At 34.3% G+C, this 133460-nt stretch overlaps 11 protein-coding genes, 1 long non-coding RNA gene, 1 other non-coding gene and 1 pseudogene across 24 annotated transcripts; 9 read left to right on the top strand and 5 right to left on the bottom strand.

Moving 5' to 3' along the window:
- Positions 1-9886: 9886 nt before the first annotated feature.
- Positions 9887-10670, bottom strand: LOC145571394 (uncharacterized). Its single transcript, XM_081630436.1, has 2 exons — positions 10650-10670; positions 9887-10588 (listed from the first exon to the last, which is right to left on the bottom strand). The coding sequence occupies exons 1-2, from the start codon at positions 10668-10670 to the stop codon at positions 9887-9889; spliced, it is 723 nt and encodes a 240-aa protein (XP_081486562.1).
- Positions 10671-14275: 3605 nt separating this feature from the next.
- LOC145570641 (small ribosomal subunit protein eS10z-like) lies at positions 14276-16719 on the bottom strand. The gene is made up of 5 exons (XM_081629776.1): positions 16582-16719; positions 16414-16462; positions 15482-15758; positions 15239-15374; positions 14276-14582 (listed from the first exon to the last, which is right to left on the bottom strand). The coding sequence occupies exons 1-5, from the start codon at positions 16582-16584 to the stop codon at positions 14493-14495; spliced, it is 555 nt and encodes a 184-aa protein (XP_081485902.1). The 5' UTR covers positions 16585-16719; the 3' UTR covers positions 14276-14492.
- Positions 16720-25294: 8575 nt separating this feature from the next.
- LOC145570639 (uncharacterized) lies at positions 25295-29228 on the top strand. 6 transcript variants are annotated; one of them, XM_081629770.1, is made up of 5 exons: positions 25295-25465; positions 27109-27146; positions 27628-27850; positions 27933-28064; positions 28657-29228. In XM_081629770.1, the coding sequence occupies exons 3-5, from the start codon at positions 27705-27707 to the stop codon at positions 29171-29173; spliced, it is 795 nt and encodes a 264-aa protein (XP_081485896.1). In that variant the 5' UTR covers positions 25295-25465; positions 27109-27146; positions 27628-27704; the 3' UTR covers positions 29174-29228. The 6 variants fall into 6 exon arrangements, with proteins under 6 accessions (XP_081485896.1, XP_081485897.1, XP_081485895.1 ...); XM_081629771.1 differs by having other exon boundaries at positions 27109-27170; XM_081629769.1 differs by having other exon boundaries at positions 25295-25469.
- Positions 29229-39976: 10748 nt separating this feature from the next.
- Positions 39977-40058, bottom strand: TRNAS-GCU (transfer RNA serine (anticodon GCU)). Its single transcript has one exon. It is a non-coding gene; the product is annotated as a tRNA-Ser (tRNA).
- Positions 40059-44792: 4734 nt separating this feature from the next.
- LOC145572664 (putative serine/threonine-protein kinase PBL1) lies at positions 44793-49116 on the top strand. 3 transcript variants are annotated; one of them, XM_081631631.1, is made up of 6 exons: positions 44793-45017; positions 45458-45528; positions 46161-46825; positions 46957-47214; positions 47489-47608; positions 48046-49116. In XM_081631631.1, exons 3-6 carry the CDS (start codon positions 46202-46204, stop codon positions 48664-48666), a joined length of 1623 nt encoding a protein of 540 aa, XP_081487757.1. In that variant the 5' UTR covers positions 44793-45017; positions 45458-45528; positions 46161-46201; the 3' UTR covers positions 48667-49116. The 3 variants fall into 3 exon arrangements, with proteins under 3 accessions (XP_081487757.1, XP_081487755.1, XP_081487756.1); XM_081631629.1 differs by lacking the exon at positions 45458-45528 and having other exon boundaries at positions 44794-45017; positions 48046-49115; XM_081631630.1 differs by lacking the exon at positions 44793-45017 and having other exon boundaries at positions 45051-45528.
- A 4369-nt stretch (positions 49117-53485) lies between these two features.
- On the top strand, positions 53486-54480 carry LOC145571393 (transcription termination factor MTERF15, mitochondrial-like). The gene is made up of 3 exons (XM_081630435.1): positions 53486-53490; positions 53545-53782; positions 53920-54480. Exons 1-3 carry the CDS (start codon positions 53486-53488, stop codon positions 54478-54480), a joined length of 804 nt encoding a protein of 267 aa, XP_081486561.1.
- Positions 54481-59590: 5110 nt separating this feature from the next.
- LOC145572663 (uncharacterized) lies at positions 59591-64461 on the top strand. The gene is made up of 3 exons (XR_014096914.1): positions 59591-60897; positions 62573-62691; positions 63238-64461. It is a non-coding gene; the product is annotated as an uncharacterized LOC145572663 (long non-coding RNA).
- Positions 64462-72169: 7708 nt separating this feature from the next.
- On the top strand, positions 72170-73384 carry LOC145571392 (transcription termination factor MTERF15, mitochondrial-like). The gene has a single exon (XM_081630434.1). The coding sequence runs from the start codon at positions 72170-72172 to the stop codon at positions 73382-73384; it is 1215 nt and encodes a 404-aa protein (XP_081486560.1).
- Positions 73385-78902: 5518 nt separating this feature from the next.
- Positions 78903-86554, top strand: LOC145570638 (trans-resveratrol di-O-methyltransferase-like). 2 transcript variants are annotated; one of them, XR_014096543.1, is made up of 3 exons: positions 78903-81840; positions 84306-84422; positions 85538-85649. XR_014096543.1 is itself a non-coding variant. In XM_081629768.1 (3 exons), the coding sequence occupies exons 2-3, from the start codon at positions 85020-85022 to the stop codon at positions 86424-86426; spliced, it is 1095 nt and encodes a 364-aa protein (XP_081485894.1). In that variant the 5' UTR covers positions 78907-81840; positions 84306-85019; the 3' UTR covers positions 86427-86554. The 2 variants fall into 2 exon arrangements, 1 of the variants encoding a protein (XP_081485894.1); XM_081629768.1 differs by adding an exon at positions 86112-86554 and having other exon boundaries at positions 78907-81840; positions 84306-85799.
- On the top strand, positions 81060-84332 carry LOC145571391 (trans-resveratrol di-O-methyltransferase pseudogene; annotated as a pseudogene).
- Positions 86555-93823: 7269 nt separating the features above from the next.
- LOC145572662 (transcription factor GTE1-like) lies at positions 93824-99726 on the bottom strand. Of its 4 annotated transcripts, none has more exons than XM_081631625.1 (8): positions 99522-99726; positions 98992-99091; positions 97348-97569; positions 95663-95740; positions 95161-95385; positions 94935-95033; positions 94305-94363; positions 93824-94134 (listed from the first exon to the last, which is right to left on the bottom strand). In XM_081631625.1, exons 2-8 carry the CDS (start codon positions 99055-99057, stop codon positions 93975-93977), a joined length of 909 nt encoding a protein of 302 aa, XP_081487751.1. In that variant the 5' UTR covers positions 99058-99091; positions 99522-99726; the 3' UTR covers positions 93824-93974. The 4 variants fall into 4 exon arrangements, with proteins under 4 accessions (XP_081487751.1, XP_081487752.1, XP_081487753.1 ...); XM_081631626.1 differs by having other exon boundaries at positions 97348-97525; XM_081631627.1 differs by having other exon boundaries at positions 97348-97522.
- Positions 99727-105226: 5500 nt separating this feature from the next.
- LOC145572661 (transcription termination factor MTERF15, mitochondrial-like) lies at positions 105227-108695 on the bottom strand. Its single transcript, XM_081631624.1, has 2 exons — positions 107432-108695; positions 105227-105842 (listed from the first exon to the last, which is right to left on the bottom strand). The coding sequence occupies exon 1, from the start codon at positions 108632-108634 to the stop codon at positions 107435-107437; it is 1200 nt and encodes a 399-aa protein (XP_081487750.1). The 5' UTR covers positions 108635-108695; the 3' UTR covers positions 105227-105842; positions 107432-107434.
- A 2094-nt stretch (positions 108696-110789) lies between these two features.
- LOC145572660 (uncharacterized) lies at positions 110790-114805 on the top strand. The gene is made up of 2 exons (XM_081631623.1): positions 110790-112134; positions 114469-114805. Exon 1 carries the CDS (start codon positions 110885-110887, stop codon positions 112103-112105), a length of 1221 nt encoding a protein of 406 aa, XP_081487749.1. The 5' UTR covers positions 110790-110884; the 3' UTR covers positions 112106-112134; positions 114469-114805.
- A 2251-nt stretch (positions 114806-117056) lies between these two features.
- LOC145571390 (uncharacterized) lies at positions 117057-128446 on the top strand. The gene is made up of 3 exons (XM_081630432.1): positions 117057-118532; positions 118626-118649; positions 126555-128446. The coding sequence occupies exons 1-3, from the start codon at positions 117316-117318 to the stop codon at positions 127756-127758; spliced, it is 2445 nt and encodes an 814-aa protein (XP_081486558.1). The 5' UTR covers positions 117057-117315; the 3' UTR covers positions 127759-128446.
- Positions 128447-133460: the final 5014 nt, after the last annotated feature.

Raw genomic sequence — 133460 nt, 5'->3', positions numbered from 1 at the left:
ATAAATTTTTCTCTTTTAAGTGTAGTTTTCTCAAATGTACCCCATTATTTAAATAATTTGGTTGTGTTGTCACATTAGAGGGTAAAAACACATTAAATTACGCAATTTGTTAGTCTTTTAACTTTGAAGTGAAAATTCGAAAACTAACCTTTTCATAGATACAGATGGGTTGGGTGAGATAGTGAGAGAAGCACTCTATTATGTACAAGTACAATAATGGCTTTTCATATATTCTAAAGGAGTAGTTGTGCAATAGGCATTTGATTAAAAAGTACATGTTTACTTTATCTCTATATGTTTCCCTATATTATGAATTATTTTTTCCATGTTTATGTTTACAATTATGTATCGGTAAAAAATATATGTTCTTGAATTCGCATTTTAAAACAGTTTCATATTATTATGTTAAGGGAATTGTATAGTGAAAAGTTTTCATTCGATATTGAATGATATACGAAATACTTAAATGAAAACACTAGAAGTCAAGCAATATATCGCAAACCAATACATAACTCTTTGTAGGTGTAACTGTGTAAGGGATATGTTGTACCTACTTGAAATTCAAACACACATAACAAGCAATTAGCATTGCAACACGCATATTCTACACAATTTTGATCTTAAACGTAAAAATTAGAGTATACAGCTTTTCAACAACTTTTATAAGCATAGTATACTTCTTCCGTTTTTCATTATTACTTGTAATATTTTCCTTTTGTGAAAGCTACATATTACTTGCAACATACTCATTTTTGGGATGTGTTATTAATTAAGTTAGAGCTACTAACAATAATTGATTAAATACACATTAGTGGAGTAATTAGATAATAGTGGGTCCATGTCCAAGCTGTTGAGATAATTGAATTTGGCAGTTGGAGATACAATTTGACAACTTTGGAAAATGCAAGTTTTCTGTGAGTTTGTCACATACTTGACATCTTTTGGCCCACAGAAAATATGGTTTAAACTAGTGGTCACCAATTTATCTCTATTAAATTTTGATCTTTATGATTTTAGATTCAATTGTAGGATTTTTAGTGTATATAGTAGAATATATTGGATACGAAAAAAAAGATCTGTAGTTTGACACTGATAATTTAAAAAATAAAATTAAAAATTAAAAATCAATTTAGTAGTCATGTCATTTAAGAACAGAATTTTGTTGCACACTTGCATATGCTGAGATAGCCAATTAGCCTCACTAATGGGCTGGCTTTGACAGTTAGATCAATCTAGTCGACTCGAAGATTAGAAAATGTTTATTTCATCCATAACTTGGATTACGAGTAATTATTGCATGATCTTGAAAAATCATTCAATAGTTTTTGTTCCAAAAAAAATTATTTAATAGTTTAATCTCTTAGAATTTCTAATGGTGGCAAATGAGTCATTTAACACAAATTTGGTACAAACTTATAGTTCTAGATTTCTAGCGACTAGTTTTGTTTTGTTTTTGTCCATTTGAGTCACATTCAAGTTTGATGTAAACTACTCCGTGATAAATCTATTAATCGTGTGATGAACCATTAAATTAATTATATTATAATGATATACTTGTATTAATCAAATATTAATTGGAATAGTCGTATACATTGAGATTGAGTCATTCAGATCGGATATCATGTTTAGTCAATTTTAAATTTTAGAGGTTTACTTATGAATGACCCACACTAGACCATATAAAACTCCAAAACCCTCAAATTTTTTAAGACATAGATTTTAAGATGCATCTCACCATCTTCATAAATGTATGTGTCTTCTTCTCATATGCCAAAAAACCTCAACTTAAATATAGCTTGGATGGTATGTAGGCAATGTATCATTCAGCATGGGTGTGGCCGGTGCAAGGTTTCACAATTGTTGGGAGGAGAAATTTCGGGTGGCAAATTAAATAAATATTGTATTTGTATCTGGACTTCAAATGTTAATATCTTTTGTTATTAATAATTTAATAATAATTATAAATTTATAAAGAGTAAGTATTTAAAAATAATGTATTAAAGACAAACATAATGTTAAAATAAATACGAGTATTTCAATCTTCACATTATTTTCACTTATTTAAAAAATAAAAGAATAAAAAAAAATTAAAATAAGAGTTATTTCATAATAAGTTATGACAGTTTTAAATAAGATGAACTCGAGAAAAATAAATCAAATGAATAAAATACAAACTAAACAGAAATGAAAGAAGTACTATGAAAAGTACCCAAGGAGCTACTGGAAAGTATTCTTTCGTGTTCATATAATACGAAGCCGAAGTACAATTTAAGTGAAAAGGCAAAATTGGACACGTAATTCATGTCCAAAAACTAAATGAACGTTCATAAGTAAATAAAATATATAATGGACCACCTCTTATTAATACATATCTACCAGCTAAATGAATCATTTAATTGACCAAGTTAGTAATCTCAGTACATAATCATACCACGGAGCATCAATGACAATGACCTTACTTTTTGAAGCATTTCATGTATAGTAATGTAGTTTTCATGTGCGACCTACATTTATTATTTCTTAGTTGATCATCTGATACCCGTACACGTTAATGATCGAAGGCAGAATGCTAGTACTCTCTTGTGGAGTAAACATAAAATACGGTTTCTAAACTTGCCTTATTTTATTGCTGATTGGACCATAGTTCAGGGACTTCTAATGTTGACTGGACCAAAGTTTAGGGACTTTGTCTTTTTTTTTTCAATTGCTACTAAATATGTTAATTAACCATATATACCCTTAATTAATCTAATACTATTATTTCCATTCAAATCTATTACTATTATTTTATTTTTCTATCTAATCTAATATTGAATTTATTTAATTACCCACATTAATTTTAATAACTTTATGTTTCTCTCTCCCCAACTTCTTACCTTCCCCATTTTTAAAGCTCCACCACCCTACATATCAAACTCACTTCCATCAACACCACCCTCTCCCACCGAAAAGAACATAAACCCCCACCGAAACCACTAAATTCCCCATTGTACCACTCCCACTAAAATCACCCAAAACCCAGCTACTCCCTACGGAAACCACCAAAACCCCCACCAACACCATCAACGAACCACCAACATTGTTGCCATCAAAAACGAAACCCCAAAACCATCAACACCCCAATCAAAAACCACCAAAACCTCTATCACTCTCACCAAAACCATCATCACTCGCATTAAGATTGACCAATACCCCCACCACTCTCAGTAAAAACCACATACATCGCCACCACTCGCCGAAAACCACAACTTCTAGATCTTCAATGCGTCCAGATCTATATTATATTCTCAAATTTCAAGGTGGTGGTCGTCTCGTGAACTTGACATGGGTTAATCCTTTAATTTTTTTTCTTAAATACAAAACTAATTGTTTTCGATTTTTTTTAATTTTTTTTTTGTTTAATTTGACTGGCTTATCTAGATTTGTTGAAAATTTTGGTTTTTTTTTTTTTTTTTTTTTTTTTTTTTTTTAATTAGTTTTAAGACAGTTGTGGTGTTATGATGGTGATGGTGGTGGTTTATGTAGTGGCAGTGGATGTGGTGGTAGAGGTTACTATTGTGGTTTTATTTTTGGAAAGCGAAGACCAAAATGCGTCGTTTTATTTTTGTGGTGTTTCATTGCGCCACGTGTCTTGCTGAGTCCCTAAACTTTCCCCTTAAAAAATATCTAATGCCAAGATCCCTAAACTTTCACCATTCTTAATATTAAATGACATGTCATATGGGCAAAGTCCCTAAACTTTCCCTTTCATTTGACAACTCAGTAATTTAGTCCCTAAACTTTGCTTAGTCATCAATTTTTTCGCCGGAATAAGTCTTTAGTGGTGGTGGAGAAATCAAAATCAGACTTTTGAAAGTTAAGGAACCTAAATCAAACTTATACCAAAGTTTAGGGACCGTATTTGGTCTTTACTCCTCTCCTATGTCCTATCTATAGCCAGGTTAATTATAACGATAGATGTCAACTAATATAGTTTATTAAATTTTAATTTGATCAGAGTTATATCGAGTTGAATTGGATATTCCATTTGTCTTAATTCTTTCCCACATACAACATACAAGATATAATCACTCAATTTATTAGCACAAGGTTCAGGCTAGGGTAACCTACCATATATTGATTACCTACTATCACAAATACATCAAATTTCAAAAGGTAGATTTACAAGAGTAGCTCCTTCATAAATGTTAGTAAGCCATAAACTTGTCACACTTAAATTATTCCTTAACTAAAACATCTCTAATGGTTGTAGCTAGACTGCTACTGACTTGCTTGCAATTTAAAAAAATTCCTGGCTACTAGCTTGACCACTGGAGGTTCATCAAGCTAACTTGTTTGGGAAAATTAAAACTTGTTAAAAAGAGGGGTTAATATATATAAAATTCTAATTAAAAAGTTAAAGCTTATATAAATTATAAGATGGTAGCTAACCATTAGGGCACAAACTAGCTATAAAGGAAATTAGCCAAAAATTTATGTGCTATAACAATCTAATTGGCTAATTAGTTTACCATTGAAATGGTTTTTACCAATAATATTCGCTGAGAACAATAACCATATTTTTTTTTTTAAAAAAAAAAAAAAAAGTCCAAAAGGACACTTAAATTTCATTAATTAAAGTCATACGACATCTACAATTGATATATAACAATAATGAAAACAGATTTAACAGAGATTAATAACCCATATTTTTTGATATTTGTTTACTACGGGGTACTAGTCTACTACAACTGCTAACATACAACCGTACAACTATACAAGTATGTTGATATCTAACATATTTCGTGTTTATAACCGCTCTTGATTAATTGTTTTATTCTAGCTACGATGGAATTTACGCTAATTTACGTACTAATCAACAATTAATACAAACTAGTGAACTAACTCGAAGACTTGCAAGAAATAGTCATTAATAATTAAGAAAATCTTAGTGAAATCGATATAAATGCACTTATATTACAAGTCACAAATTTATTTCAATGTTCTTAATACTTATACTCAAATGTGTGAATTCGTGAGGGTCATTTTAGTCATGAATGCATACCTGATACCTCTTTTAATTTTTCTTAATAACATCAATTTAAACAATCACTACACAAAATAAACTATCAATAACTATACTCATCATAAAACTTTTTTTTTTTTTACGGGAAAACACGAAGCCAATTTATTCAATTAAAGAGTAAAAACAACAGAATCCGACACACACGTCGGAACTTTCTCAATCCACACTCTCATCTCCTCATAGTTCCTGCTAACACAAGCAAGTCTATGGGCAACATCGTTGGCATTCCTACCAATATGGGAAAAACTAATAGAAAGACATCTAGCAGACAAAGCAAGAATATCACAAATGATGCGGCCAAAATCAGATTTTTCAGTCTTCCTGCACTTCAAATGTTGGATGAACTTCAAGCAATCAGACTCAAGAATTAATTTGGTGATGCCCGAGTCAATAACAATGGATAAAGAGTGCCTTGCAGCCAACGCTTCAGCAATATCAACCCTCATCTCTCCCTGAATCGTCGAACATATAGCCACCATCACAACCCCAACATAATCACGCACCACACCACCCAAGCCTGTTACACCAATACCGCAGCAAGATGCATCAGTGTTTAATTTGTACAGGCCCAAAGGAGGGGCAGTCCACTTATGAGAAGGAGCCTGCCTTGACATATGCTCAAAAGGAAGCAGGGCATTGGCTTTCTCGAACTCCCCAACAAAGGAGACACCCCTCAGAATCGTAGCTTCAATAAGAATCCTTCTCTTTTCAAAGCACCACGCATTCCTGCTAATCCACACACCCCAAAGAATACTCCAGAAATGATCCCACCACATCTTGTTTTTGAAAGTGCATTGCAGAGAGAATATCCAAGATAAAGGGGAAGACAAAACATTACAATCCGGACTTAAACGGAGGGGAGAAGCATACCAGGTAGCTTTAGCATGAGGGCAAAGAAAGAGAGCATATAGCAGAGTTTCAGGAGCCTCACCACAAACAGGACACACATCACAGTCAGTAAAACCACGCTACTTAAGATTACTCTTCACAGGAACACCATTATGAAGGAATCTCCACCCAAAATGTTTGATTTTTGGGGGAAGATTAGAATTCCACAGCTTTTTCCACACAACATTTGAAGTATGCGAAGAGGAGGTGGCCACATCACCATTTTTTTCAGCAAGAGAAGCATAGTAGGCACTACGAACAGTGAATTCACCGTTCTTGGAAAGCTGCCAAGTCCAACCATCAGTCATATCAGTCAGGGAAAGAGGGATATTTTTAATCTCATTACCTTCCCAATTTGAGAAAGAGGCCTCAATCAGATCATAGTTCCATGAGTTGTCACAAATCAAATCAGAAACCAGCTTTGGGGCAGTATCAGATACATGGGATCTAGGCAATATCTTGAACTTGGGCAAGGAGGGAATCCACGGATCCTTCCACACATCAATAGAGGAGCCATTCCCAATGAGTTTCCTAGCACCTTTAGTGATAATTCCCCTGGCGGACAGTATAGATTGCCAAGTATAACTGGCATTAGGATTCAACTTTGCCTCCATAAACTCGACATTGGGGTAGTACTTCATTTTCAGAATTTTTGCCATCAGAGAATTTGGGTTGGAAAGTAAGCGCCATTCTTGTTTTGCTAGCAATGCCATATTGAAAACTTTCAAATCACGCATACCCATGCCCCCTTCATTCTTAGACAGAAGCAAACGGTCCCTAACAATCCAAGAGAACTTCTTTTCATTGTTCCTTTGGCCCCAAAAGAAATTGCAGCACATTCTTTCGATCTCATTGAGGATACTTATAGGGATTTTGAAACATTGCATTGCATAGGAAGGAATAGCTTGAGCAATAGACTTGATGAGAATCTTACGTCCCGCTTGAGAGAGATACCCCTCCTTCCACCCTTTTAACTTCTTCCAAACCCTGCTTGAATAATGGAAAAAATTCGTTTTTTTGAGCTACCAAGATAAGTCGGTAATCCAAGATATTTGTCGTGTCCATCAACGGCCTTAAATGATAACTTCGACTGAAGCAATGATTTCTTTTCTGGCTCAATATTTCGGCTAAAGGACACTTCATATTTTTCCATGTTCAATTTCTGGCCCGAAACAGTTTCGTAGGTGGAGAGAACCTCAAGAACATTTTCTACTTCTTCCTCATTAGCCCTAATGAATAGCAGGCTATCATCGGCAAAAAAATATGAGAAATAGGCTTCACTTTCTTCCCAATCTTAACCCCGTGAATTAAATTGGAACTCTCGACATCCCGAAGCAAGGTGGAGAGGCCTTTAGCACAGATGATAAAGAGAAACAGAGACAATGGGTCTCCTTCCCAAAGACCCCTAGAAGGTAGAAATTCTCTCGTAGGTTGGCCATTATCCAAAATAGAGAAGGAAGCAGACTCAACACACCTCATAACAGTTTTAACAAACAAATTCGGAAACCCTAACTTTGTCATCATACGCTCAAGAAAACACCATTCAACCCAATCATAGGCTATGCTCATATAAAGCTTAAGCCCCAAGTGCCCACTCTTCCCTTTCTTCTTTTTTCTCAAAAAGTGAAAGCATTCGTAAGCAAGCAGGATATTATCCGTAATATGTCTTCCAGGAATGAAACCACTTTGAGATTCATGAATAATATCAGGGAGGACCAATTTCAGTCTATTTGCTAACACTTTGGCAACTATTTTATACAACACATTACACAAACTAATAGGCCTATAATCAGAAGGAGACTTTCACATATTTTTTTTTTCGGGATAAGGACAATGTAAGTTTGATTAATAGACCTAATATCACCACCATGATTCAAAATATTCAATTCCGATCTATCACATCATGACCAACCATATTCCAGAATTGGTAGAAGAGGGCACACATACCATCAGGGTCGGGCACTTTTGTGGGATGCATTTGCTTGATTGCCTTATGAATTTCCTCCCTGGTGAAAGGGTCACTAAGCATAGTGCGCATATCCTCCGAGACCTTCTACTTCACTTTCTCAATGACCATTTCGGTTTCAACAGTATGGGGAGAGCTGAAAAGCTCCTCAAAATGGTTGACAAAAGCTTCAGAGATTTGATCTTCACAATCAAACACATTTCCTGCCTCATCACAAATTTTATTGATATTATTTCGGTGCTTCCTTTCTTGCGCTTTTTTATGAAAGAAACTTGTATTTTTGTCGCCATGTTTTAACCAATCCTACCAACTTCTTTGTTTCCAGTATAATTTTTCCCTCTCTTCAAGCTCATCCATTCTCTCATCAATGGCTTTCATCATTGTAATCAACTCAGCAGTTTGTTCTTCTTCCATGAGAGAAGCCATTCGGTTCTTACACTTACTCAATTCTTTCGAAAAATTACCAAAAGAAGTCTTGCTCCATCCCCCTAAATTTCTGGCATTACGATTAAGGTTGCTCAAGATATCACCCCCACAACCCAAGCATTTTGGATGACATCCCCACAAGACTCCTCCCTAAGCCACATCTCCTCGAACCCGAACAACTTGATTTTTTTCTTTTTTCTGGGAGCGTGCACGCGATCTTTGATACATAATAGGGAGGGAGATGGTCGGACTTCCTTCTTTCCAAGTGGGTGACAAAAGAACTAGGGAACTCATCCCTCCACGCATGGTTAGCCATGAAGCAATCGAGCCTCTCTTGCAAATTATCACCACCCTCCCAGTTATTGCTCCATGTAAATTAATAACCCACGAAACCCAAGTCAGACAGATTACACAAATCCATAACTTCCCTCAAGATTGTAGCTTCATGGAACTTGAAATTAGCCCCTCCCTTCTTTTCTGTAGACCACATCATCAAGTTGAGGTCTCCTCCACATTACCAAGGATAGTCATTTCCCGTGTTTAAAGACAATAACAATTCACCGGTTTTTCTCTTGTTTTCATCCTCCGGGAAACCATATAAGCCAGTGAACCTCCATGACACCATATCATCACACTTGACCAAGACATCAATGTGATTAAGAGAGTAGCTTTTCACTTCAACCTCCCAATCACCTCTCCAAAGAAGAGCAATCCCTTCACTCCTTATTCCTTCCCCTTTACAGCCTACAACAATCATCCCAGAGTATTTCAGTTTACATTTAATTTTCTCCATCTCAAAAGAGCTACGCTTGGTTTCTTGGAGAAACACAAGCCCGGGGTCTTCGATTATAACAATGCGCCTAAGTGCATTCACTGCCCATGGGCTCCCCAAGCCATGGCAGTTACACGAGAGGGTGTGTCTCATTGACCACCGAGAGCCCTTTTGTAGGGCTCGCCACATCATCATTCGTCATCAGATCAACATCAGTAATACTTCCTCCATTCTCAACAGCTCTTTTTTTTTATTATTTTCTCTCCTGATCATTATCACTCATATTTTTTTCCTCCCCTTCACCCTCTTCATCTCTCAATTTCCTCACTTTACCATATAAAACTATATTCAGAGTGTCCCCCTTTTGGTTTTTTCCCCTCTCCTTCAGTTTTATTTTTCTTCTATAATTATTGTCCACCTTATTCCCACCATTGCTACTATTAATAATTCCCACTGCTCCTCCATCATTCAAAGGTTTATTAAGTAAAAGGCTCTCTTCTGAATTCAAATGCTTCGTAATATTTTCAACAGGTTCACTCAAAACACAAGTGTTAACGAGAGAATTAGAGGCACTCACCAAAGTATTATAAATTTGAGACAAACCACATCCACTTAGCTTCTCCACTACATCGTTCAATTGAGCTTCTGGCATTTTCTTCACCGGAATCTTAGGTTTAGTAATGAATAAACCTTTGGCACAAGCTAGTTTGGACTGTTCCAGGGTGTTGCTGCTATCTCCAATTCCCCTCTTCCACGGAGAAGCTTTAAGTCATCCTCCAAATTTCAGCATTGGAGTTTCATCATCCTGGCATATCTCGCAATCTTTAACACCATGCCCCAATTTCCCACAACAGAAGCAGAACAGGGGAGGTTTCTCATGTTTCACCTCAAAGAACTCTTCCACGCCACCACGCATCTTAACTTTCACCTTTTGAATTAAGGGTTTAGTCACATCAACAAGAATCCTTAATCTAATCGACTTATCAATTCCAACACAGCCTGCATTCTCCATCTTTATAAATTTTCCTATTTTATTGCCAATAGCCTCTACATTTGCGTTGTTCATCCTCCCTCTAAAGGGAAAATTATACACCCTAACCCACATCAGCAGGTCCTTTAGTTCCACGTCCAAAGGTTTTGCCCTATCTTCAATTTCACCAAGCAACAAAGCATGTCTATCAAAATTCCATGGTTGTCCTTCAAGGACCTTCAACTTATCCCTCCAATGATAGAATTTGAACACGAACATATTTTTTCCAATGTTGCTAATCTCCAGGCCATTTTTAGGTTGCCAAATGTTTTTCATAGTGGTCATGAAAGCGTTTGAATTGATGTTACTATCCTTCCAGATTTTCCCAACAAGGCCAAGTTCCACCCTTGCTTCCTCTTCTTCTTCCTGTTCGTCGACCCATTCAATTGCCTCTTCGACTTCCAGGGATTTTGCCTCATCAGTGATTCTTTTTATTGTTATCTAAGTCAATAGTAGAAGTATTTGTGATTTGTTTATTGTGAATAGTCATCTCCATGCTAACTTCCAAAGATTCGAAAGCCATGGAAGAGACAAAACAAGAAAAAAGACAAAAAACCTTCCAAAGAAGGAAACCCTAGAGGATGACTAGACACACCCTCCCAAGGAAAACCTAGAGAGAACTCCTATCATCTTAAAACATTTTAATTTTAACTTTCTTTAATTATTTATAAATTTAAAAGGTACCTACGTACGTATGTGTAGACACCTAATTGTGTCTCCCCAAAAAACCAAACCCGGTGATGAATACCTTTCACGTCATTGATTATCGAACGAAGTGAAAATGTGAAAAATCTTATGATGCGGTTGTTTTAATAAAAATATCTTTCTTTCTGTTTTCGAAAATCTACTCTATTTATGAAAATGTCTGGTCCAATTTAGTTTGGTCCATGATAAGGGTCAATAATAGTGTAGTTGGATTGGGCTCGAAAAGAGCTTTCCAATGATATATTATAAGCCTAATTTCGATGAATAATGAGGAAGTTATGGCCAAAAAACTAAATTGGGCCTGAAATGGTTTTATGTGGCCCAATGATCAAGTGGAGGGCCCATTAATTATTATTTCTAAAATTATTAGGATTGATTTTAATCTTCTAGAATAATCTAGAAGGTTATTAAATTCTAGTGGAATTAGGATTAATAATTATATCTTTTGAAAAAATAAAGAATTTTATTTGGAATAAAACAAGTGTTTTTAAAAGAATTAAATTTGATTTTAAAAGATAAGTACGGACGTTAATTGGTCTAATTTAATTAGATTAAGGACTCTGTACGGATTTTAGAAAACGCGTGAACCATCGCTAAACGACAAAGCTGTCGCCCCGCGCTGAAGGCTGTCGCGCCGCACTTAACCCTGTCGGGCGGCGATAGAAGTAGTTTTATTCCAGATTGGATTCGGTCTTTTCCTGATTGTTTCTGGACTTTTTTTTTCTTATAAATAGGGTCATATTTTCCCTTTTCAATCATCAACAAGCTCAATTATCAACAATCATCTAATTCTTTTTCTCTTCTATCTCTAAAAGCAATAGCTTATTCTTTCTCTCTCTTTCTAGCCTAGCCTTTTTACAAACACAATACCGCATTCACGAGTTCTAGACACACCTAGCTAAGCCCGAAGTTGTCTTTGCCCTAGATGTGAAAGGTTGATAATTTATGAGGGTTTGGTCCCAAATCCCTATTTCAATTATTTAAATTAATTGTTTGATTTAATATTTTCCTTGAAGTTACTAACATGTGTATTTTGTTGATAGAGAGGGATACGAGGCAACAAAGTAAGCAGTTTTATTGCTCTATTTCTTTAGAAAACATGCTTAGATTATTATTTTAATTCCTAATATCATGTTAGGATGTTATTTATTGCTTTATAGTATCATGCTTAGGTTGCTTCCTATTTCTTCTATCATGTTAGTATCATATTAGGGCTAAAGTTTTGATTTTTAATGTTTAGTGACATGCTAGGATTTGTTATTAATCTTGTTAGTATCATGCATAGGATCTTGCTAATATTATTATGCTTTATTGAGATTATTATTATGATGATGATTTGTTGTTATTATTATTGCTTAATATATATTATTGTTATTGTTTGATCACGCCCTCTCTTGCAGAATTAAAGGGTATTTGTACTTGAAATCACGCTTGATAAGATAATTAATAATCTTGTTTAGGCTAATATGATTATAATTCAAGTGATCGCCAATAATAGATTTGTTTGTGCATTAATATTCAACCAACATAGATTAAACAGGTTTAGGGTTAACCTATTGATTGTATGTTAGCTCGAAAGCGCACATGAATATGAGAATAATAAAGTAGAGGTTTATTTTTAGGGCAGGTTCAATCTCTTTTAGGTTGAATTTGTACCTTTATTCCCGAATTAACGGAATTATGGAGTTTAGGAAGAGAGCTGAGGCTGATGATAAAAATAACAATGCCCTGGATTAGGCGGATCCTGCTCTTTATTCGTAGCTAAATTGTTCAATTTCGCTGACTTTCTGAGGTTGTGTTTAAATTGTGTGAAGAAGCCTTGGCTTATGCAAATCCAGAATTGTTAAAGTTAAAATAGAAAAATTATAAATAAGAACCTCTTAAGAGGTTAAACAAGGTGATCATGTTTTAGCAAACTAAAGTTTATGGCCACAATAAATCAGCGTTCTTTGTCCCTTTAACTAATGGCCATCTATTTTTTGATGAACTTTCTAATACTCTCTCCGTTTTTAAATACTTACTCCATTTCTCTATGTGCAGAATTTTAGGAAAAATTGAAGAAAGTAATAAAATATAGAGATAGTGGGGTTAGTAGATGGTAAATTATACGAGAGAGAATATAAAAGTAATAAAATTAGATCCCACTAGTTGATAGAAATGAATTAAATATTATAAAAGTTTTCCAAATAAGGAAATGGGGCAAGTATTTAAAAACGACAGCAAAAGAAAAATTGAGCATGTATTTAAAAATGGAGGGAGTATGAAGTAGTCTGTAAAATGATTTTGCTCTTAAAAAAGACATTACTCGCATTGAGAATTTGGGATAGCACTAATGAATTCTCTACCATTTAAGTCATTTCACTTTTCTTTATACTGTATTTTCAAAAGGATAATGCTATGTGTAGCCCTAAAGGCTATATATAAGCATTAAATATACTCTTGAAAATTGTATAAAATTAGGAATTCATGATAAAAACACGCGAAAATCAGTGTAATTATTGTTTATGTTTTGGTGGTTTTTTTTTTTTTTTTTTAACTTTTTACGATTTTTAAGTGTAAATTTAATGCTTATATGTAACCCTAAGGACTATGTATAACATTTTCCTATTCAAAATAGTACTCCATAGTGTTTACTATCAATTGCCATAATTTTTTAGTTTCAAAGTACAATGAAGTTATTTATTTTTTTTTTTATATTGTTAAGGTTATGACCAAACCTCAACCCTCAGGTTTTTTTGATTCAATATTTACGGGCCAGACACTTGGGAGTAAGGGTAAGGAAAACCCTACCCTCTAATACCATCACTTGGTAGGATTCGAACCCCAAACTTCTAGGATCTGAGGTAAGAACCTTACCGAGTAAGCCAACACTTTGTTAGTTGAAAGTACAATGTAGTTGAGTTGGCCATAATCACAATCATCTATTTTCGAAATTTAAGACCTGTATAAAACATGTGGAAGATGCTACAAAGTATTTCTGATTTCCTAGAATTTTCATTTTGTTTACAAGATCGTCCAGCAAGCTAGCTCATCAGGTGCTAAAGCATGGGTGAGTGGTAGAGGGTGGTCGAATGCTCGATCTCAAGGTCCATGTTTAGGTTGTGGGTTATATACATGACCAATTCATTCCAAATAAAACATTCATTTCACCAAGAGCTTATAAATGTATGGAGATTAGGGATAACAGCAGATTAGTTAAACACAACTTCATAGCTTGAACTCAACTACTTAAGCACACATTTATGCAACACATTGCTCATTGCGTACCTTATTTTCTTTCAGTCCAGTTCATTGCATAGCCTACTTTCTATTAGTCCAGTCAGTATGACAGTTCACTAGTAACTTCTTTAATAAGAGCACAACACAAGGCAATGCATTAGAACATATTTAAGCCAATGATCTGAACAAGAAAAATAGAGTCTGTTTTAGTAGGAAGAAGGGTTTGGGTATTTCAATCAAAAAACAAATGCCAATAGTCAATATTACTACTAGCTCTTGTTGTAGTTACACTGAAAATAAAGACAAGGATACAAAACAAAGGCCACGCCCACTAAAAGCGCTTAATTGTACTCTTATAGCCTAATAAAGAAACCACTAAAACAATCCAGCCTGGGTGCCATACATAAGCCTAGTCCTGATCCTAAGCAAAAGAACCTGAAGCACCGGGAGCACCAGGTGCACCGCCACCAAATCCTCCAGCTCCACGACCAAAGCCAGGCCTCCTGCCACCCTGCAGATAAAGAACAAGCGAGTCAATTAACCATGATAGTAGATGGTCAGGGAAGGCTTGGACACATGATGTAAAAAAAAGGATCCAAATCTAGAGAGAACTTCCTAAAAGTTACAGAATTCAAGCTTACAGTTTCAGGAAGGATTCAAGTTAAGTATGAGAACATAAACAGATGTCTTGTAGACCTATCCTCTGGACCACAAAATACATTCAGCTTACAGCAAGCATACACTTCCAATCCATCATACAAACATAGTATACCGCTACTAGACAATTGTTAATTTCAATACATTTCACCCTTATTTCATGTGGGGAGCTCTTTTTCCTTGTAATGGACACAAGGGACACATCAGCAAGTCAAAGCATTGAGGTAAAAACTGAGCATATATACTCTTCATTTTGAACTCAATATAATTAATCTTCATATGGTCCAAAAATGAAATAGATAGTATAAACTAATTCAATATCTAATTCATTCTGAAGCACAAAGAAACGATCATACTTATTAATATTCCAGGAAGAGGAGGATAATATTTACACAAAATAAAGAAAATACATGCAGAGAGAAAGCACTAAACCTAATAGGTTTAGTACAACCAAAGGCTAGGCAATTTCATATTTTCAAAAATAAAAGGAGTGTTCTTCAAAACACTTACACTAAATAAAGGCTGGTAATCGGCTGGAGCTCCACCTTTCTCACCACCAAACTCACCGGGTGGACCACGGGGACCTGCACGGTATCCCTCACGGTCACCAAATCTTGGTCGGTCTCCTTCAAACCTGGGTGGGCCACTGCAAAACATACAGCAAACCATTCAACATTAAAAGACTATACACCAAGCACGAAAACCCTTTGCGGCAAAGGGCATAATACAGGAAAGCAACAAGTAATAACATACCGTGGGCGATCACCACCAGGACCCATGGGACGACCAGCAGGTTTAGTCTGCTTCTTCAAGGTAGCAGGAACAATTTCTGATGGCAAGTTGAGGTAAGTCCTCAAGAACTCAATACCGTCATTCGTCAAGTACCAATAGTAGTGCATCCAGGCAAAGGTCTCGCGGACGTACTCCTTTGACTTAAAGCTCTGCATGAGCTTAATCACTTGCAGATTTGGGACATCGATGTCGGGGTGCTTTGCAAGATTGTAGTCCTTCTTAGCAAAGCATACACCCTCTGCATTTACAAAACAGCAACTTCAACAAGGCATGTATAACATCAAGCATCATTTGCATACACCCAAACTAAATAGCATAATATAACACTAATTCTGATACAAAAATTGCCATTCTAACTCTGACACTACACAAATCTCCATAATTGGCATCAGAAATCAATTAAGAATATAGTGAAATTAACTCTTAAATGTATCCCAAATTCACACCACCAAGACAATCGATTAGCAAGTATATATACAATTAGCAACAAAATTCATTCCCGAAACTGCAACTAATTAATCCAATTAAGCTCAAATTCACAAATCAAACCAAAGGGTAACAATTTCTAACTGTTTTTTTTTTTTTTTTTTTTTTTGAGAAAATGGGTAATAATTTCTAACTGTTACATAAACATTCTAGAGCCAATTATTTCCTGAATAATGTTCATTATAACCAAATTCCATTTATATATATAACCATCCAAATTTCGGAAAAAACAATAATTAACTACAAAATAATCAAGTAAAATAAAGCTATAATCACATACAAGTATATAAATTAATAGAAAAACAAGAAATAAAAGGACCAAAATTAAATCAAATTCACAAAAGAATTCATCTCAAATTCCACTGAAAAATTAAGAAAGATTAAAAAAAAAAAAAAAAAAGACATACCTTGGAAGAGGTACTTGCAGATCTCCTTACGATTCTTCTCTGGGATAATCTGGAAAAAAAAAAAATCAAAATCAGAAAATCAACAATGAAAGAAATTGGAAAATGATAAGATGATAGAAATTAGCAGAAAATTTAAGGTGAAGAGAGAGAAAGAGATGAAGAACACACCATGGCTGCGCTTGAGATTGAAGAAGCGAAGAAGAAGAAACAGAGGCGTAATAAGACTCAAGCAGCAGTGTAAAAGGATCTCCTTCAAAACCCTAATTTTGAATGCGGTTTTATTATGCCAAAATTATTCAGGGCTTTTTAGGGTTGGGCTGGGCCTTGTTGTTTTCAAACCTTTTTTTGTGTGTTGCTACTTGTACACCTTACTTGTGCTTGTGGTCTAACATTTGCCTATTTGGGTCCAATTTTTTTTTTTTTTTTTTTTTTTTTTTTTTTTTTTTTTTTTTTTTTTTTGTATTCCACCCGGTTCACCCTTTGGACTAATCTGGATTCAAGGTTTTAATTCTGGGTGGTTAGGTTTTAGTCCCCTCTCAATTGTTGCTGCATGGGATCAAATATGCGGTCCTCCTTATCAAGTGTAGCTTCAATCACCACTGTACCAACAGCTAATTAATTAGGTCCAAACATTATAGAGTTCATTATGCCATGTTATGTTGGCATGTATTCCGTAGCATACTATCTCCGTTACAAGAGAAAAATGTAAGTAGGGTACTTGAGAATACATTGGGTATTATATGAAAAGATAGTGAAGTTAATATTTTATTAAAAAATAAGAAATGTGAAAGGAAAATAAACTAACATAACAAAGAGAGTAAAAGTAATTAATTGAAATCTTGTTAAATTTGTCTTGATTTAGAAAATTAATATTTAATGAAGGAGGTTAAAAAAAAGGACGTATAACATTTTTAAAAAGTTCGTACAATAAAAGTGTAATACTAACATAACAAAGAGAGTGAAAGTAATTAATTGAAATCTTGTTAGATTTGTTTTGATTTTAGTTTTAAAATCAATGCAAGATTACCTCTCCATTGTGATTACATATTTGAGTTAATTTTAAGTCTAAACTAAAGAGTGATATGCTAAGAAGCCTAAATTAGGTAGGTTGTAAAAGATATCGAAAAACTTATAAACTTGGTTTTGTTTTAACTTTAATTTTAAGGGTATAAAGCTATAAATCTATTTGTTTTCTCATTTTTGATTTCATATGCAAATAATAAAGTTAATTATCCTCAAATAAAAAAATAAATTAAAAAAAAATAAACTTATTTACTCCTCTTTTTTTTATTACTCGTAACAAGAAACTTAATTACTCTCTTGCCTTGCCTTTTGGTTCAAGAAATTTACAAAAATAAGTTGAGGGCTTGAGGCTTATAATACTGAATACTTCGTATTATATTTCAACCGACTAGTAAACAACATGCATCATATATTCATATCATATCTTATCCAACGCAAATTAGGAAACCAAGATCATAAATTTGGTAATAGTTTTTTTTGTAAGATAAGCTTCCTCTGAATTTGCTAGCCAATTGATGTGAATCAAGAGGTTAATTCTTTTGAAAGGGCCAAGACACTTTTAGATGGTCCAAATAGCTTCATTATAGACTGCCCAAAGAAAGAAATAAACAAGGAAAGGTCCGATAAATCAATTGGGAAAGAAGGAAGCTTGATCATTAAGGAAGAGGAAATTGTGCGGTTTACTTCCGACGGCAATTGCGAAGGCTGCGCGCCACTTCAAGGGTCACGCGCCACCTTCCCGGAACCGCCTTGAACCCAGCTTCAACCATAGCCGGCGCATGAGACATGGGGCAATGCGTGAGGTGGTTTTCCGGCGGCGATAAGAAATGGATGAAAATTTATACTTAGTTTTTTTTAGAGTTTTGCTTGCAAGTTTTTACCTTTCAATTGAAAGGGTTTTTCTTGGTTTAAGCACTTAGGATAAGGTTTATTTTCTGATTATTTAGTTGCTATAAAACTTCCTAAGTATATTAGGAAAGTTTTTATTTAATTAAGTAAAGTTTGTTTTGAATTAGTTTTAGTTTTCCTATTCTAATTAGAAGTAGTTTCCTATTCTAGGTAGGATACTTGGGGGGGGGGGGCAAGGTTAGGGGTTTGTCCTAATCCTTGTAGGGATGGAATTAGCTTATTTTTAGTCTATAAATAGGGGAATTTCGTGGCTCTTAGAGACATAGAAATCAGATTAATTTCAATAAAAATTGTTTAGCTTTGCTTAAACGTTTTCTTGCTAGTTTTCAATTCAAGGAGTTGTTTTGATAATTAGAACGTGCAATTCTTAGTTCTAGGAGTAGTCTAAAATTTGTTCATCAAAATACTTAGTTCTAGGAGTAGTCTAAATAGTTTGATTAGGCATTGAATTTGTTCCAGGAGTGGTCGTTTTCAAGGTCATATCCGGTTACTTTCAATAGTTTTTGGTTCGAATTTCTTATCAAGAACAAAGCTTTATTCTTATTGTGTGATTTTAGATTCTTTATTAATTTAAGGGGTTTAAATCCACATCACCCATATTCTCACCTTTTCTATATATATATAAGCTCTCTCCTATAATCCCCTTTACAAGATACAAATAGAAGTACAACTCTCAAATTCCAAAAAGCCAAAAAAAAAAAAGATCGAGCGTTATTGATCATAATTCAACAACAATGGAAGAAGTAGTTGATAAGTCGTTTGAATTGCTCCATAAGTATGGCATCAAGATTTCTTGTGACCATAATAACGATGATAATGATACTATACCCTCGAAAATCATCATCGAAGCTATTCTTATCTTTGATTATTATTATGAACCCATAATTTGTTATTGTACAAACGGTCGACGATTGGTGAGTAAATGTAACACCCCCAAATCTCCCTCTACGTAAATACTATATTTATACGTATACAAATACCGTAGAGATAGACTTGGGCGTATTATCGCCACGTGAAAATGTAAGGCTTGAATAATTACTCAAGTTGCAGCGGGAAATAACTAACTTTTATTAATAAAATGAATAACTATAACAATTGTTTGAAATTACTTTAGTAAAAACTCGTCCAGTCATAAAATAAATTTTTAACTCCTAACTACGTGATCCCATCCTGACATCAAGACTGCTTACCAGTAATGGAAACCAGGGCGAACCAAACCAAAAGGGAAAACAGATTAGCAAAAACGCTAAGTACGTATAAGTGCAAGGCATGTAAATACTTTTATTAGGCAAACATGCTTTCCAAACCAATAAATTTCCAATTTATAAACTTTCCAATTTTAAAATATAAATCCAAACCAATTTTCCTCACCTAAGTGTGCACACCCCCTTATGCAAGTTAAACTATACTCGAGGAAAGACCAGATCATACAAAACTCATGGTCTTACTTAACCAGTCCCAGGTGGAAGGACAATTAAAATATCAAATACTCAGGCTCATAATAAGCTGCAAATTAATTAAATCAAGTGATTTATAAATTAAACAACTTTTATTAAATCAATCAACACTTTTAGAGATCAAACCTTTAAATCATAAAATTATATATTTTAACTTATCATGAAAATCATTAACTTAAATATTCATACGTAACATTTATTCAAACAATCATTAAAACAAACAGTTTCCACAACACGCATTCAAAATTGTATCAAGAACCTAGCCACCTATACGTACCTTGATCACGAGAACAATAAGGTACGACTACTAAACTTGACCACGATCGAGGGACTCCTCCTACACAATAAAAATAACCTTAATTAATATAAGGTTAACAAAATAAATACAAAACTATAAATAATACTCTATTTGTGCATGAACTACAAAAATATCAACTTAAAAATCAAAATTTACAACAATTACGTAAGTATTACTTTAGTAGCAAAGTTAGGTAGCATAATAATATTCTTAGTATCAAAACTTAATAATAGTAATCATAATATAAATAGTAGTATCATAAGGAGTAAAAGAGTAAGAAATTTGTTGTTATGTTTTTAACAGAAGTTCACGCAAAATAGGAAGTGAAATGATCAGGATGGTGCGTAGCACCTTGCGGCAGCAGCAAGTTGCAGATAAAGGGGGCAATAAGGTAGCAACGTCAAGGTGTTGTTAGTGCAACAATAAGGTGGCAGTGGTGGCTATGGAAACAACAACTTGGTGGCGATTACAGTGTTTGTTTTAGGCAAGGGAAATAGGAAGAAGGAGAGGGTCGTGAGTTTAAGAAATAGGGAAGAGTGTTTTCTGATTTTTGTGTGAGGAATTTGTGAAGGATTGAAGGTCTATTTATAGTATTTAGAGGGGAGAAAAAATAGAGTTGAAGGTATGATATGTTTACTGGAAGATATGATAAGTTTTGGGGTTTGTTAAAATACTTGGATCAAATTGGGTCTAGGTTAGTAGTTGGGTTAAAAGATGAGAAGAAATTTAGATAGATTTACATATGGTTGAAGGAATGAAGATAGGATGCAAAATTGGATAATAAAGAAGAAAATTAGAGGTTAAGTTATAAATATTAACAAAGTAAAGTGATAAAAATCACCATGATATTTTGATCTACTTGGATCATGTTTGACTTTTTTTTTTTAATACGAAAATCATAAATAATAAATAAAACAATTGAATTAGATAATTAAATCAGTTATTATATAGATAATATCAAAACTAAGATTAGTTATAAATCATGAGATAATAATTAAGCTAAGGTTGTTAAGTATTATTAAGGTAAAATCTGGAAAACAAAAATTAATTTAAAACGGCGTACAATGTTAATAAAGTTGGACCGGCCAAGATCATAATTTATTTAATTGTTTCAAATAATTAAAATAATTAAGAAAATATTTCCAAAAATTAGGGGTATTACAGTAAAAGAAAAATACCTATAAGAACATCTCCAATGGTGAGACTCAACTTTGAGTATTGGAATATAGAATGGGTTGTTTTTTACCTCAAATGGTGATACCCAACCCACTTCTCAATTTAACAACTCATGTGAAGTCTAATTTCCCAATGGTAGAGATTTTCTAAAGTATACTAATGTCACTTTTAATTTATGCCCCACCAAATCATATTTTAAGTTTTTTTCAGAAAAATAAAATAAAATTAAAACTTAAATAAATACAAAACATATTATAATATTGATAAGGGTCCACACTTTTTGTCAAATGAGACTCAAAGTTGAGTATCTAAACTTAGTAACTTTCTTTTAGAGTTGTTAAGTTTAGATACCAACTTATTGGTATTCTTTGCAAAAAATACTCTCTTTTTCTTAAAAAACCTCACTCAAGTCTCATCATTGAAGATAGTCTAATACCTAATTACGATCATACATATAACCCTTTTTGCTCTTCATGTAGAGCAACTCTCTCTTACAATTTGTTTGTCTCTAATAAACAATTGCCTAAGAGCCAAGTGATGAAAAAGTTGAATGACATACGCGATAAGATATGGAACATAGCTACGAGCATGGAACTAATCGATGGTATATATTATATATTTGAACTTCTAAATCATGGGATTGTTCTTTTTGGTCATGAGCGAGTGTGCAATGAAGAGGAGCTCGACGAGTGGACTAAAGATGGAAACGATGGTGATATTGAGGAGGAGGAAATACCATTAATTAAGGGGGTGGAAAGGGTTGATATTGATCATGAGGATGGTAATAATGGTGAGCTCTTGGAAAGGGAGTGTAGTATATGTCTACAAAGTTTAAAAATAATGGAAGACGGCGAAAATTCAAAGGTTGATAATAATGTTGCTAGTGCTACTAATGTTGGTACTATAGCAAAGTCTCTTGTGAAGTTGCCTTGCGAACATGTGTTGCATGAGACTTGTGTACTTAGACGGCTCCATACAAATTATGTTTGCCCATTTTGCCGACTTGAGCTATCTCAACATGACGGTAGTGATGATTCTGATGACGATAGTGATGATGATCTTGATGACATTACTGATGATAATTCTGATGAATGAAACTAGTATGATTTAGGGTGTTGATTTATTTACAAAATACGGAGTATGTTATACTTGTATGATTTAGGGTGTTAATTTAGAAACAATTCATAATAGTGGATGAGCTTATTTTTTTAAGTGTTTCATTGTTTTTTTTAAAAAAAATACTGAATTATTACATATTAGAGGTGATAAAAAATTAAACCAACATCGTGAGTGTTTTTTTCTTTTTTCTTTTTCGCCCTTAATCTTACACCAATTTGTATACAGAGTACGAAGTACTTGTTTTTTATTTTTTTTTAAAGGTAAGAAAAAGGGAAAAAAAAATTAGGAAACCCTCCTCACGAGGAGAATTCCTAATGCATCCGAAAGAATGGGAATTAAACTAGAGTTAGGGCATTTTCTGTTCAGCTTAATTTCAGTTCAGTTCAGTTCAGCTCCAATCAATTCTGTTCAATTCCTAATTTCCTTTTTTCATAAAATATTCATTTCAACTCTATTCAGTTCAGTTTAGCTCCAATTTAGTTTAGTTTAGTTCAGTTCTGTTCAATTCAGTAAATCAGAACAGACCCTTATTACAAGGTATAATATCCATATTATCACTAAGGGCATGTTCTGATTTACTGAACTGAATTATTTATGAAAGAAGGAAATTAGAAACAGAATTGAACTGATTGGAGCTGAACAGAACCGATTGGAGCTACACAAACTGAAATGAAATTAAGCTGAAGAGAACAAGCCCTAAATGACTCATATTTACTATCCAATCTGATGCTCTGTTCGCTTGCCTCTCTTGCTACAAATATTTTTTGACATTTTTAGTTCTTTACCCATCTATAAGTCTATTGAACGTTCACGAATCACGATAATGCAACATACTTCGCTCAACTGTTGAAACTTGAAAGTGCAACTAAAGGTGGGCACGGGCTCGGCACGATTCCGACACGGCCCAGCACGGCACGACCATCGGCACGGCACGGCGGCCACCCTGTGCCGTGAACAAAAAAATTGAAATCCGGTACGGGCACAGCACGGGCACGGAGGGCGGCACAGTCGTAAGCTCGTGGGTCAACACGCCGGCATGGCCCACCAGCCTGGCACGTGGCACGGCCCATGCCCACCTTCATTTATATAAACTTATTTAATTAAGTTTATTTATATAAACTTATTTAATAAAATAAACTTATTTAATTAATAGATAAATAAGTTTATTTATATAAACTTAATTAAATTAAAGTTGTTCAAAAATAAAAAATATTAACATTAACATAAACATAAATTAATAACATTATTTATATAAACTTAAGTTGTTCAAAAAAAAAAATATATATATCGATTTTTTTAATATACATATATATTTTATAAAATGAAAAAAGAAAAAAAAATGGGTTGGCCCGCTGCCCGGCACGGCTCGTGAGTCGTGTCGTGGGCTGGGGTGTGCCAAAATTTGGCATGGCACGGCTCGCCGTGAAGCCGACACAGCACAGTCCGGTACGAGCCCCACCCAGACACGGCCCGACACGACACGATGCCCATATTTAAGTGCAACCATGCAACAATTGCAAACTCAAAACAAAATCTATAATCTATCTATATATATACTAAAATAACAACCGTTGATGTCATCATTGCTTACGTGTCACTTTTTTATTTAATTTTTTCCCTCCAAAATGCAAGGATGATGTCATATTTTTTTTCCTTTTTAAGCTACCCTATTTAACATAACTTTGAAATATATTCTATTTGAATTTTTAAATTTTAAATTTTGATTTTTCTACACATATTATGCTATTTAGTAATTTACGAGTTGTTAACAATTGTTAATAATATAATTTAATTGAAATTTCTTAATTAAAAATGAAAATTATGCACTTTCGGGAATTGCAGATTCATATTTAATTAGAAATTCGTTAGGAAAAATGAAGAAGTTATTTTCTTTCAGTACATGTTGTGAAAAGTCTAAAATTCAATACTTATTTTAAAACCGTGCATCGTACGGGGTTAATCTAGTTAATACTAAAATAACACTGCTAACATCATCCTTTTTTTACAAATTGTACACGTGTCAGTTTTTCTTTTAATTTTTTCCCGCCTAAATTTTTTTTTCTCTTTTAATTTTCATTACTTTTTTAATTTTTATTTTTATTTTTTTTAATTTTGCAATTTTATTTATGTTGATACAAAGATTTTATATATTTTGAGTGACAATTTGACTTAAAAATATATACAATTATAATTTTTTTTATAATATCCGTAGGGGTGTAAATGAGTCGATACGTTTGTGAACTACTCGCGAACAAGCTCGGTCAAAGCTTGGTCAAAACTCGTTTGTTAAGCTAACAAACAAGCTTGAACAAAAATCTTAAGCTCGTCAAATAAATGAACAAAGCTCGAACAACAACATGTTCGACTCGGTAATGTTCATGCACAACTCGTTTAAGTCAATTTATAAGATTTTTCACGCCCAATTAAAATTTGAAAAATTTATATATCTTTTATTCATACATATTTGTAAAAAGTACTAATTATTTCATCATGTAAAAGGATGAAAACTTCGTCATTATCTATTTTTATAGAAAAAATATAAACATCTTATATAAAATTAAATGGATGTGTTAAAATTTGAAAAAAAAAATCATTTTTTTAAATGATAAATTAAGGCTCGTTTATTTAATCAACCCGATTTAGACCCGTTCAAGCTCGAACTTAAACGCGAAATGTAAACGAGTACGTTCGTGAACAAAGCTCGAACAAGCCAAATTCTTAATGAGCCCAGCTCGAATAAGATTTTTAAAAGCTCGTGCAAGCTCGAGATAGTTCGAACATGAATAGTTCTTATCAAACTTAGCTCGAACAGACAAATTAAACTCGGCTCGACTCGGATCGTTTGCAGCCCTATATCCGTGTATCGCACGGGAGCTAATCTAATTCATCAACAAAAGAAGTTCAGAATTACCCAAAATTATTCCCAGAAATCCTAAATTAATTCCAAATTCCTCCGAATTTTCAGTACATTAGTGCCGAAGAAGTTCAAAATACCGTCGATTTCTTCCCAGAAAAGTGCCGTCAAATCGCAACCAGTTAGAAGTTTGTGGGTCGCTTGGCTTGCTGCAATGTTGGTATCTTTATTTCGTTATCCTTTGCTCAAGTTTTTAAAATTTGATGAATCTGGGATTTCTGAGTTTCTTGATAATTTTTGGAATTATGTTATAAACCCAGTGTAGTATTCTCAGTAGTGTTTAATTATGATTTGGTGCTGTTCTTTAATTGTGAGAAGTTTCAATGTAACATTTTCGAGTAGGATTTAAGCTCAATTTCTTAAAGACTGTTGATTTTTTTTGTTAATCTGATATGAAATGTTATACTTCCTCCGTTCTTTTTTTATTGCACCATAAGGGATTTTACGCTTGTCAATGCATTACTTTAGCTATCAATATCTTCAATTATACTTTTGTAAAAATTATAAAAATTTGATGTTTGAAAAGTAGAGTTCGATACGAATCTAGCTAGATCCCACATGACTATATTTTTCCTAATGTATAAATCACAAATGATGGTCAAAGAAGATTAAGTAAATAGTGTAAAGGTCCTAATGGTGCAATAAAATAAAAACGGGGGAAGTACATGATTTTTAAACTTTGGTTTTTGCATTGATTGTATGATTTGTATCCATTGACAATTGTTGTTGCAATTTAACTGGAAACATGAACTTAAAGTGAGGATTTTAATGGAAGATTGAGGCAGGTTTTCTGAAAAAGATCAATATTTTGACTTCTTAGGTTGATGAATATTGCTAAAATTACTGATATGGAGTATTCCTTTGCATCACCTTTGGGTAGGGGTAGTGTTTGATGGTTTAATTCCGAGAATCCGAGTTTACATGATCGAGTTTTGATACCAGTGAGCCACATCCTATCATAGAAATTGGCCACTGCCCAGTTAGTTAGGCATTGGGTTAGACATTGCTTTCTTCAAAATTAGGACTTAGTCAAGAATACATTAAAATATACTATGACACAATATCTGAATCAGCCTGCATTACTGAGTACAATATGGAAACTACTTCGTATGATACTACAAGCCGAATAGCTGAGGATCTTCCTCAAAACTCAAGAGTTGTCTTTTGCGCCAATGCTTCTTCACCAATTGTACCACCACAGTGACACTTAAGCCATCTCTACCTCCTTATGCTAGCATGGTTTGTGATTGCCTATCTCCTCTGCCTTCATTTTGGCCTACCACACAGCTTCCGTTCTTCGTAATAGCCAAGACTTTTCGCGTTTGCAGCTTCAAACCGTACCTTTAGTAGTCGTGTATGTTGGAGGAATTATCTGTTTTGCTGTTCATCTTTTCTGATTTTCTGACCATAATGATGAGTTTGGGAGCAAACATAATGATACTCTTCCAGCATGATAGAAAGCAGAAAAAGGAATCTCTGCAGATTATGATCAGTTTATCGTTATGTCACCTTATGACTTGTGTGTCTTCCAAACATACAAGGCCACCATTGAAAACTTTTGCATACTAAACTTCTATATTCTTGTGTAAGCAAAGTTGAGGTTTTATCTGCCGCCAAATGTCAGACATAATTTTATTAAGGCTCAATGCTCTTTTATTCAAGGTTTTTGACTCTATATTTCTGTTTCATATCACTGCCTATTTATGGTCGACAAATTGTTGGTAATCTTACTTCATGGTTGAAATTGGTAGAGCCAACGAAAACATCCAAACTACTAATGCTAGTGTTTTTTGTTTCAGTTTCCTTTTGGTTTTCCGATGATGCAGTCAAGTTTTTGGTGAGGATTGCCTCAGAATTTACTGTAATCCCTAACCCTCACTTCCACTCTGTGCTTAAGGCCTTAAGCCAATAATTGGTTTGATTTTAGGATGGAACATTATGTGGTATCACTGTGCTCTTGTGCTTATAGTGATCGCATCTGTATGTTTGGTTTATTAGCTGTGAATTCAGCTTATTGCCGTAGTAGTTGTTAAGATATTTGTGAAATGTTATAACATATTATTCAAAAAATTTGGTGGTTCTCATGTTCAAAAGATTATGAGTTAAAATTGATTTCAAATATGAGATGTCTTTATGGACAACTGCTACGTAAAGTCGTTTGCCTGAATGTTACCTTGTGGATTAATTTTGTGTTCATTGTTGATCTCCCATAGGATTTTCTAGGTCCATTACAACTGAAGTTTAAGGTTTATAACTTTAAACATGAATATGTTCTCATTTTGTTGTGCTCATTTCTATCTTAACATGCTAATCTGTAGGAGGAAAAAAAATCTATGATCTGATTTGGAAGACCCTTCTGATATGAAGTAGATTACTGGTACCTGCAACATCAGTGATGAACACTTCTATGGATGGTATATTGGAGGCAGAGGAGCTGTCAACTTCTATAGATGGATTGAGTGATTCTGAGTTCTCTTCACAGGATTCTGCAGATGATGAATTGTACAGTGAAGCAGGCTCCCAAACCAAATTGCAATTCAGGTTATGTATTCCAATATGCAAAAGTTGGGGAATTTTGAATAAACTCACAATGACTAAGCAGCATGTGATCTTTCTATTGCAGGAGTGTTGTCTTTAAGGCTTGTTGGAATGATGAAATGGATATGGCTGAGATCATGAAACACAAGGGCAATTTGTTGAAATCGATGGGGATTAATCGTAATGGCAAGATATATCTTTCAATTGAAGAGACTCTGTAAGTTATCTGGTGACCTTTTTTGGCCCTGTCTTTTTTATCGTTGTATCTCCCTTACCTTAAGAATGATGCTGCAAGGAATCAATATGATGCATACCTTTTTTTCTTTTTTCTTTTTTTTTTCACTGCTTTGCCAAATGCCAAGTGGATTTTGTGCATGCCTTTTGATTTGTTGCCTTTTATTCTATGAGATTGTTTTGCTAAATGATCTTAGCCCCTCTGACAACTGAAGTTTGTCGATGATTTAAGGTAGATTTTTCTGGTCTGAGACTGAGTACCATGTGTACTCTGCTAACTGTTTATTATCGAATCTTATTGTTAATCAATGATTTGTTTAGATCAACGTTGGCAAGCTTCTTTTATTAGAATGCCTTGAATTGTACTAAAAGGAGCTCTTTTGCAGTCACTGAAACATAATGAAACTACTTTTTGGACGAGTCATCTCAATAAGCTTAGTTTTTTTTTCTGATAAATTTTATCCAGCTGATGTTTTGGAAAAGCTATCGACACATCAGATATTTATGGAATTGTCCACATTAAAGATGTTTACCTTTATCTGTTTTAGTCTCTGATTAAGTGTTCAATATGATAGGTTTTTAGTACAAATAGGGGCATTGCTTCTTGTTGATGATAAAAATACTGCACTTTCTTTAAGAGAGATCTATCCGAAAGTTGAAGAAGACAAGATTGGTTGCAGTTGGGAAGGTTTCAAAATATATCAGCATCTTAAGTCTCTTGGCTACATTGTAGGGAGGCTTGGCACTCCATGGAGCCTGAAGAGCGTAAAGAGTTGCACACTGGTTCCTGATAATACATCCGAAAATGATAATGCAACACAAATTCTAGTTGCTGGGACTTCCATTGTTCAATCATTGAAAAATTTGCAACTTAAGGAAGCAGGTCCTTATTCTGAAGATGATCTTCTAAATAGTGTTAAGATGACATTTTCTGAAAAATCAAGATTTGTTGTCCATTTACCTGTTTACGAAGTTTATCTTCCAAACAGCCAGTTCAAGAAGACATGTCCTGGAGATCCAAATTTTGTTGTCTATCAATCAATCAATCAATCAATCAATCAAAGCCTTAATCCCAAAAGTGGGGTCGGCTAACATGAACCAAATTTGATTATTCCGTGTAGTCATCAACATAAATCTTTCTCCTCCATCCCTTACGATCCAAAACTTCATCCTCACGTAAATCCATGCACTTCATATCCTTCCTCACTCCTTCCAACCAAGTCATCTTTGGTCTCCCTCTTCCTCGTTTAATCCCTCCATGGTCCCACTCTTCCACTCTTCGCACCGGTGCACCCTCGGGTCTCCGTCTTACATGTCCAAACCAACGCAGACGATTTTCCCTTAATTTATCTACAATGTCCGCCACACCTACTTTCTTGCGAATAACCTCATTTCTGATTCTATCTCTTAAAGTGTTTCCACACATCCACCTTAACATGCGCATTTCCGTAACCTCCATCTTTTTAATATGCTCTTTCTTAGAAGCCCAACATTCTGTACCATAGAGCAACACTGGTCTTATGGCAGTCCTGTAGAATTTTCCCTTCAACTTTAAGGGAATGCTGCGGTCGCATAACACTCCCGTGGCCGCTCTCCATTTAAGCCACCCTGACTTAATCCTGTGGGTCACGTCTTGATCAATGTCACCATTCTTCTGGATGATCGACCCTAGGTACTTAAAACATTCACTCATGGTCAAATCCTTTCCATCCAAACTCACCACTTCATTGCTTGTCCCCCTCTGAGTGCCAAAACGACATACCAAATATTCAGTCTTACTCCGACTTAGCTTAAACCCTCTAGATTCCAACCTTTGCCTCCATTGCTCCAACTTGACATTAACCCCATCCTTAGTCTCATCCACCAAAACGATATCATCTGCGAACAGCATACACCATGGAACCTCATCTTGAATTGGTCTAGTTAATTCATCTAGAACCGTTGCAAAAAGAAAAGGGCTTAATGCAGACCCTTGATGCAATCCGATTGTAATAGGGAAATCTTTTGTCAACCCTCCGCATGTCCTCACATTTGTTGACACATCCCGATACATATCCTTAACTAGGTCTACATACCTTCGTGGGATACCTTTCTTCAACATTGCCCACCAAAGTATCTCTCTTGGCACCTTGTCATATGCCTTCTCTAAATCAATAAAGACCATATGAAGATCTTTCTTCTTTACCCTATAAAACTCCATCATTTGTCTTATCAAATGGATTGCCTCCATAGTAGATCTCCCAGGCATAAAACCAAATTGGTTATCTGAAATGCTTGTGCATGCCCTCAACCTTTGTTCAATCACCCTTTCCCACAACTTCATAGTATGGCTCATAAGCTTAATTCCTCGATAGTTAGAACAATCTTGAGCGTCTCCTTTGTTTTTATAAACCGGGACCAAGGTGCTCTTCCTCCAATCTTGTGGGATCCTTGTAGCCGTCCATATCTTGTTGAAAAGGTTTGTTAACCAATCAATACCAATCTTACCCAAACACCTCCACACCTCTATCGGTACCCCATCAGGGCCAACCGCCTTAAAACTCCATCATTTGTCTATCCTTCCAGGTAAATGCTTCTGGAGAATAATCCTATTTTCTTTTCATAGCTGGAAATTTTGCAAATTTTATTGAGTCGAATGAAATTTCAGAAAGTGTCAAGCTTTGCAAAATCCTAGCACACACTTGTCTAAAATAACAGATGAGACTTATATCCTGAGTGTTATAGAACATAGAAAGCATGCAATATCTCAAATTTGTGAGGATCGTGAATTCGTGAGGAAATATTGCATGTGGTCAAATCAGTCCGAGAATTTGGGATATCATCATATCAGAGGAATATAATTATTTTTTGACATATGCTATTATGCTGTCATACCATGTTTATGATGTAAGTTTCCGCTAGGAACTGACATGGCATGATTGCATGACATTAAGTAATCTAAGGGTCTGTTCTCATACGTTTATTTTCAGTTCAGCTCTAATTAGTTCAGTTTAGCTCAATTCAGTTCAATTTATGTCTAATGATATTGCTAATGATATAAAGCCAAATTTCATTCTTTTAAACTCTTATTACAACAACGACAATAATAGTAATAGTTATAATAATAATAATAATAATAATAATAATAATATTTAATAATAACATTTAATAATAATAATAATAATAATAATAATATTGATACAATTCATTGTTCAAATGATTATATTTTTTTGATACACATTTTTACTGTTAAACTCGTTGACAAAATGAGTGTACTACACAACTTAAACTAATTTTATTTTTTAATTAAATAGTATATGTTTTTAAAATGTTTTGGGGTTTCATGTTATTACTATATTTTCCATAAATATTTTAGTTATATAGTATATTTTTCTTAAATATTTTAATATGTATATTTGTATATACACATATGTATAATAATAAATAATCAAAGATCACTAATCCGTAGTTAAAAATCACTAATTAATAAGTTTAGTTCAGCTCAGTTCAGTCAATGAGAACAGGCCCTAACTGTGGTATTATAGAGTGTGTTTGATGCACGAAAAACCAAGAAATAGTGTTATAAACTTATAAATGATAAATATGTTACGCTCCAGTCTCCTAGTCAATTGCAAATAGAATGATGCTCTTGACTTTCTGCAATGGCGGCGTTGTACTGATTTTGGTCAATATCTCATTTGAAGCACTGCTCTGTTTTTTAGATACATATAGTAGGGGGTTTTTGAATTCCAAATATATGCATGTAAATTAATTTGATATTGTGTCATTCAGTGGCCATCCACCTTCACTATCTGATATCAAAGAACTGGAGAGACAAAGCAATGGATTTCCTTTCAAAATTGGTCATGTAGATGATGGACGAGTTAGTTTGTTCTCCTTTGACAAAATGGAGCTTCCTGTCTTATCGTGATGGCATGAATTATAGTTTCTAAGCACAAGGTACAGGGAATGTCAAAGACTTTTTTGCATTAATTTTGTGATCTCAAAAAATTTCCCTTTTTTTTTTATAATGTATTGCAGAAGCCTGGGTGGAATCCACAAACATCTCTGTCATTCAGTGATAGTTTTTAGGTTTTGGTTGAGCCGTGTTAGTGGTTTGGTTTGGGCGCTGTAGTGGTGGCTGCAGAGAGGAGAGGTCTAGTGGGGGTGGCGAGGCGGCATGGTGATGGCACGCTGAAAGCAGTGATGCGTGGAGTGTTGGTGGTGGCTGGCAGTTGTGGTCAGATGCATGGAATGGTGGCGACAAGTTAGCCCCTGCTATGATCAAATGGGTTGCTACTTGCTAGTGGTAGGGTGGATGTCTTTGCTGTGAATAGCAATTCACTTCTCCTTATGAAAGCCTAACAATACAATTGAGATCGTCTAGTACAGAGTCAAGATGTTGATGGGATGTCAAAAACTGTAGATTAGTTTTAATACTTGGCGATAAATTATTAAGGATCTTTATCTTTTTACCAAGTGTGAATTACCAAGTGGGAAATCTTTAATACTACTTGTATATGACTATATGACCCAAACTATATTTGAACGAACTCAATTATCGTCTTCTCAAGTTTATTAATGTAATTAATCAAAGAAGATTATGGTTTGTACACTTTTGATTACATATTCTAATAGCATAATGATCAAAGGTTGATCACAAGCTACCACACTTAAATACCAATTTGGCATATGATATGAACTCTCCGACAAATTATATAGCATAATGATCAAAGGGTGATCACAAGCTATCATGACTCAAGTTTATGAATAGACCTGATTTTATTGAACCCGATTCGAACACCCGAATTGACAATATATCATCTGTGTCACGAGAGAAAAAAAATACCTTTGTTTTTTTTAAAAAAAAAAAGTGTTATGGAGTATACTTTAATCATTAGATTTTTTTTACAGATAATTGTCACATATTTTGAACAAATTAATTAACTTAAATATAAAACGTTGTAAGTGGGATACTTGGGATATTATTATATGTAACGATTGTGTGAAGTTAATATTTTATTAAAAAGTAAAAATGTAAGGTGAAAATAAATAATAAAAAGTAGTTGTGGGTTTGAGTGGGGAGTATATATAAGTAGAATATTAATATTTAAATGAAATAGGTTACCTAAAAAAGAAGTGTTACACTTAAAAAATATTTATAAGATTTTTTGTAGGCAATAGTTTAAGATAAAAAATATTCGTAAGATTTTTTATAGGTAATAAATAATTTCAACAATATACGGAGTATATATTTTGACAATTGCTTTATATAGAATTGGGGAAAAGGGCGGGAAAAGTTTTAATAGCGGGGTGACATGTGGAGCTATGCATATAGTGTCCTCTGTTTTATTATATACTAGGTTAGTCCCGTGCGATGCACAATTTTAGCAATAAAATATTTGATCATATATATTAGAAGACATGATGTTAATTATTCTAATTAAATTCATAATTAAAATAAAATTCTTAAATAATGCTAGCATTAGTGTTTAGTGGTTAATATAAGAGGAAAGAAGGAAAAATGAAATAGCCTACCACCAATTACGTAGTTATTTTTTTCTCCATAAGAAAATATTGTTGTTAGTCAATTTAGTAAAAAAAAATTCAGTTTTTATAAAAATGTGTAATTAATTTAGTTTTTCCAAACTTTAGGTTTATCTTGAAAAGAAAAAAGAAAAAGAAAAAAAAAGGATGATGTCACTTATAGTTTTGGTGGGAAATATTTTAATAAAAAACTGACACATAGGCAGTGGTGATGTAAGCGGTTTCTACTTTAGTTATAGTTATAGATATAGATTTCGAACGATTTGCCAATGTGGTGTTGAAAAATAAAGAAATTACTAGAATAGTGTTCACCTAAAAATATTTCTCAATTTAGTGTCCATGTAGGTTTGGAAATTACGAACCTAGGTTATGGTTAAAAAATCATTGAGAGAACTTTTTTCTAATAAAATCCTAATAAATATGAATACCATCAAATTATTTATTTATTTTTTTTTTTTTTTGACCCGAAGAGGGTTTTTTTTCTATTAGGTACTCAAACCTTAATCAAGGAGAATATCAGAGATTACAGTAGGTAGGATTTCTTCAAGCCAAACTTTCATTTATGCATATAAGATATATATTTATCAAGTCAAACATTAAATTGTTTATTTTAAATAATGCTTACAATATCTTAATTTTATTTAGCATTAAGCCTCATCGTTAATGCTTTTGTATTTTATTAATTGTAAAAATGGATATAAGCACTATGGAGTATGAATATGATGAAGTAATATAAATGTTTAAAAATTTTCTAGCATTTTTTTTTTTGAAAGCAAGTAACCAAGAATATTATTAAGCTAAGCTAGAAATATCTAGCAAAATAGCAAAGCTAGTAACCAAGAATTTTATTAAGCTAAACTAGAAATAGCTAGCAAAATAGGAGAGCTAATACAAGAAGGATAGTCTTCCACCCAAACTCTCAAATCCTCATAGTTTCTACTATTTTGAGCAAGTTTGTGGGCAGCCACATTCCCTCATTGCTGACTTGCGAGTAATCAATAAAGGAGCACAAAGCAGCTAGCTAGTTTGATTGTCAAAAAAAAAAAAAAAAAAAAAAAAAAAAAAAAAAAAAAAAAAAAACTAAGCAGCTAGCTTAAGGATGTCCCTAACAATAATATGACCAAAGCTAGACATTTCATACTTCCCCTGTTTTAAATAAGTGAATTGATTGTTGCAGTCCATTTGTAGCTTATATGTTATGGACATAAATTCTCAAAAAAAATATTTAACATGAAACATCAATGTTTGGAACAATGGTGAATTAAAGTTTGTAAAAAAAAAAATGGTGAATTAAAACCCTTAGAGAATAGTATTGAGACTCCAATGATTTTTTTTATTTAGACTTTAAATACAAAGCGATAAAAATTAGGTTTAGAGTTTTCCAATCCTACGTGAACACTACTTTGAGAAATATTTTAAAGTGAACACTATTTTAGTAATTTCTTTATTTTTTGGCACCAATTTGGCAAATCATTCATAGATTTCTATTTTTTTTTTTTTTTGACCTCATATTATGCAAATAAGATAAACCTTTTTATATATATAAAAAAAAAAAAACAGATATAAGAGAGAAATCTCAGAAGGATCCAATGGTAAGTATATAATAATATAAACAAAGAAACAATCAAGCTAAGTTTATCAGAAAAACAGGTACTCGTAGTTTTGAAGCATCACCCCAATTTCTCTACTATAAAATTAACAGAAATTTTAACAAAAACCCAACATAAAATATAAGGGAGAAACAAAAAGCAGATATGATCAGTTAATTACTCTCTTTTTTTTACAGGAAATTTAAATTAATTACACTCTTGCCTTGCCTTTTGGTTCAAGAAATTCACAAAAATTTTATCTTTCAACTATTAACATCATATCATATTTTATCCAACGCAATTTAGGAACTACGATCATATATTTGGTAAGTAATTTATTTATTAATATAAGCTTCCTCATAAATTCTTCTATACACAGTAAAGTACGTACAACTCTCAAATTATTTTTTATATAGGTCTCCTCTAATCCCCTTAACAATATACACAATAGAAGTACGTACAACTCTCAAATTATTTTTTTTAAAAATAAATCAGTTGTTAGTTCTTGATCATCATACAACAATGGAAGGAGTTGTAGTCGATAAGTCGTTTGAATTGCTACGAAAATATGGCATCAAGATTTCTTGTGACCATGACAATGATAATAATGATACTATACCCCAGAAAATTATCGTCAAAGTTATTCTTATCTTTGAATATTATTATGAACCCATAATTTGTTATCGTACAAACGGTCGACGATTGGTGAGTAAAAGAAAGATACCTATACCACCTAATTACGACCATCCTTTTAACCCTTTTTGCTCTTCATGTAGAGCATCTTTATGTTATAGTATGTATGTCTCTAGTAAATACATACCTAAGAGCCCATTGATGAAAAAGTTGAATGACATACGCGATAAGATATGGAACATGGCTACGAGCATGGAGCTAATAACTGATGGTCGTGTGATTGAACTTCGGGATCATGGGATTGTTCGTTTTGATCCTGAAGTACGAGTTTGCAATGAGGAGGAGTTCGAGGAGTGGACTAGGCATGGAAACGACGAGGATGTTGAGGAGGAGGAAATACCATTAATCAAGGGGTTGGAAAGGGTTGATATTGATCATGAGGATGGTAATAATGGTGAGCTCTTAGAAAGAGAGTGTGGTATATGTCTACAAAGTCTAAAGGTCGATGATAATGTTGCTAGGGTTACTGATGTTGGTGCTATAACAAAGTCTCTTGTGAAGTTGCCTTGCAAACATGTGTTTCATGAGACTTGTGTGCTTAGATGGCTTCATTCAAAAAAACATGTTTGCCCATTTTGCCGGTTTGACTTGTCTCACCTTGACGCTAGTGATGATGATTCAGATGATGATAGTGATAATGATTCTGATGACGAAGTGACGGGGATTCTGATGATGGTATGATTTAGGGTGTTGATTTTTTACAAGATATGTGGTGCTTGTAAGATTTAGGTTGTTGTTTTTGATAATTTAGGAAACAATTCATAATATGGTGTATTTTTTAAGTGTTTCAGTGTTAGCATAAAAATTACTTAATTGTTACGAAGTAAAGATAATCAATTGATCAAAAATCAAGCCAATGTGAATGGTTTTTTTCCTTTTTTTTTTTTATTTTTTGCTCTTACTCTTATACCAATTTGTAAACAGAGCACCACATTTGTCAATGCCAAAATAAAAATAAAATTTTAGTTTTTTTTTTTTTTTTTTTTTTTTTTAAACAATTTTACCCATCTATTGAACGTTACCATAATAATGCAACACACTTCACTCAACTATTGAAACTGCAACAATGCAACAGCAACTGCAAACTCAAAACCAAATTCATCAACAAAAAATTTCATGGAAATTAAAAATCAAAACCAAAAATTTTCTTCTCAATTTCAACCTTAATTGTAACTCACTCAAGTCACCTTTCTCTCTCCTCCTCAATCTTAAATTCCCAAATTTCCATCTCTTCCTCTGCTCAGATTATCAATCTTTTTCTTCAACAAACCCTAAAATTAAACACAAATTTCTCCGATTTTTCAGTAAATTACTACCAAAGAAGTTCAAAAATACCCCAAATTATTCCCAGAAATCCTCTATTAAATCCAAATTCCTCCGATTTATCAGTAAATTAGCGTCGAAGAAGTTCAAAATTCCGTCGATTTCTTCCCAGAAAAGTGCCGTCAAATTGCAATCAGTTAAAAGTTTGTGGGTCGCTCTGCTTGCTGCAATGTTGGTATCTTTATTTCGTTATCCTTTGCTCAAGTTTTTAGATTTTGATGAATCTGGGATTTCTGAGTTTCTTGATTATTTTTGGAATTTAGTTGTAAATTCAATGTAGTACCCTCATTAATGTTTGATTATGATTTTATGTTGTTTTTTAAATTGTTGGCGAATTTGGAGTAGTGTGATGTATATGAGAAGTTTCAATGTAACTTTTTTTTAGTAGGGTTTAAGCTCAATTCTTTAATTTCTTGAAGACTGTTGATTTTTGTGTTAATCTGAAATGAAATGTTAGACATGATTTATAAACTATGGTTTTTGCATTGATTGTATGATTTGTATCCCTTTGATAATTGTTGTTTGCTAATTAATGGAAGATTGAGGAGGCATGTTTTCTGGAAAAGGTTGACATTGGATTTGACTTTGGTTGATGAGTATTGCAAAACTTATTGATACAGAGTATTCCCTTGCATCACCTTTGGGTAGGGTTGGTGTTTGATGGTTAAATTCCGAGTATCCGAGATCGAATTTCGATACCGGTGAGCCACGTCCTATACTGAGTTAGTGACCTATCATAGAAATTGGCCACTGCCCAGTTAGTTAAGTATTGGGTTAGACATTGCTTTCTTCAAAACTAGGACTTAGGCGACAATACATTGAGATATATGACACAATATCTATATGAACCTCTTCACCAAAATATGTATATGAACCTGCCTGCATTGCTGAGAACAACATGGAAATTATGATACTACAAGCCAAATAGCTTAGGATCTTCCTCAAAACTCAAGAGTTGCCTTTTGCGCCGTTGCTTCTTCACCAATAGTACCACCACAGCGCCACTTACTCCATCTTTGCCTCCACATGCTATCATGGTTTATGATTGCCTGTCTCCTCTACCTTCATTTTGGCCAACCACACGGCTTCCCTTCTTCCCAAAAGCCAAAACTTTTCTCATTTGCAGCTTCAAAGTGTACTTTGAATAGTCGTGTATGTTGGAGAAATGATCAATTACTTTTCTGATTTTCTGACCATTAGGATGATTTTGCGAGCAAACATTATGATACTCATCCAGCATGATAGAAAGCAGTGAAAGGAATGCATTCTTTCTGCAGATTATGATCGGTTTATCGTTATGTCACCTTATGTGTCTTCCATTGAAAACTTTTGCATACTAAACTCCTATATGCTTGTGGAAGCAAAGTTGAGGCTTTTATCTGCAGCCAAATGTCAGACATAGTATAATTAAGGCTCATTTTTTTTTTTTTTTTTGGTTCGGTTTCTTTTTGGTTTTCCAATTATGCAGTCAAGTTTTTGTAGTGGATTGCCGCAGAATTTAGACTGTAATCCCTAACCCTCACTCCCCCTCTGAGCTTAAGCCAATAATAGGTTTGATTTTATAATTTCAAATTGATTGGCTAAGTTATTTTTGGGTTAGGTTGAGTAGTCTTAACGCCTAATATATGTATGTTAACGTATCACATATGTACTGATGTATTCATGTTGATCCTGTTGCAAATTACCCTTTTAATCATATCAACAAGGCCAAACGAAATGAATTGATTGAAGGATGGCTGAGATCTTCTCCCTGTGGGTTTAAAACTTTAAATATCAAGGCACATACACCTCGAGTTCATCTGCCAATACTTTAGTATCCTGCCAAGGTTACAGTGACCACATCTTTCACAGTGAAAGGTTCAGCCAAAGTAGTACATCGGTGTCTTGACTTGTAGGGGTTTGTAACTGCATTATATGAATGGGGTCATCAGACAAGAAAATAGTTGTTATGAGCTTGATTACTTTGGATTTGTGGAGAAAGCTTTGAAGAATGACTAAACAATTGCAGCACCCTTTGGTTGAAAGTAGCAAGCATATGGACCACTTATTTGAGAACCTTAATGTGTTAAGTGATGATGTTTTTGACCCTTTTTGAGTGCTATAATCAGTCATATTTGAAGCAAATGAACTATTGAAGCATACTGTAATCAATCAGTTGATCACCTGTCTCATACTATGTCTCATTATCTCTGATCTTACCCTCAACACCATCATCTATGTTCACCATTAATATTATGCTCTGGGTCCTAGACCCCTAGGTTTGTGTCTTGACTATGTCTCATAATTAAAAGGGATATGGGAGGAATATATTCAATGTAAGTAGGGACATATAATCATGACTCCCAACGTAGAGGTGCCAATTAGGTCATTTATATTGGTTTCGAGTCATCACATATTGAGTTTTGAGCGATGTCCAAAAGGATCGAATCATGTCAAGTCAAGAAATGTTTGAGTTGATTTTGGTTTCAAGTCGGCTTTAGTGTCAATATGGATTTTAATATCAAAAAATAATTATTATTATCGAGTCAATTAAAAGTAGGTCAGATCTCTAGTCAAATGATTTCTTGTCGGGTTGGATATTTCAAGTAGTGATCAATCTTACCAGGCCTGCTCTTAAGAATCTTAACAAGTTGTGTGTGCAGTGTGCACCTACAAGGCTACAATCCCAAAAAAAAAGGTTGGATTATACAAGTAAATTGGAAAGGCCCAACTGTATTTGCAAAAGTTGGTAAAAGCAGAAAAAGGGGAAAGTTCTTAAAAATTTCGTCGCCTGAGAGATTCGAACTCTCGCGGGGAAACCCCATGTACTTAGCAGGCACACGCCTTAACCACTCGGCCAAAGCGACTTCTTGTTAATAAAATTATTTAGTTCTTATGCAGTACAGCACTGTCACTTTGTTTTGGAATATGTTTGAGATATTTCATGAATAACTTACATTGTCTACTAGGCTAGTAGGAATTTAGAATTTAAGAAATAATTTTCAATAAAAATAAATTTAGTCTAGTTCAAGTATTTTCTGCTCACTATATAATTTATAAGTTTAAAAAAGAAATATAATACAAAATTATACGTAAAAATAATATCAGTTCAATAGAATTAATTTCAATATAATAAAAATAAGGTGAAGATAACATAGTCGTACTCAAATATATATTATTTATGTGCATAATAATAATAATTGATATTGGCTAAGATGGAAAGAAGTGTGATATTATATGATTTATATCCATGAGGTTTAGTGTTCGATCCTACATCTATTGAAAATTAAAACAATTTTAAATAGCACGCTAATAACTGACCTCCTACATTAAACTATGAATTAGACAACGTTTAACAGATACTATATCATAATTTTGATGAAAATAAAAAATTTAAAATTTCAATATATACGTAATTCATATTTATATTCATGTATAATAGCGATTTATTTTTAAAATATACAAATTAAAAATAGGTTTTATATAAACCGTGCATCGCACAGGTTCTAAGCTAGTGAGACTAATATTATGAAACAAATGAAGCATTGAAATGAATCTAGCAAAAATGTCAATAATTTTGTAAATTTTTCTCTTTAAAATTGTCTCATTTCCTTTTTTTTTTTTTTTTCCTAATTCAAATGCCGTCTTCACAATTTCTTCTTAATTTTATGTTGCGTACAAATTAATACGGAGTAAACAACAAAAGTCCTATATAAAACAAACCTTAAACGGTGGAGGAAATAAAATGATACTCTCTTAATTCCTTTTTGTTTGCCCCATATAATAGTGAAAAATTTAACATACACTCATTGCCATAATAGCATATTCACTTCGTTATGATATGGTAATATAATAATATTGATGAGAGTGAATGTCGTGGGTCTAAGATTACAAGACCGAATGATAAAAGATACTACCCGTTTGCAAATGAAATAGATTATAAATGTATAGTATCTATAGAGAAAATCAAACTTAAAAATAAAAAATAAAAAAAATAGAAAAAAAAAACGCTGAGACAATATAAAGAAACAGAAGGAGTATTTATTTTAATGACGAAGGTACCTAAAGATTTGAATAGCTAAAAGCCGTCTCAAATTCTCAATGGCGTCAAGCTCAAGTGAGTTGTACATAAAATCCAAAGACTATGTAAAACCATCTTAAACAATTTTCATTTTTGAAATTTAGCACGAAGTGGGTCCCACTTATAGAAGAGGATCATACTACTTCAATTGGGGCCCACTAACACTTTCGTCTACAATCAGTATATACCTTTGCACGCGTGCTACCGCGCGTGAGGGTACATATAATATCATATAAAACATTAATTTAGTAAAAGGTGGGGTCCACAATACTTATTCGGACCGTCGATTGATTATCTTTCTTCTTCATCCAACGGCTGATACTTATAGTCAAAGACCTCTTTCGATGGGTTTCTTTGACTGAATATACTGATAATGAGTGATGAAAACAGAAATAAAAAACATATGCTTTTTATAAATTTTTCTTTATTTTTTTTATTTTTTGGATTTGCCTTTTCACATACTATAATTTATTTATTTTAATTAATTATTTTAATTAAGTTTATATCTCCGACCTTTGACTGGATTGTCACTTCAATCAAGGTGTTTTTCTTTGAAAAATTTAGACACCTACTTAATTGACATAATTGGCCATCGATCTCACTATTTTATTTTAATTTCATCCAATTTCTTTGATTGTCTAAAATGATCTTTGTGTCCTCATGAGGATTACTAGATTATCATCAGTAATTCATACGGTCATACACTCATACTCCTTCCGTCCTATTTTAATTTTATTAGTAACCGCTTTAATTATATAAAGTAATTTTTTTTATAAAAATTATTAAATTCAATATGGAGTACTCTTCATGTCTCGCTCTAAATTTTTATTAGTAAACGCTTTAACTGTATGGAATATATCTTTCATTAAAATTTTTATGAAATCTTGGAAAATTTTGTGAATTTCATTTGTGTGACAGGTAACGAAAAAACGATGATGTAATAATTAAATACAATTATGTTGAATTCAACACTACGTGAAAGGTGAGAGTGACATTATTCATGCATGAATACATGATTTTGTATAAATTTAGACTAGTAAAAACTATTTGTAAGGTGTATGGCATGATACATACTTCATATATGATCTAAGAATTAAGAGCACATACAAAATTTTAATAATTTAGACTAGTAAAAACTAATTGTTACACTTGTCATCTTTGTACCCCTGCTTTTATTATTCAAATTATGAAATTATAAGTTCATTTGCTCCATGATCGATAAATACTCTGTATAAGACTAGATAATATTTAAACTTGTTATATTTGATAACTATATACGGATTCAAATGGAAGGGGATGAACAATCAACATCAAAAGTATAATAACATCAGGAGGTATTTGGAATAGTCGTTTTTGTAACTACATACCCAAAAAATGGAATAGAAGGTTTGAGTTGATCATTCCAATTATAACAATATTTATGCTTCAAATATTTGATAATGAAAGCAATAAATAGAACTAATAGATCTTAACATTCAAATGTTAATCATGTCTTTAGACCATTCAAAATGAAACTTATTCAACTCTTTGTAAATCCATTTAACCTTTCAAACTCCTTAAATGATGATGATGATGGGGATACGATGTTACTCAAGTACAATCATCCATTTTAAAAAAAAAGTTTATACAATATGTACGGGACAATTACAACCAAAACAACTAAATATGTTATATTTGAACATAAATTAAATCTTCAACTTCAATCTTGTTGCTTGTTACACTTGATAGCTTGACACATTTCGTCAAAATAGAGAATGCGACTTCCACCATCTATTTTAGTTTTTGTATAGATAAATAAAGAACACTGATATTGATCTTAGCTAAATCCAACTTAAATTCAATTCCAAATATAATGAATTCAATGAATCAGATGATTAATAACTCTAGAGACCAGTACATAAAAGAGAGGAATAACACCATCAAAATATAATCAAAGGAACTTATTAATTATTATCATCAACTTTATTAATGATAATACCATAAAATACAACAACTATACAAATAATAGAGATTAGAGCCAAACAACGCTACGGTATTAAGAATTTATCGTCACAATGTTATTCATGTGCACCACCTACGATCCACTTTTGCTTATGCTACTCTCAATTTTACCCAACTCGTTTCATATACCAGCCATTACACTAAACTTTAAGGTTGATACGTTAGGGAAATTGATTTTTGGCACACCTCTTTGTGAGAAGATGTAAACCCTGCTCTCAAAGTGTTAGCTCACAACAAGTGACCCAAAATCATTTTATATGATTTAGTTTGTTATTACCATCTAGGAAGGTTACTAAAAGTAGAGTCCAAAATCCAATAATATAAGGGCAAGATCTTCATTTCACACAGGGGCAAAATCGTCTAAACCATAATTTTTAAAAGGGAAGTACAAACATTTGTTGTGCTTCATTTCAATATTTTGATTACACAACCTCTTTTTACTTCATCAAATTTAATGATGCCATCACACTAAATTTATTAAATAGACAATACAAATACTTCAAAATCAATATTTTAAAGATTTCTTCAAAAAAATAAAAATAAAAATAAAAAATAAAAATAGTATTAAATCTATACTCTATACTTATCTATATCTATACTTAGTATTTAAAAACTATAACCAAGAAACTAAGAAAGACACATGTCCCCATCCATTCTATTACATTTCCCCAACCATAGTGCCACATGTCATCTTACACTATTAATTTTTTATTACACCATTTTTTTAAATTCTTTCATTAAATTTATACTTTATTTTTCATACACACTCCATCTCTTCATCTTCTTCTCTCCCCTTTAATTCAACCTTTTCCTATTCTCTCTTTAATTTTAGCACTTCCACCTTTTATTTAAGCCTTTTTTTCGATTAAAGTTCTAAAATTTTAATTTCTTTAATCATGTTTCCAATTACATATTATACCCTATAATGACTTACTGATAATTCCTCACTTATCTCTCAATACAATTTTATAGAAATAACCCGTGCATTGCACGGGCCACAAGGCTAGTTAGTATTTAAAAAGACAAACCACAATCACCTATATGACTCATATGTAATCATAATTCACCCATATGCCACATAACACATCCATTAATATTTCCTCTTTATACTCCCTTTTAAAGTAAAAGATAAAATAAAATGTTATTGAATGCTAAAGTCTTTATGCATTCCAAAATTGCAAATTTGAGTAAGAAAATGGAGTGTTTCATTTTCACTATAAAAAAAAGTTGTACTCCTCTCTATATCCCTTTTAATGTAAAAGTTAAAATAACAAATTATTTAATGTTAAAATCTTATTTATTCCTAACTTGCAAATTATAAGTAAGAAAATTAAGCAAATTATTACAAAAAATCACCGACACATACAACACAAATAACAACACATTTCAAGAAAAATAAAATGAGCTACAACCCGTTCGTTGAACGGGCCAAAAGGCTAGTTAATTTTAAAAAAGGCATTTAAAAATTCAAGTTCTTATGATAGGTTTGACCACTGCCTCATTGGGTCCGCCTTTTCTCTCTCTATCTTTCCTCCACTCCGAAGCTTGTTCAATTCATAGTATTACTAGTACTTGTATATTTTCCCTTTTGTTTTTTTGGCATTTGGAAAAATCTTTTATGACCTTTCCTCATTTCTTCTTCATCTTTCATTTGACTTGCTGGGTTTTTAATTTTTCATCGCATTTTCTACTTCCTCACCAATAAAGATCATAGCTTTGATTGTATAAAGTTTGCTAATTTCAGGTATTTTTCTTCTATTTTTCCTTGTATTTTTTGGGCTAATTTGCTCAATTAAAGTTGTGCAATTTGTTTACATTTATTTTAATTACCTTGAGCTGTTAGTTTGATCCATTTTACTTATTGGGGGTTTCATTTATGTTTTTTAGGGAGTTTATGTTTTTCTTTTTTTTCTTTGAATTTGGGGTTTTGTTGTAGATTAGTTCAATTTTGGGTTTTTGTCATTAATCTTGTTTGCCAGGATGATTTACGGGTGTATTTCGGATCTGGGTATTCTTAGTTTCCCCCTTTTTTAGTTGTACATAGAGTTGCAAAGGTAGTGATGTAGACGGGATTCGATCTCGAGTATCGGGTTATGTGTTAATGATGAATATTGATAGTGTACTTGCTGTAATAATCTACAGGTGATTCAGATTCGTTTTAACTTTTTGCTGGCGGATTTTCAGGGGGAGTTACAGTTGAATGGATAAAAACTTTGACAATTCTAATTTGGAATTAATATGCTTTTTTTGAAAGAGTACGTGTTTGCTTGTTATACTTTTCAATATCTATTCATGGATGCTTTTTTTTACATTCAGTTCATCTTTAAATCAGAGGTGAGTGGGGCAGTGTGGTGTTAAGAAATAATGGAATAATTTGATGTTAAGCTCCTTACTTATTTCTGGATTCTGTTGTAGTTTAGCACTATAAATTTGAACATATATGGAGTTTTAATCTGGTTGAGCGGCTGGTACGAATGAGGTTGATCGAGTTTTTCCATTTTTATGTTCATATGGAGGCATAGGAATGTTTAATTGGTTCTAATTTGTTGTCTTTTAGGATAGGTGATATTATTGTTTGGATGTTAGTAGTCTATCGAGTTGTGAGAGGCAATGCCACAAGCTTTAGGTTCCTTGGTTGTAGTTTAGGAGCTTTGGTTATTAGATAAGGCATCATTATCAATTTGATTTCTTATTTTACATTTGTGTAGCCGACTTCATCGGTCCATCCTATAAGGATTAAGGCTTTGACGCTATTGTTGTTTGTACCTGTGTGCTGTAAAAATGTTTTCAATTATGCTGTTGTTTGGTGTGGTGGGATTTCAGTAATTGATACAGCAAACCGTGTTTTTTGGTTGATGCTCATTTTCTGTTTTCGCACTTGTCACAGGATTTTAGATTGAGTTACATGCTTGAAGAGTTGTGTATAAAATGGGTTGTTTCACAGTCTTAAAAGGTAAAAAGAAGAAGACTGATCATAGTGTACATATCAAACGTGTACTCCCCCAGGAAAGTACACCAACAACCCTTCCTGAACCACAAATCCGCAGTCATGCCCTGCAATCAGCCCCTCCAAGTTTTCGCACCAGAGGGCAGCCTGCTCAACCCACAGAAAAATTGACTAGTAATAGGATGCGTGCACTTTCTGCGCCATCAAGTTTTCATGGAGACAGAGAGTTGTCATCAACTGAATGTGAAGAGAGAGAAGAGCCAAGATCCCATGTACTATTACCACAAGAACAAAGATCGCCTAGTCCACAGCCTCTCCCTCTTCCTTCGCCTCATGTTTCTGGTTCCCTGAAAAGTACAGGAAGCTTTAAAGTGAGAAATTCCAGTGGCCCCTTATGTACTTCAGGTCCACTGCCTCTACCTCCGTCAGGAACACTTCGAAATTTTTCCTATGAAGAAATTACATCTGCCTGCCACAGTATTTCATCAGAAACTTGTACATCCGAGAGTCTTTCTTCAACTATGTTTAAGGCTTCCTTCTGTGATGCTTCTTCCAGTGTGAGAAAGATTGAGGCCACTGTTACCCGGTTTTATCCTACAGCTCAGGTAACTTGTTTTTGCATTGTATTATATGCATGCAATGAGACTATAATCGTCAATGTTTTTGAGAAATTTTACGCAGCAAGTTCATTTTGAGGATTAATACTAACACACATGCTGTTGTTTGGGTCTTATAGGGTTTAAGGGATTTTGTGAATGAGGTGAACACACTTGCATCTCTTCAACATCCCAACCTATGTAAGTTGCTTGGTTATCATGCACGAGATGGCTCTGACCAGAGGATATTGGTCTATGAAAGGCTACACCATGGAAGCTTAGATCGGTTATTATATGGTAGATCAGATGGTCCTCCAATTGATTGGAATACGAGAGTAAAAGTAGCTTTATGTGCCGCTCAAGGACTTACCTTCTTACATGAACAAGGTCCATTCCAGGTAATTGCGATTTATATCCATGCCTTTCTGGCGATGAATATATGTAATGTTGGCTGTCTATTGGAGCTTATTATATAACTGGGACAATTATGCTTTGAAACTTCCAAAGAAAAATCTTTAGATACCGTGTAGCAATCAAGTTTTGTATAGTACAGTCTTTGGGGTACGTCGCTATATGTATGATTGTCTCATTGTTGACAAATCGATTGATCTCAGTTGTTAAAGAGGGTACAAGCTTGCATGTCTAATGAAAGCTATCTTCTTACTTCTGCAGGCAATGTACAATGAATTTACTGCAGTAAATATTCAGATTGACAAGGATTTTAGTGCAAAGCTTTCAGGATATGGTTGTGTTGGCCTACTTCCAGAAACAGATATCTCCAGTACCTCTTCGGTGAGTAATATTGCGATTGCTCTTGGTATAATAGGTCATTATCTTGTTCTTGATGTTTGCAGATATGTGTTAGAAGTGATAAACATGAATATAACTTATTGTTTGTCTCATAATTGTATACAAATCATTTTGAAATAGTCTCTAGAACCATGAGATTGAGTTGAGAAAATACTAAATACACTAATCATTCATTCCCTAACTGACTGCTCTTGGATCTCTATATTGGGTGTTTTTTCTAATGGATATAGATTCTAGACTTTATTGTGATGCTTTCACCTATTATATTCTGATTGCCCTCAATAACCCCGTGTACTAAGGATGAACACAAATAATATCCTTACGTTTGGTTGAACCATCCCCGTGTATTGGAATGTGGCTTTTGTTTTACGAAACCATTTATCTAAGATTGTAAACAAGTTTTCCTACCTGATTTTCAGGCACTAGGGAATCTTTCTGTGGAGACTGTGGAGAAAGGGTTACTCACGCCTAAAAGCAATGTTTACAGCTTCGGAATAGTTCTCCTAGAAGTTCTCACTGGACGGAAGAATATGGATAGTCGACGATCCAAAGAGGAGAGGAACTTAGTCAAATGGAGCTGGCCATTCCTTGCCGATGAATGTAGGCTCTCCTTAATAATGGACCCTCAGCTGAAAGGGCGATTCCCCATAAAAGCAGCAAAAACAGTTGCTGATATAACTCAAAAATGTCTTCAGAAGGACCCTTCAGAGAGACCCACAATGAGAACAGTTGTGGAGAACCTCAAATCCATACAAGATATGAAACATTCCTGCCGGTTTCCTCTTCAAGAACCAGGAACTGTTGCTGGAAAGCAGATGTTTCGATCACCCAGTCTACCACCTCGCCAAAGTTATTCTCATCCCTCACCATCTAGGGCCAACACCTCTTCCGTCTCTCCAACAAGGCCTCTCACTTTGCCCTTGTCACTTCCTCCTCGTGCTTGTTCTTCACTTCTTTCATTGGATGACATTGAACGCCAAGAGGCCCGAAAATCATCATCATCAGTGGGATTCCGAAGATCTAGTGTTGAGGGGTTCTGATTGTTAATATCTTGAATTTTCCCCCCATTTTCTTCGTCCCCATATGTTTTTTTTTTTTTTTTTTTTTTTTGGGTTTTTATCTTTTTTTCGAGTTATACATGATTTATTATACAGTATAAATATGGTGTTCCTCCCCTTTACCACATGCCTCATGAATAGCCTTGGAGGATAGTGGTTTTGTAGATATCGAGTTCGAGTGTAACCCCTCTAGAATATGCTGCAGTTTATGAGAGAGATGTTTTCTTACGATTTTTCCGCCCTCGCCCTCGTTCGTCTCTAGCTTGATCACCCTGAGCTCGACTCTTGAGTCAGTCAAGTCGGCCTCAATAATCACACTGCAAATGTTATACTCCCTTCCAATTTTAAGTCCTTTACTTCATTTAGCAAATTTCATATGGTAAATAGTTGTTTCATACGAAGTATATGAAGTCGAGGATGACAAATTTTTGGACTTTCAGATGATTTAAATCAAACATATTTCTTGAATTGATCTATGAGTACTTTTTTTTTCTTTTTCTAAGTGGTAACTTTTGGGAAAAATATACTTTAATAATTTTAACTATTTGCGATTTGCTTCTAATAATCCGAACTAAGATTTATTATCTAATAATCTCAAGTCCCAACTATGAGGTTACTTTGCCTCTAGTAGTCCAAACCGGTCAACTATCTTTTATTACAAGTTACCAAAGACATGTGTCAACACGTGATTGGTCCAAAAAAATTTGAAAAAAATAAAAAATGAAAAACAACATACCTCATCTTTTCCTAGTTCCTACTTCTTTTGTGTATTTTCTCCACATGTGATTCTGGAAATGTATAGCTTTCTGCAGGTCACCCTTGTTAATTCTTGGACCCAATACGGGTTCTCTAAAGGGAGGCAACATACCACGCCTCTTTATTAACTTTTTCCCTCCACCCCATCACCCTTAACTGGATTCTCAGCTGGAAGTCTTTTCTCTCACATCACCTTCAATTGAAAGGCTATGAGCTTCCCTATTCCCACCATCTTCAGGATGGTATGAGACCCCTCACTCCCATCACCTTGAACTGAAGGGGTAGAAAATAGAGAGGATCAGAGACAGTAGGGGACGATGCAGTGTGGGACTACTCATTGAGGGTTACGGAGGGAGCAACTTCGGTCGCTGGAGGTCGGTAGCTTTGTGCTAACCGACTATCCATCTCCCGCCACCGTCTTAACTCCTTTTGGTAATCTTTCTTGAAGTAATCGACATTTGGGCCTCGATTAGCCTTGAATACAATGGGTGTGAGCTGAGATTCAACAATGGTTAGATCAAGATCAGTGTTGTCAAGCACCTTAAACTGCCTTGATATAATATGTGGACGATGATATTCCACAAAATTGTAGCAGAACAAAGGCGCAATGAAAGTAAAACACTGAATCTGATCATGCAGGTGGTCGTGCAACAATACCGGAGTGTAGGGATGTCATTTTATATCCTATATGTTCAATAAAAAAGAAATTAAAATAAAGAACATGATTATGAAAGAAGTAAAAAAAGATATTTCTACTGGTACGATGGTCTTTTACTTATTTGATAATCATGTTCTTTATTTTAATTTCTTTTTTATTGGACATATGATATAGAATAGCATCCTTACACTCATTGTTGTCCGACCACCTGTATGATCACATTCAGTGTTGTACGTTCATTATTGGGCCTTTGTTCTGCTACAATTTTGTGGAATATGATCGTCCACATATTGTATCAAGGCATTTCAAGGTGCTTGATAACATTGATCTTGATCTAACCGTTGTTGAATCTCAGCTCACATTCATTGTATTCAAGGCTAATCGAGACCCAAATGACATCGACTTCAAGAAAGATTATCAAAAGGAATTGAGACAGTGGCGGGAGATGGATAGTCGATTAGCGCAAAGCTACCAGCCTCCAACCATCGAAGTTGCTCCCTCTGTAATCCTCAATGACCAGTCCCACATTGCATCCACTTCGCAGCGGTCTCACATTGATTAATGTCTTACGGAGTACATTATACATTTAAATGGAGTATAAATACATCAAACTAGTATAGTTCATAGAAATTGACAAACTCTGACCCTTACACTTTGTTTGGATAGAAAGAAATGGAAGCAAAAGAAGATAAGAGAAAGGGAGGGAGACAAATTCTCTTGTTTGGGTAAAAGATTGGGGGAAGGAAGGGGAAGGAGAGGGAGGGAGGGATGCATTTTCCCTTTCTCTTTAATAAACATAATTCCTGCAAATTTGGAGAGATTTGGAGGGAAAATAGAGCTTACCTCCCCCTCCCTTTCTTTCCCCTTCCCTTCCTTTCCTCCTTTTTCCCTCCCCTTTCTTTCCTTCCTTCTTTGCTATCCAAACAAAGTGTTAATTTGCAAACCCTGACCCTAAAATTCAAAATTTTCCCTAATGCACACAACAATATCATATGATGACTTGCTAGATTTATTAAGGCACATTTTTTAAAAGTCATGATATACCATTTGCAATGATCAGAAGTTTTTTGTACAAAATGAAAGGTAAGAAATTGCTTGAATTACGCATTACAAACTATTACAGACTGATCATAGAAATTGCTTGAATTGAAGCATCAAATAAAGATGAGAGAGAGAGAGAGAGATTAGAGAGTGAGAGACGATGAGAGAAGAAGAGAATATTTCTGATTTTTTGTGTGTGTGTGTTAATTTGAAGTTGAAAATGCAAAATATATAGCAATAGATGGAAGAATATGGCAGCAACACCAAAGGGAAAACAACCAACAATTAAGAGGAGTAACTTCCTATTAATGGGATAATTAAAAGTCATAACAACCGGCTATTGATGAGTGTAACTCCCGAATTAACAACGAATAGCCCATGAATATTGTAATAGATATAATATTCCAAGAACAATAAACTGTCAAGAACATATGCCCATAACCCGCTTACCAGTTACCATCTCTCAAACAAGTAATTACAAAACTATTCCAAAGAATTAACGGCGCAAAGCTTTAGTAAATTATCAAAGTTGAAATTATTAGAAGTAAATCGTCAATAATTGGGATTATTAAAGTGTATTTTTCCTACCTTTTATTAAACTTATGTCAATGATTTCTGTAGCTTGATGACCAATGGTTAAAGTGCAAATATTGTTGAAGGATTTTTTTTGCTGTTCATAATGAGTACTCTGTATAATTTAAGAGGCAATTTATATGTTGTGTAATTTACTAAGTATGGAGTACAATATATAGTGACTAAAAACCTTGAATCATTGACATGTAGCACGTGTTTAAAAGTATTTTGTTTTGGATAATGTTGACCTAAATAATACTCCGTATGGATTATAAGGTACTTACTGTATACGAAGTATATTTTTATAACCTTGAGAAGGAATGAATTTTTATTTTTTTTTTTTTGATTTTTTTTGATTTTTTTTTTTTTTTTTTTTTTTTTTTTTTGTAAAGAAAGAAGGAATGAGTAATTGAATAAACATCAAGATAGTAAATTAGTACTCCATCCGTTTCATAATGTTAGTTCCATATGAAATCAATCACATAAAATAAGAAAACAAATGTATTTGGAATCTAACATTAAAGTACAACATAATTCATAATTAGTTTACCTTATTTAACTTTTTGATTTTTTGTTAGGAAAGCACAAGTCACAATTGCATAATTTAAGTTAAAAATTTCCTTACTTAGAGTCATGTCATCAATCCACAATCAATTAATTCCAAAAAAATCAAGTTATAAATGAAATATATTCAATATGGGTAGATTTTTTTGAAATGTCCAAAATAGTATATAAGACTAAGGCCCCATTCTCTTCACCTTATTTTTGCTGAACTGAAATTATTTTTAATGAAATAAAATTATATTTGCTGGACTTAAATTATTTTTACTGAACTGAAATTAATTTTACTGATTTTTTATTATAATTCTTCTTTAAGAAAACTGAATTTTACTGAACTGAACTTATTTTTACTGAATTGAAATTATTTTTACTGAACTGAAATTAATTTTACTGAACTGAACTTATTTTTACTAAACTGAAATTATTTTTACTTAATATTATTTTTTTAAGGTGAAGAGAACATGGCCTAATATTATGAAACAGAGGGAGTATTGTTTAAATGAGAATTCTAACATTAACATTTTTTTGAACATATATTAACAACATAACTTCATGTTTTTTTTTTTAACAAACTGACATTCAATCTCCAACATCATTAATTCCTTTTTCTTGTGTTTGAAATTCAAACTTACAATCAAAATTAACTTATCTTCGTTTTTTCCATATAGAAATTACGAGTAGAAGTGTCAAAATCACACCTGATTCGACTCGCGTGAACACAACAACATAGTAAGATAATATGGCTTTACTTTAAATATTGACCTGACCCAATCCGACCTTATCGAACTTAATCCGATATTCGAATTGACACCTCTAATTATAAGTATGGAGCTAGATACGGCCGTGGGTCGTGTGTCATGTTGGACCCATGTGTGGAGTACTTGGGTTCTTTAGCCCTCACATAGTTAATTAGTTAGTCCCATCTCAGCCCGAACATATACTCCATATTTGTGTTTCCCTCCAAAACAAATCATCCTTTACGGCTAGCAAGATGCTCAAGCTTTGCTGCAACAACAATGGCGTCAAAGCTCTCAATTTCATCATCTATAATTTCCATAATCCACTATTCTATTCAACTTCTTCGTCAACCTCCATTAAAAAATTCCCCTTTTTGGTGAATTACTTGGTTGATCATCTAGGGTTTTCCAAGCAACAAGCGCGCTACACTTCCGCCAAATTCGAACAACATCCTCTAGTCAATAAAACGCAAACATGAGGTGAGTAGCTCGAAATTCGTCTCTAATTCTGATTTAGTTGTTCATTTTTTTTAGGCAAAATGGATTTGACGATTCCCAGATTCGAATTGTTGTATCTGCTCAGCCTAGGGTGTTGCTCTGTAGAGTTGATAAAACCCTAAAACCTAAAATTGATCATTTTTTGAAAATTGGGTTTTCGAAACCCGATTTCGTTGAGGTTGTTTCTGTTAATCCTTATGTATTACTCAATTGTCACCCTCAATTTGTTAGGGCAACTGAAGCTTTGAAGGATGTTATGGGTAATTATGAAAATGTAATTTCTATTATGAAGAAATCACATTGGACATCAATTAGTGGTATGAGTAACAATCTGATATCCAATGTTGCTTTGTTGCGGAGTTATGGAGTCTCCATTGACTTAATTCGTAACGCTTTTCATATCTATCACAGTCCCCTTTATTGAGGAAAACTGAAAAGTTTAAGGGTTTCTTGATTAGAACTGAAAAATATTTGGGTATTCCTCGTGATTTGTCGAGGTTCTTGGATGGAGTTCATTTGATGGCTTCCCTTGGTGAAAAGAATATTGAATCAAAGATTAGAATGTTTGAGAACTTTGGGTGTGTGAGATTAGATGTTTTAGCCCTTGGTGGGAAAAATCCAATGTGGTTGGAGTTGTCTGAAGCTTGGATCAAGAGGTCATTGGAATATCTGATGAAGGAACTGGGTTTTAGCCTTGATTATGTGATGTCTCATGGTGTCTTGTTAAGTTATAGTCTGGAAAAGAGAATTATACCACGAAATAGAGTCCTCTTGGCTCTGAAAGAGAAAGGTTTGATTAAAAAGGCTCACACTCTATATACTATTTTAAACCGGTCAGAGCCACACTTCTTGAACAGGTATGTGCTTCCATTTGAGGAAATCCGTGAAGTTTATGGTAAAGAATTAGCTAAACTTAGAGGCCGTTCTTCTGTGAAACCTTCAAATGAAGGAAGAGCAGGTGACAAGCCTTGAAGATGATATCAGCTATCAATTGCTGTTGGTTGATAGGTAAAGTGCATTGTACCATATATGAAGTATGATTGATTTTTCATTTGGGCCATACCTTCTTTTTATTATCGCAGATGAAATTACAAAAATTGATGATAGAATTAGTTGCTCTTGGTAGTGAATTTTCTGTTGAAGAGTCTTTGTTGTCAAATGCTAGATTTCTCTGTAATAGCTGATTACTAGTGTTTCTTGAATATGGCTGAATTGTTGGTACTCATAAAAGAACTGTAACTTTCAAATTACAATCTTTTATAGCATTGTCTTGGCTACAAGCCTACAATTGCTACATTCTCCTGTGCTTCATTTCTTTTTTGGTGTTTCCACACGGTTCACCCTTTGGGCTAATCCGGATTCGGGGCTATTATAATAGTTCGTTTTTTATTGACTTAGGGTCTGTTTGGCCAAGTTTCTGGAAAACAACTTCTGTTTCTTAGAAGTAGTTTTACAGAAACTGTTTCTAGAGAAATACTTATCAGAAATAGAATTGTTTGGCCACAAAAAATAAGAAGTAATTCTGAAAAAATGAAACAATTTCACTGTTTGGCCTATTGTTCCCATTGTACAAATCGACAATCGATATGAGAGTAGCCCAATAAGATCAAACAACCACGAAACAATGCCAATGAGTTAATAAATGTCATCGGAAAACAGACAGTGACCACGAGCCACGTGGTTATCCGGCAAGCGGCAAGAGTATCCCACCGAAATTTACTTGAGTTGCTTTTCTCTCTCTTTCTTTTTTTTTTTTTGGTCTTGGTGTTGGCTGATTTTTTTTTAAAACTGAATGTTTGCCCACCTCGCCTTGTTATGGTAGCTGAGAATGGGGAAGGGAAACTGGGAAGAATGAGGCCATTAAAGAAGAAGAAGCCTTTTTCATGGGATAACAAAGGATTTTATGTATTATGTGGGGGTATTTTAGACAAACTAAAATATTCATTAAATGGGTAAAACTCCTCCCTGAGAAACAAATTTGAGAAGCTTCAATTTGTAGCTTCTGTTTCCAAGTCCCTTAGAAGCTATTTCGGCCCTTTTTGGGCTTCTCAAGAAGTAGAATTTACTTTCAAAAAATATGGTGTTCGGACCAGTTTTAGCTTTTGGGTACTAGAAGCTCTTTTATAAACTTGGCCAAACACATACTTACCTATCTATTGATTTCATAATTTCTTTTTCCAGGGGGAGGGGGTGTTTACTTGGAAAGTATTGGCAGACGTATGTAGTTATGTATAGCATTTTGATCAATTAATTTGGTAACCTATATTCAAACCTGATGCAAATGAGGCTGGGAGGTGGGTGGGTGAGTTGGGGGGGGGGGGGGGGTGGGAGGAGAGGTTAAGTATTAGCTGGCTGGGTACATAAAGTATATTCTGTTGCATGCAGTTGAAAATTGGGTTGTTAAAGAAGCTTGCTTTATTGTACCTGACTTACTCTCTTTTCCTTCTAACTGGCCACGTTTCCAGTTTGGTATGTCTCAACTCTCAAAGTAATAGCCAAATTTCCATACTAAGTAGATTAAATTATGAACTTTCCCATATTATCCTTACTACTAGGTTCTCGTCACTCTATTCACATATGATCAGTGCCCAACAAATTACTTGGTGTGCTGACGTGATTGCTTTAAGGTTTTTTGTGCTGTATTCTTTTAACTACTTGAAAAGAGGCAAGCTACGATTGTTGTATACTAGTAGAGGTATTGCTGATTCTTAGTATGTCTGTGTTTTAGGAAATTTCAGCATGGAAGAGAGGCATGATCAGTTAGTGTTTTGTAGAAAATGTAAGTTGAGTCTTTTTACAAGATAATCAGAAACTGTTTGTGTGTTAGTGCTGAGATCTGTTCCTGTGCTGTTGTGCATGATATATGTAATACACTGCTTATCCGACTTTGTATTTCTGATTTAACAAGGCAAATAAATATAGATGAAAGCTTGAAGTTTTGATTGATAATGGGCAAAAGAGGTTACAAATGATAGGTTAATAGCTTTAGGCTATTATTACTCTCTTTGATAACTTAAGGTTATCACTCTCTTAGTTACCCGAGGTTACCATTATCTCTCATTCCACAGATCACAATACAAAGCTCATACCTTTCTACTGCTATGCTAATTCCCTTTCATATTCAAGCAAAACTACAAAATAACTTAATATTAACAATGTCTGTCCGCTACTGTTCAAGAGTATCAAAATTCTGTCCTATGTTGCCACACTCCTTAAGTCCCTAGTGCTTCCTTAATTAGTTTTGTCTCATAGTCTGCTCCTTGTACTGGGTCTATTACAATATATAATCAGATATATGCTTATTCTCAAATCTTCCTGAATGATCAAGGATATGTAGTATCTTACAACCCAATTCTTGAATAATTCCACTAACCAAGTGAGCCCTATTATAGAGGGATGAGGGGAATGTTTAACTTTCTATTCATTCTGTTAGTCAGTTGCCTCATCAGCAAGGTGGTTGTGATTCAATTGCGTTTTGCAAAGACACCATAATTTGTTTGTTTTGCTTTCCTGGAAAAGAAATGTCTGCTATTTAGTGATATTTGCTTAAAGATTTGGAAATCATTGTGGACCTGTGGCTGATCTCGCCTATTTTTGCAGATATTGGTTTCTATAATCTGTGACTGTTTTGCTGGGCTCTTCTTGTCTATATTTCCTTTTTGGAATGTGGTATCACTGTCCTATTTCTATTAGAAAGTGTGAGCCTTTGCTGGTTTTCCCTAGTTGTTTGTAAAAAGACCAATCACGTATACTTTAGTAAGAGTTTTTGCTAGAATAAGCTAGCTAGCAATAAATCTTAGTCAAGGGAGGATTCAAAGTCTTATCCGAATGTACTGAGGAAACATGGTTTCGTTTGTCAATTGCTCCTGTTAGAAAATTCATTTGTGAAATGCTCCTGTTTGCAATCTCATTTATGATTAGAAATTGGCAAATTGAACCTATTTTTCTCTCTCCTTATTTGCAACCCTATTCCAACCTAAGCTGTCTATAAATGGCTTAACTGCTTCTTGCAGGTTGTGTTCCTGTGTAGTAATATTTGCAACCCTATTCCAACCTATTCCAACCTATTTTTCTCTAAACTTCTAATGTACTGCTAGATCTGCCTATTTACCATCTGTATTTTAATATTTTAAAGCTGAGGGTTTTTTTTTTTTTTTTTTTTTTTTTGTTGCATTTAGAATTCAAGTTACAATTATCAAGAACTTGAAGATTTTGTTTGATTAAGGCATGGTGCTGAATTGCTGATACAGCTATAAAGTAAGCTGGGTCTCTCTGACTGTGTTAGCTTTCTCTTTTTAAGCTTTATTGTTTTTGTGACTGTTGCTTCTTCTGCACTTTCAGTTTTATTAACCTTTCCTCTTTTTGTTTGTGTGATGCTGTATGTTGCTCCTTCAATTGACTTAGATTTCTCTTTAATCTCTTGCATACAGATTAAACTGATGCATATGATCTAACTGACCAGTTACAATCCAAATTTTGTCAGGGGTCAAGACTGTGGGAGAAGATCATGATATGTAAGAATTTTCTTAAGAAGGCTGCCAAGGATGTACATTGCATGAGTTGTACTTCAATGGTGCAACGATGCATTTCGTAGCAACGACCTAGGAGGCTAGATAAGGTGGGTGGAGACCGATAGTGAGGACAATATTGGAGACCAATTTGGATATGGAAAGGAAGAATCTTACCATTGTAAGGAGAGAACTGTAGAGTTGTATAGGAGTGGAAATTCTCTTATTAGTCTTGGTTTTGAACTCTATAGAATATCTTGTATTAAAGCCTTTAAAGGGTCTAATTGGCCGCCCGTTTAGTAATCAGTTATAAGTAATGGTAAAGGAAATGGATTTAACTACTTCCTCCGTTTTTTTATTATTGCACCATAGAGGTTGACACACTTTTTTTTGGTAGTGGGAAAAGGGAAGAGAGAGAGGGGTAAAATTACAAAGTTATTTATGTAATTTAAGCATAAACTAAAGAATTAAGTGGCAAAAGTAAGGGTATATTGGGTATTTGTAGTGTGAACATAGGTATTTTGTTTCCTAAAATAGAAATTTTGTAATATTTGTGAAACTTCCTTAAAAGACAAGTGGTGCAATAAATAAAAAACGGAGGAAGTATTTAAGTGTAATTAACATCTACGGTAATGCACAAGTGATGCTCCTAAATTTTTATGTTGAAGAATTTGGTAAAGTAGATGTGGGCTTTGGCAGAGAATTGTATTAACTTGTCTAGCAAATTTATCCCTTAACTTGATTAGATTTCTTTGCCTACATTAACTATGAGTATTGCAAATACTTTTTGACATGCGATAGGTATAGTATTGAAAGAGTCGAGACTCTTTCAAAACTATACCTATCGGTTAGGGAAAATCATAACTATTTCAAAACAATTTCTTATCTATTGTAAATGATCTCAACACCACATCTCTAGCAATTTGTTTTGTTTGACATGCTTATTGATTAGGGAGATGTGTAAAACACTATTTAATTTGTTTCATAATAATCGCACCTTTTTTATCATCCATTTTTATACTTTCTCCGTTTTTTTAATTGTACCATTTTCCTTTTTAGAAGTTGCATATTATCTGTACCATTTTTCTCTTTGGAAAATTGCATATTAATTACACCATTTCCTTATGATGGAGTATTTTTTTTCACTTTTTGGTCGTGCACGAAATTCCCTATTTACCCTTGTTCACATGTTATACCTGTCTTACAGTTTTATCCCACCATTTCTATATCCCATTTGTCTTTTGTTTTTTTACATAAACACTTTCAACATGCTCCATCTTTTACACTTTTTCTTAAATCCCACACCAAACCTAGGTAGTAATTTTTAAAAAAGTCGGGAAAGTATATATATCAATCAAGCGACAAAGTGTCCATGAATACATAGAGGGAAATCTCAGTAGAACACCTATAAGTTGCACGTAACATACAACGGATGTACAAATAAGCTAGTATAAATCAATCAAGCGACAGAGTGTCCTGGAACACACAGGGGGAAATCTCACTATCTCACTAGAACACTTCAAAGTTGCACGTAGCATATAACAAATGTACTCGGAGCAATCCAGACTTCCAGAGTCCCAAAGCCCAAACCCCAGCCCCTAGGAACTACTCCTTAGTCAATTACTCAGTCAGTACTCCAGTTACAACAAACACAGGAAGGGATGCTCAAAATTCGCAGCAACTTCAATGGCTACCAAGCTCTCAACTTCATCCATGGATTCCGTCATCTTCTACTCTACTCAACTTCAACATCATCTTCATCTTCAATCTCAACAGAAGTCAACTCTGATTTCGCCATTTACTTGGTTGATTTTCTAGGGTTTTCCAAGCAACAAGCTCTTTCCACTTCCACTAAGCTCGCTAAATTTCGCTTACGTCAAGGTAGGAAAAAGGTCAGGGAATTCTATTTTGTTGAAAATGCCAATTCTGTTATTACATTCTTCAAACAAATTGGATTGGAACAATCTCATATTCGAAATGCCGTTATTTCTCAACCCCAAAATTTGTTGTGTAATGTTGATAAAAACCTAATTCCTAAGACCCAAGTTCTTCGTAATTTAGGGTTTACTGTGTCTGATTTTGCTGAGCTTATAAGGGTGAATCCTTCTATATATTTTATGGGTTTATATTCCAATATTGTTCCTGCAATCCAAGCTTTGAGAGAAATTATGGGTTGTGAACACCTAGTGACTAGAATTCTGGCATAATCGCGTCGATTGAGGCTTTCGTATGTACCCAAAATGTTGGTGCCTAATGTAGCTTTGTTAAGGAGTTATGGAATTTCCATTGAATCAATCCGGAAATACCTACTTAGCACATCTTACCCTTTTATTCAGAATATCAATTTTTTTGAGAATACAGTGAATAAGGTTGAAAAGGTATTGGGGATCTCTCGAGAGTCTCCACAGTTCTATTCCGGTGTCTATTTATTGACCCGTATTAGTGAGAAGACTATTGAGTCGAAACGAAAAGTGTCTAGAAGTTTTGGGTGGACTGAGTCTACTCTGCAACTCTTTCATCATCAAGTCCTTTTCTTTTGACACTCTCTGAAGCTACCATAAAGAAAAAGTTGGATTTTCTTATGAACGAGCTTGGTTACAAGCCTAGTTACTTGTCAAAGAGGTATAACCTGTTAGCTTATAGCCTGGAGAAGAAGATTTTGCCTAGACACAAGACTCTCATTGTATTGAAGGAGAAAGGTTTTATTAAGATGGATTACCTTCTTGAACCTACCCTTTCAATGACCGAGTCTCGGTTCTTGAAGAAGTTTGTACTACCATTTAAGGAAGTCCATGGAGTTTATTCCCAACACGCAGGTATTAGTTTGGAGTTGCTGACTCTAGGATCATCGAAAACAGATTCCAAAGCTGCTTGATGCTTGGTAAGCCTGCAATTTAGCATGTAACATTTAATTTATTGAATTCAGTTCACTTACCAAAAACACTCCAATGCATCCTCCAATCTACTGAATGAATGATGGAAATAATTTAGTTATTTTTGATTCATCATGGGGATTTTTATTATGGTTTTCATACATATTTTTTGAATTTTGAAACACGCATCTTGTGCATTTAGATCTTGTATATTTTGTATGTCAAGGTGGATTTGTTGTTGAGATTGTATAGTACAAGTGCACTAGCTCACCATTGAGTCTTAATCTTTTGTCTTACCATTTTGTATCATTATATGATTTCATGGTCAAACATATGGTTATGTTTTCATTTTACCATATGCAGAAAATCAACCCATGAAACATTATGAGTTTATGACCATTGCACACTGCATAAAAGTTTTGTGGTTGATGATTGAACCAAGCCTAGCAGCCTATCACTCGTATCTTTAAAATTTAGCAAAAAAATAAAAAAGTTTATTTTACGTTAGTAAGGTACAAAGTAGAAATTTTGTGTAGTGTAGAATGAACACATGGATCCCATGAAGCCATGAGCATTGCCAATGAACCAGCAAAAGAGCTACTGAGTGCTCAATCTCATGTATGGAAATAATGGGATCATTTTTAAGAGGGATGGAGGGAATAATTAAATTTCTATTCATTCTGTTAGTTGCCTCGTCAGTAAGGTGGCTGTGATTCAATTGTGTTTTGCAAAGACATCATATTTCGTTTGTTCTGGTTTCCTGGAAAAGAAATGTCTGCAATTTAGAGAAATTTTCGTAAAGATTTGGAAATAACTGTGGAACTGTGGTTGATCTTGCCCTAATTTTTCAGATGTTGGTTACTGTAATCCGTGATTGCTTTGTTGGGCTTTTCTTGCCTATTTTTCCTTATTAGAATGAGGAATCACTGTCCTATTTCTCTTAGAAAGAGTGAGCCTTTGCTGAGTTTCCCTAGCAGTTTTAAAAGGATCAATTATGTACACTTTGTAAGAATTTTTACTAGAATAAGCTAAATCATAGTCAAGTGAGAATTCAAAGCCTTTTCCGGATTTATTGAGGAAATACTGGTTTGTTTGGAATTGCTCCTGTTAGAAGGTTCATTTGTGAATTGCTCGTTTTAGCAATCTCATTTATGATTATAAATAGGCAAATTGAACCTGTTTTATTGTCTCTTCTTATTTGAGACCCTATTCCAACCTAAGCTAGATATCTATGAATTGCTACTTGCAGGCTGTGTTGTTCTAAACTTCTAATGTACTGTTATATCTGCCCTTTTACCATCTGTATTTTAATATTTTTTAGCTGGGGATTTTGTTGCATTTAGATTTTAATTTACTATTTAACTATTATCAAGGACTTGAAGATTTTGTTTGAGTCCTTAAGGCCTGGTGCTGTATTGCTGATACAGTCAAGCCGGACTTCCCTGACTTTGTTAGCTTTCTCTTTTTAAGCTTTATTGTAATTGTCATAGCAAATACTACTTAGTGTTTTTGTGAATGTTGCTGCTTCTACACTTGCGGTTTTGTGAACCTTTTCTCTTTTTGTTTCGGTGTGATACTGTATGTTGCTCCTTTAGTAAAGTTAGATTTCTCTTGAATCTCTTTTATACAGATTAAACTGATACATAAGATCTAACTGACCAGTTATGATCCAAATTTTGTCAGGGGTCAGACTGTGGGAGTAGATCATAATATGGTAGAAATTTTTTGAGAAGGCTGCTAAGGATGTACATTGCATGATTTGAGTCATGATCATTGATTTCTTGATTAAAGATACTTCAATGGTGCAACTAGGGGTGCTAATTGAGTTGAGCAGCTCGCGAGCAACTCTTACTCGACTCGGTCAACGCTCGGTCAAAACTCGACTCGAGTTAGCTCGACTCGAATTCGACTCGACTCGAGATGTTAACGAGCACGAGTTGAGCAAGCTCTAACTCGACTCGATAAGCTCGTGAGCAACTCGATAAAATATTATTAATATAAAATTTGCAAACAAAGTTACTATCTTTAAACAAATTTGACACTAATTAAGCCTTAATTTATATCATAAAAAAAGAAAGAGTAAATTTTTATTAATATCTATATATAATAAGGATTACAATATAAATTGAACAAAAAATAAATAAAGACATATAATAATAGAAGTACCAAAATTTTAACGAGCAGATTGTGAGCTACTCGACTCGACTCGAAACTTTAACGAGCACGAGTCGAGCATGTTTTATTTGCTCGAAACTTTAGCGAGCACGAGTTGAGCACATGTAAAAAGTTTTCGAGTTGAGTCGAGCACCCCTCAGCTCGTGATCGACTCGCTCGGTAAGCACCCCTAGGTGCAACGATGCAATTCCTAGCAACGACCTAAGAGGCTAAGAGGCAAGATAATTATTTTAGATATGATGATGGAGACCAATAGCGAGGACAACATTGGAGACCCATAGTGAGGACAACATTTCCATATTTGTTGTATATGGAGACAAGAGTTAGTATATCACTCCTCATGGGGATGATGAGTCTTGCCATTGTAAGGAGTGAACTGTATAGGAGTGGAAATTGTCTATTATTAGTCTTTTCTTGAACTTTATAGAATGTCTTATTAGTCTTGTTTTGTAATGGAAATGGTTTTAACTATTTAAGTGTAATTAACATCTATACTAATGCAATCTCATCTGACCCAAGTGATGCTTCTAACTGTTTATGTTTTAGAATTTGCTTAAGTAGATGTGGACTTTGGTGGAGAATCTACACTCTTTAATAAGTGAAAAGTTCACCGGCACTGTTCCTTATGAACAGTAGGGCAGTGCGTGGACGATACTACCCTCCATCTAGGTCTGTTTTACGGTTCTGCCATCCAATACCTTTTGCTGTTCTTGCTCTCCCGTTTTCCCTCACCATCACTCATTTGGCTCTCTCTTCCTACTCTCTTTCTCTCTCCTCCTCTCTTTCTTAACAACTTCACAGGAACGGATCAATGGCCTCCACTCCCAATGTCTAAGCTCCATCTTTCACCTTTCTTTTTTCGTTTGATTTTTTTTTTTTTAAATTTTTTGAATTGGAAGCAAGAGTTAATTTTGATGCGATTGTTTTAGGGTTTATTGTTTTTTGTGGAGAAGGGTTTGATTTTTTGCTTATTTTGGTGTCAATTCCTCTTTTTGGGACTTTCGATGTAAGAAGGCAGAGAATTAATTCTCCATTAGCTTGAAGCTCTCTTTCCTCCATTATATTGAAGCAGCTTCTGAGGTATGCTGATACTTTTTTCAAAACCATCGAATATCAATTTCTGTTTTGGGTTTATCGTTAAGTTAATTGTGAGGTAAGTCAACTTTTGGTTGTTCTATGCTAGTTTATTGAACTATGGCTACAATTAGTGAAGCTATTAGAAATTTTAAAGGTCAATTTTGATGCTGTAATTTTGATATGTATAATTTACTTTGATATTCTGAGGCAACAAGAATTTAGTTTGCTTTTTAGGTCTCCTTAGATTATTTTGTGGTTTTTGGGTCTCTTTTGATGATTTTGTACTTTTTGTTTGAGATTGGGTGTGTTTTGATTTTAAGGTTTAATTGGGGTATTTACTTTGTTTTGGGATGTAGGTGGGACTGCGTCAATTTAAGGTGAGTAATGGGGATTACATCTATGTGTAGAAGCTCAAGTACTGTGACTGTCTGGGTAATGACAAGGTAATTCATTTTTCTACTTGATTTTATGTTCAGTGATTGATAATTGTAATAGTGATAGATTATAAATTGGTGATGCATACGGTTTCGCCGGTGGTTGATGTGACGTGTTATGATGATGTAGAATTGTATGCTCTTGTTGTTTTAAAGCTGATGTGACGTGTTATGATGATGTAGAATTGTAATAGTGAATTCTGAATATTATTTGCAAATTTGGGTGTATTCCTTGTAAGTTTCGCTTGCTTTAAGAATGTCGTTGACAAAATTTTCAGCTTAGATCACCTAATCTTGGACGAGTGAGGTGACTTCTTGACTCCCCTTTACAAATAGGGACAAACAAAGTATTATGTGAAAATTTGTCCGGCGCAACACCAGAACCGCCTGATTGTGTTATAAATTGAGTGAACTGATTTATTTGAATATTTTTGGGGATAAGCTTTAGAAACCAGCCCTTAGAAAAGAAGCTGAAGAATTTCTACAGAGTATAGGCATAATGTGACTTTTATTTGGACGTTCCTATCTCAATGATGGGCCGTGGTACAGATAATTTCATTGTTATGGTCCACTAGATCTTGAGGATGATTTCTTTATGCAAAGCCCTATTTCAGGTTTGAATTTGTTTTTTTTTTTTTTTTGAAATTTATCAAATTCATGTTGTTGGTAGAGCTATGTGCTATTTAAGGGAGCTTTTAAGCTATATAGCTTAATCTCCCATTTTTCTTCTTTCTTTCTTTTTTTTTTCCCCCTTGTGATAATACACATGGTTGTGAATACCTTTCTTTATGCAAAAAATTTATAATAGGAACAACTCTTGATTGGCACTAAAGAGGTATCAAACTATAAACTGAACACCTATGCAATTGGTATTTTAGTTTTTCCTTATTTTTGCTTGCATTTGCTTCAAGTGTATGATATCTGATCTTTACAAGCATATTCTGATTTATGTGCATGGTTGATGTATGAATTACTCCTATTCCGACACTTTACTTTTTACTCCTGTATCGATAAGCTTATGTTGGAGTTGCTCTCACATTTCTGTTTGTTACTTGCCATTTTAAGATTTGGATCCTTTGTATGTATAATAGAAAGACCCACTTGGCTACAAGAATATGTGCCAACCTCATCCCGAGCTCTGAAGTATAATTAAGGTGCTTTTGAAATCTGAAATGCTAAAATTTCAGGAATCATATGTTTAATGCTCAGTGTTGGATTGACTAGAATTTTTGTGTGACCATTTTTCAGAGTTGAGGTGCTGCTAACTAAAGAGTTTCTGAATGCTTGTTTGGTTTTACTGAATCGTTAAGATTGTGAACTGTGTTTTGGCACTCTTATGGAGTGTTATAAACTATAATCATTGATACCCTTGCTGGTAAAACCTTTTGCAGTTATTGATGTTCTTTGATACTTCAGGATTCTGTTTTCAAGAATAGAGTGGTGTTCTATGAGAAGGAAAACAAGAGACATGGTTTATGGTTTTCAATTGATCCTTTGACTGAAATATGTTAGGGAATCTTCTGTGAAATTGTTGACCTGCGGGTTTGGGAAATTGGAATTATGTTGTAGTTGACTGAGAGTTGTGGGAATTTTTTATATACCAACATTATAGTAAATGAGAGATATAAGTAAATCATATATGAGGAGTACTTGTAGAAATGAGAGATATAAGTAAATCATATATGAAGAGTACTTGTAGTTGCTCAAGATCAATAATGCGATGACGCTTTGACCATTTCATATTAAGAGAAACATTAGATTTTCATATATAGGGGAAAAAATAATGTTAATTCATAGGAGTAGTATTATGCAACATGTCGTTCATATCGGAAATCATATTGATACTGGAAAACCTGAAGACGCATTCTTCAAGCTCACAACTTTACTATTTCACTAAGTATGACTATAGTTATGCCAGACAGCTATTATGAACTTTTAGTATTGTAGAGGTTGTTTGGATGGTTGGCTATTACGAGCTTGCAGATCTGTTTGAGCTCACATTTGGTGTTATAGATGATAACTAACAATTGTATGATATAGTTTTAATTTTTGAGTTTTGTATATTTGTTTGTTCATATTAAATATATGTTTATACTTTTATATTCTTCTTTCATGTAATTTGAATCTCATCACTGTTGTGGGATTTAGGAATTTGGTTTCAATGTGGGTCTTTGATATTGTTACCTTGACAAAAACATAATCTTGTCCTTAGTGTTTTAGCCTTAGTGGTTCTACAATATGCAAAAGATGGTGAATTACCCCTTTATAGATGGACAGATCTAATTAATTCATTTAAAAATGGGTATTGGTGTTTCTCCATTCGTCACATAGCTGTGATATAGATGATTGCGTTTAGACTCTTCTATTGTTGGCCACTTACATATGACACCCATGCTAGCTTCTTTCTCTTCTTTACCCTCTACTGTAAATTGGATTGTATGGACTCTTTTCCGGATATCTTTATCTATATTTAAAAGAATAGATGAGTTTCCTGGTTTGAACATGTAATTTGTTGGATAAATGTGGATAGGAAAGTAAATTATGATATGCATGCTTATTATTTTCCTGGTAAAAACTTAAGCAGTTCAGTAGTATTCTCTTTGCAGAACTATTTGGTGTGCATATTGAACTTTGCAACTTGAATCAGTTTTTCAAGGCTAAGATTTTTTTTTTTAATTCTTTTCTTTGGCTATAGATCTGATAATATTACCTTTTCTGAAATTTAGATTTGGGAGGACAAGTATGTGTGTTTGAGTGTGCAGGATGTAATTTTTTTGTTTAGCAGCCAATGTTCTCCATAGTGATAAATGCCTAAATTTAAGGATTTAGTTTGTGAAAGATATGTTTCATTTTTATTTTTATTTTTACGGATTGTATTATTTTTCAGTAATTACATGATTACATCCTTATGAGCTAGATTCAAACTCATTAACTGCTCGAAAGAATAGTTAGTATAGAGTTCGATCTTGTCTATTTGATGGCTTGAAGCAACTCAAATGAGATCAAATTAAATACTACATACTTCTATAGTTCTATTACAAGGTCCTTAATACAGACGTACCATACGTGTTAAGGCATTTGTCTTCTCGAATCTAATAATTCCCCAAACCTAACTCTAGACGTGCAATATTTCACATTTAATCTCAATCTCACTCGCACTTAAACTCATAAAATGGTACTTAATCACTAAAACCATTTACGAGCAGCTTGATTTCAACTTTCCGAGCAATTGAGAGTCCCCCTAGGCCCTAGTCAACAAAAAACACTCCATTTGAAAAAAGGAAAATTTGTGAATTACTATCTAAAAAAAGAGGCATTTGTGAATTACTACCCCTAAAAAAAAAGTTGCTAATTTCTACCCCTAAAATCAATTAATTATACCGATTACTACCTTCTCCTCTTTTCCGGTCACTTAAGCTTACTAATGACATCATTTTCCTGTCAAATTATAATTAGTGACTTTTAAATCCTAATTAATTAAATAAACCCTAAATTACCACATATCCACCTTCACACCACCGTCGCTCCACCTCCGGCAACCCCTTTACCCCATCCCCACCACCAGAAATTCCCCCTTCCCTAGCCCCACCACCGAAAATCCACCTTTACCTTTCCCCCACCGCGAAACCCATCCCCTTCCCTTCCCCAACCCCCGATTATCGCCCTCCACCTTCCGATAACACCTGAAAACTGTCTTATTCCCATCCATAACCCTCAATTGTTTCTGTAACACCCTAGAAATTCCTTCCTTTTAAAATACCTGTTTTGCACTATTTAAAACTTTAAATAGGAATATCTAAGACATTACCGCCACCGTGAAAACGGCTAAGGCAACTATCAAAGGCACACAGCGGAAGACTCTCCTTTAAAATATTTTAAAACAAATCAACTTAAAAGTCAACTCGCGAAAATAAAGTCAAACGAAAGTAAAACAAAGTCAAACCCTACAACTTGGAACCATTGTAGGCCCTTAACAAACCAATTCAATTTAAAACCTTTACGTTAGTCTCGCAATAGAAATATCATAAAATAAATAAAAGCAATAACATATCGATTACTTATGGAAACTAGCATGATTCGCTCTTCACTCATGCCCATCATGAATATGTTCATCACCTAAAAAGTTTCTCTCTAATTGTTTCCACTACTCTCCATTAAAAATAGGTCATCATAGGGCCAAGGTAAAGACAAGGCCAACAAACACACAAACACACAATCAGCAAAGCTTAGTACATAAGCGTAATTAAACACACTAACATGCATTTGCCTATCAACACACAACTTACCTTGTTGCACCTGTTTTTCAAGCACACAACATTTAACAAAACTTCTCAACTAAGTAATTAAATAATTTATTTAGTTTTGATTATGCATCAAACGGGTTCCCCCCTAACGTGCCCCAATAAAGGGGTACTAACACGGGAGCTAACCGTGCCAGTATAAATGAACCACTCGTAAGTGGCGGAATTCCTGCGCATAATAATAAAAGGAATGTACAGCGTCCTGTACTCCATTAGAAGTTATGGTCAAATATAAAGTCGCATAACTCCCCCCATATGTTCATACTCAAGGTATATACGTTCCAAGAGTTTTGGTGTGTAATCTCTTTCACTTTACGTTCTTTACAAATTATTAAACTTGGTGAATACTCTCAAATCATAACAACATCGAACATCATAATTATTCAAACAATTAAACACTTTAATTCAATTCTTGAATAATTAGTGATCACATAATATTTAATGTTAACCCTTTTTAAATCTACCTCGGTGCCAAAGACACTTTAAACGTTTAATGCGCCAAAAATCCTATCCCTCGGTGTTAAAAACACCTTAAGTGCACTATGACACCAAAAATATAATTTATTCTTTGTGTACAAAGACACTTAAATAGCTCATTTCTCACGCTTAAAGCATCAATAAAAATTATGTGAACCATAATAAAATTATCTTTTAATATTCCAAACCAAATTAAACATTTAGTTTAATTAAACATGCTTTCTATCATGCCATAAATAAAAGTGTGGTTCATATTCAACATTCCAAACTATTATTTTCCAACCATTAATCCATTACAAATAAATCATGCTTCATAATTCAATCACCAATAACAACCAAATCATAATTTCCATTCCAAATCTAGCATGATACTACTTGTAATCAATTTAACACATTTAGGCCCTGTTCTTTTGAGCTTTTGGGCAGCGCAGGGCACAGCAGAGCAGGGGTCAGTAGAGCAGAGCAGAGCAGAACAGATTTCAACATTATTATTAATACTATTATTAATGTTAATACTACTACTACTACTACTACTACTACTACTACTACTACCACTACTACTACCACTACTGTTACTACTCCTACTGCTCCTACTACTCCTACTGCTGCTATACTGCTACTGCTACTGCTATTACTACTACTGCTACTACTCCTGCTACTACTACTACTACTACTACTCCTCCTCCTGCTACTGCTACTGCTGCTCCTGCTACTGCTACTGCTGCTCCTGCTACTACTGCTACTGCTACTGCTATTGCTACTGCTACTGCTACTGCTACTACTACTCCTGCTCCTGCTACTACTACTACTGCTGCTGCTGCTGCTATTATTCAAAATAATAAATTATTATCATCAATACAATATTAATTATTATTATTAAATATTAATTATTATTGTTGTTATTATTAATTATTATTTGAAAATAGAGCAGAGCAGAGCCAAGTAGAGCAGAGCAGATTTCTTTTGAGCAGAGCAGCTCTAAAGAATGGGGCCTTAGCATGCTACTACATCATAAAAACTATGCTAAGTACGCAAACGTACCTTGAATACGATCTTAATATCGCCACGACTAATAGAAATTACTCACTTCGAAGTCTCCTACAATTTAAAATCATAAAAGAGTATTAAAATCCTCTCTACACAAATTTCCAGCAATATATACCATTATTAAACCCCTCATAATTTAATTAAAATAAGCTGAAATTGTATTTAAAACATCATACTTTAATCCCAAATTAATGGGTAATTAAAATTCCTTAAAGAAACTTGATTTTTAATGAACTACAAAAATTTCCAGCACTATATTTTAATGAAAACTTGCTGTAATTAGGCTTTAAAACACTTAAATCAAAGGTCTAAACCATCCTATATCATAATCCTTCAATAACTAATAATTTAAGAATCTAGGGTTTCAAAATTAGGGCTTTTTTTAATTAGAATTAAAATCTGAAAATTAAATTACATACTACTTATAATCAAACATCATAATAATAATCACAAAACTCATATTTAATAAGTAGATCTAGGATTAAATCAATTTTTAAAACAAAAGATTAATATATATATATAAATATAAATATATATATATATATATATATATATATATATATATATATATATATATATATATATATATATATATATATATATATATATATATATATATATATATATATATATATATTTGTTTTGTTTTCAGAAAACCGGGCAGTAGCCACGACACCACAGCCGGCTGCCGTCGTGCTACTGGTGGCGCCGCTGATGCTGCCGGCGCTGCTGGCGGCCCACCGATGGTGCGGTGGTAGCCGGTGGTGGTGAGGCCGAAAAAAGGGAAGGGGAAAAAGAAAGAAAAAGAAAAGAAAAATAAAGGAGAAGAGAGAGAAAGTTTACCTTGGGTTTTCTCCACTCTAGGCAAAGTTTGATTTGCCTCAAATGTTAAATATTTATACCCCTTTCTCTAGAATCCCTTCTTCCTAAACTTTCCCTTTTTAATCTTTCCTAATAAAACTTTACTAAAATAAAACTTCCTTAAATTAAACCCCAACTTAAATAATATAATTAATTAAACAAACTTTCCTTTTATAAAATATTTTCAAACTTATTAAAATAAATAATTAAAATACTATAAATAAAACATTTCAAATTATTTAAATACTTCACAAAATACTTATTTTAAATTAAATATGTATTAAAATACGGGGTATTACATTTTCCCCCTCCTTTCCCCAAACCTAGAAATTAAATAGGCCCCAGCTCTTGCTTAGCCTCGATAACAGCCAATTCCCCTTCCCCGGCCCAACCCCAATATTGTCCTCCACCCTTTCCTTAGCCGCGAAAACTGCCTTCATTCGTAACCCCAAAACCTCATTTCTTTGCGTTCATGGTGTTCGGTGGTGGGAGGGGGATGGACTCATGGTGTTCACCAGGGGAGGGAGGTGGGTTTATGGTACACGATGAGGAGGGGAGTCGCCGCCGGGAGAGGAGGGGGTTTGGTTTGTGGTAGGTGCTCGTCGGAAAAGAGGGCTAGGATTTTTTAATTTTTAAATTAGGATTGATTAGGATTAAATGATTAAATTAGTATTAAGATGACAAATAACGTCATTAACGAGTTAATTAGTCAGAAAATCTACTTAGATAATAATCGGTACAATTTATCACAATCAGGGGTAATAATTAACAATATTTTTTGTTAAGGGTAGTAATTCACAAATTTTCCGGGAGAAAATAACAGATCATAGTTAGTAGAACAAAACAAGGAGTTTCCTTTCCAAAAAAAAAAAAAAAAAAAAAAAAAAAAAACAGGGAGTTTGGAAGGGATGCTCAAAATTCGCAGCAACTTCAATGGCGTCCAAGCTCTCAACTTCATCCATGGATTCCGTCATCTTCTACTCTTCTCAACTTCAACATCATCTTCGTCTTCAATCACAACAGATGTCTTCTCTGGTTTCACCGATTACTTGGTTGATTTACTAGGGTTTTCCAAGCAACAAGCTCTTTCCACTTCCACTAAGCTCGCTCAAAATCGCTTACGTCGAGGTAGGAAAAATGTCAGTGAATTCTATTTCATTGAAAATGCTAATTCTGTAATTACATTCTTCAAACAAATTGGAATGGAACAATCACATATTCGAAATGTCGTAGTTTCTGAGCCCCAAATTTTGTTGTGTAATGTTGATAAAACCCTAATTCCTAAGATCCAAGCTTTTCATAATATAGGGTTTTCTGGGTCTGATTTTGCTGAGTTTTTAAGGATGAATCCTACTGCATATTTTGTGGGTTCACATTCCCATATTGTTCCGGCAATTCAAACTTTGAGGGAAATCATTGGAAGTGAACACCTAGTGATAAGATTTCTGAAGAAAAAGTGTCATTGGAGGCCTTCTAGTGTTCCCAATGTGTTGGTGCCTAATGTAAATTTGTTGCGGTGTTATGGAATTCCCATTGAATCAATCCGGAAATTCCTTGTTAGGGCACCATCCCCGTTTTTTCGGAGTATTGAGTTTTTGGAGAATGCGGTGATTAAGGTTAAAGAGGAATTGGGGATTTCTCCACAGTCTCCACAGTTCTTGCCCGTTGTCATGTTACTGTCCTCTGTTAACGAGAAGACTATCGAGTCGAAACGAGAAATGTTTAGAAGTTTTGGGTGGACTGAGTCTGACATTGCAACTCTTTTATCATCAAGTCCTTTTCTATTTGGACTCTCTGAAGCTACCATCAAGAAAAAGCTGGATTTTCTTATGAATGAGCTGGGTTATGAGCCTAGTTACTTGTCAAAGAGGTGTAACCTGTTATCTTGTAGCCTGGAGAAGAGAATTTTGCCTAGACATAGAACTCTCATTGTATTGAAGGAGAAAGGTTTTATTAAAATGGATTACCTTCTTGAATCTTCCGTTTCAATGACCGAGTCTCAGTTCTTGAAGAGGTTTGTACTACCATTTGAGGAAGTCCATGGAGTTTATTCCCAACACGCAGGTATAAGTTTGGAGTTGCTGACCCTAGGATCATCGAAAACAGATTCCAATGCTGCTTGATGCTTGGTAAGCCTGCAATTTAGCATGTAACATTTAAATTATTGATTTCAGTAATTTCACCAAAAACACTCTAATACATCCTCCTAGCTGCTGAAAGATCGATGGAATGACTGTGTTTTTTATCTTACTCATCTAGGTGATTCTTGGTAATGTATTGTGTTTAAAATTGCTATGATAGGATTTAAAGCTTCATCCTTATGCTATGGTTTCCTGAATGTACCTGTACTTAACTTTTGGACATCAGCTTTTTTTTTGGTTATGTTAACATTGCTCTCTAATGGCTGATTTTCTGAAAGCTTGCTTTGTGATACATAAAATATATATCAACTCATGACACACATTTCCCTCCAAATTGTACAGGTTATCAGAATTAGATTGGACCTAAACTCCCACACTCTAACTAGTCTTATATTCTCCACTCATTTTGTTTTTAAAATTTTTCTCTCTCAAACTATTTTATCAATAGCTTTTCCTATGGGCTACTTCTGTTACTTTAGTTATTAGTAATCCTTTTTCTTGTTTTTGTGTCATTGTATTGTGTATGAATCCAATAGTTTCATTTTACCATAAGTAGATAATCAACCCATGAAACATTGTGAATTAATTTGACCATTAATGCACACCACATAAAAGTTTTGTGAGCCTGGCAAACTATCACTCTATCTTTAGCATTTAACTTAAACAAAAAGTTTATTTTACATTAGTCAGAAAGTTTTGTGTAGTGTAGAGCAAATGGATCCCTTGAGAATTGCCAACAAACCAACAAAAGTGCTTCTGGGTGCTCGAACTCATGTATTATCTAAGCCCCATGGCGTTAAAATGTGCAATTCAGCTAGGCTTACCAGATGCCATTTGAAAGCATTGCAAGCCTGTGACTCTTAGGGAGCTAGCTATTTCATTGTCTCTCCATCCATACAAGGCTCTTTCTCTAGGTCGATTAACGTGCCTTCTTGTTCATTCCAACTTTTTTTTAAGCAAATATTATCGAGTAGTAAAGAAGCCTTTGATCTTACCTTTAAATTCCCCAGTCTCAACTTTTATTGAAGGATCACCCTCTCACACTAGCTCCTTTCGCACTTATTGTTCTTGTTCCAATATATGTTGAATCGAACATATTATCTCTGATTGGTTTCAAAATGAAGATGGTACTCCTTTTCTTGTTGCTAATAGAAAGACTATGGGAATATACCTCTTGTGTTCTTGAGTTTAACAAGATTTTCTACGCTGCTATAGCAAGTGAAACTCAATATGTTATGAGTTTGTTGATGTCAAACGATGAGTTCAAGGGCTTATTGGAGGGGTTGCGTCATTAGTTGATGTTGGTGGCGGTAGTGGAACCATGGTCCAAGGCTATGGCCATTGCCCAGCTCTTCCCTGAGTTAAGGTATGTTGTGCTTAGTCTCCCATATGTGGTTCAGGAATTAATAGGGTTTGGCAAGAACTTAATATATGTTTGAGATGATCTGTTTGAGGCTGTTCCTTGTGCTCAAAACATCTTATCAAGGTAAAATCACTAATTGTCATTTAGTTTTCCTTTCCTTGTTTGATAACTCCGAAGTACTTCTTTATATAAATAATAGGTTATATAAGTTGGTTTTGTACTCAACTTTATCTTATATGATATTATGTTTTGTATGTTATAGTATAATTTTCTAACCTTAACTGATGTGTTATACTCTTGTTTTAGAATACTTATATTAGTTTCATCGACACACCTATTACTGCATAAGTTTAACCATAATTATATGTTATTGTAACATTTGTAAGATTACGGTGAGACCAATTAACAACATACAGTGTATTGCACAATAACATTTGATTTTTATATAGTAATTGAAAGACGACATTATTGAAGTTATACTTCCCTGAGAAAAAAAAAATGTTATTGAAGTTATAGTATGAATAGAAAAGTCCAATTGCTGCAAGTTTTCTGTAATTATGCGTTGTAGTTTCTGTTTAACCTATTTCTATGTAGTACTCCGGAGTAGTAATAATGAAAGAAGAGCTCATTGTATAAACTTATCTATTTTAGGTTATACTTGGTTTTATTTCTCTGCTACTTCCTGCATTTCTTATTATTTTTCCTACTTGGAAACTTTTTGTGAAACAAAATTGGTCAAAGTAGGAAGGTCAATATGAAATTGAGGCAATATTTATTTTATTATTATTTTTGTACTAGTCAATTTAATCAATAAGCTTATATTTTGTTTTCCTTCAATCAATAAACCCCACTTAGCTCTTTTGTTAATTACGTACTTTTAGTTAACTAAACTCCGCAATCTGTTATTACCTCTCTTAATTTAGCATACAGTGAGCATATGAAAGACTTTTATTTTAAAAAGAGAGGGAGTATGTAGTCGTTGTTGTATCCATGCACTAATTGAAATAACTTTTGCAGTGATGATCAAAGAGGCCCTCTTGAGTCTTACAATTGAAATAACTTCTGCTGCCCCTTTTGAGTCGCATGCTGACTCCCTTATGTCTACTACAGTGGCTGCTGCCTTCCTTGTTACTTTCAGATTTTATTTTCAGTCTTTGATGCGGGTTAATCCACTTTTGGATGTCATGAGAGCAAAATTTTCATTTCTATGCTCCATGGCGTCTGGTCTGTTTGTTTTTGCTCCAAACATTGGTTTACAGGATGTTTTGTTAACATCCCCATATAATATAAGCTTCTTTCGTTGGGTTTAAAAAAAGATTATCAGAGAGGCAATTCCTAGCAAAGATGAAGATGGCAAGGTAATTGTCATTGATACGTTGGTGGAGATCAACATTGATAACAACATTCCCAATTACTTCAATTCCCAAATTTATTGGATGTGAGATGATGAAGCTTACCCTGGGGGGTATGGAAAGAGCTGAAGCGGAATGGAGAAACTTGTTTTTAAGTGTTGGTTTTTATGACTAAGATTTTTTCTTATTCTAGGGTCAATGACTGTTATTGAGGTTTTTCCCTGATAATCTGCATGGTGTATTTAAGTAATTTCATTTCAAGTTGTTTTGTTGGTATAGTTAAAATTATCAAATTGATTCCAGGTCCTATAAAATGCATGTAATTTTTAAAAGATTATTCTCCTGTTAACTCTCCCAAGCTCGAGCTCTAACTTCATCACTTGCTCACCACCTAGCTTGCTTGTTGGTGGCCTGAGCATTCTTGCTCACTCAAGGTCTTTGAATGGTTCAGCCACGTTTTAAACATACAATCATTTTAGGTATTTGGTTTTAACTGTAAGTAGGAACCAAGCCTCATTACCAAGAGAGAATTTCTACTTCCTCTTAGTGTTCCTTTCTTCATGCTTGAAATTTCTTATGGGCAAGTTATGTTGCCATATTTAGCTACGCCGTGTTTTTGTGAGGAAGATTTAGTAATTATTGTTTCCTCAACCTTGGTGTCATACTTGCAAACCTTTCTTAACATTGTTGTTTATAATTTCAATCCTAATGTTTAGGGTGAGGGTATCCAATTGGGATGGGAAGTACTATAATTAAGGTTGATTGCTAACATGTCTCATCTTGTTTAATTAATTTTACTCCGCTTGACCTATAGTTGGTCAATACTCAATAGTCATATACTACGTAGTTTATACCGTAAAAAACATTGAAAAGCCTTGTTAGGAAAAATAAGAATTGCTTCTCTTAGCAACTACTCGTAGGACATTTAGTCCATGTGATTAATAAAAAACTTGTACATATCTCAATAAGATTTTAAAAGATTTGTATTGTTTTTCTTGAAATAATGACTGACTGAGCGAAATTCAAACTCATTTAATGCTTGAAACTTGAAAGTATAATTTAAAGAGTACAAACTTGTTAATTTGAAATAATTCAAACCGAACAAAACATTTACTCGATTGAAATTCAAACTATTCATGAGTGGAGGTATTAAACATGATTGATCCAATTCGAAAGATTTCAACTCTTATAGACACAATAATTTAGGATAAAGCCGACTTGAGTATCCAAATTGACGCATCTAATCACGACAATAGGGCTGTTCATCAGTCCAAGACCGGACTGGATCGAAAAATTGAATTTCAAGAATCGAAGACCGAACCGATTAAGCTAAGACCGAACCGGAAAAATGGTCCAAAACCCAGACTATACCGGTTTGGACCGATTTATAATTTTTATAAAAAATTTCCTAAATTTCAAATAATTTATTGAAAACTTGAAAAAAATAAAGGAAAATAATATTTTAACGTCTTTTTTTGTATGTTTAGTATAAAAAAAAAGCTCATACGACTAAAGTTTACCAAGCCTGTTAAAAATAATTTTAAGGAAAATTTCACTTTTGTTACCAGTCAAAGACCCCTAGTTCACTTTTGCTACCCATCTAAACTTTTATTATATTTTGCTACCACCTAAAATCACATAATTTAAATTTCACTGCCACTTAACGAATCCGTTAAGGTTTTGTTAAGTATATTCAAAAAATAAAAAAAAATACCAGCCACCCTTTAAAAGTCTAACCCCTCCCGTCAGCCACTCTCCCCCTCCCCCCTGCCGGCGGCCAACGCCCAAAGCTTCGGCCGGCAGTCGGCGCCCAAAGCTTTGGCCGGCGCCGATGACCCTAACCCACTCCCTTTCCCCCACCTACGCAGCCCAACCCCCCCTCCCTTTTCCCTTTCTGTGCCCCGACCCCAACCACCACACCGAAACCACCATAAACCCTAAAACCTGTTTAGACGTTTAGGGTGGTTTCGGTGTGGTGGTTTAGGGTTAGGAGTGGCCGAAAAGATTAGGGGAAGGGCAGGTCGATTACGGTGGTGGGAATGGGGTTAGGGACCGATTCTGGTGAGGCAAATGGGGAGGGAGGTGGTTTCCAATTCGAGGTTGGGGTCGGGGCAGCAAGAAGGGGAAGGGAGAGGGGGCTGGGCTGCATTGGTGGGGGGAAAGGGAGTGGGGTGGGGTCGTTGGCATCGGCGGCGCAGGTGGAGGGGCTAGGTTTTTTTATTTTAATTTTTTATTATTATTTTTTGGTGGCTGACGAGGAGACAATTAGGGTGGCTAAGGAGGGAGTGGTGGAAGGAAGGTGACAGTGAAGGTGGGTAAATCTCACTAACGGAATTAATAACTGAAAGTGTTAAGTGGTAGTAAAATTTAAATTATGTGATTTTAAGTGGTAGCAAAATAAAATAAAAATTTAGATGGGTAACAAAAGTGAACTAGGAGTGTTTGAGTGGTAGCAAAAGTTAAATTTTCCTAATCTTAATTATTACTTTGTATTAAAGGTTTTATGTACATAGTATAATTTTAAGCAAAAAAATCGATTTGATCTAAGACCAGTTTTTATAGAGTTTTGGGCCTGACCGGATTAAAGACCGGAAAATAAATCTCTTGACTCAGAAATAGGGCCAAATAATTTGGTTCGATCCGGTCTGAAGTCGGTCAAGACCAAATTTTGAATGCCCCTAATCGCGAGTGATACGGTTCACACTTCCTAAGCCTCCCTGACGGCCAGAACCCAACCCTTAGCCCCCAACTCAGTATCAGTATGAGTGTAATAATAGAACGAGCATACTTAGAACAAAAACAGAGAGTTTGGAAGGGATGCTTAAAATTCGCAGCAACTTCAATGGCGTCCAAGCTCTCAACTTCATCCATGGGTTCCACCATCTTTTACTCTATTCAACTTCAACTTCAATACCTACGCAAGTCAACTCTGGTTTCACAGATTACTTGGTTGATTTTCTAGGGTTTTCCAAGCAACAAGCTCTTTCCACTTCTACTAAGCTCGTTCACCATCGCTTAGCTCGAGGTGCAAAAAAGGTCAGTGAATTCTATTTCATTGAAAATGCTAATTCTGTGATCACATTCTTCAAACAAATTGGATTGGAACAATCTCATATTCGAAATGCTGTAGTTTCTGAACCCCAAATTTTGTTGTGTAATGTTGATAAAACCCTAGCTCCGAAGACCCAAGTTCTTCGTGATTTGGGGTTTTCTGTGTCTGATTTTGCTGGGCTTATAAGGGTGAATCCTTCTATATATTTTATGGGTTTAGATTCCAATATTGTTCCTGCAATCCAAGCTTTGAGAGAAATTATGGGATGTGAACACCTAGTGATTAGAATTCTGAAAAAATCGAATGGTTTGAGGCTTTCTTGTGTACCCAAAGTGTTGGTGCCTAATGTAGCTTTGTTAAGGAGTTATGGTATTTCTATTGAATCAATCCAGAAATGCCTACTTAGGGATGCATCCCCGTTTCTTCGAAAACTCGATTTTTTTGAGAATGCAGTGATTAAGGTTGAAGAGAAATTGGGGATTTCTCGAGAGTCTCCGCAGTTCTTGGCCGGTATTGTGTTACTGACCTCTGTTAGCGAGAAGAATATTGAGTCGAAACGAGAAATTTTTAAAAGTTTTGGGTGGACTGAGTCTGATATTACAACTCTTTCATCATCAAGTCCTTTTCTTTTGGCACTCTCTGAAGCTACCATCAAGAAAAAGTTGGATTTTCTTATGAACGAGCTGGGTTACGAGCCTAGTTACTTGTCAAAGAGGTGTAACCTGTTAACTTGTAGCCTGGAGAAGAGAATTTTGCCTAGACATAAGACCCTCATTGTCTTGAAGGAGAAAGGATTTATTAAGGCAGATTACAACCTTCAAACTTGCATTTCACTGACCGAGTCTCAGTTCTTGAAGAAGTTCGTGCTACCATTTAAGGAAGTCCATGGAGTTTATTCTCAACACACAGGTATTAGTTTGGAGTTGCTGACTCTAAGATCATCGAAAACAGATTCCAATGGATCTTGATGCTTGGTAAGCCTGCAATTCAGCATGTAACATTTAGTTCATTGAGATAAGTAATTTCTCCAAAAACACTCTAATGCATCCTCCTAGAGTCCTAGCTGCTGAAAGAATGGTTGAATAAATTTGTTGATTTTGAGTTTTGATTCATCTTGGTGATTCTTGTTAAATTTCCAATGCAATGTTGATGATTTTATGCTGCATCTTTAACTTTAGGACTTCTTCCTTTTTTGGTTTAATTAACATTTGAATTTCTAGAAGTTTGCTTTGTTATACCTAACATAAATATTTTTTCATGACAAACATTTCTCTCATGGATCGTACACTTAAATTGGACTTAAGTTCTCAAACAGAGCCTTTACAAGCTTTCTAACTAGTCTTATTTTCTCCACTGATCTTTTTTATTGTCGTATATTTTGCTCTCTCAATCTATGTTATCAATTGCTCTTTCAAACTTCAAACTTCTCATTTAATAATTCCTCTCATCTCTTTTATTATATAATGTAACTCTTAAAGATTTTGGTGTCCACCTATAATTTATATGCCCTTATTTATTATGTACTCATTGAAATAGTTTCCGTACATAATTTTTGCAATTTGAAACTCGTAAAGGGGGATTCATTACTTAGATAGTGTAGACACTTGCATACCTACAAATTTCAGAAAGAACAAAATAAATATGTGACTCTTGAGTCTCTGAGTCCAATTGTACAACATCACTATTGAATCTTAATCTTTTGTCCCACCATTTTTTATCACTATATGTTACCATTTTTTCAGTGTACCATAAACAGACAATCTACTCACAAAACAACGTGAGTTGGATTGACCAATCCAGGCAGTTTGTCACAGTGTCTTTGGCATTTAATTATATATCTTTATGTTACATTAGCTAGATAGAGTATTTTGTGTGTGTTGTGTAGCACAAATGGATCCCATGAACATTGCCATTGAACCAGTGAAAGAGCTACTGGATGCACAAACTCATGTATGGAATCATATTTACTCTTATCTAAGCCTCATGGCGTTAAAGTGTGCAATTCTGCTAGGCATACCAGATGCCATTCGAAAGCATGGTAGGCCTATGACTCTTGCGGAGCTAGGTACATCACTGTCTCTCCATCTAGATAAGGCTCTTTCTCTAGGCCAGTTAATGTGCCTTCTCGTTCATTCCAACTTCTTTTCCAAGCAATTATTATCAAACAGTGAAGAAGCCTTTGAGCTCACCTTTAACTCCCAACTTTTATTGAAGGATCACCCTTCTCTCTAGTTCCTTTCGTGTTGATGGTACTTGATCCAATCTTTGCTGAATCCTTACATATCTCTCTAGTTGGTTTCAAAATGATGATGGCACTCCTTTTTATACTGCTCACAGAAAGAGTTTATGGGAATATATTTCCTGTGTACCCGAGTTTAACAAGCTTTTCAATGATGCTATGGCCAGTGATACTCAATTTGTTGTGAACTACTTGTTGATGCCTAACGATGAGTTCAAGGGCTTATGGCAGGGGGTTGAATCGTTAGTTGATATTGGTGGTGGCAATGGAACTATGGCTAAGGCCATTGCTAAGCTTTTCCCTGAGTTAAGGTGTGCCGTGTTTGATCTCCCACATGCTGTTCAGGGATTAACAGGGTATGGCAAGAACTTAGTATATGTTGGAGGTGATATGCTCAAGGCTATTCCTCCTGCTCAAGCTGTCTTACTCAAGGTAAAATCACTAATTGTCATCATTTCCAAGTTTAATCTACCAAGCTCTACTACATTTCTTATTTTCCTTCAATCAAGTAATATTAATACTTATTCAAAAAAAAAAAAAAAAAAAAGTAATAGTAATACCCAATTTTCATATTTTGTTAATTATTTTTGAATAAATGTACATTGAGCAAATGAAACTTTTATCTAGGAATAGAGGGAGTAATATAGTTGTCGTTATGTCGATGCACTAATAGAAACAACTCTTGCGAAAGAACTGAAGAGGAATGGAGAAAGTTGTTTATCAGTGCTGGTTTGAATGACTAATATTCTGTAATCTAGGGTCAAGGTCTGTTATTGAGGTCTATCCCTTATAATTTCCTAGATGCGGGTGATATCTGTAAAATATTTCACTATTAACTATTAAGATAATCCAAATGATTACATTATTAAGTTGTAATGTTTTGTGTATTATGTTGATTGGCTTGTGTAAGTGAGTCAAAATTGTTTTATTATTAAGTTGTAATGTTTTGTGTAATGAAGTTATTTTGTTTGTATAATTGAGATAATCACTTTATTATAGTGTAATGTTTTGTGTGTGCATGTACTCGTATTGGCAATTACTAGTATTTCATTTGCTAATTAGGTTACTTTATTCTATATTTATAGGCCATACTTTTGTATGAACTTATTTTACTGAACTTGTTTGGAAATAAAGTTATTTTGTTTGAATGAATTTACTTTTATGAACTCAATATGACTTACACATATCTCTTACACACACCTTTGAACATTAACATCTTCAATTAGCTAGCTATAAGAAAAACTATAAAATTTGAAAAATAATTCTTATATGCACCCGTTTGCAAGGTGCATTTGAGGGTAATTCTTGCTCAACTGATGGTTGGTGTAAGGGTATTAAATCATCGAATGAGTGAAAAAGCCCTCTAGGTGCACCTTGCACCCGGGATATCAATATGCTATTTAGTGTCAAAATGAACAATGAGTAAGCAAAAATTATAGAGGTAGCAAGCTGCAACTCATGATCTTAAGTAGTTCTAGGAGGGTTGTCATCGATTTTGAAATCAATAATATATTCGTTTAGGACCTAGATCAGATTTGTTATGTTTGTATTCAAACCTGATTGGATCAATAAAACAACTAGACTGAATTGATCTTAGGGTGTTTTTTCCCCCCATTTTTCATTAAAAAATTGTAAGATTGATGGACCATTGATTGTTCTATCCTTGCTTGAAAGACTAATTTGAGTAATTTCACTTTCACACACTTAATATCGAAATTTCGCAATATTTTGAAGGAAAATATTGATCGTTTTAAGTATTTGTATGCATATTTCTTCGATATAAACTGGTGTGATCCAAGACCGGCTTTCAAATAGTTTTAAACCAGAAAATGAAATTTTATCTTTTCTATGAATTACAATAGTTGCCTTCACTCTCTACAAACTGGTTTTTAAACACCCTTAAAAGACTAAGATCATTAGTATCTCACGAAATTGAAAAGAGAGTTGGTGAACTATAAAGGCTCCATAACTATAAATAAAAAAGAGAAAATCCAAGTATAACTTAATCCAATAAAACGTTTGATGGTTTAAATAGTTGTGTCTAAATACTCACAAGGCCACAATATACTCTTGACTATCTTAAATTGAGCAAAAGTAATCGGAGTACTTCGAAAAAAAAAATGAGGATAAAATAATGTAAAACCGTTAACACCATTTACGCCATTACATTTAGTAGTCGTTTTACTCTTATTCTGTAATCACTATTGATCCATTTTATCCTAATAATCCAAAATCGGCTTTGCTAATTTTTTTTTTTAGGAAAATTCGGCTTGATAATAAGGCTCCCAAAATAAGTAGAAAACTTGTTAAATATGGACTTTAATAAAAAATGGAGAACATCCGAGCTCTGGTCTAACACTTTCAATACTCTTTGCTCTCCCCTTTCTTCAATTTGAAGCTAATTATTCGCCTTTACCCATGAAATTTGGTATGTGATCAAGCATTATATTCTATTACTTCTTAATTGAAATTAGTTGTTTTGATTATATTTGCTTGCATTTTGATTCTCTCTTTTGGTTGAATTTGAATTTTTCGTGATTATTTTTCACTTATTTTAGATGTATATCTTGAACTTATGTTCGTTCTGGTTTAAATTTTGAGTCAATTAGAGCGATTTGTGCTCAATTTTATGGAAAACTTGATTATGTTAAATTCTGGTTTAAATTTTGAGGCAATTAGAGCGATTTGTGCTTAATTTTATGGAAAATTTGATTATGTATAAGACAAGTGGAATGAATTGCAAATTGCTACGAAAGCATTTGAATTTTTTAGGGTTTTTGTTAATTTGTCATATTTGGAATAATTCATGTACAATTCTTGTTGCTGAGCTGGTTGATATTTGATCATAAGTTCATAACAGTATATGGTGCACGTTTTTTGTGCAATTGCTATTTCAGATAGAGCCCATGGAGGGTGGAAGATGACTTAAAGACAATGCAGGAGATGGGTGATTGTGACTTGTGAGGTGGAAGATTACAATAATCGTGTTGACGTAGTGTTATCAACGTCATAGGGTGAGTTTGCTTCTGAAATTTGAAGATTTTTTATTGCTCATTTTAGAAATATTATGTTTGGTGAATTGCTAATTAGAGGCCTAGAGCCTTCAGTAGTGCAAGCTTGTATGATGCCTGATACTGATTGCACTAGATCCAACGCGTGCATTTGAATCTTGTATCTTTGTATGCTTAGGCGGATTCATAATTTAGCTTCTTTGGACACTTGCATATCTGTAAATTTCGTGGAGAAAGAAATAAATATGTGACTCTGAGTGCAATCGTTAAACCTCACTATTGTCTTAGTCTTTTGTCCCACCATTTTGAATCACTATATGTCACTCATCAGCATACATGTTAGTATGTTACACATAGGACATATTTCCTTCAGTTGCCATCTTTTCATTGTAGCATAAATTGACAATCTACCAACGGAATAATGTGAATTGTATTGTATTGACCATTAATGCACAACTTATAATAGTTTTGTTATTGGTTGATGAATCAACCAATCCTGGCAGCTTGTCACTTTATCTTTGGCATTTTACTAAAAAAAACTTTATGTTACATTAGCTAGATAGCATTTTTTTTTTTTTGTTTTTTGTGTGTGAAGCACCAATGGATCCCATGAGCATTTCCATTGAATCAGCGAAAGAGCTACTGAGTGCACAAACTCATGTATGGAATCATATTTTCTCTTATCTAAGCCCCATGGCGTTGAAGTGTGCAATTCAGCTAGGCATCCCAGATGCCATTCAAAAGCATGGCAAGCCTATGACTCTTAGGGAGCTAGCTATTTCATTGTCACTCCATCCAAACAAGGCTCTTTCTCTAGGTCGGTTAATGCGCCTTCTTGTTCATTCCAACTTCTTTTCTAAGCAAATATTATCAAGTAGTGAAGAAGCTTTTGATCTCACCGTAAACTCCCAACTTTTATTGAAGGATCACCCTCTCACCCTAGCTCCTTTTGTGCTTATGGTACTTGATCCACTCTTTTTTGAATCATCACATAATTTCTCTCGTTGGTTTCAAAATGAAGATGACAATCCTTTTCTTACTGCTCATAGAAAGAGTATATGGGAATATATCTCTTGTGTACCCGAGTTTAACAAGCTTTTCAGTGATGCTATGGCCAGTGATACTCAATTTGTAGTGAGCTTGTTGATGTCCAATGATGAGTTCAAGGGCTTATTGGAGGGGATCAAGTCATTAGTTGATGTTGGTGGCGGCAGTGGAACCATGGCTCAGGCCATTGCTAACCTCTTCCCTGAGTTAACGTGTGTCGTGTTTGATCTCCCACATGTGGTTCAGGGATTAACACGGTACGGCAAAAACCCAATATATGTTGGAGGTGATGTGTTTGAGGCTGTTCCTCCTGCTCAAGTTGTCTTACTCAAGGTAAAATTACTAATTGTCATTTCCAGGTTTTCCTTTCCTTGTTAGATAACTCAGTAATACTTTATTATACAAACATCGGTTATATATTTTAGTTTACTCATTCATTTTGACATTCTTTAATTTCTTTTCATGATTTTAGTTTACTCATTCATCTTGACATTATTTAATTAAACACATTTTGACATTATTTTCATATTTTGTTAATTACTTTTGAATAAACGTACATTGAGCAAATGAAACTTTTATTTGGAATAGAGAAATGATTATAGTTGTCATCATGTTGATGCACTAATTATTGAACAACTTTTGCAGTGCATATTGCATAATTGGAGTGATGAACATTGCATAAAAATACTTGAGCAATGCAAAGAAGCAATTCCTAGCAAAGGTGGAGGCGGCAAGATAATTATCATTGATATGGTGGTGGAGAACAATAATGACAATAGCATTCCCAATTACTTGAATTCCCAGTTATTGTTGGACATGCAGATGATGAATACTACTACTGGGGGTAAGGAAAGAACTGAAGAGGAATGGAGAAAGTTGTTTTTCAGTGCTGGTTTGAATGACTATAAGATATTTCGTAATCTAGGGTCAAGGTCTGTTATTGAGGTCTATCCCTTATAAGTTTTTAGATGCGCATGATGTCCGTACGTAAAATTATTTCATTGTTAAGGTGCAGTGGTTATATTGTTTAATTTGTTTAGCTAAAATAATCCAAATGATTTCATTGTTACGTAGTAATGTTCTGTGTACTTGTGCTGTTTGGTTTGTGTAATTAGGACAATCAAACTTATTTGATTATTAAGCTGTACAGTATGTTTGGATAAAGAACCAGGAGGGAAAAGAAGGGGAGGGAGGAGAAGAGGAGGGGAGAGAAAGGGAGGGAAGGGAAGAATGGTGAGTTTTCCTTCTAAATCTCTCCATTGTTGGAGGGGTTAATTTCCTACAATTTAGGGTCTGTTCATATTTACTGAAGTGAGCTGAGTTGATTGGAGCTGAAGTGAACTGAACTGATTGGAGCTGAACTGAACTGAACTGAACGGAATAATTAAAATGCATAAAAATATATGAAAACGTTTATGAAAATTAATGATAATATATATAGTGGATTGTGGAAAATATAAAAGTGTTATAAAAATAACTCTGTATTTTAAATTATTATATTTTAAATTATTAAATTTTGTAAAAATAACCAAGTTGAAGTCATGGGACCAACAGAAGATCATACTATGTACGATGATAACAGAAAAGCAGCTATGGATATTGTACGAAACCAAATAACTGATCAGATATGGGAGTCAATTCAGAGGAATGCCGAGGTAATGGAGCAACTTAATGGAGAAGAAGAAGACGAAAAACTAACCGATTATGAAAGCTAGTAACTGTTGTGTAGTACTCTCATTTTGTCAATGAGTTCAACTATAAAAAAAAATGTGACCATTTTGAACCACGAATATAATTTAAAATAATAATAATAATTATTATTTTTTTTATTATTATTATTATTATATTATTATTATTATTGTCGTTGTTGTTGTAATATGCTAAAACATCTAAAACAAAAAAATTAATAACCGAACTGAATTGAACTGAATTGAACTGAAAATAAGTAAATATGAACAGGCCCTTAATCCCTCCATTTCTCTTCCTTCCAATTCCCTTCCTTCCTCATTTGTTATCCAAATGAAAGATACCCCCATCTCTCCATTTCCCTTCCCTTCCCTTCCCTCCATTTCCTTCAATCCAAACACACCGGTAATGTTTTGATGCTTGTATAATCGAGACAATCAAATTATTAAGGTGTAAGGTTTTGTGTGTGCATGTAATAATAGAAGACAAGAAGTGATTGGCAATATTAATTTTTCCTTTTGCAAATAAGGTTACTGGTTATTGACATAAGGCTCTATTTTTATTTTATTTTTACAGTACAAACTTATACAGTTGTATAACTTATTTTATTTGTATTTGTTTGGAAACATAGGTATTTTGTTTGAAACTTTTTGAAAAGAACTTAGTTTGTACTAGAGTCTGACCTCAATTTAACTTTCACATATGTTTACGCGCGCGTATATATATATATATATATATATATATTATAACACTTTGAAAGCATATATACAGTATATATAGTCCTTAAGATACTATGATCACGAGTACCCCTCACATAATTGAAATGAGAGTTGATGAACCACAAAAGCTCCCATAACTAAACTAAAATCCAATAGCAAATATAGTCATAATATCCTCAGGATTGTTTTCAAATGAACAAAATTGATAAAATGATATATATATTTCTTGGATTTATGTTAGTACTGGTTTGAATTTTGAACCAATTAGTGTGATTTGTGCTTAATTGTATGGTAATTTTGGTAATGTTCAAGACAAGTGGAATGACTTGATAAGGAATGACATCTTCAAAGTCAACACTTCCAACATTAGCTTACGTGATTGTAGGAATTACAATCAATCTTATAGCTGTAATTATGTAGTGCTTAATTGTAGGGATTTTATCTCCCTTAGTTCTAGCTTACTGAAAATATAGCTCTCTTGTATCACTATATATTGAGTTGTAAATATACAATGAAAAATACAACTTCTTTCCAACTCTTCTATATGACTGGCATCCTAAACATTTTTGTGCAGTTAATTTTTCAAATGGAGGGTGGGAGTTGACAGTTCAGGAAATGGGTGATTGTAGGATGGAAGATTACAAGAATCAATCGTGTCGACGACTAGACTGCTGTTACATATGAATAGGGTGAGTTTGCTTCCGAAGTTGGGAGTTTGCTGATTAAATGCCTAATTATTGCTCATTTTTAGTAATGGTAAATTGCTAATTTAGTGGCCTAAAGCCCTTCAATAATGCAAGCTTATTTGACATTGGATACTGATCTCTTTGAATTTTCAAACTATTATAATAGTTGTTGGAGTTTTTAGTATCAAAAGCACGGTCGATGTGGTTGCATTTCACTATCACAGTGAAATATCAAATATGAATAATAATGCATGGTAGTACTACACTAGTAGACATAGCTATTTTGTGCTTAACATTAAATGTTGTATTGGTAAATCTACTAAGTAAAAGTACGTTCATGTGTATTTTGAGACAAATTGTCCCATGTGAACTTCTATTATATTGCTTTCTTAGAGATATGATAGGAGTGATAGCAAAAATTAAAGAACCTTTGTTACATTATTTAGATAGAAAAAAAGTGTGCATTGTAACGCAAATGGATCTCATGAGTGTAGCCAATGAACCACCAAAAGAGCTGCTAGGTGCACAAACTCGTGTATGGAATCATACTTTCTCTCATCTAACCCCTATGGCTTTAAAGTGTGCAGTTCAGCTAGGCATCCCAGATGCCATTCGAAAACATAGCAAGCCTATGCCTCTTGGGGAGCTAGCTATTTCATTGCGTCTCCATCCAAACAAGGCTCTTTCTCTAGGTCGGTTAATGTACCTTCTTGTTCATTCCAACTTTTTTTCCAAGCAAGAATTGTCGAGTAGTGAAGAAGCTTTGATCTCACCATAAACTCCCAACTTCTATTGAAGGATCGCCCTCTCACCCTAGCTACTTTTGTGCTTATGGAACTTGATCCAATCTTGGTTGAATCATCACATAACTTTGCTACTTGGTTTCAAAGTGAAGATGATACTCCTTTCATATTGCTCATAGAAAGAGTATATGGGAATACACCTTATGTGTACCTGAGTTCAACAAGCTTTTCAACAACGCTATGGCAAGTGATACTCAATTTGTTGTGACCTTGTTGATGTCTAATAATGAGTTCAAGGGATTACTCGAGGGGGTAGAATCGTTTGTTGATGTTGGTGGCAGCAATGGAACCATGCCAAGGCCATTGCTATGCTCTTCCCTGAGTTAAGGTGCGCTGTGTTTGATCTCCCACATGTGGTTCAGCGGGGTTAACAGGGTATGGCAGCAGCTTAATGTATGTTGGAGGTGATATGTTTGAGGCAGTTCCTCCTGCTCAAGTTGTCTTACTCAAGGTAAAAATCTCTAATTGTCATTCCTTTTCAAGTCTTACTCAATTTGTTAGATAATTCAGAACTACTTTGATATACTAATCATAGGCTATATGGTTTGTTTTGTACTCAAGTTCATCTTATATGATCTTATTTTGTATTGCATGGTATGATCTAATTTTACTATCCTTTGTGATATGTTATACTCGTACTTCTACGAACATTTAGAAATAAAGGGAGTAATATAGTCGATACTATGTCCAAGCACTAACTGAATGTCTGAAGCAACTTTTGCAGTGGATATTGCATACTTGGAGTGATGAAGATTGCATAAAAATACTTGAGCGATGCAAAGAGGCAATTCCTAGGAGGCAAGATAATTATCATTGATATGGTGGTGGAGAATGCTAATAACATTGCTAATTACTTGAATTCCCAGTTGTTGTTTGACACGCTGATGATGAATGCTACCACTGGGGGGTAAGGAAAGAAATGAAGAGGAATGGAAAAAGCTTTTTATCAGTGCTGATTTTAATGACTATAAGATCTATCCTATATAAGGGTCAAGGTCCGTCATTGAGATCTATCCCTTACAAGTTTTAAAACACGGGTGTAATATTCATACTTTTTTCATCACAGAGTGAAACATATTATACAATATAAAATCGCACTTACAACTATAAAGTATCTAAAGTTTTTTTTTTTTTTTCATCATAAATAATAATGAATAAGGTACTTAAATAAAATCAATTAAATCTAGCGTTATACTTTCTCCATTTTTCACGTTCTTTGCACTATATACAATTATACGTGCTTTATTTTTACAATATTTGGGCTTGTTCACATTTACTGAACTGAGCTGATTAGAGCTGAACTGAACTGAACTGAGCTAAAATGAATATTTTATGAGAGAGGGAAATTAAGAGCTGAGTTGAGCTGAACTGAACTAAATTGAACTGAAGTGATTGGAGCTGAACTGAACTGAACTGATTGGAGCTGAACTGAACTGAACTGAACTGAAATTAAGTAAATGTGAATAGGCCCTTCGTAATTTAGGCTAAATCAGACTTGAACAAATTTACCTAATATGTACACCAATTTGTAACGAATAAGTATATTAATTGGGGTTTTATAAGATTTGTATTAATGTGATAACAAATCACTTATAAAACTATAAAGCATGAAGTGAACTTATTTTTTTCAATTTAAATATACGAGGTAGTATTTAAAAGTATATTTCAAGACGAATTAAACAAGCTGCAACTCATTGGTCATCTTTCTGTATATCTACAACTCATTGGTCAACTAACAAGACTACTCCCAACCAAGCATGTTTAACTGAGAAGTATCTTAGTATATGAGCTCCCTAAAAGGAAATACTTATGAGCTCCCTAAAAGGAAATACTTAGGAGATACTTCTCAGCTAAGCGTGCTTGGCTAGGAGTAGTATTGATATGGATGACCTCCTGGGAAGTTTTCTTAGAGTGCGCATGAGTGAGGACAAAATGCAACGAAGGATTTGTGTTGATTCGTGGGGACAGTTGTTGGCCCTTAATACACATTTCGTGATAATAGGCCCCTCCCTAATTTGTTTGGGGTCGGGAGTTACAAAGAAACTCTGAAGGAAGGGGTAGTATATGAATACGACCCGTGGTTTGGTGCTTCACCAAAAAAGATTGTCCGATTCTCTGCTTTTGAGAGGGAGAAGGAGAAGGGGTGGTTGTCCAAGCTCAGCGGCCACATCAGTGCAAGACTACCAGGATGTAATGACCCTAGAGCGGTTCGCAAAGGCCCTCCTGGTTCAGCGCGGAAGCTATTTTTCTCACCTAGTTCAAATGCAGAGGCTCAACTTGAGAAGAATGCAGAAATATCGCAAGTGATTACACAACAATATCTTAACATAGACGAGAATCTGAATGCTTTTAATGATGAGGCTCCATTGGCACCTCCCAGTTTTAACAAGCAGCAAACTTTGAGCATTTTGAAGACCCCTGGCAATGTAGAAACACCTGCTAACTGTTTTCCTTTGCTGAAAAATCAAAGCAACCAGGGTCCTGGATACGGCAATAAAGAAACAATAGAGAAGCTAGGGGAGTTTGGCTCCTCTAAGAAAACATGGAACCGCATTGACAGGGATATTGACAGCTCTAAGGGAGTGCATTCTATTCTTGCGGGCAAGAAGAAATTTTTTGACAATTTTGGTGAAATAGAAGTGGAGGAGACATCATTTAGGAAGCGAAGAAGCAAATCTAGCCCCGAGGTGCCTCTTTCATCTGCTAGTTTAGTGGAGGTTGACATGGATCAACCTCGCCCTCCACAATGGGTACCTTATGTTGGAACTGCCAGGGGTTGGCAAGCTCCCGTGCAGTTAGAGCACTACATCAGTGATGCACGTCTTTAGTTCCCGGAATTTTGATCTAGTATTACACAAAGATAATAAAAATAATTGGAAAAATTACAATTATTAATATAACCTTTGGCCCGTTCTTTTTTAATAATACAACATTTAGATTATTATATAATATTACAACCTTTGAGGGTGTTTATTTCAAACAGACAAAAACCGGTTGGTAACTTATTTTTACAAGTTAATGGGACACGTGTTGCTTTGTTATTTGTTGAGCTTTATTTTATTTTTATTTTTAGTTTTTTTTTTTCAGCTTCTCTCAATCTCTCCTCCTACTTCCCCATATTAATGGCGGTTAACCACCATCACCCTTCAAACCACCACCACCCCAATGTTCCAACCCTTGTAGCCACCACAAAATCCACCCAAATCCCGCCGAAACCCACCACATAACCTGCAGCCACCGCAACCACTACGAAACCCGCCAAAATACCACGATACCCACCCGATTTCCTTTCCCATATGCCGATAACCACCCCCATTCCCTTCCCTTTCCCCTTCCCCTGTCATGATAAATGGATTGGGCCACACCCGTCACAACTGTCCACTATACAAGTCCAAGGAGGTTCTGCCTCAAAACCATATGCCAATGAGGGGAGTAGCCCCTTAACCTTATAAAGTCGACAAAACTTTCTTGTTTCTTCAATGTGGGATACACATCCCAATACAAACTCTCACTTATACACTCAACTAATGTGGGACAACACACCACTCACAGGTGGGTTTTCATGGGCTCAACATCTGGGGAAGTGGGGTTAGTCGTGTAATTCCCCATATTGGAGCTGGTCCGCCGGCACTGCGGGTTGGGATGATTTGTTCGCCGGCGGGGAAGGGGGATTTTGTGGTGGTTGTTGGGGTTAAGTTAAGTGGGATTTTTTTTTTTAAAATCTAAAATTAATTATTAAAAAAATATTTTAAATTTAAATTAAATATAACAAAAAAATCAAAATTTAATATTTAGACCAATTACATGGCGACACGTGTCACGGGTAACCGGTTTAATTGGTTAAACATTTTTTGTCTTGTTTCAAATAAACACCTCTCAAAGGTTGTAATATTACATAATAATCCAAAGGTTATATTATTAAAAAAGAACGGGCCAAAGGTTGTATTATTATTTGCAATTTTTCCAAAAATAAATCGGGGTACCCTTAATTGGATTAGAAATCTGTTAGGACTTAGGAATCACCGGAACTTCTGGGGGTGAGCAAAAATCAGGGTACCCTGAATCGAAACCATAATCCGTTAGGAATCACAAGGTACGGTCGGAATTCTGGGTAGTACATTTGAGAACTTGTTGTTACAAGTTCTGATTTCAGTTTTCAGTTTCGATTCTCATTTTTCAGGATCCTGTTGAATAGATCTCGATTTCCCTTCTAAGATCGATTTTGGTTCAAAAAATTTAACAAAGTACTGTGTTATACTTATTCCTAGTTAATTTATCTAAACCAGTAAACCACAACTTGAAGTAGCATTTTTACTAAAATAACATGCAGGTTTCGATTTTGGTTCCAAAAAAATTTAACAAGGTATTGTGTTATGATTATTCCTAGTTAATTTATCTAAACCACAACTTGAAGTAGCATTTTTACTAAAATAACATACAATTATTTACAATTTTGCCATTTATTAAGAAACAAATTCTCTAATTGAGAAACTTAGAATTTTTCCCTTTGCACCATGCAAAGATTGAAAATTCAATACACAATATCTATCTATATTTATTTATTTTTATTTATTTATATAATTTATTTATTATTATATATTAAAAAAAACATTTCTAAACAAAAGAACACCAGATATCAAGGTCCACCTCCTCGGCATTTGCTAAAAACCCAGGATTGCTCTGGGAAACAATCTCTAGAGCTCTACTGAGATCATCGGTGGATAGCCTAGTGAGGGCTGTGCCAAGCAGCCTTTTTTCTTCGGTTGACATTTTCCTGAAATTTAGTGAATCAAATTCAGTTTCAAACATGCAGGGAGCACATAGTCCGGTGTTCAGCCAAAAAAAAAAAAAAAAAAAAAAAAAAGAACAAAAAGCCACAATCTCATTCGAGGTTGCTAGCAAGTACGGCAACTATAATTTGTACATAAGACAATCATCATATACCTGCACTTTTGAACCAGCTGTTCCCTAAGATCATCAAGGTGAATGTCTGCCTCTAAAAGCTGAAAATTAAGTTCAAGGGAAATATATTAGGGTCAAGTATTTAGATGTAATAATTCAATGAATAGCATTGCATAATGGATTAAAGCATATGCATAAACATTGCCTGAAGGGGAAAATGGTTAAGATATAAAAGCCAGTTACCCAGGAAAACTTTCTATGAAAAATGAATTTGTACATCTCTACTTGACAATAAACCAAACACCCATTAGTCTACTCCACAAAAGAAGAGCATGAGAGTAATAAAAATTTCTGATATGTTTTATATGCAGAGTACTATTACTGTTATTAGACATTGTGAAAGTAAATATGGTGCTTTAAAAATAGCTAGTCGTGTAACCATCAAAAAAGTGGTAGTGGAATTTATTTAGCTGCATCAAGTTTATCAAATTTGGAGTATTTTACTGGTGGTTTCAGAAGTAGTTTGTTAAAAAAAAAAAAAAAAACCCCTGACTTTACACCTCAGTGAGCTCAATGTCTCATAAATCACGTCTGACAGGAACATTAATTACATGACTGCCAAACATTAAAGTTTCAATGAAACAAAGCCCAATAACTGCAAAATAAACAAACCTCATTGCTGATATCCCTTGCCATTTTGGCATAAGTAGCCTCTCGAGCTAGCTGCATACTAAGCTGCATATGAGCTTCCTCTTCTTCTCGCCTTTTTTCCTGCAACAGCAGCCTGCCTTTTTTAGAACCATGTAAAAAAAAGGGGATAAAATATGGCAAATGACATATAACAAAGAACTAACAACTATTCACACAAAAGCAACGGCCTAATTCATTGGAATCTTACCTCTTCTGCAACTTTAGGCAAAAATTGTAGCCACTTCTCTTCAAACTTTGCCAGCAAGGTTTTTGCCATGACATGGTATTCATTCTTTTCACCATTATATTTCATTGCATTCTTGAAAACCAACCTCGCATCTGCACATATCTCCCGTACATTTTTATAGCCACTACCATCCTTAGCTTCCATTTGTTTCTTTATCGTACTGAAATCCATTGGTTTTTCGATAATCTGGTATAAAGACAAAAGGTTGAGGAATAACTCAAAAGGCACACAAAATGACCAGCAAAAGCAGATAAAGCTTGAAACAAATCTAACAATAATATTCCTACAACTTCTAACAAATTATTGGTGAACAATATCAAACATTGACTACAAAGATCAAAGCGAAAGGTGATAGGATGGAGCAAAGTAGTGTTCACAAAACATTTTTTTTATTTAAACAGTGTTAACAGAACATAACGAAACTAAACTAGCAAAAAAAAATGAAATAAGGACTTTATGTTACCTCATAGTAATCATCCAAACCAAGGCCTTTAACATCTACAGGCTCCATAAAAGGCCATGCGCACGGGTGTTTAGTGGTCTAAAAAGCAAAGAAAAAAAGGGGATTATCAGGACAATTTAAATACCAACCAATAAATTTGCGGCAATTGATCAAGACCATAAAAACAAGGAAAACAACTGCACAAATGTACAATTGTACAAACTACAAAGCTATAGACAGCTTTTGAGGATGTCCACAGATACAAGGGACAGCAAACATTCAGAACTTTTCCTGAATCAGCATACAATCAAGTAAAGATGTTTTAGGAGAGGCCTTATTCTTCTTTTATTACTCTAATCCTACAGCAGCCTACAACTTCTTAGCCACCTCAAAGGCATCAGCTAAATTAAATTTTTGATAAGATTTCAAAGATTTAATCTGATAGTGTGGTTGAAAAATGTTTGGCTGGGTCAAAGCAAAACTTCCCAGGTAACCAGCACTACAAGTTTAATCTATGTAACAGAGGACAAGTTGTCCAAAAACAGCGAAAAAAGAAAAGCATATCAAGCCAATTCTATCAAAGTCTTTTAGCTAACATAGCTGCATTAATTTCAGGAAAAAGAAAAGAGCACCTTAGCCAGTTAGCCTTCAAAGAGGCTATATAAGTTGTCCTATGCTCCTATTCTACCAAAAAATGTACCTAAAGCAGTTCCCTTCAGCATTCACCCATCCCATTCAAACCACAGACACCGAAACCCACAATGTGGACTTTTAGTGGTTTAATCTAGATTGCGGATCAGTAATTGGCTATTCATAAAAGGGATGCTAACTTAGTCCATGAGTATAGACACCAGAACTTAAGTGAAATGAGTTAAACTAGATACACACATCTCTCTATTAATAGAAAATTTCCCTCTACTTGTTGGTCATTCCGCTCTTAATTACAAATTTTATAGCTATATGAATCCCCCCCCCCCCCAAGGGCAAAGAGGCTAGAATTGATGGTGTTGTTTTACGGGTACTTAAAACCATTGAGCTTCCGTGCACTTTTACATCCCTCAGGCCTAAGCTAAACATGTCTGTTAGAGTCTGCTAATTCCAAGTCACATGTTCCAAAAGTCTCACAAGACTAAATATAATTAAGTAGTTCTGACTTCAATCAAGTAGTTACATGCATTTCCCTAACGTGTACTTGAATTCTAGTGTTCTGAATAAATGGGAGAAGAACAACTATCAGAGGAATTGTTAACTCCAATGAAAAAACAAGTGGATGCAACTAGCTTGGTTGGTTTCAATCTTAGGGGTGGTTCCCACATTTACTAGCTCAGTTGGTTAAAATTTTAGGGATGGTTCTCACATTTACATCATTTGTCCTCTTTCTCTCCATTTCCAGGGGAGTGTTATTGATCTAATCTATCCCAATGAGCAGTCTATCGAACCATTGCAATTGATGTTCGGAGACAAGGAAGAGATTTGCAGAAAGTGGGTTTTTATGATCAGATAAAAGTCAAACTTATTAAACTCAAGTTGAATAGCTCACACAAAAATCTTGCATTTCATCTATGGAGCAGTCTCAAATACCTTTTTGTCTCATTTAGAATCGATTTGAATTCAGAATTCTGATCCAAATCCTAGTGTTACGACAATGAACAATAAAATAGGTACTTTGTATTTCCTTTAAAAGAAATGAGCAGAAAAAAAATTACCTCATGTAATATTTTGCCAAAATGACATATCAGCTCCTGCATTCTCTTTGAGGCATCTGTTTCCTTGCTTGTTGCATCCTGCTGCTGCTTTTTAGTGAGAGCAACATGTCTATCTTTATCCTTATCTTTGTCTCTGGAAGCCAAGCCACCTTTCGAGCTGTTTGCTTGCTTTTTACTGCTGTTAAAGTAGAATTGCTCAATCTCATGAACTTTTTGCTCTATCTGCATATATATATATATATATATATATATATATATATATATATATATATATATATATATAATGTTTTACTACCTCATACAAACAATAAAAACAGAAAGATAAAGAAAAACAACACTCACAGGCTGGTCTAGATGACAGTCAACAACTCAACATCAGGAATACAGTTCAAGTGCGAAAATGACTTTCAAAAGAGCAAGCAAGCTCAAGTAAAATTTTTAAAAGATAGACATATAACAGATAGAATCTTAATGGACCAATCTATAACTGCGTGTTTCCTCACTAGTTATCTATGTTACATTCAAAAAAATATCAAACCGTTTCCTAGTTTCACATTTAATTTCAGGAGTTCAGCATAGGACACATACAGCTAATTCAATTGATGTAAACAATATTAAAATGCAAGAAGAAATAAGATAAAACATCATAAGTTTGACTATTTTAGGTGGGAACCTGACCCAAATATCACTATCAATTATTTACAACCATTTTTGAGGAGTGTAGCATTGTAGCAAGTATGAGGCACATCAACTTGTGCCAATCAATACGCTTACAATCATGAACATATAGTTAGACATTTCAACAAAGATGGAGTATAAATCATGCAGCCATATGCTTAAGTCTTTCAAGTTTTAGCCAATAAAATTTTTACTGAGACAATACCAACTTTAGACTCCAGATACAACTGTAGTCAAGCCACATATCAATCAACTAGAGGTTGGAATAGGTGTCACAAAGAATTATTCAGTGCCTCCATTACATGATATCATATTAAGTCTGAGATATGTTTAAGCACCATACCATTCCATCAGCTCATTGTCACTCACAAAGCTCTCACTAGAAGCTGGAATGCTGAATAGGGGATTCTATGTGTGCAACCTATATCATGGAACCACAAAAAGGCCTTCTAGCTTTACCTCGTGGCTTGTAAGGTATAAGAGAATAACTTAAACAAAAGTGTATACAAAACCATGTATGATTTTACATAAATAATCCCATATGGATATTGAGGTGAGGGCGTAAGCACAACTTCATAGGACACATATGTGTATATCTTCATTAATATTCATTATCACTACGAAAACATGTGGTGTGCTGGTGCCAATGCAATGTAATAGATATTCACATGGGACATTCTGCGTCAACTTACACATGAACATACTCCTACTTAGTAGATTTACCTTATACCAAACCAAAACTTAAAATGAAATGAAACTACATTGAGCATGCTTTTGATGCTAACAATTCTTAGTTTACTTTAAGAGACCAAAGCAATCATTATCGAATATCATATGAGCTTGCATATTTGCATAATTGAAGGGATTTAGGCCTTTAAACTAGCAATCACCAAACAAATATAACCATTAAAATGAGCAATAATTAGGCAAGTAATCACCTAACTCCAATTTCAGAAGCAAACTCACCCTATTGACATGTGACAACACTACGTCCACACGATTTTTGTAATCTTCCATCCCACAATCGCCCATTTCCTGAATTGTCAATTCAATTCCCACCCTCCATCTAATATAGCAAATGCAAACTGTTTAGCATAGGACTGATATATCCCCAACAACGAGAAGCATACATAAACTATTCAAAAAATCTAATTTGAACAAAAACCCTAAACAAATTTAAATGCTTTCCACGCATTTTGCAGATGATTTTACTAGCATAATCAAAATTTCAAATATCAAGCACAATCTCACTAATTGATTCATAATTCAAGCCTAAAACAAACATAAGCACAAAATATATATCTAAATTAGGCGAAAAACATCGCGAAAAAGCCAAATTCAACAAAAATTAGAGAGAATCAAAATGCATAAACGAATATATTAGAATAATTAAATATTCAATCAAATAACAGTAATAATGCTTGATTACATTTTTCTAAAAAAAAAAAAAAAAAAACAAAAAAAAAAAAAAAAAAAAAAAAACCTTGATTACATACCAATTTTCAATTATTATATAATCCGAATAATTAAATTTGATTAATTAGCTTCGAATTGAAGAAAGCAGAGACAGAGCAAGAAGTGTGAGACTTGAGAGAGTGTTCGGCGAGGGCTCGGATGTTCTCTTTCACGGAAAAAATAAAGTCCCCTCTATTCCATGGACATATGGAAGGGTGGTAAAGTACTAAAGTATAATCTTCATGTAAAAATGGGCATTGGTCATATGTCGTGTACGCCCACATGTCGTGTTAGTGTCTCATCCTCAAGTGGATCGTGCCTAGCACAGGCTTAAAAACGATTTATAATTTTTTTTGGTAAATTTATTAAAAAAGAGAGAGAGAAAGCGAGTCAATCCATCGTGCTAGTGACGAGTTCGTGCCATTGTATATTTGTATGTGGTTGGCCACACCGTGTAGCAGGGGTTACTTGAGTTGCTCGGTCAAGGGATACTCGGTCAGGGATTATTTAAAGGGCTCGATTAGGGGTTACTAGGGGATACTTGAGGGTTAGGTCAAGAGTTACTCGGGAGGGGTTACTCAAGGGGTTTACTCAGTCAGGGGTTACTTGAGGGGTTACTCGTTATGGAATAACTCGAGCAACCCGTGACTGAGTAACTCGAGTAACCTGTGACCGAGTAACTCGAGTAACCCCCGCCACATGGATGGCCAGCCACGCAGAAAAATCCCTCATTTTGAAAATGAGCTCATGTAATGAGTATAACTCGTCACGTGCCTCTCGTGCCGTGCTAGGTTTATAATGATGGGCTTGTGTCGGGTCTGGTGATTATTTTCGTATTGACCCGATCCATTTTCATCTCTATTTTCATGTTTTGAATTTGTAGATTTTTCAAGTTTCGATTGGAACAATAGGTTGAATAATATGATTCATTATAGAACATGTGTTAATTTTCGACATAAATTATGGTGATGTTTCTGGAGAAAAAAAATATGTAATTTGAGTATTTCGTGCAAATTAAAAATGAGAAAACTCTAGGATAGTAGGCAACATTGGATTTATAGCTTGCAGTGCAAAGTGCATGACTATGTACATTACTAAACCATAATGTCACGTGCCGACTACTTTGCCCTAGTCACGCACCGTGCTCCACTCGCTTACAGTCTGCCGTAAGACGAGTCAGACTTTCTCCCTTGGCACTACTCCTTGTGCCCACGTAGCACAACCATTTGTGCTGATCAAAGATGTTTGCTAGCACGTCTCCTTGGTGCTAACAAGTTCCCTTGGTTGAACTAAGCACTCTCCCTTAGTGCCTTAGTCTGAATTTACGACTAAGTGTCGTAGATAATTGAGCACACGAGCTATCACCCTTGCTAGTATGCCCGATCACTCACTTGGCACCCTCGTACCTTGGTTTTCCTCACACTCTCTAAGTGTTTGAAGGAAAGGATTGAGTTGCAAGTGAACACATGTGGTTTTGGAATGCTTTTTGTATTACTCTCAAATTGAATGTACAAATGATCCTAGGAGCCTATTTATAGTGCTCCATCCTAGCTACAAGTTGTATCTAGAATATTCCTAACCTCCTCAAATGGAGGGTTCTAGACTACAAGTATATAGAGAGTTCCCACCTCCTTAGGAACTACATACATGGAGGTTTCTACACACATCTAAGCCTAGAATGCTAAGGACTGACCTAGAACATTCTAGAACTTTACAAGAATTATGTACATATGTAGAAGAACCTAGAAGACTCCTACTATATACCTGACCTTCCTTGATTATTCTAGAGTCATCCACTCTAGAATAGTCTTCCAAAGAACCTTGTAGATAACTCCGCAACCTTCTAGAAGCTTCCCACGTTTTTTGGACTACCTGCTGCCAAAACTTGTACTTCGGGACCTCATCTCGGAAAACCGACACCACCACAGTCTTCCTTGGCCCAAAATACGATAAACCCCCAAATTTGGGCCCATTTGGACTTCGTTTGGGTCTCCAAATGACACATTATTGTGTTACTGTCACTTGGGTGTTCACTAGGAAAATAGCACCAGATCAAAATAAAGCTCTTTAGGAGGAAGTGCTTAGCTGAGTGTAATACCTCATATTTTTATACGTATTTTAATTAAAGTAAGTATTTTGAGAAGTATTTAATTAAATTGAATTGTTTTATTTAAAGTATTTTAATTATTTATTTTAAATAAGTTTGGAAATATTTATAAAAGGAAGGTTTATTTAATTAATTAATTTAATTAAGTTGGGGTTTAATTTAAGAAAAGTTTTATTTTAGTAAAGTTTTATTAGGGATGGGATTAGGAAAATTAAAAGAGGAAAGTTAGGGAAAAAGGGTTTGTAGAGAAAGGGTATAAATATTCCACATATGAGGCAAATCAAACTTTGCCCAGAGTGAAGAAAACCCAAGGTAAACTTCTCTCTCCTTTATCCTTATTTTTCTTTCTTTTTCTTTCTCTTTTTCCCCTTCCCCTTTTTCTTCTTTCCGGCTTCCCCTTCACCACCACCGGCCGACCACTAGCAGCGGATGAAGCATTTTTAATGGAGAGTAGTGGAAACAAGTAGAGATAAGTTTTTCAGGTGATGAAGCATTTTCATGAATGGACATGAGTGAAGAGCGAATCATGCTAGTTTCTATAAGTATATGAATGTGTTATTGCTTTATTTATTTATGACTTTATTATTATGTGTGACTAACGAAAAGGGTTTTGAGTTTGGTTTGTTTTAATAAGGACCTACAATGGTTCCAAGTTGTAGGTTGATTATATTTTACTTCGTTTGAGTTTGGTTTGACTTTACTTTCGTTGATTGACTTTTCAATGTTGACTTGGTTTGAATTGTTTTAAAATTAGTCTTCCGCTGTGTGTCTTTGATAGTTGCCTTAACCATTTTCACGGTGGCGATAATGTCTTAGATATTCCTATTTAAAAGTTTTAAACAGGGAAAAACAGATATTTTAAAATAAAGGAATTTCTAGGGTGTTACAAAGTGGTATCAGAGCCAAGTTGAGATTTTATAACCACTAAAGCTAAAAACGTGTTTTAATTGTAAACTTGGCCAAGTACTTATTTATTGGTAAAACTTTTAGAGAATTAATTTTTATTTTATTTTATTCTAATTATTTTATTTTGGGAAGATTAAATATTTATTGAATAAATTTAAAACCGAATTTATTTTTTATTATTTGGTTCGAATTTTTTTAAAAAGGGCCGAAATTTTTTTTTATTATTTTTTTAAAGGGTCCGAATTTTTTTTTAGAGGGAAGGTCCGAAATTTTTTTTTTAGGGAGGTCCAAAATTTTGCCTTCTTTCTTATTTAATTTTGAAAAAATTTAATTAAAAAGGAGTCAAAAATATTTTTAGTTTGTTCATTTTGCAGGAAAGCAAGGATTAAGGTAAGTATTATGTGTTAACAGCTTTTAAAAAGCATGTTGGTGAGATTGAGTAGGAAAGAAATTGGGCATATAAGTTAGAAATTATCATGTTCTTGTATGCATTAATATTTAGGTTGTGATGTTCAATCATGTTTATGGATTACTTGTGAGCATGTAATTATGTGATTAGGAATGATTAAAATTGTTTGATTGAACATTGAACCTAATTCATGCGAGAACTGTATTATTTATTTATTTTTATTTTGGGAAGGGAATTCTTTTCTAAGTCTTTTCCTTTACAGGATGTCAATCTTACCTAACAAATTCACCCAGTTGGACACACTCGTTAAGAAACATAATGAACACCCCTATGATTATGTAGAAAGGATCCAATATTTTTGTTCCTATATGAGTAATGTCTTATGTGACAGAGTTTCTTCTAGTTTATCTATTATCCTGGTGATGTACAACAAACAACTCGTAATTACCTAAAAGCATTTGGTCTAGGTAATGCATCTTCATTTTTTTATTGAAATCATAATTATTGCTGTTGTACAATTTATAACATTTTTTTAGTGCTTTGATGTTCGCAATGGGGATGGTGGACCTGTGGAACTTTCTCCTCATATGGGGAGAGATCTATTTCCTAGTAAAGGGAATAGATCTTCGGACTCATGGGCGGGCCCACGTGAGGACAAGGGGGGGCCATTGTCCCCCCACTTTCAAAAAAAAATCAGAGAAAGAAAAAAAAATAAAAAAAGAAAAGAAATAAATCAACAAGACAGCGCGTGGGTTACGAAAAGAAGGAAAGAGAAACTTTTTTCAAAAAAAAAAGGGAGGAAAGAGAAAAGTTTTAAAATTCAGAAATCTAAGAGAGAGAAAGTAGATCGCGCACCACCAACCACCGCAACAACACGGCACCACCGAGTCACCGACCGCCGGACTTCTCGCCGCAACATCGCCACAGCGCCACTACCCGTCAAGGCGTCAACTTAGCCCCGGCAGCCCACACAGCCACACAGGTCATTTTTTTTTTGATTATTTCCTAATTTTTATCTTAGATTATAAAAAATTTAAGAATTAGTTTATGAGTAATTTTGTTTATGTAATCATGTTTTTGAATTAATTTGTGATTTAGTTTATTTGTTTTTAGTTTATGAATTGAATTGTGAATTTGTGATTTTGTGAATTATTTGGTGAATATGGTGAATGGAAGGTTGAAACTTTGAAAGTAGACAAGTAATTTGTGAATTTAATTAACATGTAAATTAGTTTGTAACTTTGCGTATTGAATTAGTTTGTGATTTGGTTTTTTAGATTTTGGATGCTTATTGTTAAAAAGATGATTTTTGAATATTAAAGCTTAATTTTTAAATGAATTAGGATATCTCAAGTTCTTCAAACAAGTCTAGGACAATGGGAAAACAAGCGGATCTTCGTCAAATGTTGTTTAAAAAATTGAAATCACAAGATAATTCTTTTCGGCAATGACATATATCAAAAATAAATTGAGAAATAGTATGGGTGATCAACTTATGAATGATTGTTTGGTTACTTTCATTGAGAAAGAAGTGTTTTTACAAGTCCCCAACGAAGATATCATTGATCGATTTCAAAGAATGAAGACTCGGAGGATATTTTAGTAGTATGTAATCGAATATATTATTCAATGGATTTCGGGATTGTAACTTTTTAGTATTAAACAAGTATGTACCCGAATTATTTGTATTGTGTACCTGTTTTTTCTAAAAAACGTGTTGATGTTAGTTGAATTATTGAAATTGTCCCCCCATTGTCAAATTTGTTGGTCCACCACTGTTCGGACTGCTTTCATCTACCGTATCATTTGTTTCATTGACATGGTATTAAATTTTTTATGCTGTATTAATTTTCCTCAATTTATATTAATTACTTTTATATTAATTATAATTGACTAATGTAATTTAACTCTTAATACAGGTTGAATTCATGTATGCATTGACCAGCACAAGCTCATTTACATCAATGGTACTCCTCTAGAAGAAAGACACAACTAATTGCCATATAGAGAGGTTTGAGCTTTGTAAGGTATATATATTAGCTAATATATCAGCATTAGTTGCGACTCTTTGCCTTACATATTCCTCCGTTGTTGGACTTTGGATTGGACTCTCGATTAAGTAGTCTGTATTCAAGATTAAGTATTGTAGTGTGCCTTATAAATCTATATTATTTAAAATATTTGTACACTAAAATAAATTGAAGATTAGCTAATACTTAAAAAATTTGTTATTAATACAACATTAATAACAAATTAAAAATACTTTTGCCTTCACTTTTTTTTTTTTTTTTTTTTTTTTTTTGGTGAAAGAGAGGGGCAAGCCCCAAGAGGATAATTTTGCCTTAACTTATTAATCTTTTACACTTATTAAAAAATTTGTTATTAATACAACATTAAACGAAAGCGAAAATGTTTACCCAGAGAACAACCATCTTTAATAATTAATATTCCAGGTCATCCCTTGAAAACTGACTAATCTTCACAGCAAAACATAGAGTTTTTGCTGAGATGCTCAAAATGTGCAGCCTCCTCAAATCTTCAATGGCATCCAAGCCCTCAAATTTATCCATCATCTTCTTCCTTATTCAGTTATTCATCCTCAGCAGATGAAAGGTCGAAACCACAGTAACCAGCAATTCTCAAACAAGGTCACCCCTTGCATGAAAAGCCACACCACAAGAAACATCACATCTGGATAGATTGAGAATTAATAATATATCTGACAAAATTTGACTACCCCAAACTAATTTTGAAACAACTTCAACAAACCATGACGATCAATGCTACCATTCTCACAAGTTGCTGAGAATGTAGTGCATTACGGGCATAGCTGGGAATCATTATCTTCCAGAGTCTCCAGACCTTGAAACTCAAGAAGTTTTGAGTCATTTGAACAAAAGAACATACAGCTTTCACTTGTTAAGGTGAGCTTTTGAGCACCTAACATACACAAATGTGGCTTGAATTAGCATGGAACCATCAAATGCGCTTGGTATGTAACGTAATGTGAGCAATTGCACAGCAAAGGATTGAAAAGCAAACTACTGGAAACATCTTCTTCCTACAGAACCATTAGCAGATATCGGTTTTATTTCCTGTAGCTAGTGGTTATATTCATGTCCCAAATATAGATGAGCAGGACATGTGTATCTGACTAATCTGAGATATTGAATAAGCTCCTTCACCCGATGGGATCATTAAATTGAATTGTGAATTATAATTCTTAATCATCTCGAGTTTAAACTTAAAGTTCACAAATATTAACCTTTAATTGACTTACCAAAAGATAATATTTGATATGTTAAATAATAAATAGGACATGTGTGCTGAGATCTTTAAAAACTTTTGTTAAAAATACAAGCTGAAGCGATCCTTAAGGTTGAGCATAAAAAAGACTAATCCGCTTTAGCGGCCTCCATTTTGTAGTTAAATTCACAAAAAAAGTGTATGAAACAAAAGCAGGAATTTTGAGATCTCCAGCTTAGTCACATCAACTCCTAAGTGTTCAACTGTTCACAGATAAAACTTCCTTTACCTATATCTCCAATGACAAAAGACTTAAGAAGTATTAAAGTTCACTCCAAAGAGGAAAAGAAGGGGAGAGAGGGAAAGAAAAAAAAAAAAAAAAAGAATAACAAAAGACTAAGAACAACAAAGATCAAGCATTAAGGAGTATAAAAGTTCTACAACACATGAACACAAGACAGAAAAAAAAAAAAAGGATTGTCAGCGCACAAATAAAACATCTAAACAAAAGGAGGAGCCAAACCAAGAATTCTGATAAAAGTCATTAACCTTCCAATCATGTGCTTACAAGAAGAAATATTGAATTTGAAGCAGTACATCTTGCATATGAGTCATTTCCTACTATGCTTTCAAGAGAGCCAAAGTCCAATTACACTTCATTGAATGTTTGATCAACTAAAGATCTATAGAAACATGCTGTCAAAAAATTTCAAATTATATTTTACTTCATCTGTTTTTTTCTTTTACTTGCAGCTTTTTTTTATTGGGACAGAATTTAAGGAAGGGATTAATAAACTTAATGATGAGGTAAACCAGTGCCAAATAGCTAAGAGCTATAATATCTCACACTAAAAAAGGACTGACAAATAGAATGACACAACTCACACAAGCATCATCTGATTATTTTTAAATATAATGTTAAGACAAATTAAGTATTGATAGCAGCACAATATTCATACGTGCAAGATATCAGGTTAATAATTTCATAGAGAGCATAGCTTTTATCGGTTAAAAAGATATAAAGAGATCAAACAATAGATGGGATACAAGCTTGCAATATGAAGGACAACAGTTGTCAAAAAAAAAAAAACAACAACAACAACAACAAGCATAGATGCATCTAACAAACAGAAAAAGCAGCCGGTACACAAAAACTAGTTTTAACAAGTAAAGATACATCAACAATGTTTCATCATATATTAACAGCTAGCAGAATGTATGTGCTATCAAGGTAACCAATTATCTATAGCATGCTACATTGAGCAGAGCACCTGTGGACTTACCTTTCATCGGGCAGGATCAGGATTATTTTTCTGTAGTGTCTGAGTTAACACCTCCATGCTAAGACCTACATGTTTGGAATATTCATGGACTTCCTTGAACGGTAGCACAAACCTCTCCAAGAACCGAGACTCAGACAAGGACATGGTACTATGAAATGGGTAATCCATCCGTATCAAACCTTTCTCTTTCAAGGCTAGGATCACCATATGTCTTGGAACTATTCTCTTTTCCAAACTATAAGTTAACAGGGGCCACGATATAGAAAAACCAGGCTGATAACCCAGTTCAGTCATTAAAAAAGCCAACTTCTTCTTGATTGTTGCAACAGATAACCCAAAACAGGAAGGGTATCTTCTGAAAAGAGCTAAAACATCAGACTCAGTCCACCCAAAGCTCTTAAACGTTTCTATTTTCGAGTTAAACGTCTCCTCATTAACAGAGGCTAGCATATGTATCCCCAACAAGAAATTAGAAGAGTTTCGAGCAATCCCTAAAGTTTTATCAACTCTAATCACTACATCCTCAAAAACATCGGGTTTCCGGGTAAAGGTGAATGGCATTCTAAGTATGAATTTCCGAATTGTTTCAATGGGGATCCCATAATTCTGCAACAAAGCCACATTTGGCACCAAATTATTAGAAATACCATGAAGCCTCATACCGCGCAATTTTTTCAAAATATCAATGACATGGGAATCACAGCTCATAATCTTCCTCAAAGCTTGAATTGAAGGAACAATAATAGAACCGGCGAAAAAAATTGAAGGATCTTCTTTGACTAAATCAATAAAATCGGACCTAGAAAACCCCATTTTCAGAAAAACCTCGTTCTTAGGCATTAGGGTTTTATCAACATTACAAAACAAAATTCCAGGGTTAGAAATTATGATATTTTGTAGATGAGATTGTTCCAAACCAATTTGTTTAAGAAATTTAATAACTGAATTAGCATTTTCAATGAAATTGGAGTCACACTTACAAACCTTCTTGAAACCTCGGATATGTCGATAACGAGCGAGCTTAGTGGAAGCGGTGAGAGCATGTTGCCTGGAAAACCCTAGATATTCAACAAAGTAATTCGCGAAATTAGGGTTGGCTTCTGCAGAAATTGATGCTGCAGTTGAATAGCGTAGAAGGAGATGAAAACCATAGGAGAAGTTGAGAGATTGGACGCCATTGAAGCTGCTGCGATATTTAAGCATTCTCCCGCTACTATGCAGTTTCAATCTTTAGTGATGAGCTGAAAGTGGCAATCGGTCAATTAGATTCAAAATGAGCTCTTTTCAATTGAGCAGAGGTGATTAAAATTTCAGGTCGGGTCGGACCGGCCAACAATCTCATGTTTGCTAAAAGTGGCGGGGTTTATCGGGTCAAAGCAAGCTTTTTCGAGCCAGATTTGGGTTATCAACTAAAAATGTGTTTTTAGCCTTGTCTTAATCGAATTAGGCTAGCAGGTCGGATCATTGTTGATTACCTCTACAATAGAGTAGTATTTTTGTCGATTGTATGAATTGTCATTATAAGGGATTGAAGCAATTTAAGGTGGTAGGCTATGTTGAGTTCAACTTTAATTGAGTAGCTTTAATTTATACAACTCACGTAACAATGAAATATTTGTTTATTTCAAATAAGATACAGATAATCTACGGAGTATTTTTTTTTTAAACAAAAAAATAAGAAGGACCCTGACCATACCTCAACCTTCATGTTTTTTTAGTCCAGCATTTGGGGGCCAGACACTTGGGAGTGAAGGGGAGGGTAAGGGAATCCCTACTCCCAAGTATCCTCACTTGGTAGAAACAAACCCCGAGCCTCTAGGATTTGAGTTAAGAACCTTAACAAATGAGCCAACAATTTGTTGATACAATATCCCATATTAATCAATAATAGAGAGATTCAACAGGTAAAAGAAAGATCTATTCTTCGAGATCCTTCCTTTCTTCAAACGGAAGGAACAGAGATAGAATCCAACTTATTCGCATTTCGGGATATTCCTCAATGCCTCGACTATTCACGGAATGTCAAAAGCAAATGATTATTCATCTGTTTACAGAAGAAATCGAAGAACTTCTCGAGAAACTTACAAGATCTATTCGTTCTTTTTTCTCTAGCAGATGTTCAGAACTTCATTTGGGTTTTAATCCTACCGAGAGGTCCACTAGAGATCCACAATTTTTTAAGAAACAACAAGATGTTTCTTTTGCCCCTTCCAGACAATCGAAAATAAAGAAATGGTTAATCTACAAAGTACTTGTATGTTGGAACTTGAATGGGTTTTAGGGTGTGTTTGGTAAAGAGCTTTTAGCTTATTTTGTCCAATTAGGTGTTTGACCAATTAAAAAAGTTAATTTGGGTGTTTGGTAAATAGCTTATTAATAGTGCTTTTTGAGCTTAAAAAGCTCTTTAGAAAAAGCTCATTATAAGAGCTTTTCAAAATTAGCTTATTGAACAATTAGCCTTTTGTCTCTTAAATACACTAAGGTCCTATTCTTTTGAGCTTCTGGCAAGAGCAGAGTATAGCATATTTCAGCAAAGCATGGTAGATTTCAGCAAAGCAGAGCATAGCAGATTTCAACATTATTGTTATTAATATTAATACTACTACTATTATTATTATCACTACTACTACTACTACTACTACTACTACTACCATCATCATCATCATAATTATTACTACAACAACTATTATTTATTATTATTATTATTATTATTATTATTATTATTATTATTATTATTGCATACCATTGATTTAGGTGAATGAAAACATAAATAGATGTGTACCGTCTTTAACATATGTTAATAGTAAAAAGATAAAAGACAATAGTTTAATATTTTAGTATTATTATAAAATATGAAGAATTATTATTCCCAAAAAAAATATTATGATCAATATATATTAAGAAATTGTTAGACATTATTATTAATTAATATTATTATAAAATATTAATAATTTGTATTGTCAATTATTAATTATTATTTTTAATAATTATTATTCTTAAATATTAATTATTATTCTTAAATAGTAATTATTAATTATTGTTGTACTGATATTATTTATTATTATTAATCCAGAGTAGAGCAGAGCAGATTTCAGCAGAGCTAATTAGAGCAGGGCTCAGCAGATCAGCTCTTTAGAACGGGACATAAAACATCTAACAATTAACAGCTATTTATCAAATATTTTTACATAATATGATAATTATAACCAGCTAGTCAAACCAGCTAATATAACCAGTTAGTCAAATCAGCTAATACAATCAGTTATCAGCTAATTACCAAACATGCCATAAACGAATATGAACATGAACACATAAACGACTTGTTTGCAAGCCTATACATTGAGCTCGTTTACTAAAGAAGCTTGGCCTGGCCTCGCTCAGCTCAAAGACATTAAAAACAATCGGATCGGTTAACGGTTTGGAAAAGTTATTTTTACACACTGAAGAGTGAAGATGATGAAACTGAAATGGGGGAGTAGCTTCTTCAATGGCGTCCAAGCTCTCAACTTCATCCATGGTTTTCGGCGCCTTTTGCGCTATTCAACATCATCTTCTTCCTCAACTGAAGCTATTCCATCTTCTTCTTTAACGAATTACTTGGTTGAAGTTCTAGGGTTTTCCTCCCAACAATCTCTCTCCACTTCTACCAGGCTTGCTCACCGTCGGAAATCAGCAAAAGCAACGAATGTAAGTACTGATTTGTGTAATAAGGCTAGTAATGCTAATTTAATCACTAATTTCTTCAAACAAAACGGGTTTGATGAATCCCAGATTAGAAAGATCATCTTAGTTCAACCTAGAATCTTATTGTCTAATGTTGATAAAACCCTAAAACCCAAATTTGAGCTTCTTCGAGGAATCGGAATTTCTGGGTCTGTTTTATCTAGGATTATAGTCCTAAATCCTACATTATTATGTATGCGCTTGAATCCTGTAATCCAAACTTTGAGGCAAGTTTTGGGTAGTGATGAGAATGTGTGTAAGGCTCTTAGCTCATCGTCTATTTACTGTTGCCGAGGAAGCTTGGGGACTTATCATAAGCATTTGCTTTCAAATGCTGAATTGTTGAAAAACTATGGCATCCCATATAATATAATCCAGAAACATGTTATGCAGGACCCTGAATCCTTTGTTGTAAGTCCTCTATTGTTTAAGGATGATTTGATTAAGGCTGAACAGAAGTTTGGGATTTCTCGAGACTCAACCATGTTCTTGTATGTGGTCCGAATCCTAAGGCGCCTTAGTGAGAAGAATATTGAGTCTAAATTTCAAGTTTATAAGAGCTTTGGATGGACACAATCTGATTTCTTGGAGCTAATAAGGAGAATTCCTAGTTGCCTAGGACATTCTGAAGCAATGACTAAGAAGAAATTGAGTTTTTTCATGTGTGAGCTAGGTTACCAGCCTGCTTACCTGATGTCAAGAAGTGCTTTCATGACTTGTAGTTTGGAGAAGAGAGTAAAGCCGAGACATCAAGTCTTGCTGGTTTTAAAGGAGAAAGGTTTGATCAAGAAGAATTACTGTTTTTATTCTATTATATGGATGAACGAGTTGAAGTTTGTGAATAACTTAGTACTACCATATGTGGAGGTTCATGAAATTTATGCAAATCATGTTGGTGTTAATGCAAAGCTGCTAACTCAAGGTAAAGCAAATCCCCATTTCAACATATGAACCAGGATTCCGATGTTAGTAGATGATGGGTAAGTGCACAATGCTTTTGTTGTCAACTAGTTGAATTCATATTTTTCACGAATTACCATAACCGTTACCATTAGCTTGAAGTAGATTTATTTTTACTGTAAATCTGTGTAATGTTCAACCTTTAAAGGTTTGTTTCTACTTACTGCCCTAATGAAACAATTTTATCATGAGGCATCAGTTACCTACATTGTTAAATGTTAACTTTAAACGAACTGAAATATATGCCACTTTATTTAGATGAATTCACAAAAAAATAAACCTCCTTCTAGAGGCTTTTGCTTATAGGGACAATATGGCGGGTTGTTTTTGTTCTCTGCAGTTCTTAATGCTCATATATGTACAATAAAATAATTTCTTTGCTTGTAAGTGAGTTCTCTCCTTAAAGCTCATATGATACATCTGTGTTATATCTGAACTTCTCACTGTTCTTATCTCTTTAAGTATTATATCATCCTTGTTTTATTTGCAGGCAAATGTTTGCAACCTGTTTTATGTTTGTAATTGTAGTATGCCTGTTCTAATAAGTAATTTTACCTCAAGGTTTACACTATTCTGTTCAATTTGTTTTTGAGAAAGATTCTCAAAATGGTTCAAATTAGGGGATAGTGTAGCCTTTTCTTTTCTGCTAATAGAAATTTGAAAAAAAACATGTTGGAATTGATGCTTTATATGCCTTGTACTCTTGTAGTACTACTTTCCTGTATTAGTCAAATGCACTGATTAAAATACAGTTTTGATTATAGAATTTTGGTACGGTTTTTTATATCTTCTCTTGCTATCTGATGGATAAATATCTCATAAATCTTTTCATGAATGAGCTAGGTCATGTCTCTGCTTCTTGACTTCTTGTATTTGCTACTTATGTTATAGCTTTGGACTAATGTTCAGACACAGAGAATTACTGGTGGTGAAGGGATATGAGGATGATATAATTTAATGCATTGGATGCCATACTAGTTGACTGTCTACTTTTTTCTGAAAAGTTTAATTAGATGTTTATGCAAAACTCACAAAGATATTAATAGTACAGTAATCGAAATTCAAGTCCTGTTATATGCAGATGCTATTTGATTTTTTAATCCAGTAGAATGTACTGAAATATAGTGCTGTGGGTTTGGCTTGTAGGATTTGCACACACAATTTCAGATTTTTAGTTGTCTTACTTTTGTATATATAGGGTAAACTAACTTCTTTGCACTTGAAGAAACCTCATATGTGTCGAAGACTCAAAGGCAGTTAACTAGTGCTGAGAGCATAGAAAGTAAATCTGTTATGTTTGACTTTGTGATACATATATATACTCATGGCATCTGGATGAATAGTTCAAGCTACTCAGTAAGTAGTTATCATTTTTTTTTTTTCTCTTGAAGTAACTTATGGTTGCTTCCGTGGGGAATGAAGCCTGAAGGAACTGGGGTCCTACAAGTGATTCCCTTTAATATCATGTCTCTTAGTTGAAGTTTATGCTAATTTGATCGTTATGCAAGAGGGTACCCATAGAAGTTTAATATTAGTTTAGGAGAAAGAGTGTCTCAGTCTTAGCTGCTGGTAAGATGATGGAATAGCAAGAACTTGCTGAGTTGTCCCCTCAAAAGCTATTCAATTGACATAAATCGGACATGTGGGAAATGAATGGTTGGCAGCTGCTAAAATTAGAGTGGTGTGCCATGAAAATTTTCTCATAAGATGGAATGAATTGTGTTGTTCCCATCCCTTTTTTTCCTGTTCACTTGCTGACTTCCAAAGCTTTAGCTTTTTATCTACTACTCCCTCAATACCTTTTTGATGTGCCTATTTCCTTTTTTAGTGTCCCTAAATGATGTGCCTATTTCCAAAAATAGCACATAATTATTACTTACTTTTTTAACTTTTCCATACAAAATACACATATACCTAAAAACTCATTGTGCTGTGTTTACCTCTAATTTTTTATTTTTATTTTTACTTTTATTTTATTTTATTTATTTTTTTGTTAGGGAGAAGCTGTTGATGTTTTGCAACCCTCTCCTACCCAATCTAAAAGATAATTTATCATGCTCATCTTTGTATGATTCCCCTGTTATAGACTTATATTCTTTTGCCTTAAAGGACTTGCTATTAATAAAACCTTCCCATCTGATTGATAACAATCAGAGAGGCTGCTCTATGTTCAACATACATGTAGATATATTTGTGCATGCTTATACATGCCATCCAACTGTTCAATCAGAGAGTACTAAGAAAATCATTACGGAGTATTAGATTTGTAAAATTGAACATGATCAACATATAATAGTGGTGGGCTATGGTGTTTTATGATATTTGAACTCAAAAGCAATTCTTATGCTATACAGATTTCTTCTTTTCAATTATGAGGAGAGCCTAGTGATTATGGTGGACATCATGCAAGAAGAATCAGAAGCAATCAACTGTAAGTTGTGATGACCATGGAGAAACAGCAGCCAAATGCTTTGAAACCAACTTGTAGTTGGGAAAGCCAAAGATAATGCTTTCTTGTGACTGGAAGAAACTTGTGGTTGCTTGTGGCTGGCCTTTATGGAGAAAAAAAAATACTCCCTCCGTCCCTAATTTACATTCCTGGTTTCTATTTTGGGTATTCCAAAATTACATTCCTCCTTTCCATTTTTAGTAAGTTTTTTTTTTTTTTTTCCAAATATCCCAAATCAACTCTCTTTCTGTTGTATATTTAATGCAATATCACTCTTACTATCCTAATCTCACTCTTATTTTCTCTCTCCATCGTTTTTCTCAAGTTTGTACTTCCCATAACTAACCTAATAAATATGATTGGTTCTTAATTTTCAATTAGAAGCATGTTATTGGTCCTTTTATTTTTTGCAAAGGATTGATGACTTGGCATCATTAATCATTAATCTATCTTTGTTTTACTCAAAGACATCATTTAATGTTTTGTATTTCCCATTGAAATATTTCATTATTGTTATTTCTCTTATTCTTTCCTTCTTAATTCCCGTGTAATTTTATAAACATGAATGTAATTTAGGGACAGAGGGAGTACAAGTTTATCACCAAGGGGTCCCACTTGAGGGACAAGATAAGGAAAATTCTTCTAACGAGCCCATGAGATTTGATCCCTAAACCAGGAGTTGAAGACCGATGTCACTATTATACCAACCCAATCTCTAGCTTCATCAATCCCTTTCTAGTTTTGTAGTCGTGATGAGACTAAATAATACATTAATACTACTTCAATACAGCATCAAAAGTTAGCATGTAGGCTAAAGTAGCCATTTTGTATTGAGGTAAGACCGTGAGAGGTTGAAAGTAATTACATTGGAAAGCCGGGTCGATTTGTTAGTTTTCCTAATGTTTATTTTTCTCACTTTTTTTTGAAAAAATAAATCACAAAAAATGGAGTAGAGTAGAAGTGTTGTGGTAATTATACCCAGCAATCCAGCATATTCATTATATTGCTGTAAGTTATACTCTGTTGCCATAGCCCATAACCATTGTCGAAGTATCAATGACCTTGGTGGACCATATTCATAATGCCCCTCTCTTGCAACAAAAAATTATCCCTTCCATTTTTTGCTCACTTGAAATTAGGGTTAGAAAGGTTGAGCTAACCCAAAACTTGCAAGTTCATCTTGGGATTTTTTAATCCATTCAAGTTAATGATTTAACAAGACTAACCATATTAATTAAATGAGTTATGTTAAAGGTTAATTTAGGCTTTTAGCCCCAAATATGATATTTAAAAATGTGACTAAAAGAAATTTTAAGAGTAAAACATAATTATTACGGAGTAATAACAAACTCAAATTATGCAAATTTTTTGTGAAATCGTTTTTTAAATTGTTGAAATGTAATTAGTTTTAACACAAGATATGGTGTTAAAGCAATTGCTTACCTTTTGATTTACAAACCTACAAGGATGAATTTTCTTATATCCTTCCCTTTCCCCTCTTTCTATGATGGAACTTCTTCTTCCCATAAATAACAAAAACAAAAATAAAGTTTTATATTCCATATAATAATAGCTGTACTCTAAGGGGGTGTTTGGTAAGTGGGAATTGAGGGTGGGATTTGGAGTTTTAATCCCAATATAAAAAATAAGTCTTGTTAAGTTAGTGGGAATGGGAATAAAAAGGGGTTTGGGAAATGGGATTATTTATGGGTGACTTCCCACCATTTTATCACAAATTCTTAAATGGACCTGGTTCACACTAATTTATTGTGGACTACTAACAATAGAGAGAATATAATTGTTTTATTAATAAAAAAAAGATTACTATATTAAAAAAAAGTTACTATATTAAAATAAAGGTTAGTGTGACATTAAAAGTTATAAGAGGTTAATTTTTAATGAAATTTTTAATATAATGGTCAATATGAATAATAAAGACCACTATGTTAAAATTAGGTCACTATCAATATAATGTCGTATTTTAACTTCATAATAACATTAAGGTCACACAAGTATTAAAAAAGGTTACTATGTTAAAAATAAGGTTTCTATATTAAAATTAGGGGTCACTATGTTGAATATAATGTCAGGTATGTGTGTAAACTTTAGGTCTACAATAATATTATTGTGGATTAGGTCCACACAAGATTTTCTACCATTTTATTATCTAGGGAGGATAGGTAATAAATGGATGAGAATGGGAATAGGGGGAAAATGACATTTTTGCCATTAATGAAAAGAATGAAATAATAATCTTAGTCCCCTCAAAAAAAAAAAAAAAAAAAAAATCTTAGTAAGGGTATTTTTGTAAAATTATTATTTATTCCTTATATATTCCCACCCACTATCCAAACAAAGTATTGACATATTTTCGCGTATTCCCATCGATTAATCCCCAAACTCCCATTCCCACCTTTTAATCCCCAAACTCCCATTCCCACAGTATAAACACCCCGTAAAAGAAATAGATGAATAATACGGAGTGTCATTTCATCCTTATTCATTCTATCCCATTTCTTCCGTACTCCTTTTCCCAATTGTTTGCCCTATAGAAAATAATACGGAGTACCATTTCATCCTTATTGCACGTTGCAAGAAAAGGGAGAGGAGTGGTCTTGCATTTTGGGGTAATCAAATCTTACAAACATCTGAAGGGGATTCATAGAGAGTTAAAGAGATGAAATATATAGTACTTGTAGTTGGAGCTTGAACGAGTTATATACGAATACAAACAACATATAAACGAGTGAAGATGATGCGACTGAAACGGGGGAGCTACTTCTTCAATGGCGTCCAAGCTCTCAACTTCATCCATGGTTTTCGGCGCTTTTTACGCTATTCAAAATCATCTTCTTCCTCAACTGAAGCTATTCCATCTTCTTCTTTGACGAATTACTTGGTTGAAGTTCTAGGGTTTACCTCTCAACAATCTCTCTTCACTTCTACCAGGCTTGCTCAGCGTCGGAAATCAGCAAAAACAACGAATGTAAGTACTGATTGGTGTAATTGGGCTGGTAATGCTAATTTAGTTACTAATTTCTTCAAACAAAATGGTTTTGATGAATCCCAGATGAGAAAGATCATCTCTGTTCAACCTCGACTTTTATTGTCTAATGTTGATAAAACCCTAAAACCCAAATTTGAGCTTCTTCGGGAGATCGGATTTTCTGAGTCTGATCTATCTAGGACTATAGCCAAAAGACCTACATTGTTATGTATTCACTTGAATCCTGTAATCCAAACTTTGAGGCAAGTTTTGGGTAGTGATGGGAATGTGCGTAAGGCTCTTAGCTCGTCGTCTATTTTTAATCGAGGCTTCTGGATCAATAATTATAAGAATCTAACTACGAATGTTGAATTGTTGGAAAAATATGGTATCCCATATGATATAATCCGGAAACATGTTATGCAGTGCCTTGATACCTTTTTTTTAAGGCCTATAACGTTTGAGAATTCATTGATTAAGGTTGAACAGAAGTTTGGGATTTCTCGAGACTCAACCATGTTCTTGTATGCGGTCAGAATCCTAAGGAATTATAGTGAGAAGAGTATTGAGTCTAAATTTCAAGTTTATAAGAGCTTTGGATGGACACGATCTGATTTCATGGAACTATTAAGAAGAATTCCTTCTTGCCTAGGACATTCTGAAGCAATGACTAAGAGGAAGTTGAGTTTTTTCATGAGTGAACTGGGTTACCAGCCTGCTTTCCTGATGTCAAGAAGTGCTTTCATGACTTGTAGTTTGGTAAAGAGAGTAATGCCGAGACATCAAGTCTTTCTGGTTTTAAAGGAGAAAGGTTTGATCAAGAAGAATTACTCTTTTTACCATACTGTATCGATGAATGAGTCTAAGTTTGTTAATAACTTAGTACTACCATATGTGGAGGTTCATGAAATTTATGCAAACCATGTTGGTGTTGATGCAAAGCTGCTAACTCAAGGAAGAGCAAATTCCCATTTCAATGTATGAACCAGGGTTCCGATGCTAGTGGATGATGGGTAAGTGCACAATGCTTTTGTTGTCAACTAGTTGAATTTCATATTTTTCAACATATGAACCAGGATTCTGATGCTACTGGATGATGGGTAAGTGCACAATGCTTTTGTTGCCTGCAGCTAGTTGAAATCATATTTTTACGGATTACCATAACTGTTGCCCTAATGAAACAATTTTATCACGAGGCATCAGTTACCCACATTGTTAATTTTAAACGAACTGAAATATGCTGCTTAGACGAATTCATTAAAAAAATCCTCCATTTAGAGGCTTTTGCTTATAGGGACAATAGTGCGGGTTGTTTCTGCCCTCTGCAGTTCTTTATGCTCATATATGTACAATAAAATAATTTCTTTGCTTGTAAGTGAGTTCTCTCCTTAAAGCTCATGATACATCTCTTTTATATCTGAACTCTCTGTTCTGATCGCTTAAATTAGTATACAATCCTTGTTTTATTTGCAGGCAAATATTTGCAACCTGTTTTATGTTTGTTTTTTTGCAACCTGTTTTATGTTTGTAATTGTAGTATGCTTGTTCTAATAAGTAGTCTTACCTGAAGATTTTCACTATTCTGATCAATTTGTTATTGAGAAACATTTTCAAAATATTTCAAAATTAGGATAAAGTGTAGCTTTTTCTTACCTGCTAATAGAATATTGAAAAAACATGTTGGATTTGATGCTTTATATGCCTTGTAGTACTACTTTCCTGTATTTTGTCAAATGCAGTGATTAAAATACAGTCTTGATTATAGAATTTTGGGGCAGTTTTTTATATTTCTCTTGTTATCTGATGGATTATGGCCGGGTCGCAAGATAGGAGGATTCACAGTAAGTATAAACACTATCCTAAGGACTACTATAATCGAGAGCAACAGTAAGCAGAAAGAATTAATTCCTTAAGTACTATAGAACAGGGTTGGTCCTAAATCCTTGCCTTAATAGATGGAGCATGGAAAAGCCTGAAGGGAAACAAACACGGGGAATGGGAAGCAGGTTCATAGGGGATCAGGTTTTATCACAACGCTCTAACAAGGTTTGTGCAATTTCCTCCGTACAAACCAGCAGAAGCTATAGCAGCCCTCCACGCAATCAAAAGCATTGAGGATCTATCAGCAGAGCAGTGATGGAGACGGATTCCAGCAACCTAATCCAGATAGATGCTATGAGAAGAAATTGATGCACCACCGGAGTGAAACAATCATTGCTAATTTACAGCAATTAGCCTATAATCTAGCCTCTTGTACTTTTAGGAAAGTTAGTAGAGAAAGAGTTGAGAAAGCTCACTCCTAAACAAGTTAGCAGTCGAAGCTAGAAAAGGGCCGTAACCCCTTCTCTCTTTCTGTTTTTCATTTTGTGTTCTTCTATGTTGAAAGAAAAAAGCTGCTCACAAATAGATAGTACGTTGTACGTAAGTAAGAGTTAGGATGCAATCGAACACGATAACATAGCTGATAGAATAATGCTGCATATCACATAAAGCCTTGGTGATCTCTCCAATTACTTTGCGAATTAGTCACATTAGGACCATAAGGTATGGGAGGAAAAGGGGAGACAAAAATTAAAGAATTAACAAAAGACTGAACAACAAAGAACAAGCTATTATAGAACTATATCACCAAATAAACAAACATTTTTTCAACTCACAAATTAATCATCCAAACAAAAGGAGGAGACAGAACAAACATATAGAACTTCCAATCATGTGCTAACTATGAATTTTGATCCCATAATTCTGCAACAAAGCTACATTTGGCATCAAATTTTTGGAAATACAACAAGTCTCCTTTTTTTCGCGATTTCTTCAAAACTTCAATGACATGGTAATCACAACCCATAATCTTCTTCAAATCTTGGATTGCAAGAACAATCTGAAGACTAGCATATAAAACGAGCATACTATCTAAAAGATGGCAATGGACATGGGCATCAATGACTTAACTCGAATTCCTTTATGACGAGTTTGATAACTCTTTGGAAATATTTAACGAGATTATGGAAATAGTCATGATGCTTCATAGGTCTCGTAAGATTCACAAGTTTGTCTTGAACTCACATATAAAAGGTTATGAATTCGACAATTGGATTGTGTCTTCTTGTTTTAGTGATTAAGCAAGTAGAGGAAACTTGCTTGGATTTCCTTATTATATATCATCCTACTCCATACTTGCTGCCTCCAGAAATTCTCATGTGAATCGATAAAAAAAATAAGCTTAAATCTTTGCCAAGTCTCCCCTGTTACTGTGAATTTGAAATCACTTTAAACGACACAAGATCCCACTCTAGGATAACTGGCAATCTGGCATGACAATTTCTTTCATAAGATCTCTAACCATGCCAAAAAAATTTGCCATGCCAATGTAATCGATGTTTAGTGAGGCATGGTGAGCGATCTTATGAAAATAAAATAAAATTGTCATGCCGATTATCTTAGAGTGGGATCTTGTCTTGTTTGAAGTGATTTCCAATTCACAACAGTAGGGGAGACTTGGCAAAGATTTAAACTTATTTTTTCCATCGATTCACACGAGAATTTCTGGAAGCAACAAGTATGGAGTACGATTGATAACTTGTAAATCCAAACAGAGTTCATCTACTTCTTTAATTACTTAAAGAAATAGACGCAATCTAATTATCGAATTAATGAAACTTTTATATTGTTAGTTCAAGTCAACCTTGTGAATCTTACGATACCTATGGAACCATCATGGTTGTTTCCATAAACTCATTGAACCTTTCGAAAGAGTTATTGCACTCCTCATAAAAGGAAATTCGAGTTTAGGATCGAGGCCCACTGTCCATTGCCATCTCTAGACTATACACTCATTTTATATGATAGTCGGAGATAAAAGTTGAAGGATCTACTTTGACAACATCACTATAATCGGAACCAGAAAACCCCATCTTCAGAAAACTTCTTAGGTATTAGGATTTTATCAACTGTACACCACAAAATTCAGGGGTTAGCAATTATTGTATTTTGTATATGTTTTTATTTTCCAAACCATTTTGTTTAAGAATTTTAATAATTGCATTAGCATTTTCAATGAAATTGAATCACGAACCTTGGACATGTTGATACCAAACGAGCTCAGCGGAAGTACAGAGAGCATGTTGCCTGGAAAACCTTAGACGTTCAGCCAAATAATGCCTAGAAAAAACCTTTTATATATATATATATATATATATATATATATATATATATATATATATATATATATATATATATATATATATATATATGTTTGGTTTTGTAGGAAAATTAGGGCATTTTATTAAATTAAGTAAAGCAAAATTTCTCAGCAAAATAGAGTGATAGAGTTAGAGCTGGGAAAATACAAATTTATAAGGATTGTATTGTATATAAATTAAAGGGTGTTATCCAGGGATAAAATAACGCGGTTTTAGGAGAGGTGTTATCCAGGGATAAAATAACGTGATTTTAAAAGGGGTGTTATCCTAGGATAAAAATAACGCGGTTTTAGAAATTAAAGGGGTGTTATCCAAGGATAAAATAACGCGGGTTTTAGGATGGGTGTTATCCAAGGATAAAATAACGCGGGTTTTAGAAGGGGTGTATGTTATCCAAGGATAAAACAACGCGGTTTTAGGAGAAAAAGGTAAAACTGCTAATGGAGTTAGTCATTTTCTCCTTATATCCCAAATTATACCTAATTTGACCTTGATATACTTAAATTATATATCATGTTGTTTCGGACTTGATAGATATTTTATTCATAATATTTGACACAAATTTAGTATATATTTCGTATATTTTGTTTTTCTAAAACGGTTAGGGAGTGACATCTTGTAAGTTGTAAACTTGTAACACTGTATATTGATTAATAATGACATACACTTATTTTGAGTAGTTTTCCCGAAATCTAACCAGACTATTTTGAAGGTTATAACAGGATGAATAGTGAAATTTGAAAACAAGTGTTTTTAGGCTAAAAGTGGCAATAGGGTCACTTGGATTCGAGATGAACTCTTTACAATCAAGTAATGTTTATATCAATTTTTTTAAAGTCTTTTGAGAGGAACAAAACAATTTAAGTTTAGGTTATGTTCTTGTCAAAAATTCAAAAAAAAAAAAAAAAATTTAGGTTAGGTTTAGTTCAATTTGTTAATTTTAATTTAATAGAGCTCGTGAACAATGTATTATAATTTTTTATTTATATATATTAAATTGTGATTTTTTTTGTTTTAGTATGCCCCACCTATTTAAATTCAACGGAGCTTGTTACCCAAGTCGCACATATGATTAATGGTAGGTGAGTCTCCCAACAAAAGTTTTTAGCATTCGGTGAGGCTCAAATCAAGACCTTTCTTAAACGACATCAAACGACTTATCACTTAAGTCAACTCTTGTTCGCGAGCTTAAACGAATCAAACGCATAATAGTTCAAATTGAGTTCATTTGGTTAAATTTATGTTAAAGCTCATTTGTATCGATAACGAACGAGCTTTGATTTGTTCACGCCCTTTCTATGAACACATAAGATCAACTTATTAGATATTCTTATGTGCAGCTAAAGAATAAGGTTTTAATACTATTCAAATCTGAATGTCTTTTTGAGGTTGATTAGGTCAAACCAACTGTAATCATAAGAAGAAAACAAATTGTGCTAATTACATTTAATAATGCCCCAGGTTGCTAGTTTGTACTTGTTCAGTTTGATAATCTTGTTGTTTTTTTTTCTTAATGTTTAATAATCATCTAAAAATTTTATACTTTGAAAAATATTTGTATTAGGAGAATCGTCTTCATCAATATTTTGTATGTTATGATTTAAATATATTCAACAACTATTGATTATTTAACATAAATATAATTTTTTTTTCTTCGTCAAGTCGAAAAACAATATGAAGTTTTCAAAACTTCAAAATTAAAGTTTCTACATCGTAACGAATACTACAATTAAAGATTAATCATTTTATCCAATTTAACTATAATTTTGTTGGATAAAAAAAATACAATAAATAGATAGCTAAGGTGGTAATTAAGACTTAACTGTAACTTATTACTTGTTGATCTTGAGTTCAAGTCTTTGTCGAAACATTTTTTAGTTGTCCAATCAAAAAAGGCGATAGGCGGCACGCCGACACATGTTGCTGACGTGTCATGTCATGTTTACATTATTAGGTTGGTGGTGGTTAAGCTAGTGGTTGCCCGAGAGATGAGGTGGTGGCAACTTTTGTTGAGAATGAGAACGAAATAGCCCTACGAATTATATTAAATATGGGTATGAAAAGTAATAACAATTATAAATAGGAACGTTGTTTGCATTATTTGGTTGGTGGTGGTTGATCTAGTGGTTGCCCGAGAGATAAGGTGGTGGCAACTTTGTTGAGAATGAGAGATAGTTACGGATTAAATATGGGTATGAAAAGTCATAACAATTATAAATATGAACGTTAGTAAGTAAAATAAGCATCATTTGATGCGTCCCCTTTTCATATGAAATTATTGAATAGCTTTGACATGGTTTTATAAAAAAGGCGATTTTGGGTTGGGCTAAGCCACCCCGCTGCCAACCAAGCCCAAACCGTAAAGCCCAATATCGCTAGGGTTGTGCATGCAGCCCCTAAGGATCACTGTTTTTTGTGGTGTGGCTAGCCTTATACCCCATTTTGTAGTTTTATTTGAGCACATTATTGGCCCATGAGCTAGCACATCAAGTTGGCTAGTCTACATGCCATAAACCCTAAGCTCAACCTAGCTTTCGCCTTGTGTACTTATAGAATTGTTAGTGATTGTTGACATGGATGTTTTATTGGTCTTGAGTATAAAGAAATGCTTTAGAGATCTAGAACCTTTCACAAGTTCACCCAACCCGAGTTTTTGGACTAGGCCCTTGGAAAGTGGAGGGGGGGGAATCCTTATCCCAAAGTGTCTCTAATTAGTTTTGATCCCACAACGATGCAAACCCTACTAGTTAATTGTTACCAATAGACCAAGCTTGATAAATCAGCATAATGGATACCACAAAACTACAAAAACACTAATACATTAACCTTTTTTCATAGAAAATTGTGGGCCAATTCATGGATCACCTTACGGGTTGGGCTAGCACATATGTTAGGCCAACTTATCCCCTTATACCCATATACCTGAACATGCTTGGAACTTATTTTTCAAAATGAGCCTGACCCGTTATAAGTGGGCTAGTCCGTGACCTATGCCTAAACAATCATAATTTAAATCTTGTGGGCCAAGTCACGACACGACTCAAAGCCATTTTTAGTTTTATGCAATAAAACACAATCTGGACAGTTTTACGGTTCAACAAAGTTATTTTACACACTAAAGATGTTGAAGAAGTTGGATGTTACTTTTTTTATTTAGTAATAGTTTCAACGCAAGCAAAAATGAAGCTTACTTGATCAATCAACATTTCCTAATTTGTATTGAAGCAACGCTCATTCCGCCATCTCCAAAGTTGAGAACAATAAACACTCGAGCCCATCATCGTGGGCTATAGCTCATTAATATTTAAATGTATCCAGTCTGTAAACAATATAAGGTTCACGAGCTGAGTCGACTAGCAGCCAGACCTAGCTTTTGCCACAATGCATATAATTGGGCATACTCTTAGTACATACATGCTTGACATTTTCCTCAGCCTCTTCACAGATTAGGCATCTCAGATCATTGGCAAGAGAGCAAACATAACTATTTTTATTAGGCTTTAATCGCCAGCAAAAGAATCATATTCTTTGTGGAACAAGCATCCTCCACAATCCACAAAATCATTTCATTCTCAAGCGACCTCAAGAGATGCTCCATCCTCACTTTGAATTGTCGCAATGACTGATCTAATCGTGAAAATATCAGAGAAGGAGCCATTCCAAAACACCTCAACACCCAAGTACCAATTTTTTTTTTTTGACACAACACCCAAGTTCTTATTATATCGATTATCGAACACATACTTCACACTTGACATGAGAAAGACGATCCTAATTAAATCCTATGAAACCCGAATTTGACTCTATTTGCTATTGACCCTACGAAGTATGAAGTACAAAGTATTAGGGGGTGTTTGGTTCAAGCATATTAGGTATAAGGTATGGGTTTGTAATGATCAAAACCCATATTTTGGGTTGTTTCTAGAAATTTCATTTTTCAAAACCCATACCTCAAACCTCCAAGGTATGGGTATTTGAAACCCAAGGGGGGAGGTGGGGTATGGCTTATATTAAGGATGGAAATATCCAACGAATGATCCGACCACCCGGTCCATCCGCTTTATTAAACGGGTGAAAAACCCGGTTTATATGGATGAGAGGCGGGTGACGGGTGAATCGGGTGATGGATCGGGTCGGATTCGGGTGGTGGTTAATCCCATCCGTCACCCATCCATCCATCCGTTTAGTATTATAAATATTCTTATTTTTAAAAAATAAATATAAATATCTTATACATATACGAAGTATAATATTTGCATATTAGAAGTTGTATGGTACGATTATATTTTATTTTTTATGTTAATATTTGACATATCACAATTATTTTAGAATAATTATTTTAATATTAAAGGGTCAAAATAGTTTTCTCAAGTTTTTTTTTTATCTAAAATTAATTTTTATTCACCCACCCGTTTACCACCCGGCCCATCCGTTTCACCCGCGGATGGTGGATGGATGGATTTCGGGTGATGTATTATGCGGGTGACGGATGTATCGGGTGAAACGGATGGATGCGGGTGACGGAAGCGGGTGGAGCTCCATCCGATCCATTTCCTTCTCTAGCTCATACCCATACCTTTAGGTTTAAAATTAAAAAAAAAACGATCATTCCTAAATAAAAAACAAACACATGAAATCGAGTATCAAGTTTCAACCCCATACTACCCACGTTTCATTCCTCATTACAAACTCATACCATTGTTTGAACCAAACGTCCCCTCAAAGATTCCTAAAAAAAAAAAAATAAGTATTTCAAAGCAAATTCCCACAAAATACTCGTAAAATGATAAAAATTGGGTGCAGTTGCAGAAGCATCAACAATGGCGTCCGAGGAATGTACTCCTACCTGCCTCGTTTCTGGCACCTTCCATTGTTGTACTCAACATCAACCAAGGAAGGTAACCCTTCTCTCTCTTCTACTCTGCCCAATTTATTGGTCAATTCTCTGGGTTTTTCTCCCCAACAATCTCACTCTACTTCCGCTAAGCTCGCAGTGGCGCGGCAAGCTGTAGGGGCGACGAGGGTGAGTGAATTTGATACTGTTGAAAATGCTATTTCTGTAATTAAGTTCTTAAATCAACTTGGGTTTCAACAATCTGATATTAGGAAAATTGTTTGTCGATTTCCACGGATTTTAGTTGCTAGGGTTGGGAAAACCCTAATTCCCAAAATTAAGCCTCTTAATGATTTTGGTATTTCTGGGTCTGATCTTGTTCAAACCGTTGTTATAAACCCATCAATTTTGAGCACACAGTTTGGTCCTGCAATTCATGCTTTTAGGACTGTTCTGGGTAGTGATGATAATGTAAAAACTATTCTCAAGCGATGCCATGCAACCTATATTGGAATCTATGCTAAGTATTTGATTCCCAATATTGAATTGTTGCAAAATTATTGCAGCATTCCTATTGACAAAATCCGGAAAGAAATTTGTCGTCACCCTAAACCTTATTTAGTGAGGACTGATTTGTTTCAAGATAACTTGACTCGGGTTGAAAAAATTGGGATTTCTCGAGACTCTTCGATGTTCAATTATGGCCTTCAATTGATAAGTGGCTTAAGTGATAAGAGAATTGAGGATAAGTGTGAAATATTTAAGAGCTTTGGATGGACTCAATCTGATGTTAATACATTGATCAGACGAAATCCTATGTGCTTGACAGCGGCTGAGGCAAAGATCAAGGCAAGATTGGATTTTTTGATGAACCAGCTGGGTTTTAAGCCCAAATTTCTAGTATCCAATATTTGTTTATTCACTTGTAGCATTGAGAAGAGGTTATTGCCTAGGCATAGAGTCTTACAGGTTTTGAAGGAAAAAGGTCTTATACAAATGAATTACTCTCTTGCAAGTGCTGTCAAATTGAACGAGTCTCTGTTCTTGAAAAGGCTTGTTATTCCATTTGAGGAAGTGCATGAAGTTTACGCTCTGATGACAGGTTCTACAGTAGGGTCACTCACTGGAAGAGGATTTCCAAAGATGACATCGAATTCCATTGCTTCTAGATAAGAGTGCAATGTATTAGGTGATATTTAATTTTGATACATTTACCACGCATTCTTGCTGGAAATGAACTGATTGCAGTGCTCTGATGTTACAACTCTTAATTATAAGAAAGAGTATTGACTTCAGTAATCTTCAGACTACAGAAAGGTCTTAGACAAATGAATTACTCTCTTCCAAGTGCTGCCATCTTGAATGAGTCTGTGTTTTTGAAAAGGCTTGTTCTTCTATTTGAGGAAGTCAATGAAGTTTATGCTCAGCTGACAAGTTCTACAGTAGGGTCTCTCAATGTGGTAACATTTAAAAGCCAATCTTAAAGGTGTCATCAAATTCTAGTGCTGCTGTATGTTAGTCAGTGCATATGGCATCAGGCAATGATAACCTTGTTATTTTTATCAGATTAACTTTCAATCTTCTCGCAATATCGTTTCCTTGTTCTGAGTAGCCTTCATATCTATCTGTAGGAAATGAACTAGGAAAGGCTGTACCATTATATTTGTGAAGGTTTCATTGCAATGCCATTTTTTGTTGTTGTGCAATGAGTAGAAGTTAAGTGTAATGTATGCTGTATTGCTTTAAATTAAAAGCTTGATTATAGATTTTTTCTGTAAGGTTTGGACTTAGGAACTCCAAGCAATTGGTTCTAAGTATAAACAACAGATAATTATTATGGTTTGTGGACTGTGATTCTTGATGGAAGTTGGTGTTGATTTATTATTCATATGAGGTACATATATCTCTTATTCACTGTTTTCTTTTCCCTACTAGTATTATACCTTTTAGGGAAAATTTAGGCACTAGTTGCAGTGCTATTATGTTACTTCTAGCTTTTGTGTGATTTGGATGCAATTTTTAAGTATTGGCTTAGCAAATCTTGAAGTTGCTGGCAGTGACATTTATTAACTTGTGAAACCTATACTGCTTCTGTTCTTTTTCCAGTGGCAGCACCTTTGACTTGTTAATATTGAAACTCTGTGACGTAACAAAATAAGTTTATTAGTTTTGAGAAACGCAAAACATGGTGTCTTCTTTACATTACATAATGACGTGACAAACTCTGTTTTATTTGCTACATGTCTTAGGGTTTCTGGTAGCAGTAGCTCAGTCTTTACATTTAGGCTTTTGAAGGCTTAAGATCTATGTTAGTTCCATATAGATACTATATAATCCTTTTGATTGCAGTGTAGATCTTGTGATTGGTATTAGTCCCAAGTGACTATTGTGCAAATTGGTTCTCTCATGGTAGTGAGGGAGCTATGCAATATGATTTGACTATGGTTTGCCATCTAATTGGTGGAATATGCTGCCTGAATGGCTTTCCCAGATAAAGATGGTGGAATCAGTTCATTGATGAAGCGAAAAGATGGATCACGAGAGGGGTAACAACTCTGATTCCTTGTTTTTTCTGATTTGAAATTTGATGTGGTAATATGAATGTAGATTGTTAACTTGCATAAAATTTATGATAACAAAAATACATGATTAGATGATTTAGCCAAAGTTGAGGTTGAGGATATTGAAAAGGAAGTTAATTTCTTGCTCTCTGCTATTTGTTATGTCCTTGGGGCTAATCATCCAATTGAATGTGAAAACAGAGACAAAACTGTCAATGGGACCTTTTTTTTTTCCTTCTCTTAAATATTTTTTTCTTCTTATTTTATAAATTTAAGGAGCCAAGTTGTAAAACGCTAGACTATCGACTTTGATATCAATAGCCTTGACGTTTGTTTTGTGCCTGTTGGAGTATAATTACCTAACCTTAATTTTTGTTGCTAGGGAGCAGGGGCAGTGATCCTAGACTAAGATTGTGTGGGGTGTTGGTGAACTTTTTGTGTGTGTGTGTGTGTGTGTTGGTAAGGAGAATGGCCCTAACGGGCCAGAACCTCTCACAAGTTCTCCCAGCCTGGTTTAGTGGGCTAGACACTTTGGAAGTGGGGGGGAAGGGTAAGGGAATTCCTACCCCAAAGTGTTTCTAGTGGGAAAGTTTGCATCTCACAACTACTAGACCAAGCTTTGCTTGGTGGGAGTCCCTGAACGGTTACGGTTAAATATTGATACTGCCTTGTAAGTTGTACGAAGTATTAAGTAAGCAGTGTCTGAACAGATATATTGTGTAATTTGCAGTCAATTAGCGGTCTATCATGGAAACCGGTCAAAGGCATGAACTGTTCTATAATAGGATACTCAGCTGATAATTATTGAGCTCCTTAAAAAAGGTACTTGTATTTAGGATTCTTTAGGCCTAAGCAATATATTATTGCTGTAGTAAAAAAGGAAGGCTTTTAACCTACTAAGAATTATAGCAGATAATAGTCTCAGAACAACTTATTCATGTAACAAATTCCTTTATTGCTCTGGATGATGAGATTAGACTAGTGGGAAAGATGTATGTGATGCTACTTCGGTCACTCTTGAGTTCATGATGATGCGGACATGGTTTCTTTTGGTTCTTATAGTGAGGTAAATGATAAGTATGTTGAGGAGAGGCTGACTCCTCCCTCTTAGCACGTAAAATATTTGTGTATGAAATGCTAGAGGACTCAATGGCTTTTACTCAGCCTACTTGCGTATTAAGAAATTTTTCTTAAGCTTTTGGTCCTCGTAAGCTATCACAAAGGTGAAGGCGCAGAATGCTTCTAGTCTTTATGTTATTGTTTGTAGTGGGTGGTCTAATGGATGTTATTAGTTTTTCAATGCCACTGATTTGTTGTAGGCTTAATACTATGAATGGTTGGTTTTAATTGACTCCGGATTAAAACCAACCTAATGTCTTTCCAAAAAAAAAAAAAAAAAAAAAAAAACTAATGAAAATGGTTACCAAAAGACCAAATAGTCTTCCGAAGTGCCTTCCCTTTCTCCCTTACTTCTAAAGTGCCTAGTCCGTTAACTCGGGCTGAGAGAACCTATGAGAGGTTTCGGGTCGGCTGTTCTAAAGTGATGATAATGTTATTACTGTTCTCAAGCGATCCACTGGAATCTATTTCGGGTCGGCTGGTAAGTATTTGATTCCCAATGTTGAATTGTTGCAAAATTATTGCAGCATTCCTATTGACAAAATCCGGAAAGAAATTTGTCGTCAGCCTAGACCTTATTTAGTGAGGACTGATTTGTTTCAAGGTAACTTGATTCGGGTTAAAGAAAAATTTGGGATTCCTCGAGGCTCTGTGATGTTCTTGTATGGCCTCCGATCGATATCTAGCTTTAGTGACAAGAATATTGAAGATAAATGCAAAGTATACAAAAGCTTTGGATGGACCCAATCTGATGTTATGAAATTGATCAGACAAAATCCTATGTGCTTGACAGCGGCAGAGGCAAAGATCAAGGCAAGACTGGATTTTTTGATGAACCAGCTGGGTTTTAAGCCAGACTACTTGTTATCCCATATGTGTTTATTCACTTGTAGCATTGAGAAGCGGTTATTGCCTAGGCATAGAGTCTTACAGGTTTTGAAGGAGAAAGGTCTTATACAAATGAATTACTCTCTTGGACGTGCTGGCACCTTGAGTGAGTCTGTGTTCTTGAAAAGGTTTGTTCTTCCATTTGAGGAAGTTCATGAAGTTTACGCTCAGCTGAAAGGTTCTACAGTAGGGTCGCTCACTGTTGGAGGAATTCCAAAGATGACATCGAATTCCGTTGCTTCTAGAGTAGGGTCGCTCATTGTTGGAGGAATTCCAAAGATGACATCAAATTCCGTTGCTTCTAGATAAGAGTGCAAGGTATTAGATAATATTTAATTTTGATATATTTACCATGCATTCCTGCTGGAAATGAACTAATTGCAGTGCTCTGATGTTACATTATGAATTTATAAGAAAGAGTGACAGTAACATTTATCAACAGGTAAGGCTTATACTGATTCTGTTCCTTTTCTAGTGGCAGCACCTCTAAGTCTTTGACTTCCTGTTTACATTGAAACTCTGTCAAGGAGCTGAAATAGTTAAGTAGTTTTATGGAAATTGAAACATTGCAAGCTTTAGTATGGCCTGTTCTTGTACAAAATTAGTGTTCTTATACATAATGATGTTGCGATCATCTCTGATTTTATTGTTGTGTGTATCATCTTTGAGTTTCTGGCAGCAGTAGCGCAGTCATTGTATTTAGGCTTTTGAATACTTTAAGTCAACAATAGTACGATATGCATTAGATAGTATATACTCTACTAAATATAGTGCTCATCATTTGAGTTTTGAATAGGAGTATAAATCTTTAGTGACTCTATAGTGTCTTAAAAAGTCATGGACAAGTAAAATCCATTTGAAAAGTTTATTGAAAATTTTGATTTGTTACTTGGACAATTCTCAAGACTCACAACATCATATGGATTATGGAGTATATGATTAGCAGTTAAATATGACATTTTTTAAAAATCACTTAGTGGGATGCTGAAGTAAAAAAGGTGACTAAATTTCAATCTTTTGCGGATTTGCAGTTTTGAAAAAAGTAAATTTTTTTTGAGTCAATTTTTATCTGTAAAGGATAATTCATGAACTTCACTATCTATAGTTTGAATTTTGAAATACTGAATTTGAGTCCAGCCTTTTCGAGTTGCATAGGAAGTGGTATATAAACAAAGGCACTGTCGCAATTCTGAAACTTATTTATTGTTGAAAATGAATTTAGTGATCGTAAAATTTATAATTGCAAAGACAAGAATGAAAAACTTTGGATTGGGTTGCTTATGCAGAAAGATCATTCTATCAGATATGTGCCTTTAAAACTGAAATTTAAACAAAGATGCAGTCCTTTCGGTTGAGTTAGGTTTTTTTATCCCTTGACCTGGCTGTTGGAAGTAGGCCAAGTAGCTGCTCTTGCCCAAAATGCTGAACCTAAGATGAAAGAGGAGGTTGATAATTTGGTATATTGCTTTCTGGGGGCAACCTATTCATTAAGCTTTTGGAGGGTGAAGAAATGCAAGGTGTGTTTCCAATCTATAAAGCTTCTTTTTCTGCAGCTTATTGATGTCCCTACATCACCTTGCTGTCTTGATTTAGATCATTTTAGTGATGTATAGTTGAAAATTATAGTAAGCTTGTTTTTAGGGTTTGCAACCTTTTTCAAAAGTTTGTCCATTACCCTTTTTTTTTTTAATAATGCAATTGCCACCCCATCCTATGCTATCCTCTCTGTTGGGAGTTAATTTTATTGTACGTCATGATTCTTGATCATGTAAGTGATGTATTGTAAGGGGACAGAAATTTTGAATTGTTTACTTAGATGTATGCTGCCGTATTCCTGTTATTTAGCACAACATTGGTGTCAGGTCAGCAATCCACATATTTTTTGCATAATGACTGTCATATACCAATTTCAGCTCAAGACTAATATTGTTCGTATCTGCAATTTTTGTCATAAGCTTGGCAACAGAGGTGTGTTTGATTGTGGACTCATTTTTAATAGGCTAAGCGCACCAACTTGAATATTGTTTTACGAAGGTGGACTGCCTGTTTGCCTCACTCTTAAAGACGGGATTTGGTGCTGCAGCTGTTCTGACTTTCATCACAGCCACAAAGGCTCATGATCTCTTGATTGTGTTATGTTTTCTTTTTCTGAGCTGAAGCAAGTCTTGCATCTGAAGTTGATGATACAGGTTCACAGTTGAAGAGGATGACTTGAAAAGCTTTTTTGTTTCTAGCTTGAGGTGTGTTCGATGACCAATGCACATGTTATGGATTCTAGGGTGATTTAGCGGGAATTAACACTAATTT

This window comes from Chenopodium album, chromosome 12 (assembly GCF_948465745.1).
Source record: "Chenopodium album chromosome 12, dcCheAlbu1.1, whole genome shotgun sequence".
NCBI classification, from domain to species: Eukaryota; Viridiplantae; Streptophyta; class Magnoliopsida; order Caryophyllales; family Amaranthaceae; genus Chenopodium; species Chenopodium album.
Note: the sequence above shows the minus strand (reverse complement) of the source record. Positions and strands in the feature narration are given on the sequence as shown.

Excerpts from the sequence above, each read along its gene's own strand:
- LOC145571394 (XM_081630436.1), bottom strand. The coding sequence starts at position 10,670 with ATGGCTTTCGAATCTTTGGAA. Across the intron at positions 10,589-10,649 it reads TGGCTTTCGAATCTTTGGAA|ATAACAATAAAAAGAATCAC; the intron begins GTTAGCATGGAG and ends CTATTGACTTAG.
- LOC145570641 (XM_081629776.1), bottom strand. Across the intron at positions 15,759-16,413 it reads CTGCAAGTACCTCTTCCAAG|AGGGTGTATGCTTTGCTAAG; the intron begins GTATGTCTTTTT and ends TTGTAAATGCAG. Across the intron at positions 14,583-15,238 it reads ATTACCAGCCTTTATTTAGT|GGTGGCAGGAGGCCTGGCTT; the intron begins GTAAGTGTTTTG and ends CTTTATCTGCAG.
- LOC145570639 (XM_081629773.1), top strand. The coding sequence starts at position 27,705 with ATGAACACTTCTATGGATGGTATATTGGAGGCAGAGGAGCTGTCAACT. Across the intron at positions 27,851-27,932 it reads CAAACCAAATTGCAATTCAG|GAGTGTTGTCTTTAAGGCTT; the intron begins GTTATGTATTCC and ends TTTCTATTGCAG. Across the intron at positions 28,065-28,656 it reads CTTTCAATTGAAGAGACTCT|GTTTTTAGTACAAATAGGGG; the intron begins GTAAGTTATCTG and ends TCAATATGATAG.
- LOC145572664 (XM_081631631.1), top strand. The coding sequence starts at position 46,202 with ATGGGTTGTTTCACAGTCTTAAAAGGTAAAAAGAAGAAGACTGATCAT. Across the intron at positions 47,215-47,488 it reads ATGAACAAGGTCCATTCCAG|GCAATGTACAATGAATTTAC; the intron begins GTAATTGCGATT and ends TTACTTCTGCAG. Across the intron at positions 47,609-48,045 it reads ATATCTCCAGTACCTCTTCG|GCACTAGGGAATCTTTCTGT; the intron begins GTGAGTAATATT and ends CCTGATTTTCAG.
- LOC145571393 (XM_081630435.1), top strand. Across the intron at positions 53,783-53,919 it reads TTATGGGTAATTATGAAAAT|TCCCCTTTATTGAGGAAAAC; the intron begins GTAATTTCTATT and ends TATCTATCACAG.
- LOC145571392 (XM_081630434.1), top strand. The coding sequence starts at position 72,170 with ATGCTCAAAATTCGCAGCAACTTCAATGGCGTCCAAGCTCTCAACTTC.
- LOC145570638 (XM_081629768.1), top strand. The coding sequence starts at position 85,020 with ATGGATCCCATGAGCATTTCCATTGAATCAGCGAAAGAGCTACTGAGT. Across the intron at positions 85,800-86,111 it reads CTCAAGTTGTCTTACTCAAG|TGCATATTGCATAATTGGAG; the intron begins GTAAAATTACTA and ends CAACTTTTGCAG.
- LOC145572662 (XM_081631625.1), bottom strand. The coding sequence starts at position 99,057 with ATGGGCGATTGTGGGATGGAAGATTACAAAAATCGTGTGGACGTAGTG. Across the intron at positions 95,386-95,662 it reads GTTTGGATGATTACTATGAG|ATTATCGAAAAACCAATGGA; the intron begins GTAACATAAAGT and ends TCTTTATACCAG. Across the intron at positions 95,034-95,160 it reads TGCCTAAAGTTGCAGAAGAG|GAAAAAAGGCGAGAAGAAGA; the intron begins GTAAGATTCCAA and ends CTGCTGTTGCAG.
- LOC145572661 (XM_081631624.1), bottom strand. The coding sequence starts at position 108,634 with ATGCTTAAATATCGCAGCAGCTTCAATGGCGTCCAATCTCTCAACTTC.
- LOC145572660 (XM_081631623.1), top strand. The coding sequence starts at position 110,885 with ATGATGAAACTGAAATGGGGGAGTAGCTTCTTCAATGGCGTCCAAGCT.
- LOC145571390 (XM_081630432.1), top strand. The coding sequence starts at position 117,316 with ATGATGCGACTGAAACGGGGGAGCTACTTCTTCAATGGCGTCCAAGCT. Across the intron at positions 118,533-118,625 it reads AATTCCCATTTCAATGTATG|GATTCTGATGCTACTGGATG; the intron begins AACCAGGGTTCC and ends CATATGAACCAG. Across the intron at positions 118,650-126,554 it reads CTGATGCTACTGGATGATGG|TTGCAGAAGCATCAACAATG; the intron begins GTAAGTGCACAA and ends AATTGGGTGCAG.